This window comes from Vipera berus (assembly GCF_964194415.1).
Source record: "Vipera berus genome assembly, chromosome: 2".
Classification (NCBI taxonomy): domain Eukaryota; kingdom Metazoa; phylum Chordata; class Lepidosauria; order Squamata; family Viperidae; genus Vipera; species Vipera berus.
Window position 1 is genome coordinate 35,589,045 of NC_138203.1, and position 144,179 is coordinate 35,733,223.

The window sequence follows — 144,179 nt, forward strand, 5'->3', positions numbered from 1 at the left end:
GGGCCATGGATTCAGAATTATTCTTTTAAGGATCTTTTCAAATGTTGGAATATATACCCTTGGAATCTTTTAACATTGTTCTAGCTTTGTAGTAGGAAAAGGGCTGCATGGCATTTTTATATTCCAAAAAAGGCACTTCAAAATGTATGAGGGTAACTGTGTGGTCCCAGGAAAAAAGGTAGCTTCTATTAAAAGTTCTGAGAAGATGCTTCATTCAAACTTCCATTTACTTCAAAGCATCTTATTTATTTATACTTATGTAACTTGTTATACTGCCTGCCAACTGTTGAATAGTCTCAGCCATTTACAATGGAAAAGGTAAAATGACAAATAACAAGTAGCTAACACAGGTGAACTTAATAATCAACTGTTCAAATTTGCAGCTGAAAGTCTGTATAAAAATATGTGTTTTGAAGGTTTTAAAAAAGCTAATAAAGATCTTAAGTCCTTCAGGTCCTAAACCACCAGGAATCATTAGGAATTATAGCAGAGGACAAAACTAGTAAATACACAGATTCTCCATTCCAAACAGCATGGATGGCAACAGAGAAGGCTTGTTCACCAGTTGTTACAAATGCAATTCTCAGTAAGCACAGAAGTGCATATCAAAAATTCTGTTCTCTCAAATAATATGGACCTAAGTATTGTAGCATGTTCAATATAATTTAGTGAGCGTTGTTTTTGGCCCAGAAGTGGCAAATAAGTTTGGCATTGAACGCAAAGCCTTGCACAGCCCAATTAGTACTACCGGTAATTGCCTGCTTTGCCCACAAGGCAGGCACAATCTATGGCAAAGTCAGGTGAACCACATAGCAGCAGATCTATTCTCTGAGCTCAGGGTAGCACGTTTCTGGATTTCAGAGATACTTCTTACACTGCAGCATACATACAACCATGATAAACAATGACAACAATATTACAACCATTATTAGGTCTAATTACATAATGTTTCTACCCAATGAGATAAAGATCCAATACTTTGGTAGTAATTAGATTATTTTCTGGAGGATATTGACATCTGAGAAAATGAGCCAGTTTGGTTTAGTACAGTGCTTTTCAAACTTGGCAACTTTAAGCTATGTGAACTTCAACTCCCAGAATTCCCGTCAGCACGCTTCTGAATGTTATAGCAATATAACTGGATAATGTATGCAGGTATTTTGCTATTCTTTTTTGTTTTGTTAATTTCCTACCTGGCAATCAAGAGTCAACAAATCCACTGGTTATTAATCAATACTAAATTGGGACACTATATCTTGAAAGAAGAGTTTCTACAGAATTGCTGAATAACATTATACCATATTTGTAGTAATATATAAATACATAATGACTGGACTAATTCAGGCATGGTAAGCTCGATACAAAATAAACCATATTATATCTTTGCATATTATGTGAATGCAATCACTGAATATTTTCATATGAAATATTCTGGTTACTTGCAAATAACACTGTTACTTCCTGGGCAACACTGAGAGACTTTTAATAAACTATAATGTATATCATATATTTTTACTGAAATATCTGTGCAAATACAATGTATATTTAGCAACTAAAATGCTCCATCTATTCTGTGATTCACTTATTAAAAATATTGAATTAAAGAGATTGATACATCCCAGATATTATAGTTTCAGGTGGTGCCCTTCTATTTCAGTCTTTTCCTTTTACTTCACATTACGCTGCCTTTCTGTGGAATACTGTCCTAAGTATCTTTCTCTGAACCAATTATCTTGAAAAAACAGATGTCAAGCATTTAAATGAGTTGCTAACACAAAGATTAACATTTGGCAAATGACAGAATATAAAACAAAGCTGCTTGCTGCCTCAGGATACAAACCTCAAATGTATGGAGGTTTGATTAATAATTTAGCGGTGATGGTTAGAATATAATCACTTCAGAACACTTGCAGCTTTTGAATTTTGAACGCATTGTAGTAGAATCCATTTGCAAAAGAAGCTGAATGCATAATAAACCTTTGCACAATGCAATTACCATTTATGATTGCCCGTATTTGGCAACGCACTACACATACCTGCCGTGTTGACTAAATTCACCTACTTATATGGAGTAGAAAATAATTTATTTATTTATTTATTTAATTAGATTTCTATACCGCCCTATTCCCGAAGGACTCAGGGCGGTTTACAGGGCAGCATAAAATACAATATAAAAGATAATATAAAATTAAATTAAATTAAATTAATTAAGCCCAACAATTAAAACAATATTTAAAAAGCTAAAACCCCTTCAGTCCAGGCCTGATAAATCGAAAAGCCAGGTGAAGATAGTGACAAATCACACTACATACTAACTAAAGTCATTCTGATCCACTAAACAGGAAATATTTTACAATTGTTCTGAAGCATTAACAACATTCTGTAACTATTCTTAAGTACGTTACCTAAATTGGAGCTGCTGTCACTTTCAACTGCATAACCAGAATAAGATTTCATGTGAAAATATTCAGCAACTGCGTTTACACAATGTGCTAAAGCAGACATGTCAAACTCGCAATGTCATGTGATGTCGCGCAACGCATCGCAGGTCAGGAAGGGTGTGGGGGCATGAGACATGTCGTGTCAGTTGGGTGCATAAAAGGTGTCATACGCATTGGGGAGGGTACACAAAGGAGAGAGGCACTGTACAGGTCAGGGAGGTTGCAGATAGATGTGCGAAGGGGGCATGACATGGATCAGGGAGGATGTGTGAGGGTACAGGAGTAAATATGTCTGAAAGGACAACACAAGTAGTCATGGATTGTCTAGTATATGTTTTACTCATTATTTTATGAAAATATACAGTTCAGTATTTCAGAAGGTTATGACTTAATACTATCAAGAAACCAAAGGAAAATGACTTGCATTCCAGTGCGTTATTTGAAAATCATCTTTTTCCTTTTCTATTTTCCTTTAACTTTTTCCTTGAATTTTTTCCTTTATTTTTTTCCTCCTTACCCTATGTTTGTTAGTTTTTACCTTCTTGTTTAACAGTTTTAATAAAAATTATATGCCAAAAGATTATTTTGAAGTTACATCTAGAGTAGAAATTCACTACAATGTGCTAAGATTCTTCTGTAAAAAATGTGAAAGGATACAATATAGAAATGTAGAAAAATATATGAACTTACTAACAAGATCTGCTCCATCCCACTTCACTTATAAAAAGATAAATTTGTGGGATTTCAATTTTCTGAGTTTTATTTTTAAAAACTGTGCTGTTTAATGCCCTGAATAATTTTTTCTGCACCTGTCATTCTAATCAACATTTTAAGTTGTTGTTTAGAAAAAGTCAGCTATTATCTGGATTTAAGAGGTGAGATTAGTTGACAATTCAGTGATATATACATGACAAGACTGTCTTTCAGCAGAAAAGTAGAATTCAGTATCAGTCTGAAAATATTTTAGTTGAATGTTGCTTTCCTTAGATAGTATTTACATTCTCTTTTAACACTTTCCTAATGATATTTTCTTATACAGAGCTAATAACTTTCTGAGAAAAATTGCATGGTACATTCAAAATTCATTCATTACCTATGAAACAAAGTTGGCATAGATTCTCAAATAAAATGACAGTTATCTAAAGAGTTACCTAAAAGGGAACAGATTTAGTTCCCTTTCTGCATCAGAATCAATTTTAAAAGGACGCTATTCATCCCAGGACTTCTGTTTCCACATCCAAATGACCCAGTGAGAAAATCATGAAGGTAACTATCTTTCCAACGAAAAGGTTGTACTTTGCATAACTGAGATATTTTCAAATGCCACAGCCCTGTCAGATGGAATCTCATATAGCTATTTGTTGCATAATACATGCAGGTCACAAAAATACAACTCCAAATTTTGCTTAGAATGTCAAGATTTACAAATATTAAACTTACAAAATTATTTAATTTTAAAATGTATGGCTATTCAAAGGAAATTGCCGAACAAGATGATTGTAGTAATCTGGTTCCCTGTCCCTCCAAGTAAGTCATTATACATAAATAGTTAAGAGGCACCCTAGCACATAAAGCAATTTTTAATATACACGGATCTCTGAAAGACTGCATTTCATATAACATGGAATTAAGGCAGTGATACCTGTTTACAGCTTATTCATATTTAGGAAAATATCTCAATGACAGAAATACAAATATTTTGAATTTAAAACAAAAAAGATACTAATTTTATGCTATTTTAGAATAGGATCATCAACAGTGCACATGGTTTAACTATATTGTTAGACAGTTTTCCATCTTACAATAGATAAAACTTTTCCTTAGTTCACAATATACATAGTAGATTTTTGTTACTAATTTTAAAGAAAAATATAAAATAATGGTAATAAATATTTTAAAATGGTAAAAAAAATCTTGGTAAAATTAAAGTCATTCTAAGTATTCCAATTCATAATTTTGTCATATTCCTGAATTCTTTGTTTTATGTGAGAAAGTTTGTTCTTTAGATATTCACATCGTTCTTTCTTTTCCTGAAATGTGGGATCCTGAAATACAAATGATTCAGTAGGTAAATTTTGAAACGTTTATCACTTTGTTAGCTGGGTAAGTCATAAAATATATGAACTTCATTTTCTTATGTCTTTTATTTGCATAGATAGTTCTCAACTTACAACCACAATTGAGCCCAAAAGTTATGTTGCTAAATGAGACAGTTATTAAGTGAATTGTGCCCCATGTTATGCCCTTTCTTGCCACAATTGTTCAGTAAATCACTGCAGTTGTTAGGTTAGTAACATAGTTGTTAAATGGATCTGGCTTCCCAAATCTCTTTGCCTGTTGGAAATTCTCAAAAAGTGATTGCATGACTCCAGGACATGCTACACATGAACCAGTTGCCAAGCATTCCAATTTTGATCACATGACCATAGAGATGTTACAACAGTCATAAGTGTGAAAAAAAAGGAAATGTCATTTTTTTCCAGTGTCACTGTAATTTCGAACAGTCACTAAGCGAATGGCTGTAAGTTGAGGACTACCTGCATTTGGAATGTTGTAAGCAATACATTTAACTGATGAAATTAATATTTCTATATCCTGAAAAAAAGATGAAAGAAAAATAAAACCTAAGGAAAACTTTGTTCTGAAGGATAATTTGTTTTAGCAATTTATCCTTAATAGTTCTTTCTTACCTTCTGATGTTCATTTCATACACAAAGTATGAAAATTATTATATAATTTTATGCATATTAAATCCCTATCTTATTGGGAGAATATGTGATATATAAGAAAGCTCAATCCTTGGCTCAAATATGAAATCCTGACAGCCACTATAAAAAATTCTTAAAATATACTGTGATTTGGCTTGATACAAAACACTTCAGGCATGGTGGAGCAGTCAAGCCATTACTGGACAACTGGAGAAGTTATATCTGATGCTGAAATACTGTCTCCATACCCCTCATTTATTAGTGATAAAAAGTGATAAAAGACTAATCATTCCATTAATTTCAGTGCAAATTGAACACAGGAATTTGTAAAAGCCATTTTATATTGAGTAGGACAATGAGTCCATCTGGTACAGTATGAACAACAAAATTACAGAGAAGCATTTTTTCCAAATTTCTTTGAAGATGTCAATAATTTAATTTGGGAACGATTTCATTCTAGTTATGATTTTACACCAAACTAGGATAACATGCAGATTAGATCAGGTAAGATCAGAAGCAAAGGGACTGAGACTTCCGGTTTGGCATTGCAGCGCCTGCAGACGCAGGAAGGCGAGCTCCATTTTCCGTGTCCGAATTCACCCTGCTGGGGGACCCTGGAAAGGGTTGAAAGTTGCCCTGTAGGGGCGAAGAGCAAGGAGGGGATCCCCGCTTGATCACGGGAGGGCAGCAGCCTTTCTGCTTGACCCGGGGCAGCCCTCCAAACTGACAGGGGAAAGACCAGCCATAGCAATATGGCTCGTCACTAAGCTGCTGACAGCCAAAGTCAAAATTACTACCAACCACCTTTAAGGCAACGCAGATGAAACTGGGTGAGATCTGATCTTCTCTTTAAGACATTAAATATCTTTTCATGCAAAAAATGCAGTATTTTTTCCCCTGTGAGGAGAGAGGGAAGGGAATTTCTACCCTACCCACTAAGAACAGCGACGACTGACTACCCAGAGAAAACAGAGCAATTATAAGAACAACTTTAATCTAATAGGATGCATATACTTTTGAAATTTGGGGGCTAAAAGTTTTCCTATTTTTACTGGAGATGTTGGTTTTTATCTAAAAAGAAATCAACCTTGAAAAACTATTATAAAAACCTTCGACTTAAAAAGTTTTAAACGGCATCAGAGACATCTTGTGGCAAAGTATGGTATTAAAATTTGTTGTTGACTAAAAGAGACTTGGCTTGAGGCCCAGACTCTAGAAAAATCTCTTTTGACCTTGACAGATACCACCTGTGAAAAACTCAGTTGTAAAGAAGGAACTTTAGGGCGGCATATCTGGCCTGTCTGAACTATGGTAAACCTTTACTGATTTTCAGAGTTATATGTGGGGAATTGCTCTCCTATTTCTTTACATGAGAAGCATCTGTTATTACAGGAGATGATGGAATACTTTGGACTATAAATTCGTACTTGGCAAACAATTGCCACTCTAAAGACTACCTACAACACATGAAATAGATGTCCCATACCTAGTTATAAAAAACAAAAAACTATTTTCAATGTTTGATTTTAAAGTCTTCAACTTAACACATTATCAAGAGAATATGGATGAAGATCAGGAAAAAATCCTTTCTATGTTGAAATCAATACATGAAACCATTCTTTCACCTTGTAACAAAATAAGATGCAACATAAACGAACAAGATGCCAGCTTAGATATAGAAACCCAGATCTTGACTTCAACCAAAGAACTAACAATGCAGAAAGTAACAGGAGAAGTGGAACAACTAAATACTAAGACAGAGGACCCAATTGATCAACAGATCCAGCCAACGGAAAAATCAGAAAAGGGAGTGACAACATTTAGAATGGAAAAGACTTTACATAAATCATAAGAAATTTGAGGAAAAGGAAGAACAGATTGAATGGAAGATAAACCTATCAGGAGAATTGTGAGAAATTGGAGTAACAGGGAGGTGATTAAATGAATACAAATGGGCTAGTTCTTCCAAAAACAACCTGTAACCAAATGGTCTTTCTTATTCCAAATAATACATATAATAGAGGGAGAACTGTTTGAGGATTCAAATGTACTGACGTAGAAGGTCAGTTGGCAAAGGAAGAAAGCCAGAGTAAGGCTGAAAGAATAACAGGACATTGATTGTATATAAAGGTTGAATGCAAACACAATTAAGATATGTATAAGCTAAAAATTATTGATAAATGTAACAAAGATGGTTATTACTTAGTTGATAATAATAAGAACTATATCAGCCTAATATGAGATACTAAATATTAAGGGAAAAAGAAAGGAAATAGCTTAGGTTGTAATTAGAGATTTGTGCTAAAAATTTATGTTATTGAATTATTGTTTACCTAGTCACCACATTGCTTTTTAAATGTTTAATTGTAAAATTAGAAAACTAATAAAATATTATTTAAAAAAAGAAACAAAGGGACTGAGAATAGATTAATCTGTTGCAATAACAATGTAGAGAGCAACTGTTCTTCCTGATGAGAAACAAGTTGTTCTTAGCATGTAGGATGCACATTTGATAGAAAGATTCGCATGTGGGGTGTATATATCCATGCATCTGTGTACACACTCACATACACACACACTGAGCTTTAATCTTATACTTGTCATTTCTTTGCAATAATGGCTCTTTTAATATCAGCAAACTGGTGTAAATCCTAAAAGCTCATAGGTCCAGGGCATCCCTGGTGTGTTATTATTGCTCTGGACAAAGTCATTGACATAAATAAGACAATACTCACATTCTTTTTCTTTTTATACTGTTGGAGAATATTGGCGATTCTATCATGTTCCTAATAAGAAAAAATGTAAAATATGAATACATGTTTCATTTACTTTTAAAACTTATGTTTTATATAACTTTATTTTCTATTTTGCACTATGTTTTGTTCTATTAGTGTTTAACTATTTCTCAACTTTTTAATATTGCTACCTCCTGACACCATAATGACTATGAGCAGTACACATTATAAACAATCAAAAACTTTATAACCAACAAAAAAGAATAATAGATCCCCAGAAAAAGCAATATAACCTTTCATCGTTTAGAGACTACAATTTGTTCCTTAAATTGGAAGTAAAATGGTCATTAGAGACTGTGAAGATTATTGGTTGCTGCTGTCTTGTTTAATTAATGTTCTTTCATAACAATCACACCGGCCTTTACTCTTATTCCAGCGTGCATGATTTATTTGTAAGTGCTCACACTGGTTGGAAAATGATTTTTTTAAAAAATTACCGTCGTATTCATGACAAGTTGTTAAACAAGGTAGCACTTGAAGATGAGTACAGTAATAACTCTCAATGCCACATGTGTTCTAGTCTGTTCTGTTCCAGCCTACGACCGGCCCTGTTTGAATGTCAGGGACAACCCCTTTTTATAGTCAACAGGCTGGAAAAAACCCAACCAAATTTATTTACAAAGAAATCAAAAGTTCAAACAAGAGTTAAACAGGAATAACAGACCAGGACTCTAGCAGATCTTTAAACTGTTGCCTTCAGCAACCATCACCTCCCACACCTTCCCCTTTTATCAGCAGTCCCAAGACGTGGCTTCTCATTGCCTTCTCCTCCTCTCACCGAGTTGCCTCATTGCCTTTCTTTGTTCTGCTCTGCTGGATTGCCTCCTCCTCGTAACGTCCCTGATTACATCCAGCTGTGAATCATCTACGTCCAATACCTTGTGCTCACACAGCTGAGTCTGATGAGGAACATGACAGGAGGGGCCAGGCTGAGAGTCCTGCAGTGCATCAGAGCCTCCCTTTGACACCAAAGGCTCTCCAAACCCCTCCTCCTCCTCTTCAGAATCATCAGACTCAGCTGCCGGTACCACAGGCTGCCGCTGAATCACAACATAGTCTAACATTTAACTTGTTCATGGTAAAGTTTGAATATCACCATAAAGAGATCACTTGCTTTGCAATTTTGTTAAGAATTGCATAACCACTGAGTTCTGTTAGAAACCACTGAGTTCTGTTAGAAGCTGTTGTCTCTGACAGATGCATATGCATCACAAACATCAAGAAAGTAGACCAGGCATACAGTGATTACTAGTTACAATCATTTCACTGTTAGATAACAGTGTAAAGTTATGTAACAGTAACCAAGACCTTCTTGGAATGTAACTTAGTAAGAAATATAAAATATGTAATGACTTCCAAAAATGAAGGGATTATCATGATTAGACTACTGATCTTATCTTATCTTTCGATATCTACTACTAAATATAAATTTTAAATCCATACTTACAAGAGTGTTTCCAGGATGCTGAGGAAGCTTCCTCATAAGTGCATCTAACTCATCAAACTTCTTCAAAACTGCCTGAACTTCAGAAGACAGCTCTTTATATTCAGAAAACTGATCATTAAATACAGCTTTATAACGGTCTCTTTCCTCATTTGTCTGAATTGCTGGGTATTTTCTATAAGCAATAAGCTTCCAATCAGTGGTATGTCAACAATTCAGTAAACTGTAAATGTATTAGAACACTGAAAATTTAACTTTAAAATGTGTAACATTTAAAATGTTAACATATACAGATTATTAAAATTTTTATCAATAAGGACTAGAATCATTGTTTCCCTTGGCATACAATATTTGGATTGCAAAAATCAGGACAATACTTATCTGAAAATCATTTGGTGGACTGGGCTGGATCAGGTATTTTAAACATTCCATTAAGTTAATGAGTTTACACATCACATGATTAAAGTATGACTTGACAAAGTGACCATTGGTTAAACCAGGGGTAGGCAACCTTGGCTCTTTTATGACTCGTGGACTTCTACTCCTGCCTCAGCCATGAAAATCAGCTGGGTGACCTTGGACCAGTCACTCACTCTCAGCCCAACTCACCTCACAGGGTTGTTGTTGTGGAAAAATAGGAGAAGGAACATGTGTTGCTACTTTTGAGTTATTTGTAAAAATAAAGGTGGCAAATAAAAGTAAATAGTGAATAACAGACTAACCGTTACAGCTTAATAAACGACATTATTGGGTTTATATATTGCATTTTTAAATCTGACAGCTTAGTAAACTACATTGTTGGGTTTATATATTGCATTTTAAAATCTTATAATGTGTCTTATTTTTAGTTTATTATAGGAATCAACTCAGTGTTGTTTGTAAATTGTGGTTTAGGGTTTAACATAATGATCTTAAATGCTCTTTTGCATGCTAAAAATACATATACTTACGCTAAGTAATCTGGCATCACTATTGGTTTAGGAATATGTCCTGCTGGTATATAGCCATTAAGTACTTCAGGCTTCATTTCTGCACCCTTCAGTGTCTTTACTGCTACCTTGGATGTGTCATTTTCATGATCTTCATACTATGTAAAAAGAATTTTTAAAAGTTTTATTTTTGCTCAAGTTTGTATTAAATAACTAAAAGTACAATTCTAACCTCTAATGCTAGTTTGTTGAAATAAACAACTGTGTTAGATACTAAATTCATTTGGACAATAAGTTTTACAGACAAAATATTACCACTGGCATCTTGTACAGAACGTTGTTACAGAGGCTTAAGGTACTACCCACTGTCCTAGCCCAAATCACCTCATTTGGAGGGCTTGGGAAGCAAATTATACTTTTGAAAAATTTCACGTTGCCTCTTGGAACTCATAAAAAGAGCAAATCTTTCATGCCTTTCCACTGGGTTTTGTAAGTGGCAATAACTACAAGCTACTTCTGTAAAAGTTCAACATCAGGGAGGGAAATGAGGTGGTATTGATACTAGAACACCAAATCAACATTTGTGAATTTTCACTAAAACAGATTATTTTTTGTAAGATTTAATATTTGTTCATGTCTTTTTGAAGCAGACACTTTTGTGAGGCAATTCAAATTCAGTAACTACAAAGTAAACAGAACATATGTCGTTCTGATTCTTACCTTTCTTTTTGGGGCAAATGATTGTGACTTCATCTAATAAAAGAAACAGAAATAACAGTATTCAGACTATAACTGCTGATAATGCTATTATGCAAATTCATTTCACTCTGTGTTGACATAATATATATTGTAGTGGTATATTTGTCTTTTTTTAATCTGTGCAGAGAATTGGTATAAAAGCAAATACTCTTCCAAAAACATAGTATTTTGGTCTGCCAACAGAAAAATATTTTTATTTAGGCAGACTTTTGAATTGTTAACTGTTTTCTTCCTATTTTATTATTAAATTTATTTGCTACCCATCTAGAGGTTCAAGGCAATCCTGAGTGGTTTTATTGTTGTTTTAATGCATATTTTGTTTTAACTGCAAACTTTCTATTTTTTATTTTTATTATCCAGTGCTGCTGTATTGAATGACTGATAGAATAAGGAGTGATTTCCACAAAGTTTTACCTACATAGGAAATAAGAAACTTGACATAATTAAATGCTTGTACACGGAAATTAAAATAGTTGAAAATCTTTTGATAGCAAACTTGTGGATATCACTTGCTAAAACTAGAGAGCAATTAAAAAAAATTGTGAGACACTACATGAAGACTCACATAGTATAATCAATACACATGGCTTATATTTATAGCTCTATTTTAAAGCTTGGTTTCAACTACAACTTTTGGTTAAGACCGCATATATAAAGCAACAGTGGCAAATTTACTAGTAAAATCAAGTTACGGTAATTATCTACTTGGTTCTGAAGATACTTATTATATTTTGCTTTCTTTTATCAATGCAAAGATTAAATATATTTTATTTTGCAGATTACCCTAAAATTTGAAGGACTGTTATGGGAAGGAGCAATTACAGAGGAAATCTTTTCTGCCTTTTCCTAAATCCAAGCATTACAAAAAATAGGTTTTTACCCCTTTACTGAAACTTCTTTGGGGATCTGCAGTGATTGAAAATGTTCTTTAACTTTCCAAAAGCTCTATTTCTCCCTAGCTGCCTTCGTTTGATACAATTTTCCTGAATTTTAAGAGAAAGAAAATGAAGGAAAGAACCTTTATGGAAGCAATATACTCAGTGGTGGGATTCAGCCAGTTTGTACCACTTTGACAGAACCGGTAGCTAATTTTTTGTTGCCCAGGTCCAGAATGGACTTCTGAAAGCAGCATCCACACAGAGAACTGGTTGTTCACATATTTGAATCCCATCACTGAATATACTCCATCGTTCATTTAGAAACATACCTAGAAGCACAGCTTGGTGGCTGTACTTGAAACTTACCTGCTCTTCCATGAACTCTCTGTGTCTGCGCGCAGTTTCATGTCTCCATAATTTTAGGCAAACTATTGCACCGATGAGATATATAATCATTGTTAAAAACAAAAAAATAATTCCTGCTGTCTGTCCCCCTTCTATACGACAAAAAGCAGCATTCATTGGTGTGTTAAATAAATTATTGGAGCAAAGTCCTCCTCTGTTTGCGTCATTTACATAGACAATAGCGGCTGACATATATAAAATAAACAAAGCCACGTTGATTCCAAATTCCGTTAAAGGCCACCAGTGGGAATCCAGAAGAATAGTTTTGTAATACATTGACATTCCAAGTACTAGAATTATGATAGTCACTATCCAAACAAGTGCTGCTACAACAAGAACAAAAGGAGTTTTGGGTCCACTGTAATAATAACCACCATACATGCTGCTTGCACCATAGCCATATGGTTGTGAAAAGCCATACATGTTGTACCACTCATTGTCTTTGTGAATGTAAGCCGTGACACAAGCAAATACAGCTGCACCTAAGAGCAGTTCAACAACAGCCAAAATTCTAAGCAATCCTGCCCAAGATTTCATGTAGGAATATCTGAGGTTAAAAGCTTCTACTTTCTCACTGTATGTCAAAGCCTGAGTGTGCCTTCCCAGAGAGCCATATGGATCCAGGGGGAGAATACCTTCAGCTTCTTTTTGTGAAGTGTAAGTCCCTCCTGATCCTCCATATGGATCTTGATAAGAGCTTGGTGTTGAAATATGATCTGCTTTCACTGGGGTAAGTGTTGGAGATGATGGTGGAGAGCATTGAATTCCATCTGAAATGGCAGATACTGGCTTATTCCATTCTGGATCACCTCGTTTTCCTCTGAAGAAGTTTTTCCATGAATCAGGAATGAATTTTCTCACTGGTTTGAGATCAGGGATTTCAGTTGAGTCTTCATTGTCACTTGGATAAAATTCAGGTCCAAATGGTGGCTGTAATGGAAGAGGTGGTGGCAAAGGTTCTGAATTTAATATCCCATCGGCATCTTCTGGTGAAGGAGAATCCACATATACTTTATCATAATGGACAGAACGACTGTGCTGTGCACTTTTGTGCTCCAGTGATGTATTCCTTGAAGACATTTGTGACCTCTCCCGTTTCAGAAAAATACCTGAAAATTAGGGCAAATAGTTCAAGTGAAGCCTTAAAAAAGGAAATCCAACTAAATTTCTGCACTCAGAGCCAGGAAAAAAAAATCTAACATACAATCATTTGAGCTATAAATCCTCTTCCATAGTAAGGCAGTTCAGAACTGCCATGTCACTTGGATTGCTTTAAATTTGACACTGGGTTTATAATAATTTAATGCCTTGAACCTCTTCAGAGTCTGTGAAACCACAACAGTAAAGATGGCAATGCATAAGTAAAAAACATTAAACTTGCCTCATGTGCAAGTTCAAAGTCCAGACTGCTACACTGTGATGCCTGGATAGTTTGAGAGTATCCAAAATAGTACACAGAAAAAACCAACACAATGGTCATAATTTAGATAGCAAATAAAACAATTTCAGTTAGCACTAATACCTCATATCTTTCTGGGATATTCCCTAGTCCAGTGATTTTCAATGTGGGCTAGATATCACCCTCCCAGAAATCATGCCATATTTCTAAAGAATCACCCTTTTTATATGGTACAGACAGTTTAGATTAAGATAGAAAACCAAACTGAACACTTTTCCCCCCAGCTAACGACCGGATCAACTAGCAACTCTGGGGGGTTTAGAGAGGTAAATAAGCAAAAATGATTTGAGAAACCCTGCCCTTATCCACAGGTTGTTGAGCAAGCTTTGTGCTGCCCAGAGAAAAGGAAGGGGGAAAGAGAGAGATATCCCACACATAGCTACTAGCTTCCGGCATTAAAGTACACATTTAAATCCGCAATCTAAAGACCCGCTTACCTCCTCTGAATGTATCCCATTAAATTAAGCGGACCTTACTTCCAAGGAAATATCCACCGGATTTCACCAGAAGCATCTGCGAAACACGAATTCCCACCCAATTCCGCACTGCTTCTCATTTTCCCGTCCTTTGGTCCCTACAAATCGCGCAACTTGCACGTATTCCCGCTACCATAACTTGCACCCGCTCCGCCCTCATCCAAAGCCCCGACTGGGATAGAAAGCGGCGCCTTTCTGCCGCGACCCCGCCAGCTCTGAGGCTGGGACCGGACTCTCCACCCAGCCGCCCGTCCGACAATAAAATCCCCAACTCACTCTTCCAGACAAAAGGGCGGGCAGAAATATCCTGCTAGGAGTCACAACGGCCAGAAGAACAATCCCGCTTCCGTCTCCTTCCCGGAGGCGTTACTTTCGGGGGCGTCTCAGCCGCAAAAGAATCGTTCCGCCCATCTGGTCATGCGCGAAGTCCTTCTGGCAGCAACGCTGCCCTCCTGCCTGCCTCTCTCGCTCCAGGTAGGCCTCCGTAGGACGACAGGTGGGTTGCTCCCGCTTTCCCTGCTGCGCCGTTGTAGCCTCCCGTCCTCTCCAAATCCCAATTGGTTTTATGATTCCGACTCTTGCATTTCTGTTTCAAAGGACGTCGTCAAAGTTTCAAAAGGGGAAAAAAAAACCTCGACTGTTAGGGCAGAACAGCTTGCTGTGCAAATGTGGAGAAAGACTTGGGTTACTGCAGGCAAAAATAACTAGCAGTTGGCAAGAAATGCGAAGTGGAATAGGACGAGGTGGGCAAAATAGTCTCGTCCAAGTGTCTCCAACTTGGTTGAAGTTTATTTAAAGGGTTGCCATTGCAGATCCAGCTGGTGTAGGAAACAGGGTTCCTTTTTATTTTGACATTTTAAAGAAAGAATATAAAACACATTTTTTTAAAAGAAGTAAGAATGAGAAAGTTCTTATAAGTAATCTTAGAAAATGTCACAGATTAGTTTTCCAACCTATCCTTAATTACTTAAGAATATCTGCATTATATCACTTTAAAGGACCCAAGAAGAGCTGTTTTGATGCTAATTATTGGTACAAATCAGTAAATGTGACAAAAAAGTAGGACTTTTTTCTATCAGTGTCAAATAAGGTAGGCTGGCTTCACTTGACTCTTCAAGAGGTGTCTTCAGTGCATGGGCACAGATGATAGCCATGGTCAGTGATTTGCCTACTTTTGCCTGGTGCTAGGATATCTCTGCTGCATCCTTATAGTTCACTTTATGGAGCAAAGAAGTGCTTTTCCAAAAGCTAGATTGAAATAAAACGCCCTAATGAGGTATTGCATAGACCTAGCGGTCAGCCATAAATTATGTTTTGTGGAGAGCAAACTGGTAAAATTTAGGCAATTAGTGGATCTTAAAGTATTCTTACTAACAAGAGGCTGGTACTTTCCTTCATACACTGTGAAGAACCTGTGTTAATGTCATGTGGGAAACACCATGACATGTGAGATTCCAATTAAACTGATTTATTGCTCATCCCTGTGCATAGGAATCTACTCAACTAATGGTTAGTTGGTGCAAGATAAAGGTTAATGGATTCAAGGAGGGTTGGAGTTAATCTATTGTGGCTATGTAGAGATTTTAGGATGATTCCTCTGTTGACTGCCCCCAGGTTCTGCCACTCCTTCTCCTACAGTTAGTCTATGGTAGCAACAAACTCTGATGTCTACTTTGAGCCCACATCTACACCATCAGCATCATCACAGGCCTAACAAATACACAAACAAGATTAGAGATATTTTCACATGTTCTTCAATCAATTGAAAAAGAAAGTCCAGGGAAAAACCTGTGAGGTCTTATAGGAAATTAAATGTAAAGAAAAAGAATTAAAGAAATCACCTATAAAGATAAATATTGTACACTTCTTCAGCAGCAATTATCTATGTACAGTTGGAAAATCAGAGATTGAACTAACTTAAACAAAAGAACTTTGAACATGGAAATAAACTAGGAAGGTTGTTGGCTTATAAATTAAAGTCAGAAAGATGATGATTTTGAAACTTTAGGAGGGCGATAGTCATAATGGACAACTCGACAATACAAAAATCCCCATTTACAATTATTACTCTAGTGTATCTGGTCTGGCATCTCTTTGGAAAAAAATACAAAAGCAGAACTTGCCATGTCTTACAAACATGCAAAGACCAACCACAATGATGGAAATCTCAGAAGTTACAGTATAAAAAAATCAAATTAGGGTAAATGCCTGGCCTAGAGATGGGGCAATAGCTATCTTGCTGACACCAGGGCTGAAATGATATGTACACATACACACAAATCCATAAAACAACATTTAATAATTTCATTAAATATTTGAATTGCAATTAGTAAAAATAATATAATGTATTAGATTATTAGTCTAATAAAGAAAAAGGGATGGGAGGGAGGAAGGATAGCAAAGAAATAGAAAATAGGAAGAAGTGACTTCCAATATTCATCACATGTATAAATAATTTTAGTAACTTCATCTCTTAATTTATAATCAATGATTGCTTCATCTCATGTTTCATATATATATATGATGAGACATGGGATGGAGAAATCATTGATTATAAATTAAGAGATGAAAAGTTACTAAAATTATTTATACCTGTGATGAATATTGGAAGTCACTTCTTTGTGTTTATTTTCTATTTCTTTACTATCCTTCCTACCTCCCCTCCCCTTCTTTTTTATTAGACTAATAATCTAATACACTGTATTATTTTTACTATTGCAATTCTAATATTTAATCAAATTATTAAAATAACTTAGTAATAAAAATGATTTGAAAATAAAACTTCAAGAGTTAACTTTACAAAGTATTAAAAACTCTCATGTTATTACCCTAGATCAGTTTTAATACTTTTCAAGATAGAATTGTCCAAAACATATGTAAACATTTTTGTTTCAGAAACTATGATACAATTTACTAATAAGGCATCCAGAGACTTATTTACATATTAAATATTACACAGCCCAGGTTAAACATTTTGTGCAATGTTTCATCATCGCAAGTTAGATCTAAACTTGTGAAACAGTAACAATGCCTTCAGTATCTACAAGATAAATACAAGTATAAAATATCAAAGTAAATATATTTCCTCTCATTTATTTCCATTCTTCTGTATGGATGAGAAGCGAAACCTTGAGTTTTAACTGAAGCTTTTCAGTACAGGCTCAAAAATATAAATACTTTACTCATTTCCCTCCAAACTGTTATTCATGACAAATATTAACAGCTTGCAGAAATAAAGTTTTTTCTATCTTTCCTGTACATTTGAATATAAAATATGAAACAAAAGTAAAATTATAATTTAATTATTATCACAGCTTTGGAATTGCTTTTTATGTTATTCACTGTCATATTCTTCTATATTTAGGTCATCTGCTTCCATTATTGCTTGTGCTGCAACTGGCTGAGGTTGACTGGCTGGTAGTTCATTTCCATTACACTGACTAGAAGTAGGGAGGGATTCATCCAGTTCATTTTCCTCACTGTTTTTAATTTTCTCCCCCTGGATATGCAAAATTGTAGGCTGCTTCTCAGAAAACTCCTCTTCATCATCATTGTCCAGGATTTGTATTGCCGAATCCTTATCTGTAAGAGTTTCAAGTTTCAACCTGCAAACAGCAATAATATCAGAAATTTATTCTTCTTTGAAGTGAACTAAGACACTCAACTCTCTCATAACAATTTCTTTATCATGCTGGATGTTTGGGGGAAAAGGTGCTCTAGTCACTAGTTAATGCTCGGACAATTCATGTTATTAGGGTTCTGGCAGCTGTTACAAGGTGTATTCCTCAGGGGAGAACAGTAGAGTAGGGCAGAGTGGTGTGAAAATTACAACCTTGTTATCTGTTCTGCTCTGTATACTTATCTGTGTAAATAAATGGAAGTCAAGTCCTTCTGCTTGGAAATTCTGGTTATCAGTTCAATCACTTGTGTTGCCAGCATCTTGCAACACTGAATGGCAGAATCTTCTGAACTTCAACCATCTTTACATTCCTAGCCAGTGTAAGGGAGGCTGATATTTCTTATTCCACTTCCTTTAAAAAAAAATCTATAGAGAAAAAAAATCTTCCCCATTGGGCCTGTCTATGTCAGTATCCCCCTTCATGGATTACTGCCTTGTCGTGGCGAAGGGGCTTGCGTAATTCAATGAAGCTATGAGCTATGCCGTGCAGGGCCACCCAAGACGGACAGGTCATAGCAGAGAGTTCTGACAAAACGTGATCCACTGGAGAAGGAAATGGCAACCCACTCCAGTATCTTTGCCATGAAAACCCTATGGACAGTACCAAAAGGCAAAACGATATGACGCTGGAAGATGAGCCCCTCAGGTCGGAAGGCGTCCAATATGCTACTGGGGAAGAGTAGAGGGCTAGTACTAGTAGCGCCAGAAAGAATGAAGCGACTGGGCCAAAGCCGAAAGGACGCTCAGCTGTGGATGTGTCTGGTGGTGAAAGGAAAGTCCAATGCTGTAAAGATTTTTTCTCCATAGGAACCTGGAATGTAAGATCCATGAATCAAGGAAAGCTGGACGTGGTCAAACAAGAGATGACAAGACTGAACATTGACATCTTAGGTATCAGCGAACTAAAATGGACAGGAATGGGTGAATTTAATTCAGATGACCATCAGGTATACTACTGTGGGCAAGAATCCTTCAGAAGAAATGGAGTAGCCTTCATAGTCAATAAAAGAGTAGGAAAAGCAATACTGGGATACAATCCTCAAAATGACAGAATGATCTCAGTTCGAATCCAAGGCAAACCATTCAATATCACAGTAGTCCAAGTCTATGCCCCAACCACCAGTGCTGAAGAGGATGAAATTGACCAGTTCTATGAAGCACTACAGCACCTTATAGAACTAACACCAAAAAATGATGTTCTTATCATCATGGGGGATTGGAATGCTAAAGTAGGAAGCCAAAAGGTAACTGGAATAACAGGCAAGTTTGGCCTTGGAGTGCAAAATGAAGCAGGGCACAGGCTGATAGAATTCTGTCAAGAGAATGCGATGGTCATAGCAAACACTCTTTTCCAACAACCCAAGAGACGGCTCTACACATGGACATCACCAGATGGTCAACACAGAAATCAGATTGACTATATGCTCTGCAGCCAAAGATGGAGAAGCTCTATACAGTCAGTAAAAACAAGACCAGGAGCTGACTGTGGCTCAGACCATGAGCTTCTCCTTGCAAAGTTTAGGCTTAAACTGAAGAAAGTAGGGAAAAGCACTAGGCCACTCAGGTATGAATTAAATCATATCCCTGTTGAATATACAGTAGAGGTGACAAATAGATTTAAGGAATTAGATCTGATAGACAGAGTGCCTGAAGAACTATGGACAGAGGTTCGCGACATTGTACAAGAGGTAGCAACCAAAACCATCCCAAAGAAAAAGAAATGCAAGAAAGCAAAATGGCTGAGGAAGCTTTGCAAATAGCTGAGGAAAGGAGGGAAGCGAAAGGCAAGGGAGAAAAAGAAAGATACGCCCAATTGAATGCAGAATTCCAGAGAATAGCTAGAAGAGATAAGAATGCCTTCTTAAATGAACAGTGCAAAGAAATAGAAGAAAACAATAGAATAGGGAGGACCAGAGATCTTTTCAAGAAAATTGGAGAAATGAAGGGAACGTTTAATGCAAAAATGGGCATGATAAAGGACCAAAATGGCAGGGACCTAACAGAGGCAGAAGAGATTAAGAAGAGGTGGCAAAATTACACAGAAGAACTATACAAGAATGAGCTTAACGTCCCTGATAATCACAATGAGGTGGTCACTGACCTCGAGCCAGACATCCTAGAATGTGAAGTGAAGTGGGCCTTAGAAAAACTGAGCAACAACAAAGCTAGTGGAAGTGACAGTATTCCAGCTGAGCTATTCAAAATCTTAAAAGACAATGCAGTAAAAGTGCTACACTCAATTTGCCAGCAAATTTGGAAAACTCAACAGTGGCCACAGGATTGGAAAAGATCAGTTTACATTCCAATTCCAAAGAAAGGCAGTGCCAAAGAATGTTCAAACTATCGCACCATTGCACTCATTTCTCATGCTAGTAAAGTCATGCTTAAAATCCTACAAGCTAGACTTCAGCAGTATGTGGATCGAGAACTACCAGAAGTACAGGCAGGATTTCGAAGAGGCAGAGGAACTAGAGATCAAATTGCCAACATACGCTGGATCATGGAGAAAGCTAGGGAGTTCCAGAAAAACATCTACTTCTGCTTCATTGACTATGCTAAAGCCTTTGATTGTGTGGATCACAACAAACTGTGGCAAGTTCTTAAAGAGATGGGAGTACCAGACCATCTTATTTGTCTCTTGAGAAACCTATATGCGGGTCAAGAAGCAACAGTGAGAACTGGACACGGAACCACTGATTGGTTCAAAATTGGGAAAGGAGTCCGGCAAGGCTGTATACTGTCGCCCTGCCTATTTAACTTATATGCAGAGCACATCATGAGAAAGGCAGGGCTAGATGAATCAAAAGTTGGAATTAAGATTGCCGGAAGAAATATCAACAACCTAAGATACGCAGATGATACCACTCTAATGGCAGAAAGTGAAGAAGAACTAAAGAGCCTCTTGTTGCAGGTGAAGAAGCAGAGTGCAAAACTTGGGTTGAAACTTAACATTAAGAAAACCAAGATCATGGCATCTGGCCCTCTCAATTCCTGGCAAATAGATGGGGAAGAAATGGAGGTAGTGACAGATTTTATTTTCCTGGGCTCCAAGATCACTGCAGACGGGGACTGTAGCCAAGAAATTAAAAGACGCTTGCTCCTGGGGAGGAAAGCCATGGCAAATCTAGACAGCACACTAAAAAGCAGAGACATCACCCTGTCAACAAAAGTGCGTATAGTCAAGGCTATGGTCTTCCCAGTTGCAATGTATGGCAGTGAAAGTTGGACCATAAGAAAGGCTGAGCGCCAAAGAATTGAGGCCTTTGAACTGTGGTGCTGGAGAAGACTCCTGCGAGTCCCTTGGACTGCAAGGCGATCAAACCGGTCAGTCCTAGAGGAGATCAATCCTGACTGCTCTTTAGAAGGCCAGATTCTGAAGCTAAAACTCAAGTACTTTGGCCACCTAATGAGAAGGAAGGACTCACTGGAGAAGAGCCTAATGCTGGGAAAGATCGAGGGCAATAGAAGAAGGGGACGACAGAGAATGAGGTGGCTGGATGGAGTCACTGAAGCAGTAGGCGCGAGCTTAAATGGACTCCAGAAGATGGTAGAGGACAGGAAGGCCTGGAGGAATGTTGTCCATAGGGTCGCGATGGGTCGGACACGACTTCGCAGCTAACAACAACAACAAAATGTCAGTATCAGTTTACAGTTTCCAAGTGAGGTATCCATTGCCTTACTTATTTTCCACTGCATGGATCCATATGGGACTCAGTTTAACTGAAATGTGTAGTGCAAATCAGACCACTGAGTACAGGAAATAAATTCAAAAGTGGTGCTTTTTAAAGTAAGATCAGCTGAGTCTTTTCTATGTAAAGACAGATCCCAAAAGAAGGAGAAAACGAATGCTTTATACATTTAAGTTATAACAGCATACAGTTTAAATAGATGGATAGGTTTTCACTTTAAGAATCAATTTAGGGGCCATTTTGATCTTTATTTACTTGAGAATTGAACAATGACAGCAGGTGGCTGGATTCAATAAAACTTTATGAATAATATCAAGGTTACCTTCCAAAATGGTTTCTTAAAGGAAGTTTCCCAACATCCTGAATAAAGGTAATCTGAGCTGAAAAAGCACACAAAAAATTATTCCTAAAAGTAATTTCAATCTATATGTAAAATGCACTTTATAGCTATTTTTAAATAAAAAACCATTTCTGTTCCAGTTTGACTGGACAATATATAATATAACACAAAAACTGATTTAGACTTTAAAATATAAATCCTCTTGGAATCCATAAAGGGCTTCATAAGAGCATTAATTCACATTTTTTAAAAACAACTATTTCTATACAAAAGATACCATCAGGTTGCCCAGATTGGTAGTGTATGTTCAGAAAACAACCTAATACATGTGTTATTTAAGGAAAGTTGTAAAGTAACATTTACAAAGTAATTATATATGTATCAATGAATACAGTATCACTGAGATCAGTTTGTTTTACTCTCTCAAGTAAGTTGATATAGCATTGAAATATAAAACTTTCTTTTCCCAAACTGTATTTAGTTATTCCTGCTGGGATTTAAGCCACACACAAGGAGCGGAAAGGTCTTAGGCAGCTGCAGGAAGCAAAAAAGGCTGTTTTGGCAGCAAGCTCTCAAACAGCCTATAGAGGGTGGGGAGCTGTTGCTGGGAAAGGAAACTGGGTAGCAGTTTTTCTGTATTTTTTAAATTCAGATAAGATCCTAGCGGATACATTTAGTTAAAAATGTTAATAACTGAGAATATAACGCTGTACTTCACTTCTCTCTAGGCATTTAATACATTCAGTGCCATCTCCTCTTTTTTTCCTCTAGAAAGAAAAAGCAGGAAATATAAATGAATATCTTTTTTTCTTGTAGGGTAAACATTCTGCATAAAAGATACCAGGTTTTTTTCCCAAGCAACTGTAAGAGGTGAGATACGTTTGTTAGGTAAAACTGATTTGCCCAGACTTCAAGGCTGAGCTGGGTGTGAGATCCAAATTCTAACTGCTGTACATACTGCTAAGACTATATAACCTAAAACACTTCATATTTTCTGACGTGTTCAAAATGCTGTCAATAAACCTTTTAACTACTATGATGAATTACACAAGCAATAATAGAAGCAATCCAGCTTACATGGAATATATATATATTACTTAAAAATCTGGCTATTGTGATCAAGCAGAGCAGCGTATAGTGCTTACTTTTCCCCCCCCACCACCAACAGAAACATCTGAACAATGTAGAAGTTTTGGCATTACATGCAAAGTCAAATCCTTGGATTGTTGCTCCCAAATATGCCAGGAATGTAAAACAACGAATATTTCAGACGTTTGTATTGGTTAGTACTTTTTTTTAAAAAAAAATTGCTTAAATGTGTATGGGATTTTTTGGAGTTTAATGTGTTTATACTGTTAGCAGCCTACAGAGTGTGCAGGAATGTACAACATACAAGTAACATTAATATAAAATATTTGATACATCTCATTTATGTCACTGGGACTTCTAAGCAAATAGTATGAAATTACATTGAATAATATTCTATGACTGTTCTTCTAAAGCAGAGGTTTCAAACTGCTGGCCCGCGGGCCGGACGTGTCATCCAGAAGCCACGCCCATGCCTTTGCTGGCAATGGCAAAACTGTCCCAATACGTTGTGTGATGTCACGTGACGTCGTGAGTTTGACATGTCTGTTCTAAAGTATAAACAGTAATATGAAACATTTTTCATATGTTTAAATATACCTTGGTTTCTCATTGGATTAGTCAGCATGGTAAGATAAGGTATCAGCTCAGTCTGAAGACACAGTGGTGCTAAACAGAAACTTGAAAAGAGGGATTTTGCAGCAAAGCAGTTTTCTCGATACTATAAGGAATCAGAAAACATAAATTTATTATGCAAAAGCACTTTTTCAGTTTCATCCATTAAACTAAAAAATTTCCATTTTCTTTCATATATACACAGACATTTTCTCTCTCTCTCTCTACACACACACACACACATCTATTACACACACACATACAGTATATATATCCTAAACGTCTGTATTTAACAATCTAATTTCAATGTTATTCTGTTAAACTGTTCTGAAAAATTGCTGCTGCATGATCTAATAAATACCTAATTAATTGCAAGATCCTAAATTTTCAAATTATTTTTTTCTGTCTGACATTAATGATTAGTTTTCTATATTTTATTTAAATGCGGCATTCCAACTTTGATAAAAGTCATTTTTACCTAAAGGTATTACAATATAAATGATGTTTAAGATCATTTTAATGTTTCAGAAGATGCTGTAATGGATGTATTTTTCAGATCAAAAAATGTTTCATGTTAATCCATAAATATATTTTCTCTAAAATGGTTTTTGTAGTCAAGTGAGTGCTACATTTTACTGACTCATTTAAAATACCTTATTTTTTTAGTAAAAGCAGGGCAGTTTCTAACTGAAGCCTAAACTTTTATATAAATCCTAATCTTGTAATAACATTCATCACAAATACAAAAGTTAAGTCAATGTTACTTCACTGTGGACTCTGCCATGACAGCAATAATAAAAAAATAGATTCTTACTTGATTTTGTTTTAGACTGATGCAAATAACATTAGTAATTGAGAAAAAGTAAACTGTTATCAATTACCTTTCTATTAATTAGGATCCATTGTGGTTTATGAAAAGGTCTAAAGCCCATTCCTCCTTTGCATTGTGCAAAAGCTCTGGCTCGGTTTGAGTGCATCACACCTCTTGTGGCTACAGAGGCACTGTACTTTTGAAGTGTAGCTCGTGTCTATAGGAATTGGCAGAATTAAGATATGGTATAAGAGTTCCATAATAGACTTAAAAGCAAAGTCCAGAGTTCCAGATGTAAATTAATAGTATGTTACAAGTATATATTAATTCTTGTTGAAATATCAAATAGTACAACCCATAAAGCGCTCAAAACCTTAGTTCCATAAATATGCTTGATTATAGAAACATCAAGTTTTCTTCCATTTGAATACAATCCAAGTAAATCCATTATTTTAAAAAATGTTCTGTTAATCTAAAAAGCAAACTTCTACTTTGTCATTTAAAACAGAGTAAGGTCTAATAGCAGCATTCCTCAAGCTGCTCAATTTCATTGCAGGACTAGCTGTAAATTTGCCCAGATTATTAGTACTGGCAGATTGCACCATCTTCTCCTAGGGGCTAGAGACCACTCATGAATTCATGATTACCATGAAATCATGGCTGGGTCCAATATCGTTCCCAGGCCACAACACTTATGGCTAGCCATGTATTAGTGTTCATTCTGGAACAGATGTATTATGATCTAATTTGATAGAAATTTTAATCAGGATCCAATCTGGGTCAGTCAGTCATCAGAATCAATGGTTTAGTCTTCTGAGCTTTAGGACTCATGCTGGAGCCATCCTCAGGGAACTTCTCTCTCACTAGAATGTGTCTTACATCAGTCCACTATGAAGGACAGACTACTTTCCCATAATTGTAGCTTTGACTGAGGCACCAACCATTCGGAGATGAGGAACCTACTAAGATTATCTGCCCCAAATATCTGATCAATCCAGCAACTTTTTTCATGGAGCTTGGGAGAATGCTCCTCCATGGCATTTGACTATTGGAATACAGAGGCAACTAGACACTTGAAAGGATCATGCAGAGCAGCTTCTATTTCTACCTGTAGAATTCCGTGTAATTCTTTACTTACTGAAGATTTTCATGAAGCAACTAGGGCAAAGAGATGCCTGGAGGGATATGGGCTGAAACAAGAAGCAAATGCAATTGGAGAAAATAAGGGCCCACGTTTGAGACTATTCTGATAAAATACAATGAAGCATAATCATTGCACTTATTGTCTCTTCAGAATCCTGGCCAACTACAGTTTAAAATGTCTTGCATCCTTTTGGAAATGATGGACTGGAACACTTAGTCAACGCTTGACTAAGTTTTGATCATCTGCGTAAGCATTTCATGAACAAATTGTCCAGATTCACTCCAACTTGGAAGCTGGACAGGCAGATGTCCTCTCTCTGGACAGAGCTGATGTCCTGTGGCATTATCTGTGAAGCCTCTGAAATTCAAGGAGAAGAGTCTTTGGAATTTCACCTCAGCCTACAAGACTGAACCCATATCCCACATCTAACCAAAGCAACAAGGAATGGACTGGGAGTTGGATGAGGTTTGCAGTCAATGTCTGTTTGAAAGATAGGGAGATGCTAGACATCCAAGAATCATTAGTTTGCTCATAACTTAACTACCAGGTTAGCACCTAACAAGGTGGACAACTATCACCATATCTCTAACATTTCCTCCTTTGAGTAATTCGGGGAATGTTATTGACAAATGGATAAGGCTTAAAGTTACAGACTCCTTTGGAAGATATGGAATATCTGGACTCTTGGCAGTCTGGGTTCAGACTTGTGTATGGGACTCAAACCGCATTGGTCACTTTCATGGATGACCTTTGACAAGGCTTCAGTGGAGATGATGTGGACATATTTCTCCTTCTAGATATTTCAATGGCTTTCAGGACTATATTCTTCACAATATTCTTTTGGAAAACTTGCAAGGGCTGTGAGTTGGATTCACACTGCTACACTGCAAAATGCAGATTTGCAATATAGAGGTCCTCCTGCATTCACAGCTTCTGGTTGAAGAATAGGTAGACTGTAGTCAGGAAGACTTTTGCAGAGTTTTGTTTGATGTACTAGCTGTGGCCTTACCCAGAACATTCACGCCCTTAGCATCTTTTGATTATGTACTGTAATTCACTCTATATGAGGCTGCCTTTTAAGAACACCCAGAAGTTTCATCTGCTCCAGAATATAGCACACGTGTTTAGTAGATTTATGTAACACAGCCATGTTACACTACATTAGACAAGCAGCATTGGTTACTAGTAGGTTTCCAAGTGCAATACAAGGGACACTTTAAACATTTTTAATTTTGTATTTGTAGACTTTTTTGTTGTATTGATTTTTATTTAATGCTGAAAGCTGTGTAAAGTCTAGCTGGATTCAGGTGGTCAGATAAATCAAACAAATCGATTTACACTATATGATGGAAAAAATAGTTCACCTTCAAATGTACAAATATGGAAATCAAAGTTTTACTGATAAACTCTGTGTTTACCTTGGAATAAATATTAAAAGAGAAAATATTTTAGATATATAGTAGAAATCATTAAAATATTTTCCAAATTACTCATATTATATTAATAATTCATTAATTACTATACACACACACACACACACACGCACACACACACATCCCAGAGGGTTTTTCTGGTTCTGCCACAGTGAAATATGCAGAACCAAATTACTTGCCAAATGAAGATGACAAAAATGAATCTGGGAATCAAACCCTGGATAAAGTGATTCAATATATCCTTCCCCTTGGAACAATTATTTTAGTGTTATTTTTTTATTGGCTTTCTTCCTACTGTTATATTTTTGGTCAATTAAATTTCCATCACTACAAATAATGAAGCATCACAGTATAAACAAATGAAGATAATAACATAGTAAAGAAACATGCAGGAAAGCTGTTCTAAAATGCACCAGAACCTATTGGAAAATAGCACATATGAACCTATACCTGCAAAAGTGGGGGATTGCTATCTGTCTCTCCCAATATGTTATATGTTGCAAATGACATGGTAATTGGCAAAGGCAAACCTGCAAATATACTGGTGTTAAGCTGTGTATGGCTTTATAGCTTAAATCCAGCAATTTGAGTTTTATTCAAAAGCAAATAGAGAGCCAGAGCAGAGCCTACAGCACTGATTTTATGTGTTCATGCCAGGCAGTACATCAACAGCCTTATGCTGGACCAACTGAGACTTCTGGGTGATCTTCAAAAGCAATTTTGTGTACAGTTCACTGCAGCAGTCTCACTTAGTGATGATGAAAGCAGCAGTTACTGTTAAAAAGTCCTTGTGCTTCAGGCTAGCCACAACAGTTCCGAAGGCAAACAAAGTCATTACCAAAAGCCAACATGGGTTTGTCAAAAACAGATCATGCCAGACAAATCTTATTGCATTCTTTGACCAGGTGACAAAATTAGTGGACCAGAGGAATGCTGTGGATATAATTTACTTGGATTTCAGTAAGGCATTTGATAAAGTAGACCACAACCTACGCCTTGATAAGATAGAAAAATGTGGGTTAGAGAGCATCACCACCACATGGATTCGTAGCTGGCTGACTGGCCGTACTCAGCGTGTGGTCCTCAATGGAACTGCATCTACATGGAGGGAAGTGTGTAGTGGAGTGCCCCAAGGCTCTATTCTGGGCCCAGTGCTCTTCAACATCTTCATCAATGATTTGGAAGAGGAGATAGATAGGGAAGTCATCAAATTTGTAGATGACAATAAGCTGGCAGGAATAGCCAACACTCCAGAACAGAGGCTTAAGATACAGAAAGATCTTGACACACTTGAACATTGAGTGATATCCAATGAAATGAAATTCAATGGTGAAAAAGTAAGGTTCTACATTTAGGCAAGAAAAACCAAATGCATACGTATAGTATAGGTGGTACCTTGCTCAATAGTAGCAACTGTGAAAGGGATCTTGAAGTCCTAGTGGATTTCACTTAAATATGAGCCAGCAGCGTGCTGCAGCTGCCAAAAAAGCCAACACAGTGCTAGGCTGCATTAACAGAGGGATAGAACCAAGATCACATGAAGTGTTAATACCACTTTACAATGCCTTGGTAAGGCCATACTTGGAATACCGCATCCAGTTTTGGTCACCACAATGTAAAAAAGATGTTGAGACTCTAGAAAGAGTACAGAGAAGAGCAACAAAGATGATCAGTGGACTGGATGCTAAAACATATCAGGAATGGTTGCTGGAATTGGGAATGTCTAGTCTAATGAAGGACGAGGGGTGACATGATAGCAGTATTCCAATATCTCAGGGGCTTGCACAAAGAAGAGGGAGTCAAGCTATTCTCCAAAGCACCTGAAGGCAGGACAAGAAGCAATGGATGGAAACCAACCAAAGAGAGAAGTAACCTAGAACTAAGGAAAAACTTCCTGACAGTTAGAACAATTAACCAGTGGAACAACCTGCCTCCAGAAGCTGTGAATGCTCCAACACTGGAAGTTTTTAAGACGACTGGACAGCCATTTGTCTGAAATGGTATAGGGTTTCCTGCCTGAGCAAGGGGTTGGACTAGATGACCTCCAAGATCCCTTCCATCATCATCATCATCATCATCATCATCATCATTATCCAAAGCTCCCACCTGGACAGAGCTCCTGTTAATTCAGGAGGTTTTCCAAACTGTAGACCTGTTGGTCCAGACACAGTGCTACCTGTGTCTGAAAAGACACATGAACAAACAGCAACTGTGTCTTGCTTAGGTTATAGAGCAAGAAGACTATAAACAGTAAATGTAATTAATGTTGTCTTATTCATAAGATTCCAAATTGTAAAAATTACAGTATGCATGTCACGTTTGGTTATATTTAAATATATATATATATATTTAAAAACTTACATCCCAGTTATTGCAAAGAAAATCTGCAGTACTTAAATATTCACTGGCTCTTACAATATCATCGATATCAGAGAAGAACTCCAAATAATTTTGGTGAAGGTAGACATTAAATAAGTCCCCAGGCATATGTGATTTTTCTATGACATCCTAATAAAAGAAAATATACACAGAATATCATACCACATAGAAAAAGTATTTGTATTCCTTTAATTAAGAATTTTGCCACATGTACATGGATACATATTAATTATTATAGAAATAAACATTTTTACCTCAGGTTGAACAAGCAAGGGCTGTCGTTCATATTCTGATAAATGTTGAGGTAACTGAGGAAAGTCCACCTCTGTAGCTGGTTCTCCTATAAAATTATTTAAATGATAACTGTAGTTTAATCAAACATCAAATGTCTGAAAAACAGAATCTTGGGAAACAGAGACCGGTATCTCTTCAGAAATAAATAGTTTATAGTTCAATCCTGGCTCACATGGTTTGCACAACTTAATATGTCTAAATTCTAAGTAATATAATGGTGAATTAGCCTGCATCAAAAAGGCAGCACCTCTATTGAAGATTTTCACTATTATATTTCCATAGGTTTTGTTTCTTTAGTAGTGACACATCCTGTTCCAAGGTGCCCATCTGTTGGGGTGAGCTATAGGTCCTAAGGAAGTCTAAGGTGTGTGATTATTGCATGTAAGGCCTTATTAGTACAGAGAGTAAATGTGCTAAATTATGAATATCTGCAGATACTGTGACAGTTGAAGCTGGTGAGGAAGCAATCTGTAATGTTAAAAGAAAATGCTCTGTAAATCAGGGACAGAAGCCAGAAATCTTCAAAGGTGTAAAGAAAATAGCTTTAGGCTGTGGACTAAAAAACATAAAACGAGTCCTAAGTTTTAAGTCCTGACTAAACTATATGTAGATGGCAAGATTTAGACAGAGAGTTTCTTCAAATGTATGGCTCCCTCTTTTTCTATATAATGAATTTACGTAGCTCATCTTCATACATCTGCTCAGGAATGTAAAGTGGGGAAGAGTTTAATTGCTGTACGTGGTATTGATAGGTGGGGTCAAAAGTTTTGATCCATTTGTACAAATTACATGAGTTTCCTTACAATGATAGGCCAAGTTAAGGACAACAATTATTACTGAAATGTTATTTTTTTAAAAAAAGTTATCAGATATATGCATACATTCAGTTACAGTCAAATATAGAAATTAATAAAGAAATATTAGAATTTTTACATATATAATATAATAAGGATGAGTAGATTCTCTTACTTTTGCAGTAAAGTATTTTCCCCAAAGCATGGAAAAGGAAGATAGAAGCATCCTTGCTACCAATAGCTGGTGTTTGTTGGTCTTCTAAAAAATTATTGAATAGTTTTTTCTTCTTTATTTTAGATGATGTATCACATTTTAAAACAGAATTTTTCTTTCTTTGTGGCCCTAAGCTCTTATCTGATGGCTTCTCTGAAAATAATGAAAAAACAAGAGAATTAATAAATTCAAAGAATGGAAAACTTTGGCTTTAATAGTGTGGAAAATGAAAATATTGGCTATGCAAGGTTTAGGCCCAGGTGAACTAAATCAGGCCTCATGGAAAAGTATGAAACCAAAGTCTGTGCTATGCTCCGTTTTGCAGTCTGAAGGAACCAGTGGTGGGATTCAGGCAGTTCGCATCACTTTGGCAGAACCGGTAGCTAATTTTTTGTTGCCCAGGCCCAGAATGGACTTCCGGAAGCGGCATCCACACAGAGAACCTGTTGTTCACACATTTGAATCCTACCACTGGAGGGAACTATTTGAAATCTAAACTGCTATTGTACTTTACTTAATATGATTTGCTAAGCTTGCTTGTTTCAAATATATTTAGAACATAAGGACTGGAACTGTAAGAAATAGGGAACTGAAAGTAGCTGATGGATGCGGGTTCCAATGTACACGACTGTGTGGAAAGTTATGTTCAGCAAAGGGTCAGCAGAAAGTCAGTTGAAAGTGTAAGGTTGCTGACCATCTGTCTACGATCTTAGGATGAGAAAGTGTATAAAAGGTTGGGCCTGGACCTGATTGATTTGCCACTGGCCTACAGCTGTCCTTATTGGAACTGCTATGTCATTGGACCTCATTGCAATGGGTTTTTAATGTAAGTGATGTTTATGTGTGTGTTCCAAATTATTGTTGAAATAAACCTTGAATCTTAAAGTAAGAAGTATTGCTTTGTGTTGCCGTCTTGTTTTTTTCATTGTGTTTTTCCACAACAATAGTAACATACAACATAACTTTTACAGCAAAGTTATGTCTAGAAAGAACATATATTATTTTACTTTTTATTTCATCCCATTGTGGGTAAAATGCACACACATTTTGAGATTACTAAAAAATTTACTGTGAATATTGTTTTTAAAATGCTTTTAATTTTTCAAAAGTTTGAAATTCTTCCAAAGGGTACCGTATTTTCCGGCGTATAAGACGACCCGGCGTATAAGACGACCCCCGACTTTTAAGACGATTTTTAAGGTTTTTCGTCTTATATGCCGGAAAATACTTACATGCCAGTTGCCAAGTGTCCGACACAAGCCCGATTCAGCCCCGTCTGGTGCAGATGGTGCAAAGCCAGACTTCCGGCGGGCCGGGGAAGAGCGTGCCTGCCAGCCCGTTCCAGGAACTTCCGGGGACTTCCGGCGGGCCTGGCGCCCCTCTCGCCCGCAGACCACGCAGCGGCCCTCGCCAGCCGGCCTCAGCATGGCCGCCCCAAGCTTTTCCTTCCACCCACCCATTTGAGAGCACATTTGCAGATGGAGCAGCCGCGCGTCTGGAGCCAAGCCCCGCCCAGGAGGCGGTCAGCCAGGTGGGCTCGGAAGACGCGCTGGAGAGGCGGGCTTGGGGCGGCCATGCTGAGGCCGGCTGGCGAGGGCCGCTGCGTGGTCTGCAGGTGAGAGGGGCACCAGGCCCGCCGGAAGTCCCCGGAAGTTCCTGGAATGGGCTGGCAGGCACAGTCTTCCCCGGCCCACCGGAAGTCCCCCAAACTTGGAACTGCCTGGCGGCGGGCGCTCCCTCTCCGATCCGCCGGGGAGCGTCTCCCAAAGCGCAGCGTCTGGCGGCCAGGAGTCCGTCGGCCTGGTCGCTGGCGAGCTGGCCCGCGGCTAGGGCCGGGGCCCAGGAACAGGTAGCCGGGTGCGGGTGGGGGGAGGGAAAGCCGGGCGCGGGCTTCTGCGGCTGGTTGCGAGGCCGGATGCGGGCGTCTGCCGGGAGACATAGCGGGTAGCAGGGTGCGCTCTGCTTATGCTCAGATGCCGCTTGGGTGAGGGGGAGGGGCTTCCTGCCGCTCCCGGGGTCTGGCGTTTGCAAGGGGAAGGGGCTTAGAGGCTCTTGGGGGTGGGAAGGGAGAGTCACGATGGAGGGGGGGACTGGACTAAGGAGGCTTGAAGTTGCTTTGCAAGAATGGGGACGCTCGACTGATTTATGTTTTTTTTTCGGCGTATAAGATGACCCGGCGTATAAGACGACCCCCCAACTTTTGAGAAGATTTTCATGGGTTCAAAAGTCGTCTTATACGCCGGAAAATACGGTAACTGTTTTTATTCCATGCGTCTGTGATTTTTCTTTTAATTACTTTTTTATTTACTGCCTATGTGAAGGGGACTTTAAAATTTTTAGAAATTAAAAGGTCTTGTTTTATGCTTTCTTATGTTTGACTTAATTATGTTGTTGTAGTTAATAATGCCTACTAATGATACTGGCTATAACAATGTTACAACAAATAGAAAACATTCTAATTTGTAATATCTGAAAGACATAGTGTACAATAGGGGTAAAATACTAGAATCCAACATTAATATACCATGTGGGAATTTAGCTAAAAATAGAATAAAAACATCAACAATAAACAAGAATAGTGATAAAAGAAAACAGACAGCAAAATGGAAAATATTTAAAAAAATAATATGAGTTAATATAAAAATAACACTGCACTATAAGAATCAAATGAACTTAAGTAGCCATATTCAGTTTATCCAGATAAACAATTAGGATAGTTTGTCAATAACATAATTAAACATAACTAGATATAAATTAAACATTCCTCAACTGCGCTTACTCTTCAAAATTCTTATTTTTTTCATCCACTACTATTTCCCACACTTTTAAGCATTAGTAATGTTAAAATGAAAGTTTTTTTCTGTATTGTTAAAATAAAAAATTTTTCTAACATATTCAAAAGCAAAAATTGTTATTTTTATATGTTATTTTTTAATTTTTAAAGCACAATTTAAATGAATATTTTCTTACGTTTTAGAGAAGAAAATTGAAGGGTGTTTATTGCGCTTCGAATGTCACCTGAACATCCACTGCAAATCACTTCTAATAAGGCTTTGTCAGGGACCTCAATTTTATCTCTTCTCTACAAAGAAAATTTTAAAAAAACCAAAGCTAATTTGAGTAAATCTACATAAAGCATTCAGAAAATAATATTTCCCAGATGCTTCCTGCTTCCATATCTATCTTTTGTTTGGTCTAAAAGTTCCAAAGGTTAAGCTCTACTTTCCTATCCACTTTGTAAAGAACATTTATCACTTAATATTTTCACTACCACTATAGAATCATTCAAAACTCTGTCTATTTTATTTCACAGCAATTTTATATTAAAGTTGGATGAGCAGTGCTAATTATGAATGATGCTTAGAACTGATATTCAAAACTAATGTTTAGAACTGAACAAAGATTTTTGAGATCAATACTGTCAACCATTATTTTACAACCCGATTTTTTAAACTTCTAAGGTATCGTTCAGAAGCAATGTAATGTTTCCATCTCCAACCTTTGCTTTCTGTGTCCCTTATAGTATGACATTATTGTAATTTAATTTATCTTACCATATTGATCTCCCCTGTGATTATTCGATTTAGGGCTTTCATCATCAGTGTTGGTGCTACTGGGTTAAAACTGAGAAAATTGTAAGAAGGAAATGGTCAAGATAAATTTCATCACGAACATTTCATCATGGCCAATGTAGCTATCAATTTATTTACCTAATGGTTGCTATACATAACTCTTCCTGAATTGCCTTTGGGAATAGAGACCTTTGGCTGCTGCCTGTGCTGAAAACGTCCGATATTATAAATACAAGAGGACATCTGCTTGTCCGCAAAAAACTCCTACAAGGAAAAAAAATTGAAAATTAGCAGCTCAAATTTAACAGCATTAATTCTGACCAGCAATCAATAGAATTGCACTAGCAAAAATACAAAAGGTACACAACTTGCAACTCACTCATTCACCACCCCCAAATTAGCAGCAAAAGAAAGAGATGGAACTTTGTATTTTGGTAGTGGACTATTCTGCACTGGAGAAAGTGAGGCTTGGTCCAACCATACCCATTAATTTCTCTGAGTGATCCTTTGGCAAAATAAGATACTGAACATACCTCAGAATTTCATGTAAACTGCTTGGGTCATGATAAAAATGGTTTGGCATATCCTGTTGAAAAGCAAATACGATGTTGTTATTCTAACATATCTGCTAAATTGAACTAAAATCTGTTGCGCATTTAGGGTATTTTACTTTACAACTATAAATGTTACAAACATGGAATATTTACTTGAGATGAACCCAATGCATATGGTGCCAAGATTGAAGATGGAGAGGCAGAAAGCTACAACTTTCAAGCCAGAAAAAGTTATTATGTACACAACAAACTGTAGCTGTTTTCCATTGCCTTGTAGAGAGCAATGAAATATTTAACTTGAAGAAATGGAAATAAAAAGTTAAATTTAATACCACGAGCTTAGTTAGACAAGTACACACATCTGTGCAGGCCTTAAAAGATATTATCTGCATTATCTATTAATAAGAGTCTATGCTTTGGGTTTATCTATCTATCTATGACAGATTCTGGATTTATTTCATGCCTAAAAAAGAGGTCCAACATATAAGGGGGTAGTACCTTTGTTCATATAAATCAAAAGTGCATTTGGAAATCACAAAAATAGATATGGGATTGATTTTGCCCAGTGACTAGTTTTAGAACAAAGAATCAAAATGCCATTGTTATGAATATCCTTATTTAATTATTCAAAAATCTGGTATTTCGGGCACCAAGAAACGATGGTTATTGAATTTAGATCTCTGCATTCCCAGTTAATGCTCCAGCATTAGACAAAAAATTTTCCAAAATGACAAAGGCCAACAGAATGAAAAAAGATTTCAGGCCATTATTTTGAACTTTCTGAAAATTTTAAAATGTTAATTGAAAAAAAGCAAATATTTGTTTTATATTTGAGCACTTTTTATCAATGATTATCAGTAAATCTGTTTGAAATAAGCTATTAGTTATTATTATAGAAAATTGAAATTTTACTACTGAGAAACTAAATTTGGAATACCTAATTAACCTAAAGTGCTATATTTAAAAATTGGGAGAAAACAATAGAACATTTAATTTTAATTATTAAAACATCTTAATGGAGTTATTCTACTACTTCAACTTACTTCCACAAGAATAAGTCTTTTGTCACTGTCCATGGCCTCTCCAACCATCTGAAGCTTGATATACTTGTTTGCTCTTAGGAGAAATTCTTGAAAGATAGCTGCCTGGCTCTGATAAGGAAGTATCTGAAAATCTGATTCTAAATAGGAATATTTATTTTACAATATGCACTAAGTACTAAGAAAAGTACCACAGATATGTGACAATATGCTACAGCTTATTGTTTTGAATTTTGTTCTTATATTTATTTGTATGGATTGTTACTGGTCCAAGATCAATAGACATGTAAATTACAGGAACTAGACGAGCTGTACAGGCAGAGATCTTAGTATACAATAGTATATATTTTGAAACAATGGACCAGATAAATCAATTACTGAATTGAAATTTTTTTAAAAAAAATCAGATGTGCTTTAGCACTGAAGGCTTGTCCATCGTTAATAATGCTACATTTCTGGGCAAAAAGATGGCCTGAATTTTATTTGAAAGTTTAAAACTACTGAAAATCTACTGAAAATTAATCATTAGTTTAATAATAGTCATATTATCTAGATCAGAGATATCAAACTTGCAGCACATAGGCTATATGTGAATTATAACACTCCTGGATGCTTCCCAAACCTGATTAAAATACAGTGGGGAAAATTATTTAAGAAAATAAGAAAAAGAGAAAATTCACTTAAACATAGATAATATTACACATTTAAAAATTAAACAATAATACATTTATTCACCAATCACCATAAAACTCTGGACTCGTGGCTCATGAGGTCAAGCCCACTGCCTTAATTGCAGTAACAAAGATTTTTTTAGTATGGATGGAGCAGGAGCATCATGTGACAGAAGTTCCTTCTCAAACTGTGCTGGAGCAGGATGAAGTGACCCAAATACTGCACTTTTTCCCAGAACTGCTGGCAGGCAGCTTTGCATTAGTAGCTGACCTTCCCTGAACCCCAGAACCTTTAGCATCTCCTTCCAAAACATATCTTAACATATAACTACTATATGTTTTTGCAATTTATTCATATTCTTATATTGTGGTGCATAAACTTGTTGTTTTAGAACAAGCTGCACAAATCCTTTTGTTTTTTGGCACACAGAATAACAGAAATTAGACGGCACACTGTAGGGAAGTGTTAACTGGGATTATGAGGTGAAGAGGTGGTTTGCAAGTAGGCTGGGAAGAAGCTCAGAATGGAGTTTTGGGGAAATCAAAGACCAAGAATTTAATCCCAAGAGTAGAACAAAGCTTTCATTTGGGTTTTAGAGAAAATGCAGTTTATCATCCAACTGAAATCAAATGATCTGCAATTAATCTTAAAACATCTTTAATGAATGTAAACCAAGTTTAATCCCCTATCTTCAGAGCTGTCTTTTCTTACTAAATATAGCTAAGAATAAATTACGGGTCACGCGGAAGCTGCGCCCACCCCATTGCCGGCAATGGCAAAACTGTCCCGATATGTTGTGTGATGTCATGTGATGTCATGAGTTTGACATGTCTGATATAGAGGAAGCTGAGAATAAAGAATGCCTTTTTTTCTCAGGCATTCAGAATAGAGACTATGAGCATGTGTAAAACCTTTGAAATTTCCTCAGTAGCTTACTTTCGAATCTATTAATTAAAAGTTAGTTCCATTTACTTTAATGACTATCTAATGGTCATCCTACCAGAAATAGATATCCTATTAAATATATTCAAATTCTTCAACAATGAACAAGTGAACGTTTTAAAATTTTACCATGGTTGAAAGCAACTTGAAAGTCGTCATTTTTTTTGAAGTCTAGTGATACAGGATTTATCCATTCTTGTATCTGAACGCCAAGGTCCTTGGCTAATATTTCCACAGTAGCAGATTTTCCACATCCTGGAGGGCCAGTTAACACTAGGATGGAGCCTCCCTACAAGATACTGTATCATAAGCTGAGTTTACAATACTTAAAAAAAATAATATGGGTTTCTAGATAAAACATAATAGTACTTTGGTTTCAATAATATCCATTTTTATATTTTCAGTAAATACAATAGCCATAGTGGAGCAGTGGGCTAATGCCTCCTTAAGTAACACCAGCTGCCTGCAATTAGTGCAGGTTCACATCCCACCAGGCTCAAGGTTGACTCAGCCTTCCATCCTTCCGAGGTAGGTAAAATGAGGACCCAGATTGTTGGGGGCAATTAAGCTGACTTTGTAATAATGCCGCTTGGGGTGTGTGTGAAAGCCCTAATGAGCAGGCATATACATAGAATGAAGGCTACTGCTAAGCTTGTAAGCCGCCCTGAGTCTTCGGAGAAGGGCGGGATATAAATGGAATTAAAATAAAAATAAATAAAATAAATAGTTATATTCTCAGTAATTCACCATTACAACAACCCACTTCCTTTATGCTGCACAACTTAATTCCTGTTACAATTTAATACTTGTTGCAAACAAATTGTTAGGACTGCATTCCAGATGGCCCACTATGTGTCAAGTGTTCTCTAAATGGAAGCAGATATTCCTTAATGGAAACTTGCTTACTCAGTGACATAAAACTTCAGGGTATTCAGAAAAAAGAAACACAAACTGAATAATTTCTCTCAAGGCAATCTTTATACAAATCAATTGGAACTTGCTTTCTCTTTATCTCCACAAATAGGTTTATTTTATTCTAGTAAATAAATATTGCTCTAAAATTATATTACACAAGATTTTGATAATATTCTAATTTTACTTCATTAATTATTCAGCAAAATAAAATTGGTAAAACAAAACTAAAACTAGTGATTGAAGTTAAATAAAAGCTTCAAAATGAGCAAACTGGCAGGTAAAATCTTAGGTTCATAATATTACCTGTCTTGGCTGATTTTGAAATATGTGACCTTTTAACCATCTTTCAACTTCTTCAATTTTTTTCTTGTGTATGACAAGGTCACTCTAACAAACAAAAATATGCATATAAGATATATTTATGTAGCAAAATGTTAAATTGTTATTACCTATACTGTAATTCTCTTAGCATATATACCAGATGTAAACAAATTAAAATATTAGGGAAGAATCCAATCTCTGTGATAATTTACTTCACTTACAAAATGATATATAAATGATATAATTTTGATCATTTGTAAAACAATAACGTACGAATGTTGAAATGAATATTCTCCCCTTATTCTGCCTATATGCTGAATACATATTAAGTGAAACTGGAATGGAAGATGAGGAGAATGGTTTTAAAGTTGGAGCAAGAAACATAAACAACCTGTGCTATGATGATACTACCCATACAGCAGAAAATGCAAATGCTCTGCAAGCCTTAATACTAAAGTAGGACACAATGAAAGAAATGAGACTAAAATTAAATATAAGGCTAAACTAATTACAAGGAGAACAACCAGTGTGTAACTTTAGAGAAAGAAATACATTTATAATTGTATTTATAACTGCTGTAAAGAAGAAAGCCACTTTTTTGTATTCTTTCTTTTCTATTTTTTTTCTTTCTGCCTTGCACTTCTAGCTTTTTTCTTCATTTCCTTACTCTGACTTAGTTTCTATTAATTTTTTATTTTTGTTATAAATCTTTTAATAAAATTATATCTATATCTACACTAAGGTAAAGGTAAAGGTTCCCCCGCACATGCGTGCTAGTCGTTTCTGACTCTAGGGGCCGGTGCTCATCTCCGTTTCAAAGCCGAAGAGCCAGCGCTTGTCCAAGGACGTCTCCGTGGTCATGTGGCCAGCATGACTAGATGCCAAAGGCGCACGGAACGCTGTTACCTTCCCACCGTAGTGGTCCCTATTTTTCTACTTGCATTTTTACGTGCTTTCGAACTGCTAGGTTGGCAGAAGCTGGGACGAGTAACAGGCGCTCACTCTGCTACGCGGCACTTGGGATTCGACCTGCCAAACTGCCGACCTTCTGATCGACAAGCTCAGCGTCCTAACCCACTGAGCCACCGCGTCCCTACTATATCTACACTATATGTATATCAAAAAACAAAGGTACAGTAATTAGCCTTAGAATTGACAATGAAAATATCAAAGTGGTGAGTAGCTTCTGCCTTTTAAGATCAATAAAGCAACAAGCAGTCAAGAAGTATGGCTCAAACTATTTCCAGTGCCGGAAATGGAAAAGACATCCCATCTCTTGAGATTTCAGAATACATCTGAAGACAAGGAAGATGATCTTACAGAATTCACAGAGCTGTTAGTGGAAACATAGAAACTTGAGAAACCAAGAAACAGAAGGAGAAACTGATGGAGAAGAAAAGTTGGGAGCTGTTCAATGAATATAAATGGGTTGAACTTCCCTTTAAAAATATCTTACCAAAACTGCTTTTCCTATTTCAAATAGGAAAAAAATATAGTGAAAAAAATATAGTGAAATATAGTGAAAAAAATCTTCAGTGACTTAATTACACTGACTTGGAAACCCACTTGGCAAAGGAAGAAAGCCAGAATTAGACTAAAGAAAATAGAGGATTTGGCTCACTGGATGGGGGTCTTATACTACCAAGGATGTGATTAATTATGGCTAAAAGAATAGATAACCTTTAGACATCCAAGATTACTATACTTAGAAGGATATGATGCATAATGAGGATAGCATGTTTTTATGTTTTTGGAAGAATGAAATGGATATATACTTTCAAAATTAGAAATATACTATTTTTAGTATGGGAAATAAAAGCTAAAATCTATATGAAAATGCCAGGGTGGCTTTTAACAATGGAAGCTTCTGTTCACCCAAACTTAACCAATTTTGAGAAAATTGTAACCTATAAAGGTATTTTGAATATTTAAGGGAAATTAAAACTGAAACAAGATTGGAAGATCATGGTATTGATTTATTGTGATGGCCTCAATTGTAAATTCAACTGGAATATGAGAAAGATGTTAAAATATATGTTTTATAAAGATTAGATAATGTTTGATCAGGTGATAAAAGAAAGTGAATATTTAATGTTGCATGTCTTAATAACACTAAGAATTGTATTTGCTCAGTACGGGAAGATATAGAATATTTTTAAATATGGGAAAATGGATTAGAGATTAGGAATTTAATATGTACTATTGTGTAAGCAAATGGACCCAGACAACACATTGTTCACTAAGCACTTATAAATTGTAAAAATAGAAAACTAATAGAATATTATATTAATAAGACGTATGCTACAGACTAGTACTTAGTAGACCAGCTATGAAGAAGATATTCAAATGCTGTTTATATCTCTACAAAAATTAGAATCATACAAGCCATGATATTCTCTGTGACACTATATAAATGAAAGCTAAACTTTTGTCTTTGAACTCTGATGTTGGAGAAAACGCCAGAAAATACTATGGACAGCCAAGAAAAGAAACCAATGGCTTGAACAAATCAGGGTTCTAATGCTGGGAAAGGGGGAAACAGGAGAAGGGAGAAATGGGCAGAGGAAAGGAAAGGAAAGGAAAGGAAAGGAAAGGAAAGGAAAGGAAAGGAAAGGAAAGGAAAGGAAAGGAAAGGAAAGGAAAGGAAAGGAAAGGAAAGGAAAGGAAAGGAAAGGAAAGGAAAGACAATCAGTATGGTGGATGGACTCAATTATGGTGCTAATGAGGGCACTGCTGGAAGACCTCAAAGTATGTGTTAGAGATAAGATTGTCATCAGAAAATCTATGTGATTACTTGGAGTAAAATGTAACTTGATGGTATATAATCAATCACGCACCTTCTAATTTAACAGACAACTGGGAATAACACATCTTTCTTCCTACAAATGGTCCATTACAGTTTCACTGAACACTTATAATCAAAACGTGACATTTTTATAAATTTTAGTACTTTGTCTATTTCTTTAGACATATTATAACAAGCAAAACGATTACTTATATTAAATATATACTAATATGTATATATTAATCAAATACTAGTACTACTACTAATATACATTATACATTAAATTGTATAAAACTGTACCTGAGTTTTTGGTTTGTATTTATCTACCCATGGTTCAATTTGGATGTGATTTTGTTTGAAGAGTTTATATTTCTCATCTGGTTTTCTTATTTTTCTACCACACTTGTAATTTTCAGGCAGAGGAAAATGTTCTTTGCTCTCGTGATAATTGTCAATATCTGTGAGTGATTTTTTATGGAGAATACTAGATGATAGTTTTGCAGTCTCATAAAAATCAATAAAAGATGGTTCCACCCAATCAATTTCCTGATAATATAAATATGTAGAAATTATTGCAACATAAACATTATCAATTCTTAAAATTCTTAAACCAGTTTTTCTTACACCAATTCTTAAACCATTTTATTATTCCCTTTATATACAGTAGTAGTTAGTAGTTAGGAAAATGAACATGAAATAAACTACCCTACAATATGTAATATGTGCGCAATCATTTACTGAACATAAAACAATTTAAACGCACATAAACCACTTCCAAACATTTATTAATATTTTGCTTATCTTTAATAGTTCTTACATTTTAATTCTGTTTAGTCTAAAAAAATTAGTGCAATTTTTAAAGAAGCCAAATTCAAATTAACAAACAAACAAAAATTCACAGGTTAAAAGACTAGATTGTGTACAGGTAATCCCTGAGTTAACAGCGTTCCCTTAGTGAATGTTCGAAGTTATGTGATAAGCACCACTTAGTGTTTACGAAAAAGTCCCAAAATTACGAATGTTGTCACACCACAACAGTCATTCATCCTTACAAACAACTACAGTGGCACTGCAACATTCACCCTGGCTATTTCCTCCCTCCCTCCCCTCAGGTCTCTTTAGGCCCTAGGCCTGTGGATATTCACCTTGGGAAGACTGTTTTCTTGGCTGCTCCAGGCCTTTGGGCATTTACAGAGAATTGAGGCCTTCAGTAATGCAAGATCATGTGAGATCAGTGGCGCGAGATCTCACGCTACTCATCTTGTGTGATCTCACAGTACATTTAGCCTCTCTTCTCTGCAACAGAGAATGGAACGGAATTTGAGGAAGGCTTCCATGGGCCTCCTGAGGCCTGATCCAGACATCAGAGGCCTTTTCTGGGCTGCTGCCACCTGGAAAGGAATCCAGGGGAAGCTTTTGCTGGCCTCTGGAGGTCCGTTCTGGACTTGGAAGCCTCCTCCAGACTTTTGAGGCCCAGAATTGAGGCCATGGGTGGCGACTGCGTCCTTCCAGAGATCCGTTCTGGGCCTCCGAGGCCGCCTCTAGACCTCCAAGGCCCAGAACAGAGGCAGTGGGCAGCAGCCATGTGCTTCCGGAGGTCCGCTGTGGGCCCCCAGAAGCCTCCCTCTGTTCTTGCTGGGAACAGAGAAACAGGCTGGAGAGGAGACAGCTCTTCATAAGGTAAGTGACCCGGTGTGGCATGATTGGGAAGGGGAGCAATTGTGGGACCCCCAGGGAGGGACCATGAGGTATCTCAGTGGGGGGAGGATTGGGTGGTCTGAAGCGGGTGACCTCTTCCATCACTAGGACTCCCTGACCTTGACCACCCTGAAATGTTCACTTAACCAGCTAAATTAAGTAAACGTGTGGGCGAAAGCTGGAAGTGAATCGTGTTCAAGGCAAGAGATTCACTCCTACGAATTCTTGAGTTATGAATGGAATGGGCAGGCAGGGTTTTTTTCCCCACACTCAGTATTACATAATCTAGTCTTTTAATTAAAAGTTTAAAGTTATAATGACTTCAAAATACTTCATTTGGCTGCAAGGGTTTTGATATGCCTGCATCAGCCTGAATTTAACACATGATACAATAAATAATAATTTAAGAAAATAAATAAATCACTTACTTTAGTTGGACCTGTCTTTCTTTTTGAAGATTTTTTTGACATCATCAGCCTTTGCAGTTTCCATTCAAAGTATATGATTAAATGCCTTTAAAAATAAAGTACCTAAAAGATAAAGAAACTTTTATATTAACAAAGTCTGCAGGCCCGCAGATAGTTACTGAGAGAGGACTTACATCTGCTTTTCTCATTTGTATAGCTTCTTTTTTCTCTTTCAGATGTTATTTTTTTTCTTTTTGGCTACAGAACAGGAATGCACCACCTCCAAAGTCCCTGAAGTGCTGCCCTCTGTTGAAGAGAATACATTTCTGTCCAACAAACATACTGTAGTTCTAAAATTGTCAATTATAGCAACATCCGTTTAGTCCAGAAATAGAATAATGTATATAACATTATAATACTATAACACATGCATGGGATAACCTGCTTATTTATTTTTTCACAAAGAGCGAATGTCTTGGTATGTACAATAATTTATACATATGGAATTACCATGCAACAAGCCAATTGGAATTGCATAGCTTTACTGTATATCTATAATCTCCACTGTAATTCTGAATATACTTTAGTGACAATTGGACCAGCAACTCAGTTAAGGGAAGTGGTTGCTAAGTGAAACCGCAACTGTGTTTACAATCTTATTTCAGTTTCTTTGCTTTGCAGACCTGTGAAGAACTAGTTACAAAGTCACTACTTACTAGTTACAAAGCTACTTATCTCCACTCTGTGAATGGTTGCTCTCTGAGGTAGTTGATAAACAAGGACTATCTGTACATTAAGCTATTTTTGTTTTGAAGCTAATCAGCCAAGGGAATTCTAATCTAAACATGTTCCTAATCAGGATACGTCATTGTACCCTACTTGATCAAATTGTAAACGCCAAGCTTTTAAGAAAAATTCAAAAGTAGACTAACAACGTATCTGCAAAACTGGCTACTGGGTTTACTGTTAAAAAGAAAATACTAATAATTCAAAAAGAGAACAGCCAAAACTTCATTACTTCTCAGTGTCATCATTACATATTTGTACACCTAAGTAAAACTTATAATGAATAGTATAGTATACAGGTAATTGTACAGTTCACCTGAGGTAGGTGTTCCTATTTCTATGTTCATATACACCTCTGATATGAAGGTGACAAAACACCTTCCCTGACAAACAGCACGTAGTGTGGATTATGTGGAACACAGTGGATTATATTGAAGAGTTATAGCATTTTTTTCCAAATTTTTCAATTTTAAGATGTGCTGACTTCCAACTCCCAGAATTCCCCAGCCAGAAATCTGGGAGTTGGTCCACACATCTTAAAAGCTGACAAGTTTGAAAACTGGTTATATCTTTGGGAATCAGGTAAATGAAGAATCATGAAACATTTATGCAATTAAAGAAGCATTCAAAGGAACAAAAATCAAATACAGGTCACACGACACATACTGATTAAACCAATGGCCTCCAAATATTGACAGGGTACTTTTTGAGGTCTTCAAGATTCAATGGCTGCCCTTAGAGGACTAGTATGTGTGCGCTTCTCTAGACAACTCTCCCCTCCCATTCTATGAAAAAGACTGTTATAAGTAACAGTCACTTATGTGGGATGGACAGCTATATAAATTAAATAAATACTATAAGCAAATCCAGCAAAGTGGGGGTCGAGGTGGGAGGTTTTGTTTATCTATGAGGGACACCTCCAAGGTGGAAGAAGACATCAGCCGCCATGCACTTTTGAAAGAACTCTTCCCGACTGCGCTCAGCCACGAAGCCCGGCCTCGTCCCTAAGAGAGAAGCTCCATCCAGCTATAATGCACGGGCACCATTTAGTTCTGTCAGGCTTCAGCCCACTTATTTCCGTCACCCAAAACCACACCCAGTCCTTCACACTCCCCTCTTTCTCCCTACCCTCTCTCAGGCCAGCTCCATTCCGACAGGGGCCTTTCATGCTCTTCGGCGCTTAGCTGTTCGCCGAGCGCCTAATACGGCTTCTACTTTGTCCCCGCTCCCGCTTTTCGTCAGGCCCGCGAGAAGGAGTAAATATGACCGAGAAAGCTTTCGGATGAAAAAAAAAATAAAACCCTGCAAGGCCTTACCTTTTCCACTTATCGTTGGACCGCAGAGAGGAAGGAGGGCCCGGCTGACGTCTTAGTCCGCTGCCATCCGAGTAGGACGGTTCAGGTCCCCGTGAACTGCTGCACGTGGCTTCTTGATGGCAACAGAAGAAGTGGCTGTAGGAGCAATAGAGCGGCTATGAAGAGGCCTAACATTTTACTCACAGGTAAAAGTTAAAAAAACAGCGAAAGGGTCTGTAAATAGGAGAAGAAGCGGGAGGTGTTCGGATTAGTACAGCTTTAGATCGAGCGCAGTCGCACCTTCCCAAAAGAAGGAAACTAATAGGGAGCGTAAACAAATCTCCGATTCAGTCTCACGCAAGGGTAATAATAACACAGATCCCGATGTTGCCGCGATCAAAATCGATGATGGGATAGCAAAAGTTAGCCTCATTTGCTTTGCGCTATGCTGGTTGCTTTTAGCTAATTTTGCTTTCAGGCTTCCCCAATGTTTTGAATGCATCGCTCTTTCCCTCTCAAGAACAGCAGGTAAAAATAACCCTTTCGTGTTGCTTTTTTATTTGCATTAAATTTAATATATAGAAGCATTCGAAAGTGCGATTACCTACTTTCAGTTGGAAGTGGTGGTGTTACTCCATAAACATTAGCACCTCTTGCATGTGAAGGCCAGGACTAACCAATGGGTCTTGTATAAGCCCTTGTTCTCAGATATGCTTGTGTATGTGTTTGTGTGCATCTATGTATGTATGTGTGTGTATGTATGTATGTACGTATGTATATGCTAGGACTGATCATATTTTTAGAGACTAAGAAGCACTCGTTGCAGTAAATATCTTGTTTAGTCTTTCAGATCGATTTTGCAATGGAAGCTTATTATATATTAACAGTACTATCCTGATTGTTTCTTTATGCCTTGCTTTTTTGTAGGGACGCCTGGTGTTGGGAAAACAACACTAGGCAAAGAGATAGCTCTGAGAACAGATTTTACATACATTAATGTGGGGGATATGGCTAAAGAAGGTAATTTTTAAATTTTTACAGTATCTACCATTTTATTAACATTTATCTCCCAACTTTTCTGACGTACATGGATAAATATATCTAATTTAATACTAATTATATCTGTAATTTATATATTTTAATATAGACATTCCAAAAGTATCTCTAAAGTGGAATCCTGTACAACAAATTAGATTAAAAAAAACAAAAATGAAAATCAACTGTAAAATCAGTGGCAAAAAATCAAGCTGAAGAAATGATTGTTAATTCTTTTCCCAAAAACCAAGTGGATGCTATCGAGAGCAGTGAATGAGATTCATTGTTTAAATAGTGACTACTGTAATGAAAAGGATTTGATTGTGGCTGGGGAATTCTGGGAGTTGAAGTACATACTTCATGAAGTTGGCAAGTTTGAAAAACACTCATCTAGAACATACTAACAGCATAAAATACATTGAAGATTTCTAAGAATAAGTTGTCTAAATATATAAATATAAATTAATAACGAGTTCCCATTTTTTTAATTATTCAGGGGAACTATATGAAGGCTTTGATGAAGAATATGAATGCCCAATATTAGATGAAGACAGAGTGAGTTTAAACTGAAATATGTATTTAATTATTCACTTTTTTGTAACTAAGAATCCACTGTTTAGTTTTCTTTCCATTATTTTCTATATAGGTTATTGATGAAATGGAAGATAAGATGCAGGATGGAGGTGTCATAGTTGATTATCACAGCTGTGACTTCTTTCCTGAACGCTGGTTTAACATAGTATTTGTGCTTCGCACTGAAAATTCTTTTTTGTATGATAGATTAGAAAACAGGTAAGTCAGTGACACAAAACTAAATATAGTTACCGGTAAGTTTCAGCTTAAAGCAAATCTTATTAATGCATAATATCAAACTTCAGTATTTTTACCTAAAAAAATTAAATGCTAGATGTTGTTTTTATATTTTTCTAGAGGTTACAAAGGAAAAAAGCTTCAAGACAATATTCAGTGCGAAATCTTTCAGACAATTTATGAAGAGGCCATGTCATCCTATAAAGAAGAAATTGTACATCAGTTGTCTAGTAATACTCCAGAAGATATGGAACGGAATTTAGATCAAATTATACAGTGGATTGAACAGTGGATAAAAGACAACAACTAATTTTTGAAAAAAATATAGTGATAAATAGAAGTTGTGTTTTCCTTCATTGAAGAAACAATAGTTGCTTCATTCAGGATAAAAATTAACAAGGAGGCCACTGAATTTTCTATTTTATGCTGTGTTCTTTATTTAGACTATGAAAGCAGGTATCAGACATTAAAGGGTTAAGAATTTAAAAAACTGAAAAATTGGGTATCCAATACCCAAAAATAAAAATATTTGTAAAGATAAAAAATAATATTTCCCTAGATAATATTGCTACCAAAATCTTATTCCTGTACAGTTTTATTAATGCAGTGGATCTTCTAAGATTCATTTCTAAACATGGGACCATGCAATTTAATATATGAACATAATTTTAGTTATTAATTTATTAACATGGTGTAAATAGTAAGCAAACTTGTATCCATGTCTATGTTTTTGTTGATTTGTTGCTGTTTAGTAAACTACTTTGCTAAGCTTATTTCTTGTTACGTTTAGAAGACATCCTCAACCCAGATTCATGAACTCATCTTTGGATAAATGCTGATGGCATTTTGCAAGATTTTTGAAACAAATAGTTTATATGTGTTCCATAACTACAGTGATCCAAAAAGTGTGTGATGCTATTGCTTGTATCATGTTTTTCTGTTCTCTGTCCTAGTCTGGATCATAATAAATATTACCAGAATTCATTATCCTATTTTTTTCTAAATACTGAATAATTTAGTAAAAAGTGAAGTTATAGTGAAAAGACAAGAACATGGTGAGAAAGAGCATTTTGACATGTCAAAAATGCCTATATAAGGTATATAAAGTGCATTTTTCTTAGGACTCCCAAATTTGATACTAAATGGATTGATAACTTAAGATTTTAGTCCTAGCCATATGTCGTATTCCATCCAGAGAATGAGCAGAAGACTGTATTTAGATTATCTTCTCTTTTCCCACAACCTTTAATACCTGCAAGATCCAAAGCAGAGTTTCATTGTGTAGGAAGAGCTTTGAGCATATAGACTCTTCTGCCTCTTGTACTGTTAATGAAATGACTTAATTAAAAGCAGAATTGCCTTCTGTTTTCTGTTTGGGTTATATTCTGAAAATGGTTACAAATCCCCCTTAAACTGAATCATGAGATTTAAAATAGGGCAACACATACTTCCTTCTCTATTTGTAAAGTGGGTCAATGATACTACTTTACTGCACTCCTATAGTGGTAGTAATACAGGTAGTGGTCATTTAGCTACTGCAGATTATGATGGCGATGAAAAAGTAACCATAACCAGTTCTCATACTTATGACCTTCACAGGTCTATAAAGCAAACCAAAGCTGAAGTAAGATTATAAGCATAGTAGTTTCACTTTTGACTGCTTCCCTTAATGACTGAGTTGCTGATCCCAATTGTGGTCACTAAATGAGAACTCTGAGAAAGATATTTTCCAAAAAGTCTCATAAGCATAATTTTTACTCACTCTGCCTAGAGTATTACTGTACTTCATTTGTCTGAAACTAAAGTTCTCAGAAAAAGTTACATTTTTAGATTACAAGTGAACTGATTGAAAATAGTTACTTCAGTTAGGTGTTATGTTCACACTATTTGAAAAGCAGATGCTTGGCTAATTGCAAGATTTAATTTACCTTCTGTATATAAAGTACTGATCCTTGGAATCTTGTCTTTGATTACAAAAATGACAGTATTTATCAAATGTTTTGAGCAGCCAACAATTTGGATCATGCATTTTGTTTGGTACTGTATTGTCATACTTTATTTTCAAAATAATTCTTAAATTCTTTCATATTACATTTTTCTGTATGTAATTAAAGGTTTAAATGCTTTTTGAAAATAAATGATACTAAAGGCAAACATTTAAAATTATTTCCATCTCAATGCAATCATTTTGAATCAGTGGCTTATATAATACAAAAAATAAACAATTTATAACGGCTCAATTACAAAACCATTATTTCACAGACATCTGCCTGAACCTGTATTATTTCTAGTACCAATATATTCGTTGTTTAAAAGAAAGGTCATGTAAGATTTCAGTAGCCTAGCTTATATGAAATTTCAGATATCCTATTACATAATTAAGTCTAGAATTCAGTTTATAGCTTTTGTTATCTTTTTTCTTCTCCCTAGTGGTAATCTTGTAAAGATGTTGCTTTTCCCCACCCCATCAGAAAAGAAAGCCATGAATTCTTTTCTGGAAACTTATTTTAAAACATAAGCCATATAACGGAAAATACAATAACTCGGTGCAGGGTTTGTAGGAAAAGTCCGGAGCATTTGTGAATAGAATAGGAAAAAAATGTCTCAAGTCAGTCAGTGAGCTAAATCGACCGGTTATGTGAGCCAGTAGAATGCAGCCTTACAATACTGTTGAGCCTTATTAAGTTCTTTTAAAGTTACCGCCTAAATTTCCTTCGTCATGCACTCCCTCAAACTGGAACAAAAATTCGACCGTCGGAGATTTATTCCATTTGTTTCCGTCTTCTGACGTGGTTTGTGCCAGAGAACTGACCCTGACTTGCAAGCAGGAACCTGCTTCCGCCTCTGTCGGACCCAACCAAGTGAACCGCGCTCCACCTTCCAGCGCGGAGGCGGAGGCGGAGGCTTTGCCGTCAAAAGCCGGGCGAAAGTTTAAGCTCTGCCCTGCGGGAGGAAGGAAGGGAGGGAGGACCTCTCCGGGCAAACCAGAATTGAGCTGGCAAAGGAGGAAGCGGAGAGAGCCCTGTCAGACAGGTGGGCGAGCGAGCGAGAGCTGGGTCTCCCTGCTGGATCGCGTCGCTTCGGGTGGGAGCCGCAACGGGGTAGCTCTGGTGCGCCGGGGTCGTTGAGGGAGAAGGAAGAAGCCGAGGAGCACATTAAGACGTAAGCCCGGAGCTTTGACTTCTGTGGAAGCTTGCTGTCCGTTTGTAGTCGTAGAACCTCTGGGAGGCCTCTAAGGGACTTTGTGGAAGGGTTTGCGTGTCTGTTCTCTTAGGTGTGACTGCTGGACGCTTCCGATGCACTCGGGTCTGCGTACCTCTCAGGAGCTTACCGCTGGGTTGTTTTAGTGGGCGTTTGGCTGTCTTTCCGGACCAAGTAATCCAAGAAGGAGCAGGCTTTGTTCTGGTCATCGTGGAGGTGATGAAAGGGCTGCAATCTGTAGACTGTTTGATTGCAGGGTGCTTATGAGATACAGCGGAGGCGTCGCTGAACAAATGAAGTGTTACTGTGCTTAACAAATAAGCTTCTCAATACCTGTAAAAAATGTATATTCTATAAAGAAGCAGAATGGGTGCACCCTACCAAAGTGAAACTATAGTCTTGTACTGGTAATCTCTTCCAATATTAGAATACTGTAGTAGTCCATCAAATGTTAAAATGGGTTTTATGTTATCCCGGCATTAAAATATAAAACACTCTGGTAAGTTTAATACATATAGTACAGAGAATGTGGCAATTTAATAAATTGTGGATTATTGTTTGTGTAATATATATGTAATATATGTTTTATATGTTTGTTAACCAATTAATACATATTTAATTGTGCTTAAATCTGCAAAGAAACAAACTTTTAGTAAAAGTTGTAAGAAGTATGAGGTATTATGAAGAGGATAAATGCATGCATGCTGTTAATAACGGTTTTAGTTCCTATAATGATTACTTGTAGAAAAAAAGATATTTTCTCTTAGCTAAGTTAAATTTTGGGGAGTTGGTAATGATTAGGTTAAAAACATATGAGATAAAAAGTATTGAAAAGCAGAAATATTGGGTGTTTCTAGTTTGTAATTTTAGATCACATTCATCAAAGTACTATTGATTATCAAATTTTCTTTTGTAGAAAAAATAAGATTATATGAAAATAGATGCTTCATTTAAAATATTGTTTGCAAAGAAAGAATGATTACAGGTAGTCCTCAATTTATGAACATGATTGGGCCTAAAATTTATGTTGCTAAGTGAGACAGTTTTTAAACGAGTTTTGCCCCATTTTACAACTTTTCCTGCCACGGTTGTTAAATCAAACTCTGCAGTTAAGTTAGTAACACAGTTGTTAAGTAAATGTGGTTTCCCCATTTACTTTGCTTGACAGAAGATGGCAAAAGGTGACCATGTGATCCTGAGATACTGCAACCATCAAAAATATGAGTCAGTACAGTTTTATAGTGATAGGTTTTTGTAATTTAAAATTGCAATTACTTTTGTTTTGTATGCGGTAAAACCAAAATGTTTTGCATAGTTAAATAATTTTTAAAATGGAAGGTTTGGATCAATTAGGAAACATGAATATAAAAAAAGTATTGACTAAAACATCTGTAAGCATATTAGAACTAAAAGTTGGAAGCATCTTAAATCTAAACACTATTCTAAATTTTTGTGAACTTCTTTTTTAGTATATCTTTACCTGAAGATTTTAAGAAAGTGTGGAAGCCTGGAATAAGAAATCATTGCCAATGTGTGAAGCTGGCCTACTGCATAAAAAACTGTGTGATGCCTCAGAAGGTGAAGATGACATGATATATGGAGATTTAGGAAATGGATTTAAAAAACATAATGGTATTTATGAATCAGAAGGCTTTCACAAATATACAGCTAGGTCTAGAAGCAGTTCTGCAAGGAAGAGTTTGCCAAGTGATGGTGAAGAATATGATGCAGGGTTTTTTCGTTGCTCAGAATGTAACAGTTTGAATGATGTGCCAGTCAAAAAAATAGGAAGGAATGGATTTGCTCCCTGCAAACAACAAGCCAGTTCTGGTAAGTCTTTTAACAATGCTATTAAGTGATGAAAGTCTAAAGTTTTACAGAATTAATATTGGTAAATGTTTTGATCCTAAATGCAGAAATTCCATTTATCAGACCACCTTGATTAAAGGTGTTGACTGGAAATTTAATTTCAATTCTTCGAGATATATATGTTCAAAGCAAAATAAATAATACATTAGTCTCAGAAATAATTTTGATCTAAGTGCTTGTTTTCAAACAAAAGTACCATTTTGCCTTATATTGATGTGCAATAGCTGGATTATAAATATTTGGTCCTGCAACATTTTATATGTGCACGGGAAAACACAAAGCAGTCTTATTTTGGCTAAAAATACAATTAAATACTATTTCAGTGCATTTGAAATGTAATGAATTTGTACCTTTAAAAGAGATGTCTCTAAGACAATTTTCCCAGGGGAACATTTGGCTGGGACACAGTGCTAAAAGCATAGAGAGGCTTAAAGAGGGGAGGGATAACAGTCCTTCTTTATAAACTCATGCAAATTTGAATATACAAGTAACTGCATACAGCAGCAAACTATTTGGATTTACAATAGCCAAGTATTTGATTGGATGTCGCACAACATGCATTTACAGTACTGAGGTCAGTGAGTCAATTAGGATGTAATTAGAGGTAATGGTGCAGGAATACAAAGACAATACTAGTTTTGAAAAACAAAGAAGCAGTATTCCACGAACTGTTTCCCTCTGGTGAGTTATTTTCTTTTGATTTCGCAGATCTCTACTTGCTTTTTCCTAGTTTATCAGCATTTCTTGGTCTTCTAAATGTTTTATGGTTGAGCTGACAGTTTAGTTTCCCTGAGAAGGTATATCTAGACAAGAAGTTTTCAGCTTGACCTCCTCCAAGTTATCCTTCCTGGCAATGGATCATAAGAGAGGAAGTAGTAATAAAAAAATGTAATAAAGCGATAAGGACTGCCATGTCAGTGGGCGATTTCTTTTTACTGTCTCAAGTTAGATGCAAAACTCAAAAAAATATGGACAAATTTGTAAATTCTAAGCGCCCAGGAGTTAATGCTGTCTATGTGTATCTACAGTATAGATACATAGTATAGAATAGATGATACTGTGAATAGAGTTTAATAGGCCTGTATGGACAGTTACAATGTTAGCAGGGAAATAATTTTGCCTGATCCATAATTTGGAAATTTACATTTTCCTAGTACTGTACTCAGTATTTCCAGATCTTTTGGAAAAAATATTGTTTTCTTCTGCATGATAAATAGGGTTTTGTATGAACTGTACTCATGTAAATTTTACAGGCAGTTATTTTGAAATGCACCGATTTTAAGCGTTGCTTTTTAAATCTTAATATTTATTTCAGGTTCAAAGTTTAAGAACTGACTGTTATGCTATTATTTTAATATTAAAATAAATCTAGGAATATTGGTTTGAAGCATTAAAATGCATATGTTCTTTGTGTCTGATCTTAGTTTTTATTACAGTGACAATATTGCTGCCAGCAAATTTTATCAGTTATAATAAGCAAGTATTTCTATCCTCTACTGTTATTTTATTATGTCTTTTACTCAGTATTTTTTCTGCCATCTGAAACAATTAAGCAGGATAATGTTTTCCTCCCAACTACTAATTGTTGTCCTCTTTAATAAAGCTAAATATAACTGGTGTCTTTAAACAAAGACACACAAACAGTTTGTTTTCTGTTGTAATTCAGAGTTCAATTCTGAGGCATCAAATGAAGAATTAAAACAACGTCTCCAAGGAATTTTAGAGGTAGGTACCACTACTATATTAGTATACTATAATTTTGAATCTCACTAATTTCAATGCATACACACACGCACACAACACGCACACACACAGAGAGCATCGTGTTTAGTTTTGGGGGTTTAATCTGGAGGCAAAAAAAAAATAGTTTTGTTTTATAAATTAATAATTTAATTTTAAATATTTTTAAATTAAATATTTAGATTAATTTAAACTATTCAGATGCCTCTAATAGTTTCCTTTCCTTAGACATGAAAAAATATCTTCCTCTTCTCCCTACTTCTTTCTAAGAAATAGAAAATGAAAGTTAAAGTTGCGGTAAAGTTAAAAGATAGTTATGATTTTATAATGTATAAATTTAAATAGAACTATTGTGGGCATTATTTTTAAAATAAGTCATGAAGTTAGAGATGTATGTAAAGAAATTTTATATATGGATAATAATTCATATTTAATTTTACTGGCATGACATATCTGTGCTGTTTTCTGCTCTCTAAAGTGCAGCTATTGTGTGAATTGTTATAACACATAATAGCATACTGTATTATGTGATAAGTAACTTGAAACATAAAGTTTGTTTCAAGCTGGCAATAGCTGGTGTTGGATCTTCCTTACAGAAAACATTCCTTTAATTTTCCTTCCACCTCTTCTGATAATTGAAACTCTCCCCAACTGCTTCATAAAAGGAGTTATAGCAGGCAAGTATCCCAGATTATCTCTGGGGTTGTTCACAGTATCAAGCTGAATCCACATTTTTTTTTCATTTTAGCCTTTAATGACATGGAAAACCTCCTGTATTCCATATATTGGTGTCCTACAAAGAATATTTTTGTATAATGTAATCCTTTTTTGATATGGTTTAGGACTAGATTTATGAATGCAAGAGGAACTGACCATTTTGGAGGACTACAGGAAACTATTTTGAGTTAATAGTGTATATTGACTTATTACTATGCTTACGTGCTGTTGTATTTTTGGGACTGTTATGATTCTTGATTTTTATGGTTGTATTTGTGATTATAAGTAGGAGGCAATTTTATGTTTCTGAGAGTAGTAATGATTGCAGTTACACAACTTTTAATTAATAATAAAATTGTTAATATTAATTTAATAAAAATTAAATCCCACAATGAAAAGTAACTTTCACAAATGTAAAGGACTGCATACTTTATACCTAGTTTTTTATTGACCAATCTTATTTTTTTTTCTTCCTAGGAAGTAGAAAATTTAAGAGTGGAACTGGAAGCATCTCAAAGACAACTTGAAGGCAAAGAACAAGCTTTAAAAGTTCTGCAGAGCATGGTAAATTAAACAAAAGTTCAAAATGTTTTAACAATTAGATTAGTATTTATAACTAATATGTAATACTAACAGTACTTTAGAGTTTATTTTCTTTATATGAGGATGAACCGTAACATTATATTTTTTTAATATATTATGTCAAAACTATATAAAAATAACTGTTATATGTATGATCCACTCATACTCATATACCTTGCAGAGAGGTATACTTAAAGGAGTGGATTCTCCCTAATGCTTGCTTCATTTATGTCTAATTTTACTCCTAAGGTTTTAAAACTGTCCCTAAGACAGAAAAATGGTGCCCCCGGGAGGGTGGGACAGTAGTTGTGAATGTCAGCTTACAAACTCTGCTTTTCCATTGTACCTTACAAAAATTGCTATGAACACCCCTTAGAGCAGATATGTCAAACACAAGGCCCGGGGGCCGGATCCGGCCCGCGAAGTGGTTTCATGCGGCCCGCGAAGCCATCCTGGAAACAGTGAGGGAACGGCCCCCACTGCCTTGGCCCTGGCCCAGAGACCCTTCTCCTGCCAGAGACCCTCAGATCTGTCCCACTCCTGCCCAGGCCCCCATAGGCACCTTTGATGCAAACGATGTAGAGCTGGCCACGCCCACCCAGTAGGCCATACGCACTCTAGCCACACCCACCCAGTAGGCCACACCCACCCAGACCACACCCACCCGGCCCCCTGAAGGCAACCGCAATGCTGATGCGGCCCTCAATGAAATTGAGTTTGACACCCCTGCCTTAGAGCCTGTTTTGTTTTTTTGTTCTTAGTCTTTTATCAAACCTAATCAAGTTCTTGCAAACGCTAGAATTTGGGGAGAATACAATTTGAAAAACCCTGATGTAGAGCAGGCTAGGCAATCTTTGGGGGGACAGTGAAAATATTTGGAATTTTTGGATTATATTTTTGTTGCTATCATAAATGACTCTCATAGAGAGGGATAGATAGTCACAAAGCACACATTTACCAGAAAATGAATTAGTGATATCCCTAGTTTTTATTTTTTTGATACACTTGCACTTTTACAGTCTCTGGCATCTGCCCTTCCCATCTGTTTTATTTTCTGATAATACTTTTTCTTTCAAAGCAAGAACTATATTCTTGATCTTTATATAGTCTGTAATATTGCACTAGCAACAGCCAAATATACAAACCTGTTGGTAGACCAACAGTTTTGTTGATTGTCTTAACTTATATGCACTGATTTCACATTTAAGATGATCTGATATTGAATATTTCCAATTTTTGTTTTACATATTTCTCAGGCTGTATTGGACAAAGCTACCACTCATACTAAAGCAATATTTATAAAAACAGACCAACAAAAGCGAGCCTTAGAAAAGGTAAGAATGTATCTAATACTGTTCCTAGAAAGAAGAAAAAGAGTAGAAATGTGGTATTTCATGAGATGGTAACATGAAATTACAAACCAACCCAGGTTAGGTGTAGCTGTGTGTGTGTGTGTGTGTGTGTGTATACAGTGCTTTTTTTCTTTTAAAAAAAGGTGCCAGAACTCTCATCTTGGGCGCAGGAGGCGGGGGGCGGCATTGCTGTGGTCACGGGTGCGAGGGGTGTTGGCATCAGGCAGCCCCCCCGGGGCCGGACTCAGCACGGCTGGTGTTGTGGGAGCAGCGGGGCCCACTCTATATGACAGGGCTGCACGGGGCAAGTGGCGGAGGCGGTGCGGGCCAGGCGATGCAGGGCGGCCACTTAGGTACACAGGGCGAGGCGACGGTGGTGCAAGTCCAGCACCAGGTAGGCCACCAGCCTGGCTGACACAGATGAGCACAAGGAAGGAGTGCACATGGACTCCACAGAACCCACCTCCCACTCCTTGTCCTCTCTTACTTACCTAGTTGAGATGGTGTAGTTGGGCAGCAGGGAGGGATGCAAAGTTCCTGCCAACTCGCCTTCGCTGCAGATAACTTGCCAGTGCTATGTTTGCCGGCCAGGTCTTTTGGCACGCTCAGCAGCAATTCCTATTGGCTTTCGAAAGCCAATAGGCTTTTGAAAGCCAATAGAAGAAGTAGCATAGCTTGTGCAAAAGCTTTTTTTTGTGCAAAAAAGGGTGCCGGAACACCATTCTGAGCGTTCTATGAGGGAAAAAGCCCTACTTTTATGTTTTAATCTTATGATTTTAAAAATATTGTAAGTTGCCCCAAACCTCGCCATGTGGATTGCATACAAATATTATAGAATCGATAAATAAAGGTAGAGCATATGTTAAATATACATGAAATGATAATATGCTTCCCTACAAAGTCAATTCTTGCTCAATGACAGACCAAGAAGTTAACTTGGAAAGGCAAGAGGAAAATCTAGAAGAGGTCTGTGCAACTTGTAGAAGGGAAAGGCCCACACTGATAAATTAAAAATTTTTGTGGTCTGCAAAGGAATGCTGGTGGGCTAATCAATGATTTGGTGACTAGAGGAGCATCTACTGTTGGAGCTCATGGTCATAGTAAGCCATGGAGGCACTAGGCAACATGATTTTCAGGGCAGTGGTGGTGATTTTATTACTTTTTTTAAAAAAGTCTGTGCTCTGTCCAAGGGTGCTTGGTAGGCTGCATGTACAGGCCTGGTCTAGAATTTATTTTGGAGCATTCAACTATCTAGAGCAGGCATGTCAAACTCATTTTGTTTGAGGCAACTGCTTATAAAAGAATTGCCATTAATTTGTTTTAATAAAATAATTTAAATCAATTTTTCACTTGATTTCAGATTAAATGAATTATATTGGTTGACAATGAGATTTTTTTAGTACAATTGCCAAATGCAATAAACTGATTTTAGGTATATGTGTGCACTAATTATTTCAACACCAATACATTTTAACAACATATTCTATTTGTAAATGAATGCAAATGCAAATTATACAATTTTTTGTGCAAAAATAAAACAAAATAACAGATTTAAGAGCTGTTATCATTAGTTATACTTAAATAAAAAATAATTCCATCATCCAAAACTTTGTTATACTGTATTTAACGAACAGATGGTTTGGGATTAAAAAAAAAAGACTGACTACACTTGATTGTGTATCACCATGGCATTAAAACAAAATTCAAACAGTGTATGAAAAATAAAAGTTCCCTAAACGTCTGCTGGCTATATCTATACATTTTCTTAGATAGCACTCTATTGCCTTCTTTTTAGCCTTTTTTTCAACTTCCCAGCTTAAAAAAGACAAGGCACCATGAGCTGAAAGTTACAGAGACTGTTTAAGCAGGTTGCTAAGCAACCTGTTCACACTCGGCCCTTCTTACCCTCCCACTTTTAAATTAGCCTGTACGGATCACATTTCCTTCGATTTGAGCCATCGCTACGATGCATTCTGCTGCTCTGCAACCTGGCTGCCTGAGGAGAATTTGGCTCTCTGGAACAGTTTCCTTCAGCTTTTCTTTTTTTTTCTTTGTGCAAAAAAAAGGTGCCGGAACGCCGTTCTGAGCGTTCTATGGGAAAAAAAGCCCTGGATATATCACATATAACTGAAGATTGTAATTAGTTGCGTGTGCATGTTCAGCAAGTATTTGTGCTGGCATTTCTAGGCCTCTTTCCAACCACATCCAGAAAAATTTGTAACAAACATTGGAATTCTTAAGGGCATGTTTGGTATTTCCCAGCAATCTGTTACTGGAAGAAAAAAGCAATCCCTGCTGCGTTACTGATCCCAGAGAAGCATTTGCATGTATGCAGGTATCCTTAGGGTGCCATAGTTATGGATGAGAAATATTGGTTGCAAAGTTGGCATTTCTGGATGTAATACAGATATTTTGGACTTATTTTTGTTTGTTTGCATGTTTGATATTTTTAAAAAGGCATATGCTACTGACTACGCTTATGCACATATGTAACATCTTTTGTTAGGATACATGACCATTGCTTGTCCAGAATGTGAAAAGTGAAAGATTGTGACTAAACAAAATTTTAATGTACAGATAATACCACCAGAAATTATTTTAGCCTTTTTAATAAATGTTATTGATGTTAAGCTCACCATGGAAAACATCATATATTATTATGTATATACTAGGTTAATTATTTAAAGGCTGAAGTGCAACATAACCAGATTCTAAATGATCTATTTTTCAAAACACACAATAGTCCAAACAGTAAAAGTAAAGTCCAAATTAAGAATATTTTATTCTTAAGAATTGTTTAATTTAAAGTGGTTTAGTTGTAATAGATGGTTAGATTGAAAATAGTTTTCAAGAGTATGTACAAAAGATACTATTTTTTTCTAGCATCAACTAAATTAGACATATTACATTGAGAAAAATGTTTCTCATTTCTTTCCTGTTACCTTTTTTAATTTCATTGCAGAGATGTTAACATAGGAAATAGATTATTTTGTTATCTAATTTTACCTTCCAAAAGACAGAAGCAGATGAAAAATGTTCTTTCCTGTTGGCTTTTTTTTAATTAGCTGTTTTAGATTCTAAAAGTTTAGTTCCTAGGGTAGACATCCTTGGCTCTTTTATGACTCAAGGACTTTAACTCTCAGAATTCCTGAGCCAGCATGGCTCAGCTTGGAAACCTCTCCCTTTCCCCTCAGCATGGCTGGCTCAGGATTTCTGGGAGTTGAATTCCATGAGTCATAAAAAAGGGCCAAGATTGCCTAGCCCTGCAATAGGCTTTCAGAGGGAGCTTTTTTTTTTTCTTCAAAAAAAAAAGGTGCCGGAACAGCGTTCTACGAGAAAAAAGCCATATATATATATATATATATATATATATATATATATATATATATATATATATATATATATATATGTGTGTGTGTGTGTGTGTGTGTGTGTGTGTGTGTGTGTGCGTGCGCTTGATATTTTGTCAGCAACATATTGTCTGGATTTCAATACCTAGCTTGCTAATACATATTAAATTCCTTTCTCTCTACCTCATTTTTCTAGCCAATGATTAAAGGTATCCCATGTTCTAAAATAAACTGAGTCTTCTTCCTCTTTCATTTTCAATGTCAATCTATCCGTTTCTGCACAGTCTTAAGATTTTTTAAATTAACACATGGGTCTTCAAACTTGGCCCTTTTATGACTTGTGGACTTCAGCTCCCAGAATTCCTCAGCCAGCGTGCCGGCTGAGGAATTCTGGGCAACTCCATAAGTCCATAAGTCATAAAAGGGCCAAGTTTGAAGACCCCTGAATCAACACTTCCTCTGTTGGTAGATCTTCATTTTTTCAATATTGAGCAAATACAATTCTTGCTGCATTTAATATAGGTAAAATTAAATATATATACTCTTTCTCATAATTTCCTGCAATTATGCCTAACAAAAATAATTCTGGCTTAAACTCTATATGTTTTTTCATCATTTTCTTTAACCATGTATGTATTATTAACCAAAATCTTTTGGCTTTAGAGCATGTTCATCAAAGATGGTAATAAGTCCCTGTTTCTTGTTTACATTTCCAACAATTGCTTGATAGGTGATCTGTTTTTTTATTGACAGAAACTTTGACTTCTGGACACCCATCAGTTTTTTGTTGTGCCTGCCTACATGAATTTCATCACTTCCCCATTCTAGCCTCCACAGAAGTATGCCACAGAAAATAAGAGTGGCCAAATAAATAGTACACTATAATTTTACCACAAGAGGCTCTGAAATGCAGGAGGGAGACCAATTTTGTGGTTGGAAACTTTTTTCATAGCAACTGTTCTGAACTTTTTGTAAAGATCCAGACAAATGCATGCAACATGAATTACACAGGAGGAAAGAGGAATGTTATTTATTTATTTTAATTATTTTTATATAGAGTTGGGGTATGGAAGGATTTTGTTACTGAAGAACTGGCAGCAGATTTGGCACCAATTTAATTATACTTTAGTGAGCTGAAGAGAACACAGCAGATAAGATTGTATTGATCTCTGCACATTCACAGCATTTTCCATTTGGCAGATGCAAAAATGAAGGATTTAGATGAGAGGAAGTGTCTGGATTCAGCAATTTTAAACCTATTGTATTGAATAATGTAATGTTATTAAGGAATTGTCAAAAAGTTTAAGTATTTCAAAAAGCAATTGAGATTGCCTTAAGAATCATAATGGAAGAAAGTGACCACATAATTAGAAAAACGTAGAAATTTTTTTGCAGTTTGCTTTTTCTGCCAGGCAGTTGGTGTAGTAAAAACATTCCAAATATCTTCTGTTGTGCATTAATATTCTTTTCTTGCAATGCAAAAACAGTATCATGATCCTAAGTAATACATATTTGAGATAACCGAATCCAGTTTTACTAACAGTATAATGTTTAAAATATTAACAATATTCTTTTATGTTTATAGGAAATAAATATTCTGCAGTGGGAGATGAGAATTAATCAGGAGAAATTAAAAAATATAGACGAGACCTGGGCAGAGAAATATGAAAGGTAAATTAAAGTATGTTTTTTTAATCATCCACTAGGCAGAAACATATTAAAGGTGTGACTGAAATATGTTATTTCCATGTCAATAGAATTTATTGTGAAAATGCTGCTTTTAAAGAAACTCTCAAAATGAAAACTGAGGAAATTAAACTACTGAAGTCTGAAAATCAACGTAAGTAAGCTGTGTTTTTCAGTATTTTCTTTGAATCACTTGGCTTTGATGTGGTGGTTAACATCTAAAAAAGTATTGGCAAATCTGCGTCCAATTTAATATTATGCTTTGCTAAACACTTGAAGCATGTTTGGCTCAAGTTAGTAATTCAAGGAGATGTCCAGTGGTAGATTGCTCATAGATGAATGCTCAGTCAATACTGTCATGTTGTTTTTGAACAGAAAGTAAAGCATATCTTATAATACAGTGTTTGAAGTTTAAAACATTATTAAAATTATTATTGCACTCTATGAAACTAAGTCAATTTCATTAATATAATGAGAGGAATAGGTATAAATCTCTTTGTATTTCTATTCTATCTTTGCTCCAAGAAGCTTAGTGCAGTATACATAATACTCTTTTTTCAATTTTATTCTGATAAGAATAATCTTATAAATTATATTACATTAGAGCAGTAGTTTTTGGTCCAAAGTACCCCAGTAAGTTTCATGGCTGAGAATCAGTTACAGTGTTCATGGACCTATCCAAGTCTCTAGTAAGTATACCACTCTGAAGTCAAGTTCAGATAATTATTTGAAGTAAAGCCTGTGGCTTAACAAGCAAGTAGAATTATTATCCAGGGGATCACAACTTTTTTGAGGCAATAAGCAAATTTGAAATTCTAGTGTCATGTTTTGGACACTTCCACAAAAGAAGTGTCATGGTGGGCAAGACCAGTAAATCCTCCCCCCACACAACTTGATTTATCAGAAGGCAAATAGATAATTTTGTTCCCAAGACACACCATCTAGTTTCACAAAATGCTTTCTTTCTATTGACTCAGATTATCAGATTTTTTTTACTAGGCATACTTTCAAATAAAGTAGCAAGTTGCAATTTTGTATCCTTTTATTGTCTAAGAATACCTTTGGGATAAATACAGCAGCATTCTTGGAATGTAAAGGTTATGTCTGGTACATTGCATGCTTTATTTATTTATATTATGCCTTTATTTTTTTTTATAAAAATTCAAGGCAGTGAATATATTAATACTCCTTCCTCTTCCTATTTTTTCCATAACATGCACCCTGGGGATTGAGTTTGGCTGAGAAAAAGTGAGTGGCCTAAAGTTAGCCACTCAGCTTTTATGCCTAAAGTGGACTAGAACTCACAGTCTCCTGATTTCTAGCCTTGTATCTTAATCATTACACCAAACTGGCTAATAGGAGAAAGTTGAATTTCTCCAATCATTACTTTAGGCTACCTTCATGCACTACTGACTTTCATAGTGTGCATTGATAATACTGTCTTTATGGAAAAAGGCTAGAACAATCTCTATATTCTTTCTATAATGTGCAGGCGTAATACAAACAATAAACACTTCCCTCCTTGTGTATTTTCATCTAGGTTTACAAAATAAGAATACTTTCAGGCCAGAAAATTCATCCTTAGACTCAAGAAATGAAAGTTCTAATTTTTAGATTTTTTAGATAAGCCATGTAAGCTACAAATAAACTTTTTTTCAAACTTTTCCAGTTTTAGAACAACAGCATTTGGAGATGATGGCAATGCTTGATGTAAAACAGCAGAAATTTGTTCAGGATAATATGTCTCTAAGCAAGAGTGGTGTTACTGAGGTTACAAGTCTAGAAGTATGTATTTGAAAATAATCTTATTTCTTTCGGCAACATCTTATGGCTCATTCTAATGACTCATATTAAAAGCAAGAAATACACAGATTTATTTTGACATTAGATTTTGGTGCACATAATGAACGGAGAAGCTAGCAACTGTGGTTCTCTTTCATTTTCATTACGAAGAATGTGCACTAATGTGCACTGGGATATCTTATCTTCTCCCATGTGGCTAGTAGCAGGAAGATGAAGCTTTGATTAACTGAGATAATGCTGTAGCATATGTATTAAGAATTGTCATCCATATAATTAGCCAGCTATTGTTAATCAAAAACAGAAACCACTGTATTCCTTTTTTGAATTGTAAGGAGAGTTGGTGGAAAAAAAGTGGAACTGAACAATGTTACACCATATTTCAGTAAAATGTGGCTTGGCATGAACTGGAGTAACCAATTTGAAGGTCTCTTCTGCAACATAAGACCTTGCCAAGCAGGAAAGAGCTGTTCTGGATGCTCTCTAATTTGATCATAATGTGTCAGTCCATTTAAATAAAATTTAATGTCCTATTTTACAAAGAAAGCTAAGGAGGAAGGCCAGGAATGCAGAACTAGGGTATTTTTGAGCAATCACACTGATTAATTCATGCAAAGTCATGATGGAGAATTTGTATATACTTTTAAGCTCCAAATAAACTATTTTAGAGCTAAGCAGCATATGCGAAACAGCTGGTGTGTATATTTGTCAATTTAAAATGACTGCTGGAATTCATTTAAATTGGAAGTTGGCAGTACTTGGAGCTTGTGCTTGCAATGGCTCCGAAGGAGAACCCTGTGCCTGTGCCAAGATGTCAGCAGCAACTCGAAAGCAACTTCTTCAGCTCAAGCAAGAGGTATGCGAGCTTGGGTTAGAAACATTCTTTTCCTAACATGCCATGTGGAAAAAATGTCAACTGTTGCTGTTGTAAAAATGTAATAGGGTGCTTGTCAACACTGCTAACATCAAATGTTATTGCTTGACATGAGGTGAAGGAGTAGCTATTTCATATGTTAAACTTGTGTATTGCTTTAAGACCTGTGTATTGCTTTAGTTTAAAAAGGTGGGGGGAGGGAAGAGTAGGAATGCACTTTCAAGGCCACTTGACTCTCTAAAGAAGATAAGATTTGGCGGTTCTTCTAACCCAGGGGTGTCAAACTCAATTTCATTGAGGGCCGCGTCAGCATTGCGCTTGCCCTCAGGGGGCCAGGGGTGTGTGGCTTGGATGGGCGTGGCCTACTGGGTGGGCATGGCTAGAGTGTGTATGGCCTACTGGGTGGGCGTGGCCAGCTCTACATCGTTTGCATCAAGGGTGCCTATGGGGGCCTGGGCAGGAGTGGGACAGATCTGAGGGTCTCTGGCAGAAGGAGGGTCTCTGGGCCAGGGCCAAGGCGGTGGGGGCTGTTCCCTCACTGTTTCCAGGAGGGCTTCGCGGGCCACATGAAACCACGTTGCGGGCCGGATCCGGCCCCCGGGCCTTGTGTTTGACATGTCTGTTCTAACCAAAGGGAAACTGATTCTTTAAATTAATTGGAGAATATGATTAATGACAGAATTAGAAAGATGGAGAATTGTGTTTAATATATTGTGCAAGGGGCGGAGATTTCAGATTCCAGCCTCCTTCGAGCAAGCATTTGCCAGTGTATTAGGCTAATAAAGGACTTTTAAGGTAAACAATGCCTCAGAGTCACTTGAAAAGCCCATACGTCGGAAACCTGACAGTGCTAATATAAAAATATGTTTTACTTTGTTTTTAAACTTACTGACATACTTCAAGCTTTAAGTAGAATAGTTATATAAATAATGGCAGGTTTATGTATTTAATAATATTTTTCAAATGCTAGGTTTTAGATGGGTGACCCGTGAAAATGTAACACATTGAGACTGATGGAAGGAACTCGTCTGGCTTTTTCCCAATTAACAGATTTCCATTCATCTACCAATACATCTCCTTTTGTGCAGGAATTTTTAGCTCTCTTTCAGGCTAAAGGATGCTTCCTGCTCAAACTTCTCTGTTCTCCCAGTCACCCAACAGAATTAGTATCAGTTAATGCAGCCACAAATTAGGCTAAAACACTTTCATCCACTTAATCCAGACACGTCAAACACAAGGCCCGGGGGCCGGATCCGGCCCGCAACGTGGTTTCATGTGGCCCGCGAAGCCATCCTGGAAACAGTGAGGGAACGGCCCCCATTGCCTTGGCCCTGGCCCAGAGACCCTCCTTCTGCCAGAGACCCTCAGATCTGTCCCACTCCTGCCCAGGCCCCCATAGGCACCCTTGATGCGAACGATGTAGAGATGGCCACGCCCATCCAGTAGGCCATATGCACTCTAGCCACGCCCACCCAGTAGGCCATGCCCACCCTGGCCATACCCACCCGGCCCCTTGAGGGCAACCACAATGCTGATGTGGCCCTCAATGAAATTGAGTTTGACACCCCTGACTTAATCTCTTTGCCAGAAGAAGCCAGTTCAACTAGTTTTGTAGGAAACGTATCTACCCCTCAGCAATGAACTCCTCGCTTAGCTTTAATCCTTTTCAGAAGGTGGGCTAAGTGACACTGTCTATATGGGAAGTATAAAGATATTATAGAGATGTACCACAGATCTATAGCAAATATCTTGTTTCCCTAATAATGGTCTTTGTTTTGTTACCTCTGTACTCCACCAAGTTAAATGTTTTAGCTTTACAAGATCCTGGTCTTCATTCATAAAATTCATTGTTTTACTAAGAAAATTAATTAGGAATCAACAGAGAATAGAACTGAAGATTAGAGTGCACAGACACTAGTTAGATTTAGAAGGTAATTGTTGAGTAGCCAAGCATTTTTTCTGTTTTCTTGATTTTGTTTTAGAGGGAATTTTTTTTCTAAATATGTTTCCCAGGAAGTGGCTTTAATGAGAGGATTAGTAACTGATATTCATGTTTATTGAAACTATATTATTCAAATGACAATATAAAAATGATTTGTTAAAATGGTCTTCTCTATACTGTCAACAGCTTTTTTAAAGTATCATTTTGCGGGCAGATTATACTCAAATTCTATATTAATTTCTGCTTAAACTGAGGAAGCAATAATCTTACCATTTTCCAATAACCATAGATATGTGGATTTCATTTTAAAAATGCAATCTAAAATTTATATTAATTGAAAAAAATAACAGTTTGACCTTCTGAAGAAGAGTAAAGAAGAAGCTTATATAATGGCGGATGCCTTCAGAATAGCCTTTGAACAGCAGCTGATGTGGAGGAAGGACCAGGCTTTCAGGCTTCCACAAATGAGTAAGATCTGCAGAAAAGAAACTAAAACAGTGAAGTGGAAAAGCATCAAAGAAGATGGTAATTCTTTCCTATATATATATACATACATACATACACACACACACACACACACACACACACACAGACACACACACACACACACACACACATATGAGCTGCCACTGCTGTGGCTCCTGCCTGTAGATGGCCTTGGGCTAGGCTGAAACAGGAAATAAGATTTGTCCAGTGTCTGGGATTAAGCAAGTGTATTCTGAATGCTTAACAAACATTTAACATATATGTATGTATGTATGTATGTGTGTGTGTGTGTGTATATATCTATATCTATATCTATATCTATCTATCATCTATCTATCTATCTATCTATCTATCTATCTATCTATCTATCTATCTATCTATCTATCTATATCAGTAATACTGAAAATAACCCCTATTGGGCATATTGTTTATCGTTTAAACTTGCTTGAAATCATTCCTTTCATTATCCAAATGATTCATGTAACTATCACCAGTTTTATTTCAATTTTCTTTAGGAGAAAGACCTTACCAAGGCCATCTGGATATATATATCTATTAGTATTCACCCTACTGAACCTAGCAACAAGGAGACATAGTCCAACCAAGAGAGCTAGAGCTGATTGAGTCGTGTAGTAATAGTAATTTATTGATTAGTCTTATGACTTTATCAATAAAATAAAATAAAATACAGTACATAGTCTAATTCTGGAATACGATAAGAGGAAATAGAATAATATACTGGTAATACATTATGTTAATACAAGGAGTCATAATCAGATAAATGAATGTCCCTTTTAGGGTACGCCAATTTGTTCAATGCATTGGGTTCTTAGGACCATTGCCTTAGTTATAAACTTAGCAGTTCTGCATACAATACAGTGGATATAAAAAGTCTATACACCCCTGTTAAAATGCCATGCTTATTTGATATTTTTCTCCCTAAAAGATTTCAGTTTGTTTTTCAATTAGGTTATATTAAAGCAGGAAAAATTTCTGAAGAATTCTAAAAAAATATTGGTCTGTTTTTTTTATATCTCAAATTCTGGCATTTTAAAAGGGGTGTATAATCTTTTTATATCCACTGTAAGTACATTTGAGCCGAGGAAGAAATATGGCAATCTGTGATTTGGATACCAATTGGCTGTTCTTTGCAATAGGGATGATGGGGGAATCATTATATGCCTAATAGGGGCATATAATTGAGAATCAAACAAAATATGAGAAATATTTTCAACGGCTGGGGTACTACATATTCAGGTTCTGTCATAATATAGAAAGTGGTAAAAGTGTCCATATTTGACCATGGAGTCCAACAACTCAAATCTTGCTCTAGAATAGGTCCTTCTTAAAATTTGTGACAGACTCAGTGATAGGTATTTTTCAGGTTGAAAAATTAGCCAGCCAACCTAGGGTCTATTTTTAGCCAATAAGTCCATCTTAATTTGAACACTAATATCCAGGACTCTTTGTTTAAAAACTTCCCTTGACTAGGAGGCCATTGAGAATAGATGCTGGATAGAAAACCCATGTTGTGAAATAATTTTGGGAAGAAGATTGACCCCAGAGGTTGAGCTTAATCATACTTAGCTGTTCTGTTAAAGTATATTTTGGGAAGTCTGTCAGGGTTCATTGAATAGGTCCTCTATCAATATGTAAAAAAAATATTAAATGGCTGTATAAGGAATGGATTCCTGTTTCCACACGTGCTGCAGAGGTAGATGTGTTCTTGATTCTCATATACATGTTATCTGATTATTTAAGGATCTACTAATGACAGATTTGATGGAGAGGCATTCCAAATAGAATAGCATAAGTATAACTTACCTCAAAAGAGAGCAAATTAATTCATGTAGCATGCCAAACTGTAGATTAACTATCAGGATGTGTCTCAGAATTATGAATGTCAGCTATTGTTCTCTAGCATTAGTGTAGGTATAGCAGCCTTTTTTGCCTGCTACAACTTTTGTCTAGTCATGCTTAAGCACTGTGGTAGATATGGCAAGTGATGTCATCTATAAGGCCCTAGTAGAAGTTTTTAAGGCTTTGTGTTGGCTTGTGGATGATTAAAAAATAAAATGGTGACTCATAATTTCCTATTAGCCAGATAATAGGATTGGGGATATATTTACGAATATAACATCTAGAGATGGAAAGATAGTGTACATAATCTAAGTGACTTTCAAAAGATTCATCTAAGTCAGAGATTCTTAACTTTGTGATAGATTTTGAGGTCTGCAAACTTGGATGAGAAAAAAGTATGCCTTTATTTTCACTCATTTTTAAATGAAATGTAGTGAAAAAAGAGTCCGTAGATTTCACCAGACTTTTGAAGGGACACAAAAAAATTAAGAACCATGATATAAATGATTGTTAAGAAGGTCTTGATTTCGTCAAGATAAGTTCTTCCTTGTTCAATGCACACACAAACTTATTGTGTTTTAAATTCCTCATAGTCACCTAAAGTCACATTGGTCAGATAGGCATCTATATAAATAGGTATATAAAGTTTTCAATATCTACATTATTTTTATGTTTTATCATATCTACCCCCATATTTTTTCTTGGTGTTTCCTTGTTTCAAGAAAAAAGAAAAAGCTTGGGAGAAAAGCTGATGGGCATGCTTGCTTCTGGCCCTGAGAGTAAAAAAGTAGAAGAACTGGATAATCCACTGGAGATCATTAGGACACTAACAGACCTGGTTGGTATCTCTTACCTGGTTTCAGTGTCTATATTAATAGTATTATATGTGTCTGGATATAGACAGACTGTTTGACAGCAATGTTGATTTTTATTTTCTTTCTTTTTATAGCTGAACGATAAGGAGGAAATTTTGGCTCATCAAAGGAAGGTTAGTTATATGCTTGCTCGTACGTTGGAAGATAAAGAAAATGCTTTGCAACAAATGAAAGAAAATACACTGTCAGAGGGAAAGGTTACTTTTAAGAACAATCAGTACAAAAAAGAGTTAAAACCCCAAGAATGGATTTTTCCTGAATGTTCGTGTTGTCAAACGTATACTGCTCAGGACAGTTTTTCTTCTTTGGTTCCCAATACAAACCCCAGCAGAATGCCAAGTTCTCATTCCACAGGATCTAAAGAAAATAATCATCACAACTTCAAAGAGACAGTGACTATGAAATAAGATACTGTTTTTTTTAGGGAAATATAAATCTCTGTGTAAAAATGACAACCTCCTTAACATTTTGTTTCATAATTTAGGACCCTTAAACTCCCTCTGTGTTCCATTGAACATAAGGAACTTTTAAAGGAGCACCTTTAAAGAACTCCTTCATAATTTCCATATCAGGGACACATGTAAAAGCTGTTTATTGATGAAAAGCAGAAGGAAAAGCTGAAAACATGCAAGGGTTTATGCATCTGTGGAACACCTGCAGTGAATTATAATTCAACCTTAATTCAGGAAAGCGTAACCATAAAATCAGGCCATTTTAGCATTTAAGTAACTTACAATTTCTGTGTTGAAAATAAGTGAATATATAATTTATTGTTGATGGATTGTATTCAGAGGTCTCCGTCTGTGAACAGAAGACCTTCTTAATCAAGGCTTGCTCATAACCTCTTAAACTCCCTCTCCTTGCTCTTTCGTAGTATGAAAATGATACCATTCACTTTCCATATGTAGTTAGACTTCAAGTCCGTCAATTCACAACACCACAGACTATATATGTGATGGAAACTAAGGGTTTCAATTTCCCACCTTTCAATATATTTTATAGTTCTTGTTTCTTTTTATGTATGAGGGAACATCTCATGATTTGCATTAAAATCCAATCATTTACTAATTTCTCTGCAACATTGAATGTTTTTCACTTGGGATAAATGCCTGGTTTACTGATTTCCATTTCTTCGGACCACATTTTCATAGGGTACAGATACGCAAAATTGGTTCCAGTTGCATCTCCCCCTCTTGTTCATGTAGATTGATCAAAAAGGGGACATAATGGATTCAAACTGATCTACATAAAAATCAATTGCCTTGTTCAGTTATAAATTTGAAAGTGATTTCATGATCAAACAAAACTTTTTGTCTTAGATATTGATCTAATTAGTAGAAAATATTAATCTGTAAGTACATTGGATTAAGCTATACTTGTATAAAAATACTGCATGTGACCATTGCTTCACCAGATCTCCTTATCAGAAAGTTGAAGCATAATAGTAGTTGCGTCATGTGACGTATCGTGATTCATATGTGCAATATGAATTAATGTTGGGTTCACACTGATTATTAAGTGCATTCAGGCTAATACTGCACATATAAATGATTATGTGATGTGATATAAGGTTTCTTTTGCTAAGAATATCAAATGTATGGAAACACAGTTCTATATTTTTTCTAGTGACTAGGTTCACATATTGCATTAAGCTGTGGTTTACCTTTAGATATGTTTTAGTCCATAGTTTACAAACCATACTAACAGGGTTCATATAACATGCTAAGCTACTGCCAATTCACCTCAAACAGATATGTAACCTCAGCCTTTTTGGGTCATTGATTTTTTATTTGGAAGTCTTGCCTATGAATAATTATGTTATATGTGTATATCAGACATGTCAAATTTGCGATGTCACATGACGTCGCGAGACGTATTGGGACTATTTTGCCATTGCCAGCAATGGGGTGGGCGTGGCTTCCAGATGATGCGTCTGGCCCGTGGGCCGGCAGTTTGACATCCCGGGTGTATATTGTCATAATCATTTGAGTGAATCCCTATTGTAATACTTCTTAAATATTTTGTATAATTTAAATAACTTTAACATATTTTTTCCAAAAATCTGTAAAATAAGCTATTAGAATGTTTTTGGAGCATGGCCACATCTGAAAATTTTAAATTGTATTATAAATTTAAACTGTATCATAAATTGTCAGTCTGGGGGCTTGCCCAGTCTGGGGGCTTTCCCATTCACAAAATATCTTCTTGGCAAGCATGACCAAAAATAAATTCTGAGACTATTTTCTGCAGATGTTTTATGATACTTCCTATAGCCCTGAAGGTATTCCCCTCATCTCATTCTTCAAACTCTATTTCAGAATAAAATGCTAGGCCATATCAACTATTTTAACTTTCTGTGAAAAAGATCCTGAAAATGCAGTATTTTAAGTGTAGCACAATATACCTCCGCTTTCAGTCTAATGGTAACTGAAGAGATCCTCTGAACTGTAAAATTCCTTTTAGATATAACGTTCAGATCAAACCCAGCATTAGAAGAGTAACAATCTGACTTCACTGGTGTTTCTAGACCATAGGTGTCAAACACGATTGCATCATGTGACGTATCGTGATGTATTGTGACTTTTTTGCCTTTGCGGAGCCAGGGTGGGTGTGGCCAACACATGATACATCTGGCCCAAGGTCCACCAGTTTGACATCCCTGTTCTAGACTAATACCATTTTGGGCCTCTCTGTTAATTCCATTATATCTGAGGACAATTTTTTTTATCAGTAGCCTTTTCTATTGAAAATCAGTAAATTCCTAGCTAAAGAATATTTCTTGGACAAATGGTTCATTCCTAACCAAAGAAAATTTAAATATATGCCCACAGTTCTGAATTCACACATTATTTTAATATTATGAACTTCTGAAGTTTGAACTCCAATAATAACTTTGATACCTCTATCTAGGACACTAATGGTTTAGTGAACTTCTGATATACTGACTACAGTATTATAGTTTTATCTGGACTGCAGCTTGATCTGTGTGGTCATTATCTGGATATTTTAAAATGCAATTGTCACATTAACCCCCCCCCAAATAGAAATAATTTGTATAGCAAGAAGTTGTTTTTACTTGTGCACTCCACAAAGTTTATTTTCAAACCTGTATTTCTTTGCATCTACTTTAGCCATGGTTAAGGATTTACACTAACACCATTATTAAACAGATAAAAGGATGGAAGCTGTGAAGCATTTCTGATTTAGATCTCTGAAAAGTGCTCTGGAGAATACAGGAGTGCAAACATAGCACTTATACGCAATGCCTTTAAAGCAGGGCTTTTCAACCAGAGGTACAGGTACCACCTGTGGTACATTGGCACCTGGCAGGTGGTACGCGACCATCCTAGAAAAGTGGTAGCAGGGAAGGGGAATGAGTTGAACCAGGGGCAGCACTGTACAAGCCTGAGAGACAGATGGCTGGAGCTGCAGGGCTGTCAGGGCTCAGTGGAAGCACCAGGATCAGCTCCAGGATCCAGCTGGAGCTTGGCGCTGATCGTGGTGCTTCTGCTGAGCCCAGAAGTGCCGATCAGCTGGAGTGTTGCAACATCTCCAGGGTCTTGTGATTTACATTCAGATGCTTGGCAACTGATTCATATTTATGACAGTCAGTGTTCCAGGGTCATGTGAAGTGATCAAAACCTGCTGCAACCACGCAGCAGAAGGGGGGAAATAAAAACCAAACACCCCCCCACCCCACCCCACCCCTGCTGCTAATCCTCAACAAAAATCCTCACAACAATGAAAACCTCGGACAGGAGGAAGAGCGCCCCTGGGCGGGCAGGCAGGTGTCTTGCTCGGCTGTGGCTGGGGGGCACTTTTTTCAGTGCCATTGAAACTTCAAACAGCCACTAAGCGAACTGTTGTAAGTCGAGGACTACCTGTACTTCATCACTTTTTTTCTCTTTTTGGGGGGCGTCATCAAGTTTTTGACTCTGTGCTAGGTGACTGGTGGTACTCGGATATTGCCATATCCTAAAAGTGGTACAATGGGTGAAAAGATTGAAAAGCCCTGCCTTAAAGTAGCTGTATCTTTTCCAAAATGAGATGAGATGAAGGCAGTCATCAGATCATGATAGAGAAGATATTGGCAGGACATCTTTGTGCTGATTTTTGCACAAATCAGAAAAAAACACAATATAAGTAAATGGCTACACATCTTTGGCTATGCTCATACAACATCCTTGGATGTCAGGCTTTATATACTACAAAAATCAAAAATAGCTACAAAGCCTGAGTTTGTCCAATATTTAAGACTCCAACCTGGGAGAGCTTAATGAGCAGTTTCCTTGGCCATGGACAAAAGTTTATTTATTTATTTATTTATTTATTTATTTATTTATTTATTTATTTTTGGGACTTATATGCCGCCCTATCTCCCGAAGGACTCAGGGCGGCTAACAACAATAAAAAACAACAATACAAAAATTAAAAAAGAATTAAATAACAGCCCCAAAATAAATTAACTACACAGTTAAAATTAAAACATATTTAAAACCCATCATCAATCCAGGTCAGCCTGATGGAAGAAAAAAGTTTTGAGGTTGCGGAGAAAGGACCAGAGGTCCGGGGCCATCCGAAGCTCAAGGGGGAGTTGGTTCCAAAGGGCTGGTGCTCCCACAGAGAAGGCCCTCCCCCTGGGGGTCGCCAGCTGACATTGGCCAACGGCACCCTGAGGAGGCCCTCTCTGTGTGAGCGCACTGGGCGATGGGAAGTCGTCCCCGGTAGCAGATGGTCCTGCAAATATCCCGGGCCTAAGCCATGTAGGGCTTTAAAGGTAAGTACCAGCACCTTAAATCTCGCCCGGAAGACAACTGGTAGCCAATGCAGCTCACGCAGGAGGGGTGTAATATGGGAGTATCGGGATGCTCCCATCACTACCCGCGCGGCCGCATTCTGCACCAGCTGAAGCCTCCGGGTGGTCTTCAAGGGCAGCCCCATGTAGAGAGCATTGCAGTAATCTATCCGAGAGGTAATGAGTGCATGAGTGACCGTACGTAGGGCATCTCGGTCCAGATAGGGGCGCAACTGGCGCACCAGGCGAACCTGGGCAAATGCCCCCCTGGCCAGGACTCCAATATGATCTTCAAAACAGTCGTGAGTCCAGGAGGATGCCTAAATTGCGCGCCCTATCAACGGGAGGCAACACCTCTCCTCCCATAACCAAAGATGGAACCTCTTGAACAAGTCGAGATGCCGGTACGTAGAGCCACTCAGTCTTGGCCGGATTGAGCTGGAGCCTGTTCTTCCCCATCCATATCCGTACCGCTTCCAGGCAACGGGACATCACATCGAGGGCATCACTGGCTTGTTTCGGGTTGGAGATAAAGAGCTAGGTATCATCGGCATATTGATGATACCTCACCCCAAAACCACAGATGATCTCACCCAGCGGCTTCATATAGATGTTGAACAGGAGGGGCGAGAGCACCAACCCCTGAGGCACCCCACAATTAAGGGACCTAGGGGTTGACCTCTGCCCTCCTGTCAACACCGTCTGCGAGCGACCCGAGAGGTAGGAGAACCACCGTAAAACGGTGCCTCCCATTCCCAACCCCGCAAAACGTTGCAGCAAGATACCATGGTCAATGGTATCAAAGCTACTGAGAGATCTAAAAGGACCAGGACAGAAGAATAACCCCTGTCTCGGGCCCGCCAGAGATCATCCACCAGTGCAACCAATGCCGTCTCCGTGCTTTATCCGTGCTAAAGAGTGCTTTATCACTCTTCTTTTAGACTCCCCAGTATAGCGTAGCCCTGCCCACATAGACTCAATCCCCAAACCTGGTCAGTTAGGGACTCAAATGCGGGTGAGGTATTTGTTTCAGTGTTTTGCAAAAACATGCCCTACGTGTGGACTAAATATATTACATGGGATTATGTATTAAGTTTCTTCAGAAATTAGTAAAATACTTTGTATAAAGCATTTTTCTATTTGCTTCATGTTCCAACGTTCCAGACACTTTCCAGTCTGTCTATGGAGATTCTCAGTCAACCAGGTCATGGTCGCTCCAAAGGTGTTTCTTCAGAACTGAAGAAGCTTCTTGGATGAGAAGTGAAACGTCTTCAAGGAAAAACAAAGTCAGGTTGCCTTTTGAAAAAGCAACTTTGGGATTTCCAGTCTATAGGTATTCGTTACTTTTCTCAACAAAACTGCCTAGGTATAGAAGGAACCTTGGATGCGCTAACCACGTTTTAGGTTAGGAAACGCACTTGTCTTCTCCTGCCGATCCACGTTGTAACCTATTTATTATTAAAAAATCGTAATTATTTGGAATACCCCTAATACCGGGGCTGGCAAATCAGCTCCAGAATTTCTTCCACCTGCAAACTCTAAATCCCGTTTCCCAAAAAGTTCGGGAAGCAAGAAAAGACAATCGCATCCGCTCGTCTCGCCCATACGACCGCAGCCAAGGTCCGAAACGCCACTCCTCGCGGGAGCAATTGACACCCGAGACTCTCCCGAACACACCCTCCGGAGGGAGGGGTAGCAAGTCGGAACGAAGAAACTCGCATAGCAACTGCGCAGCCGCAGAGGGGTCCATCCCGGAGATTGGTGGCAGACGTCTCCTCTGAAGTAGGTGGTGGCCTGGCCGCCTTCCTGCGCGCTTGCGTGGGAGGGCCAGCAACAAGAAGAGGCTCGTCTTCAGGAAAGACTAAAGTCTCTAGGAAAAGTGCCGCGGGCTGCCTTCGCGCCCGGGGCTCGGAGAATGATTTGGAGACGGCCCCCAGGCGCGGGACTAACCCGCATCCGGGGTCGCTCGGAGTAGGTTCGGCTTCCGATCAGACGGAAGGTAAGGAGGGGGCGTGTCCGTCGGAGGTGTCAGTCTTTGAAGAGACTGGCGCACCCCCTTTGTGCCCTTCAGCCGCCTTCGGGGGATGGGAGGAAGAAGGGAGATCCTGGGAAGGCTGAGCGCCTTTTTCTCTGACGTGTGGCGGGGAGGGGGGGGGGAAATGGTAGAGACCCCGGGCAGCCTCCGCCTCCGTCTGGTGGTAATTTTTTTCCCGCCGCGCGTTGAGCGAGGATGAAGCCGCCGCAGTGAGGAGAGAAAGCTGGTTGGCTGCAGAACCAGTGTTTCCCAACCTTAGCCATTTTAAGATGTGTGGACTTCAACTCCCAGATTACCCCAGCCAGCAATGCTGGCTGGGGTATTCTGGGAGTTGAAGTCCACACATCTTAAAATGGCTAAGGTTGGGAAGCCCGGGCTGTCTGTCCTGATCCTTTCTGAACCCCTTTTTCCGCCTCTCTTCCCTCGAATGGAACTCCTCTTCTTTCCCTTGTTTTTCTCGCCCTTTGCTTTACTTCCTCAAGTATCCTGGGCTCCAGCTTTGTGTATATAAACCAGTTCTAGCTTTGCTGGGACTTGCTCAGTGGGTTAGACAGCTCGGAGGGATATCCCTCTGTCTATATGTATTTGAAAGCCGGACCGAGGATCTCTGGGGCCGTGTCACAGATGCTCAGTGTCAGTGTAGGGTGATCAGACATAAGGTTAAAATAACAGGATGGCCTCTTCTTATATTTAAGAGCATTCACTTCCTGCAAGGTAATGGAAGTAAGTATAATACATAGGTCACTTTCCCCCAGTTTCTATGTGCTGTGTTGATTATGGATTGTGCACTGTAATCCAGCATAATCATGTAGAATAGCTGCATGAAATGCATGAAATGAGGGTTGTATTGTCACATCCCGCAATTTTCAATAGGCAGATTTTTCATAAAGATACTAATTCGGGGTCAAAACATCAAAAATTGTAACGCTTATAATGAGCCTGGCAAATAAATCTTTATGGTGCGCTTAAGGTAGCCTTTATACCAGGCCTAGAAAAAAGTCCAAATACTTAGTTGTTTGGACGACTAGGATTTGGATTTTTTTTATCCATTATAAATAATATTGTTACTGCAACTTTGTGTGATTTGGTTTCAGACAGGAATGGGGGGAGAGAGGAGTTACAACAACTACCACTCAGAATATGTTGTGCAATTATTTCATCTTTTTATAGCATTGTGGGGGTTTTTGAGAAAGAAAAGTGTGAGAACACGGCAAATTACAAGTATTATATAGTAATGTGTAACACTTGCTAAATGAGACAAGAGAATTCCTTGCTTAAAACTACTATTTTTAAAAGCATGTTTTTATTTGGTATACTCTGGCATATAAATTTAGTAAAAGATATATGGGCATCATTTTATCAATACTGTCAATAAGTGTTCTTTAAAGTTCTAAGTTCCTGCTTCTGTCAGCAGTGATGATAGCCTGCTGACATCTGGCTGTTATCTGCTGTCCTGATTTGGATTGCTTTTTGTTTTGCCAAACTTCAGTGACTTTTCAAATAATTCTTCCTTCTTAAATAGCAAGCTTTTGACTTGACTTTATTTAGTATTGAATTTGAGATTAAAAAGTTAAAGTTTGTTACTACTAGCCCACTGACATAATCTTGGGGGAAGGAAGTTTTTTATATCTTTTTTTTTAGCCTTCAACAGAAAGTTTCTTGTCTTCCTTACCTTCCTTACCTATAACCCATCAAAGCTTATCATTAAAATACCTTAGTTTATTGATGTTTCTCCCAAGCCGTTTTAATTTCATTCTGTCGTCAAGAAATTCTCATGATACAGTCAACAAATGGAGTTAAATACATACCACTTTCTTGGCTTAAACAATTTAATTGTTCCAGATTTTGTTGTAATTGTTGCTTTCTGATCATCATACAATTTCTTTAATAGGCACCTATGTTTTTAAAGGCTAGTGACAGTTTGCTGTGATTTGCATAGTCAAGAGCCTTGATATAATAAAGAAAAAAAGCTCTTGGTTTGGAATTTCCTTGCCTTTTTCATTATTCAGCCGATGGTAGCAATGTGATCTTGGATTTTCTTGCCTCTTCTGAATCCAGGTTGTAAGTCTAGCTTGTGTCATATTTTGTTGAGGACTTGACTTCAAAGTCTTGTACTAGGATCTATCATTATTCATAACTTTCAAAATTCTTTAGCACTGCCCATTTTTGAAATTTGAATATAAACATATCTTTTCCAGTCCCCTGGTTATTGCTGTGTTTTTCAAACGTGCTTACAAATCACAAATTCCATTTTGAAACACTACAAGATGATGTTTTTAATTGTTTTTAATTTTTGTATCACTGTTTTAAGTACCCTGTAAACCGCCCTGAGTCCTTCGGGAAAGGGCGGTATATAAATCCAATAAAATAAATAAAATAAATAAATGTAGTTAACAGTTCAGCTCATATTTCAACAGAATTCTGCAGCTTTGTTGTTAGCAATATTTTCTTGAACCTATTTAATTTCACTATCAAGAATGTTTGGCTTTAGTTCAGTAATCAACAAATTTTGTGTATCAACTTTGAGATTATTTCATTTCTTCCTGTAGTGTTGTAGGGGTTGTATCTAAAAACTGATTTTAATACTCTTATTAATGATTATTGACTATTTTGTTTCTTTTATGATTTTCTTGTCCAGAGTAGAAAATCTCATTCCACTCTCTTTTAGTCAGCTGATTAATGTGATTCATTTATATATATTAATCATATTGTTTAACATAAAACTTTCAGAAAGGCTTGTTTGATCATGACAACATAACAATATTTTTCAGCTTTTTAGAACTTTATAAACAATATATGTTTTAAGAAAAGTTAAGTTGTTGCTGTCTTTTTACTCTAATGTTTCAACTATTGGTGTTGTTTTCAATGTGCATGATTTTGAGTATACTGCTATCCTTACGTGGAGTCTGTGGAGTCTGCTTATATAGTAGATGATAACTTTAAAATTATCTATCCTGTTACATGTTAATCCATAATCTGTAAGAGGGAGACTTATTTAAAGCTTATATAGTTTTTAAGATAAATCAAATAATGTAAAAACAAATAATTTCTGGTATAACTAAGTAGAAATAGTATAAATCCTATGATCAAAATTCCTTAATAAAATGATACAAGATAAGTAGCTTACTTGAATAATTATTGGAGGATAGGAATGTGTTGATAAGAATGATCAGTAAATAGCCAGTGAAATAACCAGATTTATTTTTTTCCTCCTTTCATATTCTGAATTTCATTTGGATGACAGAAGGGTCATTTAGTGTAATTTTGGGGCACTGCTGAATTTAGCTTATTTTAAAATCTTAAATAACTTTCTTTAATATAGGAGTCAAAGTTACTTTAGAAAAACTAAATTCATAGTTTAAAGTCTAGAAAATTTTCAAGTCTAAAACTCAGTCTCCCATAGTGACTGAGATCCCAGTCATGCTAAGCAAAGGGTTACTTAATCATGTCTTACTGAGTAAGCCAAAATTGCCAGGGTTCACACATTATAAAATATAATTCATGTGTTTGCAGGCAGGAATAGCAGGAATTTAAACTTAGTCATTACATTACAGTTGACCAGAGTATTTCAGGTTTAGAACAGTGTGGCAATTTCTGAAGGCCTGCCTTTTGAAAAACAACAGGATAGAAATGGGAAAGATTTGTATTTGCTATCTCCCTGTTTTGAGGGGAAATGGTATGAAAAAGTACCATTACTTGTGTTACTTTTGCTTATAATAGAAGACAATATATTTGCATAAGTTCGGATGTTTCTGAGCACATGCTGTGATTTTATTTTTATTTTTTTTGAGTACTAAAGCTAAGCTTTATTCCTGATTTCCAAGTGTCCTTCCAGGCAGCTTAATTCAGAACTGTAAACAAGTTTTTTTTAATTAAAAGTCACTCTTAAAGAATTAGGAATTGAATTTAAAAATAATTTTAGGTCAATGTTTATCATCTAGTAATTCTACATCTATTTTTTGCCTTAGTTCATTACATTGTTCCCTACAGGTGCAACAAGAAAAAAGAATTTATTGATCAAGTCTTAGCATGGACAGTTACTTTAAAGCAGCTGTCTCTGATTTGGACAAATTACTTGATGAATTTGAACAGCATGCAGGTTGGTTCATTCTTTGTGTCTTCTACCATGTATTTGAGCAGCAAGTATAAAAATAGATCAAAATATATTCTTATGGTATGTCACTTCTCTGGTATGTGTAGTATTTTTCAGATAAATTTAAATTACAATGGACAAATAAGGTGGGGAAAAATATAATTAGAGATAGAATGTAGACAACATTTGTAATTGAGAGAGCAGTGTATGTAGTAGCCATTGTATGATGAAATTCCTAATGATATGCTTCTTCTTTTTTAGATGAACTTGAAAACAGCAGCACTATAAATCTTTGTAACTCTGAGCACCACTTAGTTTTGTCAGATTCATCTTGCCAGCAGCCAAAATCCTTTGAGCCAAATGTGGAAAAAAATGTCAGTTGTGCTGTATCAGATGCATGCTCATTGTCTTCTCAAACTACAAAAGCAGCAAGTTTTGAACAACTGAACTCTGACCAGAATGAGAAAAATGTTACTGGTTTAGATCTTTTGTCCATGGTGGGTGGTGGTTCTTCAGATAAAAATCAGTCGTCTTGCTTGAAGGGATGCGGCATACCCATCTGCGATCTTATCAGTGACACAGGTGGTTTGAGCCAACTAAAAAATAATGTAGGATGCATTCAAAAGTTGCAGCCAGAGGAGTCTCAGTACGGTCTTTCAGTTGATGGCTTTGGTTTAGCATTACTGTCAACCAAAGCTAATAATACAGTGGTTGATGATCACATTTCTGATTCTGGTCCACAGCAACAGATTGGTGAAGCACTATACAAAATGCAATATGATGCAGCAGGAGAACTTAATCAGTGGAAATTAAAGACAGATACTCCTTTTGAACCAAATATAACAGACTGCAGTGAAGATCAAGAAAAAACAAAATGTTTGAAAAATAATAAAATATCTGATCAGAAAGAACAAGTGATAGGAACTGATAGAACGTCAGCTTCAGTAATTCATCTTTTAGCTGTACTTGGATCCAAAGATGAATCAACATGTGAAAAGCTGCCTTGTGAGACACTAGTGGATGAAAATAATTCAAAAAGTCAAATGATACATGATGAGAGTGACAAGCAAGGCATTTCAGAAGACATAAATAAATTAGAAGCTATGCATTTGCCAAAGATCCATGAAGTGAATAATCCCAATGTAATGTGTCACAAAAACTCTTTATGTGATTCTGCTCCTCAGACAGAAAATGGGCTAGCTTTGAATAGCACAACTGACAAGTTTTGTAACTCACAGCAATATATTGATACAACTTTAAATACAGTTTCAGTACCAGAGATCTCTGAAGACATACAGACTTCATTATCCTGTCTTCCACTTGCAGTTTCTATATGTACATCATTAGTTAATACCGATGACACAAATGGAAAGATTACTCAGAAAGAAGATGCCATTAGAGACATGGCTCTGCAGAGTGAAAATAGCTTTGCAGAAGGTGGTTCTTTTGGAAAAACAGAAACTTTAGAAAATGGGAGCAGTCTAAACCAAACCAATGAATGTGAGATACAGAAATCTTGCTTAATAAGTAGAGAATGTGTTGTTTCTAGTCATTGTGAGCATGAGGATTCTATTGTGACTACTAGTCCGTTTTTGGCTAAAGATACTGAAATGTGCAGCAGCGTTCAGCCTATTGATGCTGATGAAAGACCTTTTGTTGATCTAGCTTTAGAAGAAGACATTATTGGAAGCAACATGCTCATTAGTGACAGTGAGCTTGATGCCTTTTTGTCTGAACATTGTCTTGAAGCAAATAATTCAAAGCCTCTAAAAGAAGATACTAGCAGTGGACTTTTGGAATCTGATTTAATAAATGACAAATTACTGGATATAAGCAATCTGAATATCAATAGTGACAGCATACAAGCAGAATTGGAATTTAAGAAAGCAAAAGCCTGTAATGAAAATAATTTTATCAATATTCCAGAATCTACTTTAGGGATCCTAGTGAAAAAACAAACACAGCAGGTACAACAAGAAACTCTAGATAACACAACTGAGATTGGAAGTGAAGTTTCAGGTTCATTAAATGGCCAGCCAACAGTGCACAGTGGAGGAGCTAGACCAAAGCAGCTGCTAAACCTTCAACCAAAAGCCACAACCCCTTCTGAGTTTAGCAGTAAAAATACATCTGGGAATGAATCCCAAATGATAAATTCCACAGACTCAAATACCTTTGTCTCAGATGGTAAAATTTCTCCTGAATCAGATGTTAGCTGTAATAGACAAAGACGCTTGGGAAACATAGAAGAAAATGTCTTACCTATGATTTCAGAGCCAAGGAAAGTAGTGGGACGAGCTACAGCCTTGGGACAAAAGCAGCCATCCTGGGTTCCTGACCTAGAAGCATCAAAGTGCATGAATTGTCAAGCCAAATTCACATTTACAAAAAGAAGACACCACTGTCGTGCCTGTGGGAAAGTAAGTAAACTCAACCATTTTTTCTTGATTGATCATCTTTATAATATTCCATTTATAGCTGAGGAAAAGGGATGGTCTTTTCCCCCTTTTGCCTGTAAGAAATAAATTCCCTTTACTAATAGTTCTTTACACCATTAAATCAAGTTTGATCAGCATGCAAACATTTTGGTCTGATTTATTGAAAATGTGTCTGGACGTTGGCTAAAATATATGATTTGATAATTTTATAAGCTTTGTGATTTTTCTAAAGTCCATGTTTATTGACTTCTTTAAGATAGCTTCAATAAAGTCTTTAGCATGAAATTATCTGTGTTATTTAATTGATTTTTGGTCTCTGCTGGTATTACATTGTAAATATTATAGCTCTCATGCCTTTATTCTTCTAGTTTCTGATTTTTCCTTATTACTATGTGATCTTAACCTGTTTCTGCATCAAAATACACACATCCATATACTTATAAAATCTTAATGCACTTTTTGTACTAAAACTAGATATTTTGTGCTCCCTGTTGCAATCGAAAATGCAAACTCCAATATCTGGATAAAGAAGCAAGAGTCTGTATAAGCTGCTATGAGTCCATTAACAAAGGTAACTAGAATAATTTCTGAATGTTGGAACATGTATTCTCAATGTGAACATGATGATGTGAAATATTTAAGATGAAATAAATCTGAAACCATTTGGTAGCTGTTTCCATATGTTCTCTTTGAAAAGAGAGCATTCTTTAAAATTATTTGAATTTAATAAGTTGTTGCTCATAATTACTATTAGAATAGGAATTTCACAATTAAGCATAGGAATAGTCCTCAATATGCATTATATAGATTGTGATTGAGCTAGTCCTTAGGTTACAATTATTCATTCGGAGACTATTCAAAGTTATGCTGGTGCTGAAAAAAAATGAACCTTCTGACCAGTCCTAGGAGTTTCAGCCATTGTAACCATCCCCACAGTCAAGGGATCAAAATACAGGCACTTGGCAATTGCCCACATTTATGATCATACCCCAGTCTCTGTATGAACTGTTTCCACTTCAACTCTCCTCCACCCATCTCTCTCCCCTCCCATTTCTGTCCTTTTGGCTTCCCTGAACAGCATGGCTGAGATGAAGATACCATTATATTCTGCCATCACCGACTCACAGACCTTTTCCCCTCTCTTCCTTCTTGGTGCCATCATAATCTTTTTCCTCAGCCTTGTCTTGCCTCTCCTCAACCTGATGCCAACCAGGTTCATGCCTTGGTCAGAACTGGGCTCAGCGGTGGCAGCAATGAATGGGGGCAAGCCTAGCTCAGACAGCCCCAGTGCTGTGGAGCTAGAGGCTGGCTGGCATCAGTGAGCCCAGGGGATAGGAGGGGAAGTCGATGCTGAGGAGGAAGAAGAAGATGGTACCTCTGAAGAAGAGGACAGAGAGAAAGGTCCATTGAGGTCAGTAGCATCAGGCGGGCAGCAGTGGGATACAGTGGTGTCCTGGCCATACTGTGCAGGGTGCCCAAAAGGAGAGAGATTGGGGAATGAGATAAAACAGCTCATGCAGGGCAGGAGAAATAAATTGGCTTCTTCTAGCTCAGTGATCTCCTGAAATGTCCTTGGCCTTGGAGGAATAGAGGCTTGGGGCTCAGAGGCGCCAAGCTGGAAATGGCGGCTGTTGGGAGACATGATTGCCATTTGCAACTTTTCCACCTGACATTTGACAAGCAAAGTCAATGGGGAAGCTGGCAGGAAGTCAGGAGTTGTGATCAAATGAGTCTCCACCTGATGACCCCGTGGTCATGTCCTAATGGCCACAACTAGAATTGCTGCAATTTCTGCCCCTAGGCAGTATGGTCACGGGATGTTTTCCTCAATTACTGCTTCCAATTCCAATCGCAATTGGGGTCGTAACTCGAGGACTACCCATATAGTTTCCTTCAAAATAAGTGATAATTATCTCATTTTTGTGCAAAGTATGAAGACTAGTGTGCTATAGTAGTACACCAGGAAGACTCAGCTTTTACTCCATCCTTAGCCACAGAAGCTTATTTGATGACTTAGGGAGAGTCACTCTCTTTTAGCATAATCTACCAGGTGGGTTTTTGTTGTGGAAAAATGGGAGGAGAGTCTACTGTGTATCCCATCTTTTGCCTGCTGAACAAAAAGAGAATATAAATTTTATAGAACATTTCAGATAACAGTTTTAGATAAGAAACCTGGACATATGAACCTTTCCGGTTGTATATCCAGACATGTCATATCAATAAAATACAAAAAAAGGAAACAAACTAATAAGCAACTAGGATTGAGTATCACAAATTTACCATGTATATAAGAGAGTGCTCAGATACTATACTAAATGACACTGTATACATGTATGTATGGGTGATCCATACTTTGGTATACTGCAATTAATGCAATTAATTTTTACACTGGCAGTGGCTAATGGATATTGTAGGATTTTTTTCCAGGAAAGAACAGATTATTCATTTTACAGTTGCTGTTGTCTTCCTGGAGAAAAAGAATTTAAATGTGTCAATACATTTTTCTGTATTCCATTTCAGTGATAAGTTATAATTGAGATTGTACTACATCTATCTGATCTTAGTTTTTATGTTTATAGAAGCAGTGAATGGGATGTGTGCATGTTCAAATAAGTCCCAGTGCCCAAGTTACCAGCGTGACACATTGTGATGCAGAAATATTGAAATTGTTTCTAATTGTTTATAGATATAGCATTTTGAGTAACTGATAAATATGTACCTTCCATGAATGCTTTTATTTATTTAAAGAAGTTTAAAGAAGAAAAAGATTTTTTTTAAGAAAGAAATTAAAGAAAAAGTAGGGTAAAACTCATAGCTGTTTTGATATGCATATACTTGCAATATGTAAAAAATAAAGCTTAATTTTTTTAAGCCAGTAAATACTAAAACAGCTCACATTCAATAAAAAATACTGTTTCCTTCAAAATAAACAATAGTTAAATCCCATTTCATTTTTATGCAAAATGTAATAACTAAACCAATGGTAGCATTTGTAGTATTGAACTGCATCAGGTTACTCTAATCTTGATTATCAAAACAACCACTTTTTTTAGGGCCAGTGACTCTCTTTTTAGTCTGACTTATCTCACAGGGTTTTTGTTCTGTGTGAAAATGTAAAGATAAATATATCTTGCATAGTAGTTACATATAGCTGTTATGTAAATGATGATGACAAATATCACCTACAAAACAGTTCAAGAAAATATTTAAGAGAAAGCAACTGTAAATAAATGGGTCTTTGGAACCATTTTGTGTTGTACAATGGTAGGGCCTATGTGTTTATTGCCAAAGAGATCTTTTGCCTCATTGCCATCAGTCTAAATGGTTTTAAAAATGGACCAAATAAATAGCATCTAAGGATACATGTAGATCTTAGAGATAAAGATGCTTTTTCAAGAATATTAATTTGATTAATCTAGTTGTCAAATTTCATATTGCCTATTCCCTGCGGGAGCTACATTCAGTTAACATTTTTCAACGTCCTTAAAGTAAAACCCATGTATAATGCAGTACAATAATTCAGTCCAGCTAGATGTCACAGGAGCAAAAATAACTAAAAGAAGATCTGTTTTCCCCCCCAAATAATTCTGTTTTCTTCAAACTGACTAATTCTGCATTTTAAATGTGACCCTTTAAAAGCCATGGATGAGAAGTATCAATGACTATGGAATGTCATTATTATCTTAAATAAATTTCCAAGAACGAACATAAGACTTAAAGAATGCATTTTGTTAAAAACTTAGATTGAAATAAACAGTAATGCTTTTTAAATAAATGCTTTGTAAAATGAAATTATGTTAAATATATATATATTAGAAGCTCAAATCTTGCAGGATTAGTTAAAACAAAATTGAACATGATATATCCTGAACTCACCTTGATTACAAAGGATATGAATATAACCCCCAAGCAGACATTTGTGAAATATTTCTTGTATATAGTTTTGACATTTATACCCTTACATTTTGTTTGTTAGCACAGGAATTAGAAAGAATGATGACCCCAACTGGTCCACCACCTAATTCTGTATTGTCTGAATCTTCAACTGTTCCATCTCTGCAGGAAACCCAGACACCTGGTACTTCTTACTCTGTGTTATTATCTAGCTTTATTTCACCACCTAGAGAGCCCCTCTCTGAGGGAGGAGGGTGGTATAGAAATATGAGATATACTTACTGTATATAAATAAATAATAAAGAGTAATAGTCAGTGCTTTTTTTGTAAAAGAAAAAGGTGCCGGAACTCACACATGTCATACAACCCGCCTTGCCTACCCTACAAAGTTCCATCCAAAAAAGGTGCCGGAACTCCGTTCTGAGCATTCTATGAGAAAAAAAGCCCTGATAATAGTTAAAAAAGAAATGAGCCATGAGTGGTCATTCAGATTTGTATCATAATTGACAGCACTGCCTAGTAAAGAGAGTGATAAGGATGATGGGAGTTATAATTCAACATCTAGAGGTTACACATCCATACCGATTAAAGAAATCACCCAAGCTAAATTTCATTTACTACCCAAGCATTCCTAGATATTTATCGTTGCGCAGTAAACTTGCAGACTGTATTGTTTTGTTAGATGAGTAAATTCTTCAAAAAGTATTTTTATGATTATTATTTTTTCTGCAGCATATAACTTGTGATACTCATTAGTGGAGAATGGAACTTCCCCTAAGGAATAAGTTCCCCTAAGTACCTTTAAGATAACACTTCTATACCTGAGATGGGGAAAAATGAGAAACGGAGCCTGTATAAGTTAGTGTTGAGATGTAAACTCTTCTAGCTCCTTTGAAATTCTTCTATCTGCATATCCATCTCCATCTTGAAATTGTATGTAAAGTATTATACAGGAGTTGCTTGTCATTATTAGTTGCAGAAATCCAGTGTTTGGGATACCATGATATTCATCACATTTCATTTCACCTGCTTATTAGATTTCAGTACCATCATGTGGATTCTAAATAAATTTTTGTATGGGGAAGACAGGGAGGTGACGTTGGTATCACTGTAGCTAAATAAATATCTCTGGTGTACTCATTTGTTTCTTCTACAGGATTGCTCCCTAAAGACCAGAGAAGAGTTTGGTTTGCAGATGGAATTTTACCTAATGGAGAAGTTGCAGACACAACCAAATTGTCATCTGGAGTCAGGCGATTCCCACAGGAACCTGTAAGCTCCACTTTATCTGAAATTATCATTTTAGGCTCTGAATGCAATTAGCTAGTTAATAAATGTGGCATTCAAAACTCTTTGTTTTGTCTTTTTTAATACAGAAAATATACTGGTCAAATAGAACAGGTGGCAGCTCTGGCTAGGAGCACTTTTGCATGGCTAGGAGCACTTTTGCCTAGCTAGGGCATTGTGCCAGTTCTGCAGTTCCTAAACTGCTGAGTCTTGCTCACAGCCACTCATTCCCATGTGACTTCCAGATTGGACCACTGAAATGCATTTCACATGAGACTTCCCTTGAGGAATATTCGGAAGTTTCAGCTGGTTGAAAATGCAGCAGTGCAGGCAGTTATTGGTGTCAGTTATTTGCTATATGTGATCATGATCATATCATGAGCTGCATTCGCTTCTGCTATGCTTTCAGATGCAATTCAATTCTGGTATGCTTTCAGATGCTAGTTGTCACCTTTAAATCTCGGTGTTGTGATTCAGGGTCAGCCTGTGGGTTCGGCAGTTGGGTCGGACGACTCAGAGGAGGAGGGGGGTGTTGAAGACCTTGCTGAGGGGGTTGAAGATCTTGCTGATGATAGCCCTCAGCCAGGCCCCTCCCACTTGGTCACCACGGAGACCCAGCTGTGTGAGCCTGACAGTGTGGATGAAGATGACCCACAGCTGGCCCTGTTCAAGGACGCCCGACGCAGGAGGCAGTCAATTAGGAGTAAACAGGAAGGCAATGGGGCTTCTCGGAAGGAGGCAGAGAGAAGCCACGCCCTGAACTCTATATAAGGGGAATGTCTAGGAGGGCTGGTTTGCTGAAGGCAACCGCTCGGATGGTTCATGTTTCTTAAAGCTCCTGTTTTTTGGTTTGTGTCTTGTTTGTTTTTGTAGCTATAAATTTGGCAGGCATAATTCCAGCCTCTTGCCGTTTGTAAAGGGGTTGTCCCTGCCTTTTCTGCAGGGCTGGTAGCAGGCTGGTGCAGAACACTCGGCTTAGGACTAGGTTACTTACAGAATTGTCTTTCCTCATTTGCTTCTATCTGTTTCTACTCATTCTCTGGCAGGACGGGCATGCTCTGGGTATCATTAGCTAGGTAATGTTGGCTGGCAGGGCCCAGAAGGAGAATCTTTTCTGATATGGAGCATCATGGCCTCTTGAGATTAGATCTGTGTTCTCTGTGTTGCCCTTTCTTGAAAATTTGGCTTTATGCTTGATTCTGTGACCCTGCTTGGCTAGATGTATACATGACAGTTACATTGTGCCCAGCTGCTATGTATTATTATTTTTGTTTTATATTATGTAGTTTTTGTTTTATTACAGACTGTTCGGAATCACATACAAATAAGATGGGCAGTTGTATAAATCAAATAAAGTAATAGGTTCTGCTTCACTGCATTTAATTTTGTTTTTTTATGTGTGCAGAATGCTGGCTGGTTTTATTTTATTAATTTATTCATTTGTTTTCCTGGCAAAAGCTGTCTCAACCCAAAGTTAAAAGTATTGCCACAAATTTTGCAATATTGAGCTGAGATGAATGTCAGTTCTAATGGAAAAACTTTTGTCATAGGTTGGAAGCCCAACAAATGAAACTCTGTCTGCAACTGATACGAAGTCAAAAGATGAAATACGTGAACAAACTGGGATTGCAAGGGGTTCCACTTCTGTTCCACAAGAAGATGCATTGCCTAGTAATAAGCAGCTTGACTTATCACGTGATTCTGACTGCCTGGCCATTGCACAAGCTGAAGTGCCATGTGACTCTGACTTTGTGACCACAACTGAATTTCCTACTGTTTCTGAACCAGAAAAGGAGCCTCTTCCTGCTGCAACTGGTCAAGCAAGTGATATACCTACTAGTATATTAGACTACAGGATGCTCTGTTGTATTGAAAACTGTGTTGGCAAAGAGGTCAGCCTTATTCCTGGTGATGGATTTCCACCTCTTCTGCTTGCAAGAGGAGAAAATGGCAAAGGTAATCTCTTGCTTTGGAGGTGCTATGAACAATAGGACTGCTTCTTCCCCTTTCAAATTATTTTGCGCTTTAGAAGTGTAAAATTATAACGTAAATCATATTACTACATCATTATTATTTTTGTTGTTGTTATACTATACTTCTTTCTAAAGAAACCCAGAGTGGTGTTACTAATATAAATACACATCTAATGTAAATATGTAATACGAAATACAGAAAGGTTTATATATACCTATTCTTAGGCTAAGAATTTGATTTTTAGAAATTGGGTTTGAACCAAAATTAACTGCTGTCATCCTGCCATCATTATGCAGAAAAAAATGTAATTTTTTTGTTATAATGAAACAAAAAGATAAATCTAGATGTCAGTATACATTTCTACTAGATTAGGGTATATGAATTAAAATAAAAATTGGGAAAATGAGGTGCTTTAGGATAGAACATGTTCTGCATAAGGTTGTGGCTTTTTGATGGGACTAATCCAGAGTTATCTTTACATGCACAATGGCTACTACATCTAGTGCTGCATGCTTGATTTCAAAAGTTGAGGATTTCCTGGTTATCCATATCTTACCAGTTGCATGGTTACATTATTGCAGACTACCTGGACCTACCTTAAAGATTGTCTAGATTCTAGAAGCTGCAGTAATTCAAAGTCTAATTGCTAGTTTAAGTGGAGCAGCTAAGCAGCTAAATGAGAAATACTATGCTTAATTGAACACTGTTACATTATTATTATTTATTGGATTTATATACCGCCCTTCTCCCGGAGGACTCGGGGCGGTGTACAGGGCAATTAAAGCACAATATACAATATACACTATACAAAGTTAAAATAAATTAAATTAAATTAGCCCTAATAAGTAAAACACATTCTAAAAGTTAAAATTAAAAAATTTAAAATCCCAATCCCTCAGTCCAGGCTGGCAAGCTCAAATAACCAAGTTTTCAGGTCGCAGCAAAAGGAGCGAAGGTCAGGAGCCATCCGGAGCTCAACAGGGAGTTGGTTCCATAGGGCAGGCGCGCCCACAGAGAATGCTCTCCCCCTGGGGGCTGCCAGTCGGCATTCCCTGACCGACGGCACCCTGAGGAGGCCCTCTCTGTGGGAGCGCACAGGACGATGGGAGGTTGACGCCGGCAGAAGGTGCTCCTGTAAATAATCCGGACCCATGCCATTTAGCAACATTAGTTGCTAAGGAGAGATTGAACTGGATTCAATATTAATATCTTTTCAATACAAGTGAATTTACACATTGAGATTGTCAAAGGAAACCTTATTCATGGTCACAATTCTCTGTGTGGCCTAATAGAATCTTATGAATTAGGCCATCACAAGTTTCTCAAGGAAACTGAAGTCGTTGCATATATGTTTAATTTTAGATAAGTTAAAATAAGTGTGTTCACTGGTCATACAAATAGTAAACTTCAAGAGACAGTAGTATATGTTTACCATTGCCAACACTGAAATAGGTATTTACAGATCTATTTTTTATAAGGTTCAGAACTGAGGAAATATTAAAAAGGTGGTTTCATCTAGCTTTAGTTCATTCTTGCTATATTAATTTGGATTACATCCCAAACATCAGTTGTCTCAATGTGGTTGTTATTAATTCCACCCCACCCCACCCCCCAAAAAAATCAGAATAGCAATTGTCTGTCTTACTGTATTATATTTTGGACCAATAGTTTCATATTTTCTGCAGAATCCTTAGTAGAAGAACATCCTTCTAATGAGCAAGTTACCTTATTGCTTGAAGAATCTAATCCATTGACGTTCATCCTAAATGCAAACTTACTTGTGAATGTCAAGATGCTATCTTGTAAGTATTAACATATCAAATTTATAAAACCATGTAAAATATTATAATTATAGTTGCAAATGTAAACTCTAAACTATTAAAATTGACTGCTCAGTTCTAATTGATTTTTTAAAAGATTCTTTTTAATTATTATTCTATCTTATAATTAATTGCCTTTTCTGCCTTCCAATTATCTTTTTCTTTCTGTCTTATTATGCTACTTTGATCTACTTTTGAATAAATAGCCTTTTTTACCATTGAGATATACTTTATTGACTTGGAATGCAAAACATTTTGGTATTATTCTAAAGTACTGTGGAAATTGATAATGATATAAAACAGGAGGGTAATATTTTGTATAAAATCAAATATTAGTGCAGGATCCCTCCCCCTGCAAATTCTTCATTAGGCTAAATTAAATGGAAAGATAGTGGTATAGAAAGTCAAGTAATATCAAATCCAAATAAAAAATTTAGATACAGTAATCTAAACTTGGTTTCATTTCATTATAATATGTTTATTCTTTATAATAAGGTTTATGTAATTTAATAAGTTCACCACAATGTGATAAAGAATAGTTGTTGGCCATACAATGCACTCCATCATATTTCTAAATTTGGAAGGGTTTTTCCCCCCAAGCATGTTAGCTAGGGAATGATCTCTGAGTAGGGTTCTTTACAAGTAAGTGAAGAAGATTGACTTTGGAACCATTGGATTATAGCTTTTCAATTTCAAATGAGAGCTAAGAGTCAATTTATGCCAAACCTGACTTAAGCAATTAATTTCCCTGACACTGAAACCAGTAGAGGGTGGGAACTGTTATAATTTCACTTCTGGCAGTGATAATGTGCTCTGGCAGAGCTCTGGGCTAATAACAGTTCTGTGGAATATTATAATTTTAGATTAGGTTGGAATTGGCCTATTGGATACATTGCAAAAGATATAAAAGTTCTATTTTTTGTATTTTAACAACATAAATAGGTTCAGTGGGTTTTTTTTTGTCATTTAGATAATTCAGAAAAATGTTGGTATTTATCCACCAATGGAATGCATGGCTTAGGACAAGCTGAAATTATCATATTGTTACATTGTTTATCAGATGAAAGTGATATTCCCAAAGAAATATTCAACTTATTTATCAACATATATAAAGATGCTATGAAAGGTATGAAGTTTTATTAGACTTCTAATACATTATCGATTAGAATGAACGTTCGAATATTTTAAATCTGTGTTTAATGTGGTCTGTTGCTCTTAATCTTATATGCAGAGAGAGGTTTAATTCATTCATAGCAAATTTATGCAGATACTGACTCAGCACTTTTAAATTAGAATCTGTTTATAAATTGGAAAAATATTGTAGATGATAATACATTGTTGCTTTTATGAAAGTCAGTTTTCCTCTATAATTGTACATTCAGAAATGGTTTTAGGTCACTTTATGCCTCCTTATTTACAGGAATGTCCATATTTAAGCATAACCCCCATCCCTTAAAAAAATCTTATTGGGTATGTGTTAGATATTAGAAGAAAGAGAGAAACTGAATAACATTTTAGATTTTCTGTTTAATGAGTTGATTTATCTGACATTGATCACCAGAGTACACTAGTATTCTGAAGTATTAAGATATGCTTGAGGCATTAATCAAACTTATTGTCTTTCTAAATTGTACCTAGAAATGATGCTGATCCATAACTTATCTGCCCAGTTCAGGGGAACCTCAGTAAATTCCCAAAATTGGCTGGGCCATAAATTTATGGCCTGATCCCCAGAAGCTAAGCATAATCCCACCCCATCTTCTGCCCATAGATAATTTGTACGCATTCACTGTAGTTCCTGTGATATTATTTAACGCTATTTTAGATGGTCTTTCAAATATCAGTTGAGTTAGGGATGTATTAAAACTGTACTGAGGAGAAGAAGGCAGCTCCCCTGGACCCAAAATAACATGATGATACTGAGGATATTGAGAACTATGGACATCAAAATAAAATTCAATCCAGAAAGACTGCCATATTTTTATGGGTTTTAGCAGATAAGATTATTTCTGTCCACTCTGTTTTTTGGATGCCAGTTACAAGAGTCCACTGTGAATGAGAATGTGGTATTTTGTATACATTCAAATCATAACATTTCTTCAAGCCTTCATGGACCCCCTGGGGACTATATCACAGACTCCCAGCGGTCTGCGGATCACAGGTTGAGAACCACTGATCTAGGATATATTTGGGTAGATAGAACCTAAGGAGGCAAAGAGGTCCTCTATAGTTGTGAATTCTGCAACTTCCAGCAACCTGCTTATCTTTTGGGTGGCCAAGTGGGACATTGAAAAATTGGATCCGGGAGAAACTTCTCTAGAGAAGGCAAACAAACAAACAAACAATGCTGCCTGCTTCCAAGGAGGTAATAATATATCCTTTTCTGAAGAAATTTCCCTGCCCAAAGGCCTTTGACTAGTCTTCAATCTTCCCTTTTTAGGGAAGATTATTGAAAAGTTGGTAGCAAATGAGCTACAGAGAAACAGATTGTTTGGATCTTTCCAGTAATGGACAGAAATGGCATTGCACACTCTGGTGGGTGGCCTTTGTGGAACCTAGATGGGTTAAGTATGTCCTTTCAGACCTCTGATGTTAATACTGGTATTCGTCTGGGCTACTAAGAGGCTGCCATAAAGAAGAGGAGAATCAACCTATTCTCCAAAGGACCTGAACGCAGGACAAGAAGCAATGGATGGAAACTGATGAGAAATTTTCTGACAGTTAGAACAATTGATCAGTAGAACCACTTGCCTCCCGAAGTTGTGGATGCTCCAACACTGAAGACTTTTAAGAAGAGATTGGACAACCATTTGTCTGAAATGTTACAGGGTTTCCTGCTTGAGCAGAGGGTTGGAGTAGAAGACTTCCAAGACTTTTCTTGCCACGGTTGTTTAGTAAATCACTGAAGTTCTTCAAGTTAGTAACATGGTTGTTAAGTGAATTTGGCTTCCCCATTGACTTTGCTTGTCAGAAGGTCGCAAAATGGGATCACATGACCTTGTGGTACTGAAATTGTCATAAACATGAAGTCAGTTGCCAAGTGTCTGGACTTTGATCACATGATCATTGGGATGCTGCAACAGTCGTAAGTGTGAAAAATGGTCATAAGTCACTTTTTCCGGTATCTGAACTGAACTGTTGTAAGTCGAGTACTACCTGTACTAAAGATCATACGTGAGAGAACCTGAAATACGTATCTCTTCTCTGGAATCAGCTGATAGCATAAAAGGAATAGATTCTTCGTATTATCAGATAAAGAAAAAATTGGAGTAATAAAATGTCTGCAAGAAAACAACCAATCCCAGAGAGCACTAATGACCTCTCATTAAAACCCTGAATTACAGGAAATTCTCCTTTATTAGATTAAAAAAATGCCCTTAAAGAGCCATCTGTTTATTTCTTTTTTGTGTCAGAAATTTGGTTAGCTTCTACCTATTTGTATCAAGAGTATTTTTGTTACATTTTGATTTCATGTGTTGTTTTGTTCTCAGGAAAATTTATTGGAAATTTGGAAAATATTATATTCACTGAAGATTTTCTTGGAAGCAAAGAGCATGGTGGATTTCTGTTTGTTACACCCACATTTCAGAAGTTAGATGATCTCATGCTACCTTCAAGTCCCTTTTTATGTGGTATTCTTATTCATAAACAGGAAGTACCGTGGGCAAAAGTTTTTCCTATTCGCCTGATGTTGAGATTAGGGGCTGAATATGGGGGTAAGTTTATTTCAATTTTAAATATTGAATCTATATTCATATAAAGATAAATTGTGCAGGTTGATATGAGGTTTATAATTTGTCTTAGTCTGAAGAATATTACTAGAAAGACTTATCAGTTTCATTGGTCATTTTGGCAGTACAATCATTTCTTTCTCACTACTAGATCAAATAATATGTCATGCTATTTATATAGATCCATAGTTTAAATTTTATATTACTCAGGGTTTCCCATTTCCAAAGAACATTAAAGGGTTCAGGCATTACGGTATCATTTTCTGCCATATTTCCATAAAGCATTTTTCAGGACTATTTACTATGAGGCATTTAAGTGTGGTGTTTAAAATATTATAGTTTTCATTCATGCCAGTTTAGTTCATTTTAAATGCAAATACTGATTCTTATGTTTCAACTTCTAAAGAGAATCAGTAAACTCTATGCATTTCTTAAGGGACGCGGTGGCTCAGTGGGTTAGGACACTGAGCTTGTCGATCAGAAGGTCGGCAGTTTGGCGGGTCGAATCCTGAGTGCCACGTAGCAGAGTGAGCGCCTGTTACTCGTCCCAGCTTCTGCCAACCTAGCAGTTTGAAAGCATGTAAAAATGCAAGTAGAAAAACAGGGACCACTATGGTGGGAAGGTAACAGCGTTCCGTGCGCCTTTGGCGTCTAGTCATGCCGGCCACATGACCACGGAGACGTCCTTGGACAAGCGCTGGCTCTTCGGCTTTGAAACGGAGATGAGCACCGGCCCCTAGAGTTGGAAACTACTAGCACGCATGTGTGGGGGAACCTTTACCTTTATGTATTTCTTGTTTTTTATTTCTTAGTATATCCAACTCCATTGACAAGTATCAGATATAGAAAGCCACTGTTTGGAAAAATAGGCCATACAGTCATGGATTTACTTGTTGTAAGTATATGCTATTGCTTGTATTTCATTAGTATCTTCTTGCTATACCAAAAGAGCAATATAAGAAAATAGATGAAGCTTGCTATTACAAACAATCTAATACATTAGTACTAATTTTTATATTATCAACAGTAGTAATGAATTACTCACATGGTTCAAAATTAAAGAATTAGATTAATCTATTTTTATTGCATTACAGGACCTTAGAAACTATCAATATACATTACATACAATAGATAATTTATTTATTCATATGGAAATGGGTAGAAGTTACATTAAAATACCTCTGAGGAAATATAATGAGGTGAGTATAATTTCTAGTAAAGACTTGGTACTTGATGTAAGAATCAGCAGCATTCATGGATATGTAAAATTTGAAGTGGGTTGTTCTTTTGCAGCAAAACATTAAATTGCTAAGTGGCATGACCCCTTTTGCAATACTTATGAACTTTTATTCAAGATTCTAGGATTTGAACTTGAGGTAAGTTTGTGGTCCAGTGGAGAAAAACCAGAGATTTCTGTAAAAGCTTTGTCTTCCTTTTACCATTTCCTACTTTTTCTGATAGACAGAATATAGGCTTATATTCTCACTAGGTGATTTTTTCAGGGTGTTTGAACAGATGAGAACAATGAATTGTTGTCCTAACTCCTTGGAGAATAGATAAGATAAAATGTAGTAAATTATTAGCCCTATAACTATTCTGCTGTCAGAAATATTGAAAACTTTGTATTTGGTGATATATATTTTATTTAAGTGAAACAATAATGGCTTCATAGTACTGGAGAAAAATCTAGCATATATTATTTTTATTCTATTAACAATATTTTCCCAAATATTAGGAAACAAATAATGCTTCTATATGCTTACAGCAAGTCTGGAGAAAAGGGATTTGCAGTGTAGGTAGTAATCAATATTGTACATGAAAAAAGTAGCAGCATTAGTTTTTTGGAGGAATTCTGGTGTGCTAAAAAGAGCCACTAGTTGAGTCTGAGGAAAAGGCTATTTGATTAAAATTGTTACATATAAGTGAATAATATCAATATTTTGACTTTAGTCTTATGCATGTTCAATCAGGAAAACAAACAATAGAACTTACTCTCAATAAATATTCATGACATTGCAACTAGTATAGTATAGCGTAGCATAACGTAGCATAGCATAGTAATGCAATAATAATATAATATAAATATATAATGTAATGTATAATATAATAAGGTGCTGGTACTTACCTTTAAAGCCCTACATGGCCTAGGCCCGGGATATTTGCAGGACTGTCTGCTGCCGGGAACAGCTTCCCATCGCCCAGTGCGCTCACACAGAGAGGGCCTCCTCAGGGTGCCGTCGGCTAGATAGTGTCGGCTGGCGACCCCCAGGGGGAAGGCCCTCTCTGTGGGAGCGCCAGCCCTGTGGAACCAACTCCCCCTTGAGCTCCGGATGGCCCCGGATCTCCGGTCCTTTTGCCGCGGCCTTAAAACTTTCCTTTTTCATCAGGCTGACCTGGACTGATGACAGGTTTTTAAAAATGTTTTTTAATTTTAATTGTTTAGTCTAACTTATTTATTGGGGCTGTTTATTTAATTTCTTTTAACTTTTGTATTGTTGTTTTTATTGTTGTTAGCCGCCCTGAGTCCTTCGGGAGATAGGGCGGCATATAAGTCCCAAAAATAAATAAATAAATAAATATAAATTTTGGTTTTCTAGGTAATGAAAGTAATAAACACCTCTAATGAACATGTCATTAGCATTGGAGCAAGTTTTAATTCTCACGCAGATTCCCACTTAGTTTGTGTACAAAATGATGATGGAATATATCAAACGCAAGCGAATAGTGCCACTGGACATCCTAGAAAAAGTAAGTATCAGGCTGTACAATATTGAGCTCCTGTTTCCTAATATCTGATGTAGTATGACTCATTTTTTAAAAAAATGAAGAAAAGAAATATCTATATCCTATATTATAAAAAGGTACTATCTTGTTCCATACTAAATATACACATAGATTATCATAGGAAAAGTTTTCTTGCTCTTAAATTTTTATTCATTAACTTTGAATCCTCAGCATCAAAATTTTATTTAGTGCTGATGGTGTTAAGATGTATAATGAGTCATTTAGGGTCACGATTTCTTTTCTGAATTTGCAATAGATTATAAGAGTAGCTGCTGAGGATTATGGTTTGTAGACTTTTAGACTGCAGATCATTTTCTCTCTGTCTGAGCTTTGGCCATGTTCAGAAAAATTAACTTAGTGGCATTTATTACTAGTCTGAATTACATAGGCATGATTTGAGTAGGAATGATCAAAGCCGGATGCACTTACCTAGAATTAAAGGAGTTAAAAGAGTTTCATATGTAGCCTTCTATGTGCAATATTATGTTTATAATATTTGGTGTTAGGATGAACAATTAAATACATGTTATTTATTTAGTTACAGGTGCAAGTTTTGTAGTGTTCAATGGAGCGCTAAAAACATCTTCTGGATTCCTTGCTAAATCCAGTATTGTTGAAGGTATGGATTATCATGCTTACTAGAATCAAAAGATTGGTTGAAATGCAATAAATTACATTACATTATTTAATGTAATGAAGCAGAATTGAACTTTTTACTTGTGTAAAGTGGCAGTGCTGGATGAAATGTAACAAAACAGTCTGACCAGGTCAGAAGATACATTGTGTTTTTGTGTGCGTGTGTGTGTGTGTGTGTGTGTGTGTGTGTGTGTGTGAGAGAGAGAGAGACAGAGACACAGACACAGACACAGAGAGAGAGACAGAGAAAAGACAGAAGAAGAGACCCCCACAATGTGATCATATAATATAATTTGATGACAATGTTATCTGTTCAGTTGGGTCTGACATTAAACCGGGGCTCCTCAAGTCTGGTCCACGGACCGTCACTGGTCCGTGGCATGCCAGAAAGTGGGCTGCACAAACAAGCAAAGGCGCATCCATAGGATACAGCAACACATGGAACCACACCCCTTCCAGTCCGTAGAAAAATCTCTCCACGGAACTGGTCCCTGGTGCCCCAAAGGTTGGGGGCCACTGCATACAACCATATAGACCTATTATTTCATGTCTGAAATGCTATTAACTATGGATTAAAACTATGATATAAAAGTATTCTTTTGCCAAAAGCTCTCTTGGATTTTATTTGTTGATAATTTTTGCTAGCGGCATATTCAAATGTTACCATATCTATTATGATGGCAGAATATCAAATATTCTGCTGGTGCATTAATCAAAATGATGTCAGGTTGTATCTTCTGCCTCATTCTGACAGTTCTGCTAAATCTTGTGGTCTATCAACTGGTAAATTTAACAATAGGAATGTAGTTTCAGTTGTTAAAAACTTGGGTTTTACATTTATTAAAAGGGCTATGTTTCTTCATAGATGGAATAATGGTACAGATAACTCCAGAGACTATGGAGGGCTTGCGTCAAGCTCTGAGTGAAAAAAAAGACTTCCGAATTACATGTGGGAAAGTGGATTCAGGAGATTTCAGAGAATATGTAGACATTTGTTGGATAGAAAATTATGAGAAAACAAACATGAGGTATTTATTGAGTATTCCACTAAAGCAGAAGTATCATATGTGTTAAGATTTTTCTGCAAAATGCCAACGTTCTTTTGTAAAATGGCTAATACTTGGAAACTGGCCAAAACACTATTAATAGTGCAAAAGATCCTCAACTCTTGCCTTCTAATTGGAGAGATCCAATATCCAGACTACATTACAGATAGTCCTCAGGCAGTGTAGTTAAGTGAAACATCACATGACTGTGCTTGACTTACGATATCAGATCTGCTGCAGTTGTTAAGCAAATCACCCACAGTCATTTAATGAGAACATTACGTGACCTTAACTTGCAATTTAACTTCCAGCTTCTCCATTGATTTTGCTTTTCAAAAGCGAGCTGTGCAGCACACAAATAGCAATTACATAACTGTGGGTCATGGCGACTGTTGTAAACATGAGGCGATTGCGTAGCACGCAAATAATAATTACATGGCTGCAGGGAAGACTGCAGTAACTGCAAGCAGTTGCTAAATAGGGCTGTAATTAACCAAAGACGACCTGTATATTATGTATTCGTGTGGTTTCCTTGGTAAAATATAGCAGGGATTTACCATTTTCTTGTGCTGTATGAAATAATGTCTTTAGCGGTGTTACTAAAGTGATAATTCATCTTCAGCAGCTTCCTATATCTGCTGCCCAAAGGTGCCTGTTTGCTTTAGTTGAGCAGCTGGGATGGCCTTCGCGCCTTGGGTGACATGCTTGGAATAAGTCCTTTTGGAGTTAACTCCTGATGTTCTGAGCATATCAAAAGAGCCTGATTAGTCTAAATAATATAATTTAAACCTTGCATTATAGAATTACAAGCCCGATAGATGGGAAATCTATGGAAGGAGTACAGAGTGAAAAGATAGTTCAAGAAGAGTGTTTTGAAGTGGATGAAAAACTTGTAAAATGTACAGAAGTAAGTAATTGTTGCTTTTAAAGAAAAAGCCTATGCAGATAAAATAAAGTTAGGTAGAATATTAAATGTCCTCTGAATGTGAAAGAATTAACCATGCAGCTTCTTTTATCTGCACCCCAGCTCTCATTTTGTCCATTAAATTAAACAGTTTACTTTGGGAAGATTCTGTTCAGTCTTTCTTATAGTGATCACTCATCTAAAAAAGATAAAATTACCCCCTTTCCAAAAAAAGCACCAAAATACCTGGACATGAAATCTAAAAAGTTGAAACTTTCAGCCACTGGTATTTTGATAATGACAAGCAAGATCTTATTTTTTCCCCTGTAAATAAATTATTCACTCTGATATGGTGCCAATAGAATAAAAGGCTTCATAATTTGAATATCTCCTATATTTATGTTCCTTACTCTTGATTTTTCACATTTGCTTTTTCACATGATTCTGCCTCCCTCATTCTCTAATTATTATTGTATTATAAACACTTTTGTCCATTGATTTCTTGAGAAAGACAGTATTTCTATATTCTAAATATGAGCGCTTTAATGGTAAGCAAAAGGAATAAAGGATACTAAACAAAAATGGAAACTGACAACTCTGTCTATGTACCTTCTTTAAAGTCTAGGTACTGAACTCTCAATACCCCTTTATTTTCTCCTCGCTTAACAATTGTAACTGTATTTCTAATATTAGAAACATGTTTAAAAACTATATGAACAGCATTGTAAGTCTGATTATCAGGGGATGAGAGAGGTGGTATGGGAGTTGGGGATGCTGCAAAATGCAGTAGCATAAAAGAGCAAAGTGAGGAGAACCAATTAGAAAGTTCATAATTTCTAATTATGATCGGCGGCACCTCCTCAGGGTGCCGCCGATCAAAGAATGCCGATTGGTGACCCCCAGGGGGAGAGCGTTCTCTGTGGGCGCGCCAGACCTTTGGAACAGCTTACCGGTTGAGCTCCGGACGGCCCCCGACCTTCGCTCCTTCCGGCGCGATCTTAAAACATTCTTTTTCGAACAAGCTGGCCTGGTCTGACGGGATGGGGTTGGGTTTTTAAAATCAGTTTTTAACTTAATATGTATTGATTTTATGGGCATGATGTTTAATTGGTTTTTAATGGTTTTTTAATTTTTGTATCTGATTTTTATTGTGTATTGCCCTGTTCACCGCCCTGAGTCCTTCGGGAGAAGGGCGGTATAGAAATCAAATTATCAAATTAAATTAAATTAAATTAAATTTCCTCTCTTGAATCTTAAATCAATTCATTATAGAAACTTAATTGTTTTTGTCTGATGTTGGTCTTTTACTCCCATTGTCACCCTGTTTAAATATTTATCTCTATTTCTGGTGACTAGAACATATTATGCACTGCTCAAGAGAAGCTGTATCATCTTATTTAGTTTTGAAGGGAAATCTACCGCTATTAGTGTTTTAACTTTTAAATTAATACTTTAGGTATTCTATCTGTCAAACGTTAGTGAGCTACACAATAGCGTTCATCAGCTTGCTAAAGAAATTGCATTGGCTTCTTATATTGCACTTGGAAAGCATCTCAAAACACTGAAAAATAATGGAATGAATAAGATAGGCCTCAGAGTCTCCATGGATGCCGATATGGTAAGCTTTTAAAATATTGCAGTATCTATAAATATAATTTAGTCATTTAGGGTTATTCCACTGGCTCAAAGTCATCCAGCTGGCTTTCATGCCTAAAATGGGATTAGAACTCAGTCTCTTGTTTCTCTCCTGGTGCCTTAAACACTTACTCAACTTAAAACTAGATGAAACTGGCTCTGGTGTTAGCATACTAAATGAAAAACTGTAGCATGGGTCTCAACCTTTTGGCTTGCCTGGGCTTCATTTTTGAAGAGGAATTGTCCTGGGCCACATATAAAATTTATAATATAGTTTTATAATATAAAATCACATAATAATGTTAAGAGTTTTTGATCTTGTAGGGCCCCATTACTAGCTGTGCATGGTTACATGTGGCCAATGGGCCACAGGTTGGACATGCCAGAACTACAGGCACTGAAAACCTGCATCCTTCTTCCTCCTAACTAACATCTGTAGCCATGACAAATAAACCTATCCAACAGAGGAAATACAGCTCTGTCCCCCTTGTCCAGTAGAGGAAAAATGGGGTGATTAGGCAGTACTTAAAAATGTGTCAGCTTGTCACTTCTCCAAGTGCAAACTCTTTGTAATGGAATCCATTTTGTAGATAATTTTTTCACATCTGCATCTCTTTAGTGGGCAACATTGCCAGCAAATGGAATGGTATGCTATGGTTTAAAAGTGATCAATTTCTTACTGCTTTTAAATATGCTAAAATTTAATTCTGTCATGTGATAAGGCTTGAATATCACTAGTAATCTATTGTGTAAATTGTTCAGGAATCTAATATGGTAATTTTTTGTTTTTTTCTTCTAGGTAGAATATCAGGCGGGATCTGGAGGCCAGGTTCTTCCTCAGCATTACTTAAATGATTTGGATAGTGCTTTGATTCCAGTCATTCATGGCTGGATATCCAATACTACAAGCTTACCACTGGAAATTGAATTAGTATTTTTCATTAACGAGTCTCTTTTAATATAACTGGCAAGTATGTTATAATGTAATGAACTGAATTGCTGTATTGACCAATACCAAACCAGTTAACATTACATTATGAATGAAATAGTCAAGTGTTTTTAAGCCAGTGATTTAGCAGTCTTCTAAGAGAGCTTTATTTAATTAAAAGCTGTTTTTCCATCTTTACTTAAACAGAAAATTAATTTCACTGTATGCTTTCTTTATCTTCTGAAATGTTACATTTAGTACTGTTAAGGAAGGAATAGAGTTAGCATGTGTGATTAAGGAATTATCTCTGTTTTACAGACAACTTTAATATTCTTTGCAATTTTTTTTGGAAAAGAATCATATTTAAATGGAGTAGAAGTTTCTTGCTGCATAGTTAAGTTCAAATTTAAAAACTGTTAATTATTAGAATTTGGCATAATTGTCTTGAAAATGTTTCTACAAGTATAATTATCTTTATGACAAAACCAGTATGTTTTTGCCAGATGTGATCATTTTATAAAGTTATAAATTTTTAAAATTGATACATTTTAAAGTATATATTATTGCTGGAACTTGAGAGTTCCCATTTTAATGGCTGGCTTTCTTATATATTTATAATGGCTTTAATGAACATAAAATTAATACTTTTTATATTAAATACTTAATAATGTTGTTTTCTTCTGTGCTCAGATATACAGTTGTTTCTTGGATTTTCCAAGAAGGAATAAGAAGTCAGATGACCCTTAAAGTAGTCATCCTGTAGCAGTAAATCAGGCACGAAGCCTGTCTGTGCTCCTTTCTCTACTTTTTGAGACCTCTTGGTATCCCTGTTTATTTTCAGGGAGAACAGTGTATTAGTTTGAATATTCATGAGTAATTTGCCATAAACCAGTTGAGGCTCTTTATATAAGTCTTATTTTTGTAATGGGTTATTTTCAATAAGTAAGTATTTATGTACCAGAAAAATGATTGAGATTACTGCTTACGTAACCTAAATCAAGTTTGATAATGCCTGCATAATGTTGCTGTTTGTTATGTACTATAGGAGATTGTATGTCAGTGTGTCTTTGAATTATTTATGCTTATAATGCTATAACAGCAAACATACCATATTCTAATTACAATTAAATGCCTTGACATTAGATGGGTATATGAATTGCAGTTACAAAGAAAATTTATTGCTCAGATATTTGACAACTATAGAATAAAGGCACAGAAGTGTAGAAGACTCCAATAAACTAGTCCCATGGGCCATTGTAATGAAAACACTGTACTCCTTTGTATCAAGAATTGTAAATTTGTTGTAGACTAAATGTTACATAATACGCATCTGTTTCTCTATTCTGTTACTCTTTTTTTTTTATTGAAGAGTTTTAAAATACAGTTTTCCTTTAAGAATCCCCCCTTCCCCCTCCCTCCTCCCCCCTCCCTACCTCCCCCCCTCCCCCCCCCGACTTCCCAGAGCTAAATACAAGGTATATATATAAAAAGCAATCATAAACAATCATATACTAACAATTATAAACTCTAAAATCCATCACTCTCTAGCTTATATAAGATAAAACAAATAATAATAATATTAAATATGTATAAAAAGAAACTAAGATAATAAAAGAAAAAAACAACGAAAGAAGACTTATTCAAATGCTACATAAAACTTCTTAACCCTATACTTGTTCTGGATAAAATCAATCCATTTTCTCCATTCCATAATATAGCGTTCTTGCGAATGATCTTTCAAATAGGCCGAAATCTTCGCCATCTCTGCCAGGTCGGAAACCTTTAAAGTCCACTCCTCTATGGTTGGCAGTTCCTCTTTCTTCCAGTATTGGCCTATCAAAAGTCTTGCCGCCGTAATTAAATTCAACATCAACTTGGTGTCCACAACTGTGGCATCTGTAACTATTCCCAACAAAAAAAATTTCGGACAAAACTTTAATCTCTGTTTAAAAATCTTCTGCATGTTCCACCAGACTTTTATCCAAAAAGCCTTAACCTTTTTACAAGTCCACCATATGTGAAAATATGTTGCATCTTCATCACCGCACCTCCAACATTTAGGCTGATAATTCGGATACATACTTGCAAGCTTTTTAGGATCTAAATGCCATCTATAAAACATTTTGTAAAAATTCTCTCTTAAATTTTGAGCTTGTGTAAATTTTACGTTCCTCACCCAAATCTTTTCCCACGTATCCATTGTGATGACTTCCTGGATATTTTGGGCCCATTTTATCATACAATCCTTAACAAGCTCTGTTTCTGAGTCAATCTCTATCAATGCAAGATATATCCGTTTGATATGTGCTGGTCCCTGATTCCTAATTTGCTTTATCAAATTTTCATCAGTCATTGTAAATCCATTTTTCTGGTCTTTCCACCTGGCCCGTAACTGAGTATATTGAAACCAATTTTGAACAACCTTCTCTTCTCGCAAGAGGCTATATGATTTCAAACACCAAACATTTCTTTCCAAACTGAGAATCTCCTTGTACGTAGTCAAATCATGTTTAAAGCCAGCATGTATATTTTCTATTGCGTGTTTTGGAATTGCCCACAATGGTATCTTGCAACTTATCTTATGTCTGTACTTCTTCCAAACTCTCAGCAGTGCCTGTCTTAAAATATGCACCCTAAACACGTTGTCTACCTTCTTATCATACAACAAATATGCATGCCAGCCAAACAACAAATCGTGGCCCTCAAGATTTAATAACCTCCCTTGCGTCAAATTAATCCAATCACTTATTCCTACTAATGCAGCAGCTTCATAATATAATTTAAAATTAGGCAATTTAAGGCCACCTCTCTCACGAGTATCCTGCATAATCTTAAATTTAACTCGTGGTTTTTTCCCTGCCCACACAAATTTATTGATACCTCGCTGCCATTCCTCCAGATTAGAATCTTTCTTAAGAATCGGTATCATTTGAAATAAAAATAAAAATTTAGGCAGGACATTCATTTTTACTGCTGCAATCCGTCCCAACAAAGACAATTGCAATTTTTTCCAACTCTCCAATTCTTTTTGAATTTTCCCCCATAATTTTTCATAATTATTTTTATATAGCTTTGTATTAGAGGGCGACAAAATCACCCCCAAATATTTAACCCTTTTAACAATCTCAAATCCAGTTAATCCTTCTAAAAGGGCCTTTTGCGATGTTGTCATATTTTTGGCCAAAATTTTTGTTTTTTGTACATTAACCTTAAATCCAGAAACCTTCCCATATTGTGTTATTATCTCCATCAGGTCCACAACAGAGTTCTCTGGCTGGGTCACTGTAACAACCAGATCGTCTGCGAATGCTCTCAATCTGTAGTCCTGATCTCCAATTTGAATCCCCTTAATTTTTTCCGAATTCCGAATTTTAACCAATAATATCTCTAATGTTAACACAAATAACAAGGGCGATAACGGACACCCTTGCCTTGTGCCCTTCTCAATATTACATGCTTCTGTCAAGCTATTATTAACTATAATTCGGGCAGTTTGTTTTTGATATAATGCCCTAATCGGTTGTAAAAAATTTTCCCCAAAATCCATTTTATCTAAAACTTTCAACAAAAATTTCCAATTCAATTGATCAAAAGCTTTTTCAGCATCTAAAAAAATTAGCACCGCAGCAATCTGGTTGTTCCTTTCCAAAAACTCTAACACATCAACTATATGCCTCACATTATTTTTCATTTGCCTACCACTAATAAACCCTGTTTGATCCCCATGAATCACCTGTTGCAGAACCCTCATCAGTCTATTAGCCAAAACCTTAGCAAATATCTTGTAATCTGTGTTTAAAAGCGATATCGGTCTATAATTTTTAACTTGAGTAGCATCTTGGTTTATTCTGTTACTCTTGAACAAATGAAGAAAGCTGCAGCAGACAATGTTAAATGTTTGAAGTATTGATCCATAATGTGCAAATATGACTTCTTAAGACACAATTTTGTATAGCACCAAGCATTACTCTGTTATAACAATTTTTTGTTCTCCTGGAAGATGATCCTTTTATAAATAATTAACATTAGGCTTTTATTTTAGAATATAAGTATTACTATATAAACATAAAGATTGTCAAAAACTTTGTAAATTAAGCTCATGTTTTAACAAATCAGAAACATTTTAATTTTGCTATTTAGATCGTTTAGATACTTTTCTTTTAATGATTCAGTTCCGTTAAATCTCATCAGTTCCTTATCTGTTTTTAAAAGTTTCTAAAAAGATATTCCATGAAAATGTTGGCAGCTCTTTTGATAGCACTGATTAGAACAACATAGACTAATAGGGTTGGAAGGTACCCTGGAGGTCTAGCCCAATCCCCTGCTCCAGTAGGAGATCTTACATGATTGCAAATAAATAGTTGCCCAGTATCTTCTTGAAAACCTCCAATGATGGAGCACCCACAACTTCTGAATAATTGCTGTCATTGTCAGGAAATTTCTCCTTAGTTCTAAGTTGGCTCTCTCTTTAATAATCTTCCACCCATTATTTCTTGTTCTGCCCTCAGGTGCTTTGGTGAATCTCTGTAACAGCCCCTCAAGTTCTGGAAGATGGCTATCTTCTCATCCATAGTCCTCTTTATTAGACTAGACATATCTAGTTCTCTCAGTCATTCATCATAGTTTAGCTTCCAGATCCTTATCTTTGTTGCTCTTCTCTACTCTTTCTAGGTTCTCAGCATCTTTTTTGTATTATGGTGGCCAGAACTAGATGCAGTATTGTAAGTGTAGTCTCACTAGTGCAGTATAAAGTGGTACAATCACTTCACATGATCTTGATACTATCCTTCAGTTGAAGCAGTTTTTGACTTCATTAGTTTTTTGGCAGCTGCAGCACACTGCTTGCTTACACCCAGTTGATGGTCCACTGGGACTCCTAGATCCCTCTCACACTGCCTATTCTGTATCTATGCATTTGAACCTAAGTTCAGGATCTTACTTTTCTCACCACTGAACTGCACCTTGTTGGATTGGGCCCAATGCTCAAGTCTGCCAAGATCCTTCTGAATCTTGAGTTGACTATTCCCCTCAGCTTGGTGTTGTCTGCAAATTTAATGAATTCCCCTTCTGTCCCCTCGTCCAGATCATTTAAGAAAATGTTGATGAGTACTGAGCCTAAGACAAAACCTTGAGGTATCCCACCACATTCTTCCCTCAAGGTAGATGTTCCAGTGAGGACTACAGTGTGGTTGGTCAACCAGTTGTGAATCCATCAAGTGGGAGTATGGTCTGTCTCTCATTGTTCTAAGTTACCAAGAATTAGGCTGTGGTCTACTTTGTCAAATGCCATACTGAAGTCTAAGTCTGATCCAATAATTTGGTTTAAATTAGATAATGTTTCTTTTAATGTTTCAGTTAATTTAATGGCTCTTTCTATTCATTAAAATTGGGAGTGATACCTTATTTCATATTACTGAAAACTTGCTGAATAACCTGCTGCAAAAAAGCAGACTTATGACTCTGTTGAAAACATAAATAATAAAATGTGAGATTGCAAGAACTTAACATCTAATTTTACATACCTAAAAGAATCTAGGTATTTTATTTTAAATAAAAGTGCTTCCTTCACTATGTTGGAATATGCGTTTGAGGCAGTTGGATGGAAAATACAAGTTAAATGGTCCTGGATAAAAGCCCTCTCTTGCCTCTGACAAGGCCCTGACATCTTTTTTTTTAATGGCAAGTCGTCTACTTATTGCCTGCAATTCATCTGCAGTTCATAAGATGACCTCAAGGTATGTACAAATCTGTTAGGCATTGTCACTCAAAATGACTAGAGCCAGGATTGGGAATAACATGTCACAACAGCATAATTTTCTGCTAAGCATTAATGGATGGATGGTGGTGTAACTTAGTGAAGAAAGCTCTGTCTTTATGTAGTTTATTTGGTTTTGTTATGTGAACCATGGTTTATTCAGTAAATGAAGTTAAATCAGCACTGTGTATGAATTCAATCATGATTACCTTACAATCTTTCATAATGTGTTAGGTAAGCAAAAGGGTTTATACCTCAAAATCTGTTTTAGGTTTAGCTTAAATTACCAAACATAGTTGGCACAGTCACATACTCCACTGACCCAGTGGTGTTTTTGGCCCATGTTCCAGATCACCTATAAACATTTCAGCCATTCTCTGCCTATCCACATACTTCTCCATTTTCTCTCACTCTCTTTGCTTTCATCTTGTCTGGTAGCCAGGTCTGCAGTAGGCTATTTCCTACTCTGTTTAGTACTTACTTCAAACATTTTTCATAATACTTTTCATAATGACTGTATTTAAAAACTGACCATATTTTGACTGGCATAAAAGCTACATCTGCATAGTAATTGGATGTGTTTCTTCTGGTCACTGAATTATCTACTCACTCTGGACTTCAGTTCCCCAGCATTTTCTTTTCCAGCATTAATACTTTAATCATTATTTGCCAGGATTGCTGCTGATTTCTAATAAAGACGCAAATGTCTGTCTCTCATTTTTAATTAAGTATAGCTTTAATTAATTAATTGCACATTCAAACTATTGCTTCAAATCATCCTATTCATGAGTAGGGCATTATGTATTTCCCTATTTTTAAAGATTTCAGGTAACTACATTCTTACCAAGCAGCTAAGATTCTTTATTGCCTAGTGCAGGGGTGTCAAACTGCCGGCCCACAGGCCAGATGCGTCATGCCAAAACCTCGCCCACCCCATTGCTGGCAATGGAAAAAAGTCACAATACACCATGACGTTGCAAGTTTGACACCTCTGGCCTAGTGCAATAAAGCAAGGAGGTAGCTCAGGTTACAGTTCCGAATTATAAGACTGTGAAATAAATACCCTAATGTATCTTCCTTTTTCTTTTCCTGCTAGCCAAAATGTATGGTTTTAAATATTTCATCAGCTCAAGAATTTATAAATTTTATGCTGAACTTTTTTTTAAAAAAAGCAATATGCTTTAGAAGCAGATTTAATACCATGTGTCATGGTTAATTCTAGTTTGGGGTTAGGCTTACTGTAGACAAAAGAAATATTCTTGTCCTCTCTATCTTACAGTGCCAATGGTTTGATAAAGATAAAAGCATGTTTAAAATTCAAAACAATTTAAAATGTTTCTGGGGCCTTTCAAGCCTTGCCAATAATTCTGAATCTATATTTAATAAATTAAAATGTATACTTAAAGTTTAGAGTAATTCTGACATTTCTGACATTTCTGTTTGTTTTGATTTTGCAGTCTGGTGTATAGGATTTTTTTCTCCTTAGTACTTGATATAAACGGGTGTTAAACTGCTGGCCCGCGGGCTGGATGCGTTACACCAAAACTGCACCCACCCCATTGCCGGCAATGGGAAAAAAGTCGCAATACGTCGCGGCACATCACGTGATATCGCAAGTTTGACAGCTGTGATATAAGACATACAAATCTTCGAAGTAAAACTAGCATAACACATGACCCTGCCACTATATTACTATTTATTTTGTGGTCTGAAAAGATAGAGTTAATTGGGCAAGTAAGCAGTGAACTAGTGTTTGCCACTTTTTAAGTTCATTTTCTTCTAAGATTTTGCCTTGCATAACTAAACAATACGATTAAATAAGAAATCACAAATAAACTTTGTGTAATGATTTGCATATCAGTAAAACATATGCTGTCAGGAAGTCAGCATTCTGCTGCTTACCATGCTTATTCATTGACTTCATTTGCAAATCATGCTGAGCATTTTGAAATGGCACTATCAGGCAGTATGTTAGAGATACTACTAAGGAGAGGGGACTGCTACTTTTCATACATATTTACTTTTCAAGTTATAATTCTATCCATCTTTAAATTCCACAAAACATCCTAACTTTATGCATAAACATTTACAGGGGCTTTTAATTTGAAGTCCACATTTCTGAATGTTTATATCAAAAGACAAATCATGAAAAATTATATATATATTATATAAAGCAGTATTACAGTAATGTTCAGTTATTGCTGATTGACCTGATAAAACATTTTTCTAGTTCAGTTAATAACTGTTTTGAGTTCTTGTAAGTTTTTATCAATGATAACATCTAGCCATCTTGTATTTTTTTGCCTTCTTTTCTGATTGTCTTTTATTTTTATTTTTTGCTTTATTATTAATGCTTTCATACAGCAGTTTGATTTTACTTCATCTAGTATTTTTCTTGGGAATCCAGTGTTCTGTTTTCTACAGCATCACAATTCAAAGTTATTTGTCTATATTGCAACTGGGAAAAGCCATGGCTGATAATATGTACCTTTGTTGTCAATGTGATGTCTCTGCTCTTTAATCCTTTACTTGGGTTTGCTATAGTTTGTCCCAAGTACCAGATGTCTCTTTTATGTCCACAGCAGGGGTCTTCAAACTTGGCCCTTTTATGACTTGGCTGAGGAATTCTGGGAGTTGAAGTCCACAAGTCTGTTAACTATCTTGAGTATTTTTAATATTGAGGAGACACTAGCTTTTGTATTCTTTTTTTTCTTTCGTTTTTCTTTCATTGTCAACAATGGATTCCTTTAGCTTTCCTTGCTTCCAGCCATTCAAGAGGCATCATCAGCATTTCTGTGGTTTATGTTTTTCCCACAGATTTTAATTACAATTAGTTTTTTTTCCAAATCTGGTGTGTATGATGATATATTATGCATATAAGTTAACAATGAAAAGAACATCCAATCGTGGCACATTCCTTTCCCAATTTTGAACCATTTAGATATCACATAATGTTACATTCTGATCATCATACAGTATGTATTATTCACTAAGCAGGTAGCCTTATACACGCATGTTTTCATGGACTGGCCACACGTCCTCACAGTTAAAAGCTTTTAGAAAATCAATAGACATTTTTTCCAAACTCCCTTGCCATCTGCAGTATCCATCAGATATTAGCAACAGGATCCTGGGTACCCATGATTCTTTTGCAACTATGATAGCTTTGTGCACTTTCTGGCACTTTTCATTCTGAAATACTATTAAATAAGTAAACTGGAAAACGTGTGTGCAAAAATCCCTCCTATAAATAGCCAGGGGGAAGTTTTTTCCAAAGATGCAGGTTATAGTTTTAATTACCGGATCATCATTTACTAATCCTCATAAACTGTCAAGCACATTTACAAAAATTTGGCAGAATTTGGATTTTTGGTAGAGAAATTATTTCAGGGTTCAGTGCCTACATTTTCATAACACTGGAATAAACTATGATAAAGTCAATCTGTAAAAGGCAGCGGGTGTCATGCGCGTATCCCTTGAGCTTCATGGCTGAGCCGGGATTTAAACCCGGATGCATCATAGAGATAGAGCTGGCATCAGCATGAATCCATAATTTCTAAATCCTTTTGATTTAGCTATTTCGCTAATAATAAATCCCTAACCACAGATTTCAAAGGTGGTCAAATTAGAAAAGAGCAGCGAGGCAAATCCGCGAATAAGTCTCGCCATCACTCCGCGGGAAGCAAAGGCGGAGAGGCGGGAGATGGGCAAAGCCTGCGCACTCGGAAGTCGGACTCGGCGAGCCTTGATGCGGAGCGCTTGCCGGAAGGCCCCGGCAATGCTACGGAGAGAACCGGTTGCACGCCTCAAAAAGTCAAGGGCGAACTCTGCGGGCGGTGGAAGGGTCTGAGTAAGACCCGAGGTCGGACATGCAAGACGACGGAGGAGGAGGAGGACCCGACGCCGGAGGATCCGCGCGCGGCGAAGTGGAAGGTACCCGATCCTTTTCCCTCCTTCCTCGTTAGCTTTGACTTGGAGCCCCCGAGAGGGTGTAGCTATGTGTAGAGCTATCCCGGAGCGGCTCTGGTTAGCTAAATGGCGCGATCTCTTACGAAAGTTGCTTATGACTTGATCGCTGGATGGGGATCATTTATTTGCTCGTTTATATTGGACTATTAAAGACAAATACCCCAAGTTGCAGAACACCTTATTATACACTATAAATAATGCAATCAGAGATTGCAGAGATTTGAAAGAAGCGCAAGATGCTTTCATCCCTTGAAAACCTCTTTCTAGGCTGACTTCCATGTCAACATTAATAAGGAATTAGGGACAACTGGGGACCACACACTGAACTCATCTTGACTGTGCCCATACCCTACTACTGAGCAAGGGAAGCAGGCGCCGTTTCTCCTCCCCCTCTCCCGGTGTGGGCAAAATTATCACCACCTATTGCCCAACCCCAGAGGGAGAATACACTATGACTCCTTCCCCTCTCCCTCCCAGTTTACATTACTCAGATTGAAACAGATTGGACTCTAGCTATCTGTGTTTTCAGAGCTAAAGCAGAGTTTAAACTATCATTCATAGTCCCTGAAATTAACTTTGTACTGCAGATCTCATGGATCCTATACCGACAAGTCACATAGAGGATGTGGACGATCTGTTTGCACACCTGTTTCTCAAACTCAGCAATTTTAAGATGGAGAGACTTCAACTTCCAGCATTCTGGCTAGGGAATTCTGGTAGCTACGTCCGCCCATCTTAAAGTGCTGAATTTGAGTTGCTACAGCAGGGGTCCTCAACCCTCTGTGGACCGGCACTGGTTCACAGCATGCCAGCAAGCAGACTGCACAAACAAGCAAAGCTCCATTCTCAGAATAGAGGCAGTATTCAAAACCATACCCCCTCTGGTCCACAGGAAAACCTTTCTCCATTGCACTGGTCCATGGTGCCCAAAAGGTTGGGGACCTCTGTGTTAGAGCATCTCTTACAGATAACCTCTATTTGAAGACCTCTAATGAAAGAAAATTCATCGTATCATGTGACCGCCTGTTCCACTGGCGGACAGTTCATACAATCTGGAAGTCATTTTAATCCATTGATTTTGATCCTGCCCTCTGAGGGAGTAGATAATAAATTAATAGAGAATAGAACAGAAATGAAACAAACAGGTCCCTTATATGAAATTATTACTACCAATGTTTTTCACATAGGATTTTGGAGTCAAAATATATTAGATTATTTTCTGAATATCAAGCAAATTAAATCAAGAGATGGAGCTGAAATTATTTGGTATCACAGAGCAAACAGTAAGCAACAAATGAAAGAGGCAATACAGAGTAAGTATTTGAAAATAATACTTGAATGTGAGAAAAATTATTTTTTGTTATTGTGTACTTCACAATATAATCTAGCAGTATTTTATTTCAGTAATTCTAAAAAGCAAAGCAGAGTTAAATCACAGGATTGAATTTAGTTTGATGGAAGTGGCAGAGGTTTTTTCAGGGGGAATAAGCTTTTTTTTTTTAAAAAAAGTAATCTGTTATAAAGATAGTGAGTTTACTGGCAGTATTATCAGGAAAAAAAATATTTATGCTTAGAGACAAAATCTGAAAAATATAATTGTACAATGTGCAGTGCATTTATTCCATTTTGCTTAATGTGTTCATTCATTCACATGTGTTATATAGTCACATACCCCATTATAAGCCTTTTTCCAGACAAAAAAAATCAGATTACAATCACATTCACATAATAGTTTTAGCCAAGGTCTTAAGAAACATGGTTTACTTGATCTAATTTTCTCTAATTACACAATCCATTGAATCATAAAATCACAATTTGGAACTGGATAACATATTAGTTTCATCAATTTCCTGATTAGTAAGTTCTGCAAACCCACACACTATTACATATTTCATATTTCAAACTGAGGGGCAGACTTAATCCAAAATTGTTCCAAAGCAATTGTGCATCAGACAAGCTCCCTTATCACAGCAATCTTTCAAGGAAGAAAAAGGGAATTGCAAACTGGCTGAAAAAGCAAGGCATTCCTTTGTGAACTCACTGCCAAAGAGTACAAATAAGCCCAAAATAAGAGACCGCAGAGTTCTAAACTGGATATGGGAGGGAGGAAGAGGTTCAGGATAAGCAAATAAAGAATTGGACTACATTGGATTTCAGTGTGTTGGTTTTGGACTTGGGCCTGACATAAGCAGCTAAACTGCTTATCCTAAAAACAGAAATGAGAAATTAAATGATTTGATATCCAAAGCAGAGAAAACAGTGTTTTTTTTCCAATTGAATGCCCTCTGAACAATTTCCAATACATTTACTATTTTGCATTTTAAAGCGATAGAAGATGCTTAAAGTTCATATTTTAAGTTGTTCTATTGCCTTCCCAACAGACAACATAAGTAATGTGCATACATATTAACGGGAGAGAGGAATTATTCTTACATTCTTTAGTTAAAGGGAAAATAAATTTGAGAGATGCAGATGTTCTGATGAATCTTTAGTGATTTACCTCCATCACTCCTTAATAGGTTGTAAGCTCTACATAGCTCTTTTAATTAGTTTTCAAGGAATATATAAGTGTGTGTGGGGGAAATAAACGCTTTGCTACAAATGGCTTTTTAGATATAACTATTACTTTTTTATTTTTCTGCCCTCGTTTTGGAAATTAATAGGTGCTGCTCACATGATAGAAGCAGACGTCCTGCTTTATGGTAATCACCCAGTCATGGCTCATCCACCTGAAACAAATAGTGATAACACACTCAAAGAATGGTTAAATGAAATTAAAAGCACCAATAAAGGGATGAAGCTTGATTTTAAAAGGTAATTTGGAAAGTATATACACACACACACAAACATACACACACACACACAAACATACACACACACACACACATATATATATACACACACATACATATATACATACATATATATATACATATAAGGGACGCGGTGGCTCAGTGGGTTAGGACGCTGAGCTTGTCGATCAGAAGGTCGGCAGTTTGGCGGGTCGAATCCCGAGTGCCGTGTAACAGAGTTGAGCACCTGGCACTCGTCCCAGCTTCTGCCAACCTAGCAGTTCGAAAGCACATAAAAATGCAAGTAGAAAAATAGGGACCACTACGGTGGGAAGGTAACAGCGTTCCGTGTGCCTTTGGCGTCTAGTCATGCCAGCCACATGACCACGGAGACGTCCTCGGACAAGTGCTGGCTCTTCGGCTTTGAAACGGAGATGAGCACCGGCCCCTAGAGTCGGAAACGACTAGCACGCATGTGCGGGGGAACCTTTACCTTTATATATACATATACATACATACACATATACATATACACATACATACATGTATATATGTGTGTGTATACATACATACACATATACACACACACATACACATACACATTTCAGACTTTAATTAATCACTATATTATTGAATAAGCAATTATTGGTCAAACAATTACCAACACATACATTATGAAGTGTAATGACATCTATTTATGTATGCCAAGAATTTCATTTTTAGTATTACCCTGCGGGACCTATCATTAAAGTGCTGAAAGAAACCCTAGTAATAAAAAGCTAAAATAAGGTAGCTGACTAATGCTAAAATTTTGACTGGGAAGAATTAGCCTCATGGCAAGTATTTAATATATTTTTACAATACAACAAATAATTCATTTAATGGTTTTGTGCACGTATTTACAATATTCATGTAATAGTTACTTCACTTGATCCAATTCTTGTCTGTCTTTCCATTCACAAGTTGTAAATGTGGATTATTTTTATTATAACGTTCTTTTGTGCAAGGTGTATTCGCAAACTTGTGGCCATGGCAGCGCTGCCATGGGCATTCCTAGTCACGTGATTATGATTTTCAATGCTCCCTGCCAAATTCCCACAAGCAAAATCAGTGGGGAAGCTAGCAGGAAGTGAGATGCCACTGCTTTTTTGCTCACCTGTGGTCATTCTGCTTATCTCTTTAGGTAAGTAAATATCACAACTGTATTTGTCTATTATTGTATTTTGAAATAATTCAAAATAAGTCGCCAGTAATTGGAATAAATTACACTACAAATAAAAGATGTTTCTATACATGTAATCATGTTTAACTTAATTATGTATATGAAGTTTCACTACGCTTCATAGATTTGAAAATCCTTTGAATGTGTGTGACGTGAGTGTATAATTTCTATTTTTTTTTTAATCCCATTTATATCCCGCCCTTCTCCGAAGACTCAGGGCGGCTTACAATTTAAAGCACAAATCAATTTGCCACCTCAAGGACAACAGAGCTCCATGTGACAAACTAAAGGCCTCACTGCACAAGTTTTTATTTTATTCTTGTTATCTTTATTTGCTATTTCATTATTTTGTTCATTTTGAAAACTTAGTAAAGAAAATGAAATATAAAGTAATAGCAAAATTCCTGTTATTTCAAACAATTTTTTTCCCTGATCAGTAGAGGGTGCTACAGCCCTGAAACTCTGTTCTACTTTGTTTTGTTTTTTTAAAAAAAACTACTGTGACCTTTTCTGTTTTTTTTTTAAATTAGTGAAGATGGAAGCCAAAAACCAAGAAAAACATCTTAGAATTTAAATCCTAGAGTAAGCATACATGGATAAAAAGAAATCCCTGTTCCCTCCTTGATAGCATCAAACTTAACATTCTGGCATTGTGTGTGTACATCTCTCTGTCTTGCTATCTTTGCATACTGTCCAAGCTCATTAGATATTTTTCTGCTGTTTGCAATAAAAATACACACCTAGCTGTGCCATTTTGTTAAATTTCTGGTGTAAGCAAGTTCCTGTATATAGATGTTGAAATTTTGGAGTCAAGATTTATTGCCACATATGAAAATTTATAATTTTATGTTTATGTTTATTGGACTTATATACCGCCCTTCTCCCGTAGGACTCAGGGCGGTTCACAAGGAATTTAAAATAACAATACACATTACAAAAGTTAAGAACAATTAAAATAATTAAATTTACTTCTTGAATAAAATAAAACCCCTATTAAAGTCCAATTAAAACCCAATTAAATAAAATTACAAATTAAAATTCTCAGTCCTGGCCGGAAGCTCAAAGAGCCAGGTCTTCAAGTCCCAGCGGAATGAACGAAGGTCAGGGGCAGTCCTGAGCTCTACGGGCAGCTGGTTCCAAAGGGCAGGCGCACCCACAGAGAAGGCCCTACCCCTGGGTGTTACCCGCTGGCAATCCTTTGCCAGTGGTACCCTGAGGAGGCCCTCCCTGTGGGAGTGCACAGGACGAAGGGAGCTTGATGCCGGCAGCAGGTGTTCCCTCAGATATCCCGGACCCAAGCCATTTAGGGCTTTATAGGTCATCACCAGCATGTTGAATCTCACCCGGAGGGCAACCGGAAGCCAATGCAGCTCACGGAGCAGAGGTGTTACATGGGAGTATCGGGAAACCCCCATCACAACTCGCACGGCTGCATTCTGCACCAGCTGAAGCCTCCGAGTGGTCCCCAAGGGCAGGCCCATGTAGAGAGCATTGCAGTAGTCCAACCGGGAGGTCACGAGCGCGTGAGTGACTGTGCGTAGGGCATCTCGGTCCAGATAGGGCCGCAACTGGCGCACCAGCCGAACCTGGGCAAAGGTCCCCCTGGTCACAGCTCCTATATGATCTTCAAAACTGAGCCGCAAATCCAGGAGGACACCCAAGTTGCGAGCCCTATCAACGGGGGGTAACACTTCACCCCCCATCATTAAAGGTGGAATAGACTGGTTAACCCGAGATGCCGGTACGCACAGCCACTCAGTCTTGGCAGGATTGAGATGAAGCCTGTTTCTCCCCATCCAGACCCGGACTGCATCCAGGCAACGGGACATCACAGCGAGGGCATCGCTGGGTTGGTTCGGGGTGGAAAGAAAAAGCTGGGTATCATCAGCATACTGATGATACCCCACCCCGAAACTACGAATGATCTCGCCCAGCAGCTTCATATAGAATTTTGGGGTACTTTGTTCTCAAAAGAAGAAAAATTACAAATTACAAAAAAAGGGGAGAATTGTCCTGATTTTTCTAAGGAGTAGAATGATTTTTTTTAGCCATTTGCACGCTTAAACTACCCAATTTTACTATTAATCCTTTTCAAACATTTCTTCATGCCAAATTTGTATTTCCAATATTTTGATAATCAGTGAAAAATATACTGCATCTTTTCACCAAATACTTTAAAATGTATTGTCTTCTTTATAGCCTGGAAGCTGTGAATCCCTCAATGAAGCTTCTTGGAGATCTGCAACTTAGGCAACCTATTTGGATAAATGCAGACATACTTCTAGGACCAAAAGGAAATCACCCTGTCGTAGATGCAAAGGGATTCCTGGACACAGTGATTTCATCTTTTCCAGATGTAACTTTATCTTTGGGATGGACTACTGGGAGAATTAATTCAAAATGCAGTACAGGTAATGCAGATCAGTGCTAATGCTTTAAATTCATCTATAGATAATACGGTGCAATTCACCTTGTTCTGCAATCAGGGCAAGACATCTTTAGGTAGCTACTTCGGGTGAATTTTTTACACTGAGGTTACTGCACACAGAGGACTAAAGTTCAACACATGGAGGATAACCAAGATGGCAAAATTGTTATTACAATCATGATTCCTCCTCTCCTTTACTCATACAATTTTCAAGAAGTGTATATAAATCTGACATGGCTAATATTTATATTAAAATGATTCTTTGATCCCATATCTTTAACATTGCTTTCAAATACCACAGGAAGGCATTACAACTAAAGCTTTCTCTTACAGTATATTTTAAAATATACCTAGCAGCATCTCAGGGAGGCAAGGGAATTGAAAATGATATAAGCAGGGTCATATTGACATTACACAAGCTGTCATGTCACTTGCACATACAAAAGAGACAGTATTTGTGGAGTGGCAGTGATACACATTCATCATTTTGACAAAAGCAATGAATCCTCTGGATATGTTCAGTTATATTACATTACACATTATCTTTTTTAAATGCAGAGAACAGGATTTGCAAGAATCAAAGTTTTCCTTTCCCATCAGTGTTTGTTATCTCCAGAAAAAGGGGTTTCTGAGTAATTAACAATTAGAAGTGAACAGCTTAGCTATCAGAAATTCACCTTCCGTATCTGAATACTATAGCATTTGTTCCTTCTTTAGGTTACAGTATAGCCATGGTACAAGAAATGGCAGCAATATGTAGAGATCTTACTCAGCCAATCACATTTGCCGTAAGAGCTGATTTGGTTTGTCGGTCAATATCTGAACTTCTGTGGTTACTACAGCAATCAGACAGGTATGATTTGCACTAATTGAATATTTTAATAATACATAAAAGATTTTAGAAATGATTGGAAATTGACAAACACATATTTCCAATTAATGTACACAAAGCAGATGTAAGGTAGCAGTAGCACTTAGACTTATATACCACTTCATAGTCTTTATAGCCCTCTCTAAGCGGCTTACAGAGTCAGCCTATTGCCCCCAACAATCTGGGTCCTCATTTTACCAATCTTGGAAGGATGGAAGGCTGAGTCAACCTCGAGTTGTTCAGAATCGAACTCCTGGAGTGAGCAGTGAGTTAGCCTGCAATACTCCATTCTAATCACTGCGCCACCACCAGATGATCCATTGGTCAACGTTTGCTTCAACAAAGCTAACGCAGGAGTATTCAATTTTCATTTACTGTTCTTTCTGTACCCTATATCAGGATGGGCAACCAACCATCATCAAATTTCCTTTTATGGTTTTCAGAGTCTGACTATAGATGCTGAATACTAATACGAAGGTTACTTCATTTTTGCATGGGGAAATGCAACCATCAACTATGCACTAAAATAGACTTATCACTAGTAAACACAAACACAAAGAAACCTCAACTTCTGTGCCAAAATGATCCACATATTCCTTATGGCCTTAAGCCAACCCCACCCCAAAACATTGACCCATGATTTATGAAGGTGGAAATTGTCTGAAGCCAACCATTATATTAATAAAGCTTCTCACCTTTTTTATTTCAGCAGATTCATGAATTTGATGTGACTATCATGAAATATGTGGATTCAGTAAAACACCATCATTATGTGAAAATAACATGATTGACGTTTTGGCATTTACTTTTATTGCAATGCCTACTTAGATATTTGTAAAATAATTCAACTTTGGTGATTCTTCTTCCAGGTACACGTTAACCATTTGGACTGGAAAGGATGATGAATATTCTGTAGATGATTTACTCTTCATCAGACGCAGCTTTGATAAATGTAGTGTTTTTTATGATATCTTGGAGCCACAAAATTCTGAATTCAGAGAAGCCATGGGAATATTAAAAGGATAAATAAAACAGCCCTGTCAAAATGTATTTAGGCATTACATTAAATTGTAAATTTCCATCACTGATGGAACACAGTTGTACTTACTGAAGTGGATGTTTTCATCAACTTCCCTTCTACAGCTTCTTTTATCTTCTGTCTTCACAAAAGTTGCTCTTATGAATAGTGTGAAATTTTGGAGGGGTGAGAAATAAATTGAGGGATGCTATGGGAGAAATTATTTCCCCTTGCATGAATAAAGGCAAAACAAGATTAAAGTTGCATTTTTAAAAATCAAACCTTTTAAAATCTTCTTTGATTTCCAAAGTTTAGTTATTCTCATTACAGATTCTTAAACTGAGAAGAATTTTCAAAAACTTTACAGAAACCTACTAAGGTCACTTGCGCTCCAGTATTTGAAATTCTCCCTTGGGCTATATCTTCTCTCTGCCTATGCAAACATCATCCCTGTATCTGTAGTTAAGATGTGCCTTCATATTAAACTGAAGAGATAACAGTGTTCTACAGGTGTTTCAAATTCAATCTAGCCAACATGACCATTAGGAAAGAATTTGGGGGACTGTAATAAAAAATAGAAGGGACACGGTGGCTCAGTGGGTTAGGATGCTGAGCTTGTCGATCAGTAGGTCGGCAGTTTGGCGGGTCGAATCCCAAGTGCCGCGTAACAGAGTGAGCACCTGTTACTCGTCCCAGCTTCTGCCAACCTAGCAGTTCGAAAGCACGTAGAATGCAAGTAGAAAAATAGGAACCACTACGGTGGGAAGGTAACAGTGTTCCATGCACCTTTGGCGTCCAGTCATGCCGGCCACATGACCACGGAGATGTCCTCAGACAAGCACTGGCTCTTCAGCTTTGAAACGGAGATGAGCACCGACCCCTAGAGTCGGAAACGACTAGCACGCATGTGCGGGGGAAACTTTACCTTTACTTTAATAAAAAATAAACATTATTTGATTATTCCTGGTTTGGGCAACTGACTCACAATTTTTGGATTCAAGCTAATTGGGGAATGTGATTCATGACTGTTAATTGGATGAGGGAATTGTGCTTTGTTACTTTGTGCTCAGGGGAAGGGAATTCAATTTTTGGCTTTAACTATGTAGTGCCGATACTTTGTTTCTCGAATAAAAGATTCTTGAAGGTAAACAATGCCTCCAAGTTCTTTTGAAGAGTTTCATCTGTCGGAACCATGACACATTATTTGACTTGGGGCTTTTAACCACAGGACTGATTGCTGTCCATCTCCTGCTTAGGTAGTTAGTGAGGTATCTTTCATGGGTCCCCCACAGATACATTTAATAGGAACAGTTAAGTCTATTTCTGTGATGCTGCAATCTTTAATATGGAGCAAACTGATGCAAAAGGGCCTTATTAGTTTAGGAATGAGCTGCAAAATAATTCAATCTAGGCTGTTCAGTTTTATATCACTGTGGATTTTACAATGCAATTATTGCTGTTAAAAAACCCAAATCATGGGGTTGAGAAGAATACATTTTTACAATAGTTAATGCTTAAACTCTTTAGTGTATTCTTACACTATTGATATTTATAATGTGGGCATGGGGTGTGTTAGCATGAAAGCTTTTGAAGCGTTTTTTCCCACTCTCAAAATAGTTCCCAAACTTTTAAGCTGATTTGTCATTGGAATCTATTCCTTCTGTGGAATTTCCAACTATTAGAAAAAACCAATACTATAGCAGATTTTCATAGGAGCCTTGGAAAGTCTTAGATCAATTATTTTAGTTTGTATAGAGACTGTACAGTTTTGACATCTCTGCCAGTCTGTTATTCTATTCCAATTTAAGGTCTTTTGAAGATGATCACAGACAGCTTTCTCCTCTGTTGTCCAGTTTTTCCGGAGAGCGTACCTATGCAAAGTAGAACTACGATAATGAGCAACTGGCTTTAAAACAAACAATAGAAGCAGAGCTCAATTGTTCAATGATGTAAAAAGAAATCTCAGAAAATAGCATAAATCACCCCTGTATTTTTCCAAGGGAAAAAAATGGGCATGTCAAATGTCAAGCTTGACTTGAAAGAGATTTCACTTTTATATCCCATTTTGACTTTTCTGTATTTAATTTCCTAGGAGAAAAGGGTCCACACAGAGATATAATCTACAATTGTAAATGATCTCTCCACAAATGACTCTAAGGTTCTACAAATATTATATATATACATTGCCTATCCATTCCTATCTATCCAAGTCTTGGTTCAGTAAATTATTTCAGTGTCCTGGATTTCCATGTTATACTGGACCACTGGTATAATATGCTAGGATAAATTTTGGTTGGCTAGTATGTTTAACCTATTCTGGAAGCACCTTTGAGGGCACACTGGTTTTTACCCAAGCAAACCCAAGTCTTTAACACAAATACATATTTCCCCCAAAGGGTATTGAAAATAAATGAAATTTTATTTCATGTCCATTCTTACTTTTTCATTTAAGTAGATGGAATGATATATAACTGAAACTGCTTTTAAAGTTGACCTTAATAAACTAAAGGAAAAAGTAAAGCTAGCAGTAAAACGGTTATCAATTATAATTAAAATTTAACAGTAAAATGAAACATTATAGCAAATTTTGGTAGAGAAGGCACACTGATATCTTTTATTTGACTCAATTTATACTAATACTTTAGTGAAACTATAATAAATGGAAATTTTTGATTTGGTTTCATTTCAAAATAGTCGTTTGAAAGTGCTGTATCATTGAAAAATAGTTATTCCCTTTATCAATACAGAGAGACAATCTTTTTCAGTATTTGCAGAGAGTAAATACAGTAGCCTCCCCTTTCAAATATAATTTATCTTAATAGATATTAGCCTTCTTTCATTTTCTCCATTATCCAATTTTTTTAATCACAGAAGCTTTTACTGAACTTTGACTATATTTATTTCAATATTTTCCATAAACCCTTTTCATGTTATCTTGTAACTCCCCAACAGAATTGTATTGAGGTTGGAAACAAAACAATTTAATCGTTTCACAACACACATTATCTGTTTCACATTGCCAGTGGCTGTAGGTGTGTCAGAGGATACATAAAGGAAACTGTAATAATTCTACAATGATTTGATACTGCATAATCTTGTTATACAACTCTGAAAAAGCTGTTCCAGTGATTACCAACATGTTACATTTTTTTTTCATATTGTTAAGACAGATTGATTGACCCCTTGTACATAACTTTATCATCTAGAGCAGGGGTGTCAAACTCAATTTCATTGAGGGCCGCATCAGCATTGCGGTTGCCCTTGGGGGGCCGGGTGGGTGTGGCCTGGGTGGGCGTGGCTAAAGTGCGTATGGCCTACTGGGTGGGCATGGCCAGCTCTATATCGTTCACATCAAGAGTACCTATGGGGGCCTGGGCAGGAGTGGGACAGATCTGAGGGTCTCTGGCAGGAGAAGGGTCTCTGGGCCAGGGCTAGGGCAGTGGGGGCCGTTCCCTCACTGTTTCCAGGATGGCTTCGTGGGCCGCATGAAACCACTTCATGGGCCGGATCTGGCCCCTGGGCCTTGTGTTTGACATGTCTGATTTATAGCAGATTATATATAATGGAGTTGGACCTGAAAGAATTGAGGTTATACATAATACTAAACCATAATGTAATAATGCAGCTCAAGTTGCATGTATCAGGTTAACGTGCCAATTTATTAGCAAAAGTAATTTCTTACTAGGCTGTATATTTTAGTTTTTTCCAACTATGATGATTAAGACAATTTCCCAATTATTGGATGCACACTGAAATTACTCCACAGTATACAGTATTGAACAGTGGACAGTTCTGGAAGAATTATTAAAGCAATCAAGTCTTTTGGTATTTTAAGAATTAACTAATTTTGGAATAAATTTGTTCACTTGGCTCTGCCATTCCTTAGTTTGCCCAATTAGTACAGCTAATGATATTTTTCTGAAAAGTAATGGGAGTTGTATAAGGACAATACAATGCGGGGATACCGTAATAGTAATAATATTGAGATACCATAGTAATAGTAATGTAATAGAAATGGTAATTATAATAGTAATTGTAATGGTAAGTACTACAATAGTAATAGCAATGAGATACCATAATAAAATCCCTTTTCTGATTAGAAAAGCCATCTCCATAACCACAAAGACCAAATGAAGATCTTGATACTCAGAAGAATCTGTAAAAATGGTATAAAATTGCAGTCTTTTTTATACTATTTTAAGATTGAGTGTACCAAAAAGTTTAAACATAGAACAAAACACCATCAACAATTCCAAGGTTTAAATCTAGGTATATATTTTTATTGTTGTTAACTCCTGATCTTACTTTAGAAACTGAGAGACTAAAAGGTTCAAAACAATTTTAAAGCACTTGTTAGTGCCAAGCACAGAAGTCTGACATTTCTTCACAGGAACTGTTCCAGCACAAAGTTTAATTCTGACATTTACAGTGTTACTATTTCCTTTTTATTCCCATAGAACAAGAGTAAATAATAAAGTTATTTTTCATAACAGATGCCTGAAGGGCTAAAACATGTAGCAGAAACAAAAAAGCACCTGCCACGTTCACCAAGGCCTCACTGTACTCGAAAGCTATCATTCCCACGCAAAGACATTGTAGATTCAAATATCCAATCTAGCAATAGCAACAATAGCACTTAGACTTGTATACCACCCCCATGGTGCTTTACAGTACTCTTTGGGTGGTTTACAATGTCAGCATATTGCCCCCAACAATCTGGGTCTTCATTTTACCTTGGAAGGATGAAAGGCTGAATCAACCTTGAGCCTTGTCAGCATTGAACTGCAGGCTGTGAGCAATTTGCCCGTGATACTGCATTCTAACCACTGCATCACCAGGGTTCCTAACAAGCTTTGGATGTGGTGGACTTCAACTTCCATAATTTTCAGACTGGCTTATGGCTAGATAATAGGGACGCGGTGGCTCAGTGGGTTAGGACGCTGAGCTTGTCGATCAGAAGGTCGGCAGTTTGGCAGGTTGAATCCCGAGCGCCGCGTAGCAGAGTGAGCGCCTGTTACTCATCCCAGCTTCTGCCAACCTAGCAGTTTGAAAGCACGTAAAAATGCAAGTAGAAAAATAGGGACCACTACGGTGGGAAGGTAACTGCGTTCCGTGAACCTTTGGCGTCTAGTCATGCTGGCCACATGACCACGGAGACGTCCTCGGACAAGTGCTGGCTCTTCGGCTTTGAAACGGAGATGAGCACCGGCCCCTAGAGTTGGAAACGACTAGCACGCATGTGCGGGGGAACCTTTACCTTTACTTTTTACCTTTATGGCTAGATAATTACAGAAATTGAAGCCTAACCCATCTGAAAAAAAATCATACTATATGAATATTCCCAATGGTTAATGGCTAAATTGATCCTAGTAAAGGTCTGGATTAGTCTTAATGCATTTTGATCAAGATCTTTGTTAGAGAAGGGGCTAACAAACACAATTTTTAGATACGTGGTTTGTTTTTTAGTATCTCTAAATTTGTAAGTGACACATGTGGAGCCTAACAAAATACTATCTGCACACAGACATCTTTTTCATTCCCTAATATTTTACTACTACATGAATATATTATACAGGTAATCCTCAGTTTACAACAATAATGGAGCCTGTCCATCAAAGCCATAACCTGTGAGACATAAAGTGGGTCACCATGACTAGACCCATTTTATACCTTTTCTGTGGCAATTGTTAAGGCAACCCATTGTTCATTATGGGAAAATACTGGCTTTCAGCAAAAACATCATAAATTGCAATCATGTGACCAAAGGACACTGCAAATGGCCATAAATGTGGGTTGGCTGCAGAGTGCCCAAAATGCAGTCACATGAGCAGCTGATGGACAGACTAACATATCTGGGAAGCCCCATTGGAGAAGGATGCAGTAGACTGTTAAAACACTGGCTTAACATTTGTTAATGTTAAAAGTGTTCAATGAACAAACTGTAGTTTAAAATCCTTATGCTAAGCAAGAATATCCAATCTTTCATGTTTATAATGGAACGTATAAGGGCAGCAGTATTTTGTAGGTTACTGCAGCTGAATTCAAATAAGCTGCTAAATCACAGATACAAATCACAGATGCTAAGCCAAAGCTAAATAAACATTAAGGTTTACATAATGTGTGATCCATTTATATATAGACATATATATCTCCAATCAAACAAGACTTGGTTCTTTTTTGCAGCTTCATTCAATATCAATTTAGAAAAAATGAATGGCTGACGTAATTGCTAACTGAAATGCCTGAGCAGCTAATTTTCATACAAGAAAAAATTTGATATTGTCTATCATTTGCTAGCAGATGATACCACTCTAATGGCAGAAAGTGAAGAGGAACTAAAGAGCCTCTTGTTGCAAGTGAAGAAGGGGAGTGCAAAACTTGGGTTGAAACTAAACATTAAGAAAACCAAGATCATGGCATCTGGCCCTCTCAATTCCTGGCAAATAGATGGGGAAGAAATGGAGGTAGTGACAGATTTTATTTTCCTGGGCTCCAAGATCACTGCAGATGGGGACTGTAGCCAAGAAATTAAAAGACGCTTGCTCCTGGGGAGGAAAGCCATGGCAAATCTAGACAGCACACTAAAAAGCAGAGACATCACCCTGCCAACAAAAGTGCGTATAGTCAAGGCTATGGTCTTCCCAGTTGCAATGTATGGCTGTGAAAGTTGGACCATAAGAAAGGCTGAGCGCCAAAGAATTGAAGCCTTTGAACTATGGTGCTGGAGAAGACTCCTGCGAGTCCCTTGGACTGCAAGGCGATCAAACCGGTCAGTCCTAGAGGAGATCAACCCTGACTGCTCTTTAGAAGGCCAGATCCTGAAGCTAAAACTCAAATACTTTGGCCACCTAATGAGAAGGAAGGACTCACTGGAGAAGAGCCTAATGCTGGGAAAGATTGAGGGCAATAGAAGAAGGGGACAACAGAGAATGAGGTGGCTGGATGGAGTCACTGAAGCAGTAGGTGTGAGCTTAAATGGACTCCAGAAGATGGTAGAGGACAGGAAGGCCTGGAGGAACATTGTCCATAGGGTCGCGATGGGTCGGACACGACTTCGCAACTAACAACAACATCATTTGCTAAAAGTTCACCAGCTGCTTGATCTGCTCTGTTTGTAGTGACTGTCTTCTTGTCAACAGAGCTGTGTTCTTGAAGTCTTTGGGATAAGTGGGGGCTGTTGGAATTAGGGGTTTTTGTCCACAGGAAGATATGTTATTCATCTTGTAGAGATCAGAGACTGGGGCGTGAAGGTTCACATTTAAAGGAGGGAGAAAGCTAGGTCTAACCAGGGCAGTGTGATCTGAACCCCGTCTCTCTAGAATAGCATGACTTCTCCTGCTTAAGAAACTGGGAGGCATGTTTTCAATCAATTCTTTAGAACTTGAAGATAGTGATGGAGATGGTGAAAGCAGCTTTTTCTTCCCTAGAAGTAACTTGCTGTCTTCTGTAACAGGGCCTAAGTTAGTTAACTGTGAATCAGAGCTATAGTGGTTTGCACCCAGGTTTCTCCTTTGAACAATGCTTTTCAGGTTTGAAATGAAGTTCATATGGGTCAAATCCAAATTTTGGTCTGAAGGAATTTCACTCCGACAAGTCTCACCAAAAAGTGAATTAGAGTTTGTTTGTTCAAAGCTTTTCAAGAAATTAAGGGTATCCTTAATATCAATGCTGTGATGCCTAGTGATATATCTCTTAGACAGGGCTAGATTATTGATTTTAAAACATAACTCTTCTTCTGGAGTTATATCATGAAGCTCTTCTTGTAAACTAGATATTTGATTCTGATTCAAGAGTGGAGAGGAAATTTTCATCCAAGGCTCAGAGTAAATTTTGGTGTTTGGCATTTGAGGACCTGTATGTGATTTTATAGAAGGAGAATGCTGTTCAGATGCAGCTTCTTTTCTTCCAGGATGACTCAGTTCTTTGAAATTAAACAGAGACTTGTTTGTGTCATTTGAATCTGTAGGAGGGGACAAAGTTGTTTTAACTTCTACTTCAGATGGAGAAGTACAAGAACTTGAAAACTGACATTCATCAACATCAGGAGGAGGCACATTTAAGAACTGCCTGGTTCTTTGCTTTCCAGATGGAGATCTGTCTTTGGTAATGATTATAACTTCTTTTCCCTTTGATTTACAAGCATCTAGTATAATTTTTAGAGTTTCCTTATCCTCTGAATTCACCGAATATAGAAGAACTGTATTTCCTGAATGGTCTTGTAAACTTAAATCAGCTCCATTTTTAATGAGCAAAGAAACCACTTCAGGTCCAGCTTTCTGCAAGCAGGCATGCATCAAAGCTGTCTTTCCAGTTTTGTCTTGTATATTTGGATCTGCATTATTTTCCAAAAGATATTTCACCATTTTGAACTTGCTAGCACTCTGATGGTCTACATGTTTTGTTTTACAAGCAACCATTAAAGGTGTTTCACCATGATTATTGCTTTCATTAATGTAGGCCCCACCTTCTAACAATAATCTTGTAAGACGAAGTCTTCTGTGATAAACAGCTTTAATCAAAGAGTTGCCATCTGATGAAAATTCTGTGACTTTTTCCATCCTTTTTTCCAAGTGATGGTTAGAGCAGCTGAATGTGACCTAATTTTAAGAGAAGTTAAACAGGAAAAAGAATAGAATATTAATATAACACCTAAACATTTAAATGTTTATTTGACAAGGAAAACAAAAAAGGACTCTTCTGTAAAATAATTGAACCTATTTTTAATAAAAAAATAATTATATGTATCCTATATAACTAGCTTTTAGGTAAATAGTAGTGCTGTAGGCAATTTGAACATGAGGATCCTATGAGAAGAATTAAAGATTTATCATTTAAGCCTAAAATAAAACCAGTATCCCAGAGGAAAAGTAAATTAGCATAGCTCCATTCCCCTGAAACCTGTAATCTTATGGAGGATGGAATAAGGGCATAGGCAAGTGATATTCTAATACATGCAAAATTACGGGGACTGTTTGTCTTTCCCCAACGCTTATTTTTCAATCATCCCACTACATGTTCCAGGGATGTGTGCAGGGGCATTAAAAAGGTCAAGATGGTAATTATAACCATGCAATCGGAACTCTCCTCCTTTTTTACATGAGTTGCAATCTCACGGCTGGAATGTTGACCTTTCTAAGCCACCTTTCCTGGGGGATAGCCTGGCATTTTCTGAACACGGTAACTGTGCCTACCAACCCTAAAAGGTTGGAAATCCTGGCTCTAATCCCAGACTGCTTTCTAACTTTGCATGTATATCCTCACAAACACGTCGACAGAAAATGGTAGAAAACAGAATAGAGATATCACTTTCTAAAAGCAGCAACAGAAGAATGCCTAATAATTTTTTATACTAAAAGACTTAATCCTTCCAAAATTAGTGTCCCCTAGAAGTTAAAAAAAACAATTACAAAATGCAAAAAATATGGACTCTGAAATATCAGACAGTTCCCACTTCCACACAATATGTATGTTTAATATTTATGTATTTAGCTCTTGTTTTTGTCTTATAATATTGAAAAATAGTTCTCTTAATTCTAGACCACAATTAACTAGTAACATGTGTACTAAGGCTCACAGAACAGGAGCAGATGACATTGACCAGTCTACAACGCTGATATGGTGTACAGAATTTAGAAATTGGTAGGAATTGCATAGTAAAGTTATACTTTACAAAAATATTGATTTTCCTTAATTAGAATACAATGCATACGGTAATTTCAGAATTAATTAAATACTGGTATTAATTTTTGTATACTATTCAGCATTCTTGTCGAATACTATTCCCTGCATTTTAAATTTGGAAATAATTCCAGATACAGAGAAAACCAGTTATCAATACCAGATATTTTTTCCTAAATTTGGAGCAGGATGTGCACAGAATGGAAAATGTATTTTATTTGAATCCTGGAATAAATAATTTTTCAGAAATCTGGTAAGCCATAGGTCAGTCAAAGCAAAACCTGTAATGTTTGATTTTATTTTAGGTTTTGGCAGAAAAAAATCTGGAGAGATTCTGGAGTAATATTATTGGGTTAACAGAGCAAGGCTGGTGTGTAACTGTCTCCTTCTTCCCATAGGAACTCCCAGCGCAGCAGATCCCATCAACCTGCCCACCACCCCATCTTCCATCTATGACACGGCTGTCAAACCTGATCGAGTCGCGTGACGTATCATGACTTATCACAATGGTTTTTTTTGCCTTTGCAGAACTGGGGTGGGCGTGGCCTGTATGTGACGCATCTGGCCTGCAGGCCACCAATTTGACAGCCCTGGTCTATGACATGCTGCTCTTCAACTGCCAACATCTTTGGATATTTCTTTTTCTCCTCCTCTCTCAAACTCCTTCTATTTTAAACAATTGCATTTCTATCCATACCTCAACAAAGCTACTCTATCATATCTGAAACACTCATTTTGCTTTGGATACAGACTATCTGAAAGTAGCTCTTCTACATATAGAATAGTTTGTGCACAAAATGTTTTCCCTATTCTCTATTGTTACTGAAACAATAATGTTCTTGTAGCCAAGGTAATCCGAACATTTATCTGAATGATTTGTAGAGACACTTTTGTTCATTGTGCAATAAAGTTATTTTTTCCATTGTAGTTAAACAAGGTACGCTATTGATTACAGCCACTGTATGGTGCAGTTCTACATAAATATGATACATTGGTGAAGTAAGAATGTCACTTATGTCTCCAATTAAATGAACTGTAGAATCCATTAAAGAATGAGTGTTTTGAAGAAGCAACAGAAATATTAAATAATTTTTCCATCTACTTTTCAGCAGCCACATAAGTATTATATTTACAACATACTGCCTCAATGTTTTTCTATTTTTTATTGTGTGTAAAGGACTGTGTTGCTGAAATTGTTGTCATAGTTTTAAGTCATACAATATTTACTGGAAGAGCATGTTATTGTCAATAAATTGATGAACCCCAGCTGTACAACTCATTCTGACTCAGAATTATATCTGGGAACATCTTCTCTAGATAAAATTTACCCATCCCATATGTCTGAGTTGGGAAGCATTGAGTGCACTCTCACACCTTCTAAAGCAATGCAATGGGGTCCAAGAAACTCACTTTCTCTGTAACTACCCCAGAATTGTGGAAAGGCCTACCCCTCATATGAGTTTTGCTCCATTTTATGACCTTTCCTGCCATAGTTGTTAAGTAAATAACTACAGTTAAGTTAGTAACATGGCTATTAAGTGAATCTGGCTTCTCCATTACTTTCCTCGCTGGAATGTTGCAAAAATGATTACCATCATAGCCACCATAAATACATGGCACTTGCCAAGAGTCCAAATTTTGATCACTTGACCATGGGGATGCTGCAATGGGAGAGCCCATGGAATTTCAGTCCTAAGTGAAACACTTCGTGCAGCAGTTATCCTGTGTACAAGGAGAATGGGAGCCAAATCACCTCTGTGGGAAGAAGACTGCATAGCCTGGCACTCATATAAATCCTCTTCTATATATTGTACTGGTTTTCTTCAATGAGGGCATTTTCCAAAGCCACTTTCATAATGATCAAAATAAATAGGTAGATATATAAGTTGATTTTGAAGAATTTATGAAGAATATAATTGCTTTAGAAAAGGGAAGTGATTGGCAGGATCACTAATGGGATGTGCTGGAAAAGACAAATATAATCGCCTCCCTATAAGCATAGTTGTCTGGCAAAAAATGATTGTGAATTCAAAGCAAGAGTTAAATTTAATTGCAATCAAAATTCAACAATACACAATTTAAAGGTAGAAATCTTTACTGTAGTCAATTGCACAATTTCATCACTAAGCAACAACTCCATTCCAATGCACCTCCAGGACTTTTGCATTTTGTAGAAAATGGAACAGCAAATTATATTAAATTAATTCTAGAATGACAGACAGATCATCCATAACAACAACAGATCTTCACGGACTAACCAAGAAAACGAATTTGCCATTTTCATTTCATATGTACAATGAGCCTGCTTAAGAAAACTTCAAGCAAAATAGATATTATAAACATCTTAAGAGGTTAAAAAATAACATTCTAACAATTAGAGAAAATTTATTTTATTGCCAGCCAATATTTCATTTGCTTGCTCTGTTGTTAAATGAGTATATAACCTGAGCAATGCATTCAAATGCCTATCTCTACTCTTGACAAGCAGTGTTGCCGATTTTGTACAAAAAGATGGTTACTGGAGAGGCACTAAATTTGAAGTCATTTCAAAGCATGCACAATATTCTTCTAACATCTGTGACATGCAGAAAATTAATTTTATCTCTGCTGAACTTTTCAATGACGTTTTTGAAAAGAATAAAAATATAGAGAATATCTGCATATGATCTCTTAGAATTAGTGATGATTGAATAGCACATTCCTCTGCAGTATTCATTTTTTTAAAAAGAAATCAGAGAATTGGAAGGATGCATTTAGGCTAATGAGTCCAATTTTATTAGTGATGTAATCCTAATTAAAGCTCTCTCAACAGATGGCTGAACTTGAACACATCCAGGGAAGAGGAGTTCCAACCTTCCTTAGAAATTGATTCAACTACTAAATTTTCTAATATTCAGTCAGAACCTCCTTCTTGTAACACAAGAACATTATTTTATGATCTTCATTCTGGAACAAAAGAGAACAGGCTTTCGTTTTCTGTTTCACCCCTCTTCATCCACGTAAAAAGGTACATTCTTTTAATTTCACCTCATAAAAATAGGTCCAAATCATTCTCACTACCCTTCTCCAGTATTACAGTTTGTCTGAATCTTTCCCAAAAATCTTTGATAGTTTCTTGTTCTGACAAGATCAATAATTATGTGTCATCAAATTGGTGTGAACTCTTAATGACCATAGGGTACAAATCATTAGTTGTAAAAAAAGTTGAAATAGGTCAACCCTTTAGGCAAAGGAATACAGTAATTTGCAAATACTGCAACCCAATGTAGTTCATATACTATATACAACAATCCATAGATTACTTATACATTCATACAGTGGTGAATGGATGAATGTAAGATTTTCTAATTCAAGTTTGAGAACATACTAAATATTTTAGCCTAAAATACTGTGTGCAAACAACCAAAACATATATCACTAAGCTAGTTGAAAGCAACACACTTCACTACAAGATGACTTATACCAGGCATGTCAAACTGCTGGCTCACGGGCCGGATGTATGATACTGAAACCGCACCCACCCCATGGCCGGCAATGGGGAAAAAGACATGATACCTCACATGACATCACATGATGTTATGAGTTTGACATGCCTGACCTATACCACTGGTTCTGTATGGTACAACAATTAATAAGGAAACTTTCAGGCATTTAATACCTGCATAGTACAAAACCATTTTCAAATATAAGTGATACTAACTTGTGTAGATTGGTTCATCACATTGTAACAACATCATCATTGTAGCAGTAGTAGTAGTAGCAGTAGTAGAGTTGGAAGGGACCTTGGAGATCTTCCAACCCCCTGCTCAGGCAGGAAAACCCATACCATTTCAGAGAAATGATTGTAAAACATGTCTTAAGAGATTAGCACTATGCAAATATAGCCAACTAAGAATATTGTGGCACCTTAAATATGTTTATAGCATTGGAATCCATGAAAACCAATCTAGGTAAAGGTAAAGGTTCCCCTGCACATGCGTGCTAGTCATTTCCAGCTCTAGGGGCCGGTGCTCATCTCCGTTTCAAAGCCGAAGAGCCAGCACTTGTCCGAGGACATCTCCGTGGTCATGTGGCCGGCATGACTAGACGCCAAAGGCGCACGGAACGATGTTTACCTTCCCACTGGAGTGGTCCCTATTTTTCTACTTGCATTTTTACGTGCTTTCGAACTGCTAGGTTGGCAGAAGCCGGGACGAGTAACAGGCACTCACTCTGTTATGCAGCACTCGGGATTCGACCCGCCAAACTGCCGACCGTCTGATCAACAAGCTCAGCATCCTAACCCACTGAGCCACCGCGTCCCTGAAAACCAATCTAGTTCCACATAAATTTGGGTTATCCTGTCACAGGAATATACAAACATTCCTAAGTGGACAGGTGGATAAGGAAAAGTTGTAGAGCCAAGGTTGCCTACCCTCTGATCTAGTCTCTCTATCTCTGTCTCATAGAGTAGTGAACTGGATGCATTGAGAAACCCACAGGCCTGTACTGAGGTAATAATTTCCTTCCACTGTAAATTCACAGCAATCAGTACATAAAGAATGGTTCCTGTGACTGAAGAGGCAGCAAATGGGCATCAATAGTAATAGTTATAGGAGCTGACCTTTCATGAACCTGTTTTAATTTCTGTAAATTGATTGCCAAAATCATCCAAACCGCAGTTAGTGAATTTCAATTTAACTATTTATTTATTTTTTATTTATTCATTATTCATATATACCCCCATTTACAGAAACAAAAAAGATAGGATGTTTTGAGCAATTCCACTTTTATATTGGTTCTATTTTCTATTACAGACCCTATCAATAGGATGTTATGCAAATCTTACTGAAATAAAATGCAGTTGATCCTAATGATACACATTCACCATTAAGCTTCAAATCTGTATTCAGAAATTAACTGGTCCTAAATCAATAGGCACAGAGTAAGGTTCAGGGCTGTAAAAGCAGGTCATTCCTAATAACTCAGGAAACAACCTCTATCGAACAGATACCTGGTCATCTTTAATATGAGTCATTACTATATCAATAGGCACAATATTGCATTTTTTAAAAGATTAGCTATTAATAGGTTTGAATCCAGGCACGTAAGCCACTTAAAACAGGGGTGTCAAACTCAATTTCATTGAGGGCCGCATCAGCATTGCGATTGCCCTCAGGGGGCCGGGTGGGTATGGCCAGGGTGGGCGTGTCCTGCTGGGTGGGCATGGCCAGCTCTACATCGTTCGCATCAAGGGTGCCTATGGGGGCCTGGGCAGGAGTGGGACACATCTGAGGGTCTCTGGCAGGAGGAGGGTCTCTGGGCCAGGGCCAAGGCAGTGGGGGCCGTTCCCTCACTGTTTCCAGGATGGCTTCGCGGGCCACATGAAACCACTTTGCGGGCAGGATCCAGCCCCCGGGGCCTTCTGTTTGACATGTCTGACTTAGAGTAACTTCAGTGATTGAGGCAACAGAAAGATAAACATTTACCTCAACACATGCTATGCATGAAATCTTTGTACAGCTGTTAAAGAGACCCTACCATAATTTTGGAGTTTTTCATTTCCTGAACTACTTATATAGTAATCTTAAAATAACCTTTGTAGAAAATTAGACCCTCTCTTGCCCCCAACTGCACTACTTTATAGCAATCTAAGAGAATTTAACTGGGGTAGGCAGAGTATTATCACCAAAGTTTACTCCACCTTTGCATTCTAGATGGATTACACTACTTTTAATTAAGTATAACTATGGTATTCTATACAGTAGAAATACAACACTTTGTATAAATTTCTCACACGCTGCAGGGAATTATAAAATGACAAAATGAAAAGCGAACAGAACAATCCTTCTCAAAAACCCTGTTCTAGCACAGGATTAAGTGCTGCTTTCTCAAACATAAAACGCCACAATTCCCATAAACCCCATCCAGTGAGACTCTACTCACACAGATCAATACAGTAGTTTATTATTATTATATTTGTATACCGCCCTTCTCCCGAAGGACTCAGGGCAGTGAACAGGGCACATATAAAATACAAGGTAAAGGACCCAAGTTGAGAAACGCTGTGCATATAAAGCAGTCGGGTTCCTATTCTGCTTATTCCAGGATCAGCCCGCTCACTTCGACCCACCTGGCTCCCAGTTAAACCGGACTAAACTCACTCATGACTGCAAAAGATACCGCGCGGGGCTCCGCTTAAGCGCCTTCTCGCCCACCTCGTACCACCCTCCCCAAAATCCCGCCAGCAGCCTGGAGCTACCCTCTTAGGCACGAGCGGACGACTTAGGGCGGCTCTACAGCGCACAACTGAGTGAACCGTCCGGGGCGCTCGACGGGCGGCAACCCAGCCGTTACCGTACGAATCTGTCGCAATTGCAGAAAAGCCAAGGAGCCATTCCTAAATTGCTCTGTCTTCTCTCCCACGACCCCAGGGTTCGCCGCCCTACTTGAAGCGCTTACTTGCTTGAAGAAGCGGCCGTCTAGGCTAGGGGCTAGGAGCGGAAAGCTACCTTTTCTAGCCTCAGGCTCTCTGTGCTTCTCCTCCGCGGAGGAGAAAAAAACGGACGGGAAGAAAGAAGGGATAGAAGTAACCCGGCTGGCTACGGCCCTCCCAATGGTCACACTGTCCGGAGCAAATTTTACCTCCTCCTCGGTTCCAAGCGGAATGACGGCTCCGAGTAGGTGCAGCTCGACTCCGATGAGGGAACGACTGTCGTTTGCGCGCAGAAGAAGCCGACTCAGGGAAGGCGTGCTTCCCTCCAGAAGCCGCGAAAGCAACCAGTGGAGGGGACGCGGGCACGCGCAGTCTCCCCCAGGCCAGATTATTAAGGGGGAAAAGTCGTTCAGAGTTGAAAGGGAAGCAGATCTTTAATAGAGGCTGGATTCACACGTGAATCGTGAGCACGTGATTTCTTTTAGTTATGGTTGTTGAAAAAGCCACATTTAGTTCATAAACTCGGATGGATGAGAATCAAGCAAACATGCTCAGCCCGAACCATATACCATTTATGATTTAAATTGATTTTTCAGCTGGTCTGGCTTATTACTGTTGTTGCTACACAGCCAAACGAGCTCTATTCCTTTCATTTGCATTTGAAGGAGGAAATTTCCAGAATTGCATCTTCCTAATCTGGGATAGTAAGATGCAGTTCTGGGAATTGTGCTTTAAATGTAAACGAAAGGAAATAGAGCTCGTTTGGCTGTTTAATGATAACTAAGTATTAAACTGGCCAACGTACTTTAGCATTGAAGGGTTCTGGAACAAAGGGAAATTGTTTCGTCTACCTGTGCTGTCTTGCTTTTTGTAATCAGCTTTTGCACCAGAGAAATTTTATGCAGGTGTGGGAAACATGTACATGGATGGGATATTCTGAAGGAGGGAATAAGGGAGTATAGAAGAATGACTGATGTCTTTCTTATGATGTAATGGCTCTGTTGTCTGATTCTCATTGGTTTACAAAGTTTATAAAGCAATGGTACCAATTTCCTAATGCGTAGCACTTCTGGCCATAACTCTGCTAGCATTCCAGATTGTTGGCGACCCAGCTGCTTAATTTGAGCAAATAAAGTGCTGCTTGATCAAGAAGCCTCTGCTTGGGTTATCTGATTAGAGTGATATGGTATCTCAAGTTCAAGTAAGGGACTGGAACCTTACAGTATGTTGCATGGATCCTAGTTCTCAGGATTAATTTACAGTTTAGCATGTCATGTAAACCTTCAGAAATGGTTCCTTGGGCTAACCGTTTTAAAGTTAAACATAAATAAGCCTACTGTATGAATCCAATAATATAGTTTATATATTGCATGGAAGAAGTCTTGTGTTTAATCCTTGATATCTTAAATCCATGTTTACCATGTTTTACACTAACCATGTTTGTTTTCCCATCATGCTGGCTTATTAAAAATCTTGTTGAATTTAATTACGGCAGCAAGACTTTTAGTAGGTCAATATTGGAAGAAGGAGGAACTGCCGACTATAGAAGAATGGACTTTAAAAGTTTCTGACCTGGCGGAAATGGCAAAGATATCGGCTTATTTGAAAGACCATTCGCAACGTTATATTACGGAGTGGAAAAAGTGGATTGATTACATCCAGAACAAATATGGGACCAAAAAGTTTCATTTAGCATTTGCATAAGTTTTGATGTGATAATAGTATTGCTTGTAGTCATTTTATATGAGCTAGAGTGCGATAGACTTAATAGTTTATTGTTGTTAGCATATGGTTGTTTATGACTGCTTTTATTTTTATACCTTGTATTTAGATCTGGGAAGTTGGGGATGGGGAGGGGGGAAGGGGAGGGGGGAGGGTTAGGAAGGGATGGGTAGGGGGTGGGGGGGAGGGGTTGTTAAAGATAAAATGTATTGAAAAACTTTTCAATAAAAAAAAATCTTGGTTAGAAACTAGTTTTTTGTAATATCAACCAAGTTGATCAGTTATGCTGCATTAGATAGATTATCTGAAAATGGGTTATAGAAAAACAAAATGTGGTTTGCTTACAAAGGCATTAATGAGTTTTATGAAGCCACCCAGTGCCATGTAAACCATCTTGTGTGTGAATCCAACCATTGAGGTTTATTAAGTAAAAGTTAGTTAAGACAACCATAGTGCATTGTATAAATACAGTTTGTATAAGGCAGCTTTCCATATTCTATAACACACAGAGGAGTTTGAAAGAGATATTTGCAATTCTTTCTGGTGCAGCAAAGTATCTTGACAAGATTCTGGACTAAAACCAGATAAGCTTCTGCATGAATTTGATTTACAATGGAGTGAATTTTATAATATTGATTCTTAAGCAAATCATAATACCACACTCTGGGCTGACCAAAGTCCATTGTTTTGTTTCTCACAGTGGCCAGTTAAATGTCCAGTGCTCACACAGTCCCTCACACCATTGTTCCCTTCAGCTAGTATTTGGAGGTTTTCCACCCTCTGCTCAGAGATAACACTCAAGCTCAGGATCAGAAGCACCTGATAGAAGAGGCAGAGAAACTAGAGATCAAATTGCCAACATACGCTGGATCATGGAGAAAGCTAGGGAGTTCCAGAAAAACATCTACTTCTGCTTCATTGACTATGCTAAAGCCTTTGTGTGGATCACAACAAACTGTGGCAAGTTCTTAAAGAGATGGGAGTACCAGACCATCTTATTTATCTCCTGAGAAACCTATTTGCGGGTCAAGAAGCAACAGTGAGAACTGGACACGGAACCACTGATTGGTTCAAAATTGGGAAAGGAGTCCGGCAAGGCTGTATACTATCACCCTGCCTATTCAACTTATATGCAGAGCACATCATGAGAAAGGCAGGACTAGATGAATCAAAAGTTGGAATTAAGATTGCCGGGAGAAATATCAACAACCTAAGATATGCAGATGATACCACTCTAATGGCAGAAAGTGAAGAGGAACTAAAGAGCCTCTTTAGGTTCCTGGGCTCCAAGATCACCGCAGACGGGACTGCAGCCAAGAAATTAAAAGATGCTTGCTCCTGGGGAGGAAAGCCATGGCAAATCTAGACAGCACACTAAAAAGCAGAGACATCACCCTGCCTTGCGTATAGTCAAGGCTATGGTCTTCCCAGTTGCAATGTATGGCTGTGAAAGTTGGACCATAAGAAAGGCTGAATGCCAAAGAATTGAAGCCTTTGAACTATGGTGCTGGAGAAGACTCCTGCAAGTCCATTGGACTGCAAGGCGATCAAACCAGTCAGTCCTAGAGGAGATCAACCCTGACTGCTCTTTAGAAGGCCAGATCCTGAAGTTGAAACTCAAATACTTTGGCCACCTAATGAGAAGGGAGGACTCACTGGAGAAGAGCCTAATGCTGGGAAAGGTTGAGGGCAAGAGAAGAAAGGGACGACAGAGAATGAGGTTGTAAAGTAGCGTGGTCGCACACAGAGACGGACACTCAGCTGGGTGAGAAGACTTTTTTATTGAGGTCAGGAACAAAGCTAGGGAAAGGGGGTTACCTGGTGTACCTTTATACCTGCCCAGGTGAATACCAACCAATGGATTCAAACCTGGGCTTCCCGCCAGTGCAGGTGGCCAATAAATTTAAACCCTGGCTTCCCGCCAGAGCTGGCTATAGCCCGGGGCTGTCAAACTCGTTTCAACCAGGCTTTCCCGCCAAATGCGGTTATAGCCTGGAGCTGTCCAGCCCCGTGCCTCCTGCTGTGCTGACAGCCTGTGTATGCTTTAGTTGCATACACTACAGAGGTGGTTGGATGGAGTCACTGAAGCAGTAGGTGTGAGCCAAAATGGACTCCACAAGATGGTAGAGGACAGGAAGGCCTGGAGGAATGTTGTCCATAGGGTCGCAATAGGTCGGACACGACTTCGCAACTAACAACAACAACTAGCAAAAGGTCAGTTGAGAGGCAGGATGATGACATGTACCTCCCATGGTTCTGCCCTGCTGATAAGAGATGACAGAGGTGAAGGTGAACCTAATAAATTTTGTTGCCTCCTGCTTTTTTTCTACCACTGAAGCCTTGATATAACCTTGATATAATGAATCGGGTGGAGGGAAGAAATATTTGTTATTCCTGATAGTTAGATCAGAGATTACATCATTGTGATGATGTCACTATATAGATGACAGATATTAATCATCTGTTCTTTTATATTATCACATTTGTGTGATATAAGTTATTTGTATAATAATATAATAATATAACCTGAATTCAAGCAAGTGTGACTTCCATTACTTATTTATTTATTAATTCGGTTTATATACCGCCCTACTCCCAAAGGATTCAGGGCGGTTTACAAGGCAAAATTTAAAAACAATACAATATAAAATTAAAATAAAATAAAATTAAGTCTAGCCGCAAAAAATTAAAATCACAATTTAAAAACATTAAACCCCTCAGTCCAGACCAGATAGCTCAAAGAGCCAGGTTTTTAGGTCCCGGCGAAATGAACGAAGGTCAGGGGCAGTCCGGAGTTCCGTTGGCAGTTGATTCCATAGGGCAGGCACACCCACAGAGAACGCCATCCTCCTGGGGATCGCCCGTCGGCAATCCTTGACCCTGAGGAGGCCCTCTCTGTGGGAGCGCACAGGATAATGGGAAATTGATGCTGGCAGCAGGTGCTCCCTCAGATAATCTGGGCCCATGCCATTTAGGGCTTTATAGGTCATCACCAGCACCCGGAGGGCAACTGGAAGCCAATGAAGCTCGCGGAGAAGAGGTGTTACATGGGAGTATAGGGAGACTCCCATCACAACTCGCACGGCTGCATTCTGCACCAGCTGAAGCCTCCGAGTGGTCCTCAGGGGCAGCCCCATGTAGAGAGCATTGCAGTAGTCTAGCCGGGAGGTCACAAGCGCATGGGTGACTGTGCGTAGGGCATCTCGGTCCAGATAGGGCTGTAACTGGTGCACCAGTCAAACCTGGGCAAAAGCCCCCCTGGCCACGGCTCCTATATGATCTTCCAAACTGAGCCAGGAGGACGCCCAAGTTGCGGGCCCTATCAACGGGGGGTAACACCTCACACCCCCCATAGTTAACGATGGAAAAGATTGGTTAGTCTGAGATGCCAGTATGCACAGCCACTCAGTCTTGGCAGGATTGAGACGAAGCCTGTTTCTCCCCATCCAAACCCGGACCGCCTCCAGGCAACGGGACATCACGTCGAGGGCACCACTGGGTTGGTTCGGGGTGGAAAGAAAAAGCTGGGTATCATTAGCATACTGATGATACCCCACCCCGAAACCACGAATGAGCTCACCCAGTGGCTTCATATAGATGTTGAACAAGAGGGGAGAGAGGACCGACCCCTGAGGAACTCCACAAATGAGAGGCCTCGGGGCGGACCTCTGCCCTCCCGTCAACACCATCATTAGTGCAATAATATTACACAAAATAATATGAAGCAAATGAAGTGAATCTTGACAACAGTAATATAAAGCCACAGAAAAAATTGGTCCATTGTGCACAAAATCTATTATATTGAGATTTTATTGTGTATCCTTTTTTCAAGTAGAACTTCACTTATTGTTCAGTGTATGGAAGTACCATAGATTTGTATGAATAGTTTACTATCATCTGCAAATTGGAACAGCTAATATCTTACCTCAGTGAAGGTTATTTACATAAGAACTGAAGCTAATGAGATGGAAATCAAAAATGTCAGGCTAGTAAGAGACATTATATCAATCTAGAAGCTTTTTATTTTTTATCAACTTCTTAGGGAGCCTGAATGTATAATGACTCTCAATGGCATAAAATATTATTGGGTGTGAGGTTGCTTTCCAATTGCTGTGCATGACAAAACATCTGACAGCTTATGAACATATTAAAAAGCATTGATCCCAATACAGATACTTAAGAGATTCTGTGCCTTAATTTCTGATATTGAAAAATGTCCTTTGTTGCTTTTTCTAACCAGTTAGTTTATAAAAGAACATATTTATTACCCTTAGTTATGGAGTTAGAGAAGATTGTTGAAAATACCTTGGACTCTTAAGAAAAAATAAATAATTCAGTAGCAGATGAAATAAAAATCCGATTTCTCACTGG

At 37.2% G+C, this 144,179-nt stretch overlaps 7 protein-coding genes and 1 long non-coding RNA gene across 21 annotated transcripts; 5 read left to right on the forward strand and 3 right to left on the reverse strand.

The window, feature by feature from the left end:
• Positions 1 to 2,759: 2,759 nt before the first annotated feature.
• On the reverse strand, positions 2,760 to 14,640 carry MARVELD2 (MARVEL domain containing 2). Of its 3 annotated transcripts, none has more exons than XM_081316571.1 (7): positions 14,571 to 14,640; positions 12,321 to 13,468; positions 11,038 to 11,070; positions 10,339 to 10,475; positions 9,392 to 9,563; positions 7,885 to 7,935; positions 2,760 to 4,486 (listed from the first exon to the last, which is right to left on the reverse strand). In XM_081316571.1, exons 2-7 carry the CDS (start codon positions 13,437 to 13,439, stop codon positions 4,376 to 4,378), a joined length of 1,623 nt encoding a protein of 540 aa, XP_081172697.1. In that variant the 5' UTR covers positions 13,440 to 13,468; positions 14,571 to 14,640; the 3' UTR covers positions 2,760 to 4,375. The 3 variants fall into 3 exon arrangements, with proteins under 3 accessions (XP_081172697.1, XP_081172696.1, XP_081172698.1); XM_081316570.1 differs by lacking the exon at positions 14,571 to 14,640 and adding an exon at positions 14,295 to 14,525; XM_081316572.1 differs by lacking the exon at positions 14,571 to 14,640 and adding an exon at positions 14,290 to 14,428 and having other exon boundaries at positions 12,321 to 13,446.
• A 93-nt stretch (positions 14,641 to 14,733) lies between these two features.
• LOC308660924 lies at positions 14,734 to 21,977 on the forward strand. The gene is made up of 3 exons (XR_014024844.1): positions 14,734 to 14,790; positions 17,659 to 18,382; positions 21,613 to 21,977. It is a non-coding gene; the product is annotated as an uncharacterized lncRNA (long non-coding RNA).
• Positions 17,122 to 45,897, reverse strand: RAD17 (RAD17 checkpoint clamp loader component). 6 transcript variants are annotated; one of them, XM_081315557.1, is made up of 18 exons: positions 45,781 to 45,897; positions 43,873 to 43,984; positions 43,700 to 43,801; positions 41,874 to 42,119; positions 38,771 to 38,854; positions 37,682 to 37,841; positions 35,942 to 36,078; positions 34,878 to 34,930; positions 34,483 to 34,608; positions 34,327 to 34,396; positions 33,743 to 33,854; positions 30,734 to 30,925; positions 29,725 to 29,810; positions 29,453 to 29,599; positions 24,585 to 24,731; positions 23,689 to 23,809; positions 21,985 to 22,042; positions 17,122 to 17,899 (listed from the first exon to the last, which is right to left on the reverse strand). In XM_081315557.1, exons 3-18 carry the CDS (start codon positions 43,742 to 43,744, stop codon positions 17,629 to 17,631), a joined length of 2,055 nt encoding a protein of 684 aa, XP_081171683.1. In that variant the 5' UTR covers positions 43,745 to 43,801; positions 43,873 to 43,984; positions 45,781 to 45,897; the 3' UTR covers positions 17,122 to 17,628. The 6 variants fall into 6 exon arrangements, with proteins under 6 accessions (XP_081171683.1, XP_081171684.1, XP_081171687.1 ...); XM_081315558.1 differs by lacking the exon at positions 45,781 to 45,897 and adding an exon at positions 45,593 to 45,609; XM_081315561.1 differs by lacking the exon at positions 43,873 to 43,984 and having other exon boundaries at positions 45,593 to 45,781.
• AK6 (adenylate kinase 6) lies at positions 45,779 to 49,638 on the forward strand. Its single transcript, XM_081315562.1, has 5 exons — positions 45,779 to 45,965; positions 46,687 to 46,779; positions 47,291 to 47,349; positions 47,441 to 47,586; positions 47,725 to 49,638. Exons 1-5 carry the CDS (start codon positions 45,938 to 45,940, stop codon positions 47,912 to 47,914), a joined length of 516 nt encoding a protein of 171 aa, XP_081171688.1. The 5' UTR covers positions 45,779 to 45,937; the 3' UTR covers positions 47,915 to 49,638.
• Positions 49,639 to 50,450: 812 nt separating this feature from the next.
• Positions 50,451 to 72,204, forward strand: CCDC125 (coiled-coil domain containing 125). 3 transcript variants are annotated; one of them, XM_081321739.1, is made up of 12 exons: positions 50,451 to 50,637; positions 52,275 to 52,635; positions 54,341 to 54,399; positions 55,609 to 55,695; positions 56,970 to 57,047; positions 62,001 to 62,086; positions 62,173 to 62,255; positions 63,771 to 63,886; positions 64,650 to 64,757; positions 67,068 to 67,242; positions 69,786 to 69,901; positions 70,013 to 72,204. In XM_081321739.1, the coding sequence occupies exons 2-12, from the start codon at positions 52,335 to 52,337 to the stop codon at positions 70,343 to 70,345; spliced, it is 1,542 nt and encodes a 513-aa protein (XP_081177865.1). In that variant the 5' UTR covers positions 50,451 to 50,637; positions 52,275 to 52,334; the 3' UTR covers positions 70,346 to 72,204. The 3 variants fall into 3 exon arrangements, with proteins under 3 accessions (XP_081177865.1, XP_081177864.1, XP_081177866.1); XM_081321738.1 differs by having other exon boundaries at positions 50,571 to 50,766; XM_081321740.1 differs by lacking the exon at positions 64,650 to 64,757 and having other exon boundaries at positions 50,571 to 50,766.
• A 4,287-nt stretch (positions 72,205 to 76,491) lies between these two features.
• Positions 76,492 to 106,386, forward strand: ZFYVE16 (zinc finger FYVE-type containing 16). 2 transcript variants are annotated; one of them, XM_081318398.1, is made up of 18 exons: positions 76,492 to 76,732; positions 80,759 to 80,867; positions 81,123 to 83,281; positions 83,774 to 83,870; positions 87,276 to 87,377; positions 88,350 to 88,465; positions 90,031 to 90,436; positions 92,140 to 92,256; positions 93,245 to 93,400; positions 95,766 to 95,990; positions 96,818 to 96,900; positions 97,100 to 97,204; positions 98,603 to 98,753; positions 99,328 to 99,408; positions 100,291 to 100,453; positions 101,273 to 101,378; positions 102,832 to 102,993; positions 103,810 to 106,386. In XM_081318398.1, exons 2-18 carry the CDS (start codon positions 80,798 to 80,800, stop codon positions 103,972 to 103,974), a joined length of 4,464 nt encoding a protein of 1,487 aa, XP_081174524.1. In that variant the 5' UTR covers positions 76,492 to 76,732; positions 80,759 to 80,797; the 3' UTR covers positions 103,975 to 106,386. The 2 variants fall into 2 exon arrangements, with proteins under 2 accessions (XP_081174524.1, XP_081174525.1); XM_081318399.1 differs by lacking the exon at positions 76,492 to 76,732 and having other exon boundaries at positions 80,250 to 80,867.
• Positions 106,387 to 113,205: 6,819 nt separating this feature from the next.
• Positions 113,206 to 123,129, forward strand: FAM151B (family with sequence similarity 151 member B). 4 transcript variants are annotated; one of them, XM_081321007.1, is made up of 7 exons: positions 113,206 to 113,626; positions 114,850 to 114,975; positions 116,326 to 116,476; positions 119,876 to 120,087; positions 120,822 to 120,957; positions 121,375 to 121,452; positions 121,845 to 121,933. In XM_081321007.1, the coding sequence occupies exons 1-6, from the start codon at positions 113,563 to 113,565 to the stop codon at positions 121,436 to 121,438; spliced, it is 753 nt and encodes a 250-aa protein (XP_081177133.1). In that variant the 5' UTR covers positions 113,206 to 113,562; the 3' UTR covers positions 121,439 to 121,452; positions 121,845 to 121,933. The 4 variants fall into 4 exon arrangements, with proteins under 4 accessions (XP_081177133.1, XP_081177134.1, XP_081177131.1 ...); XM_081321008.1 differs by having other exon boundaries at positions 121,419 to 121,452; positions 121,845 to 121,905; XM_081321005.1 differs by lacking the exon at positions 121,375 to 121,452 and having other exon boundaries at positions 121,845 to 123,129.
• A 5,943-nt stretch (positions 123,130 to 129,072) lies between these two features.
• On the reverse strand, positions 129,073 to 130,551 carry ANKRD34B (ankyrin repeat domain 34B; the record flags this gene model as incomplete). The annotated part of the gene is made up of 1 exon (XM_081315745.1): positions 129,073 to 130,551. The coding sequence occupies one exon, from the start codon at positions 130,549 to 130,551 to the stop codon at positions 129,073 to 129,075; it is 1,479 nt and encodes a 492-aa protein (XP_081171871.1).
• Positions 130,552 to 144,179: the final 13,628 nt, after the last annotated feature.

What these genes read in the sequence shown, in the direction of transcription:
- CCDC125 (XM_081321739.1), top strand. Translation starts at nt 52,335, where the DNA reads ATGTGTGAAGCTGGCCTACTGCATAAAAAACTGTGTGATGCCTCAGAA. An exon ending in TAAAAGTTCTGCAGAGCATG is followed by an intron (nt 55,696 to 56,969) that starts GTAAATTAAACA and finishes CATATTTCTCAG; the next exon opens with GCTGTATTGGACAAAGCTAC. An exon ending in TGGGCAGAGAAATATGAAAG is followed by an intron (nt 62,087 to 62,172) that starts GTAAATTAAAGT and finishes CCATGTCAATAG; the next exon opens with AATTTATTGTGAAAATGCTG.
- ZFYVE16 (XM_081318398.1), top strand. Translation starts at nt 80,798, where the DNA reads ATGGACAGTTACTTTAAAGCAGCTGTCTCTGATTTGGACAAATTACTT. An exon ending in TGAATTTGAACAGCATGCAG is followed by an intron (nt 80,868 to 81,122) that starts GTTGGTTCATTC and finishes CTTCTTTTTTAG; the next exon opens with ATGAACTTGAAAACAGCAGC. An exon ending in GAATGTCAAGATGCTATCTT is followed by an intron (nt 92,257 to 93,244) that starts GTAAGTATTAAC and finishes TTTGTCATTTAG; the next exon opens with ATAATTCAGAAAAATGTTGG.
- AK6 (XM_081315562.1), top strand. Translation starts at nt 45,938, where the DNA reads ATGAAGAGGCCTAACATTTTACTCACAG. An exon ending in GGGGGATATGGCTAAAGAAG is followed by an intron (nt 46,780 to 47,290) that starts GTAATTTTTAAA and finishes TTAATTATTCAG; the next exon opens with GGGAACTATATGAAGGCTTT. An exon ending in CAATATTAGATGAAGACAGA is followed by an intron (nt 47,350 to 47,440) that starts GTGAGTTTAAAC and finishes TTTTCTATATAG; the next exon opens with GTTATTGATGAAATGGAAGA.
- RAD17 (XM_081315557.1), bottom strand. Translation starts at nt 43,744, where the DNA reads ATGATGTCAAAAAAATCTTCAAAAAGAAAGACAGGTCCAACTAAA. An exon ending in TTCAAAATCAGCCAAGACAG is followed by an intron (nt 37,842 to 38,770) that starts GTAATATTATGA and finishes AGTATCTTGTAG; the next exon opens with GGAGGCTCCATCCTAGTGTT. An exon ending in TCAATTTTCTTCTCTAAAAC is followed by an intron (nt 30,926 to 33,742) that starts GTAAGAAAATAT and finishes CATTATTTTCAG; the next exon opens with AGAAGCCATCAGATAAGAGC.
- FAM151B (XM_081321005.1), top strand. Translation starts at nt 113,563, where the DNA reads ATGCAAGACGACGGAGGAGGAGGAGGACCCGACGCCGGAGGATCCGCG. An exon ending in ATGAAGCTTGATTTTAAAAG is followed by an intron (nt 116,477 to 119,875) that starts GTAATTTGGAAA and finishes TCTTCTTTATAG; the next exon opens with CCTGGAAGCTGTGAATCCCT. An exon ending in TAATTCAAAATGCAGTACAG is followed by an intron (nt 120,088 to 120,821) that starts GTAATGCAGATC and finishes TTCCTTCTTTAG; the next exon opens with GTTACAGTATAGCCATGGTA.
- MARVELD2 (XM_081316570.1), bottom strand. Translation starts at nt 14,331, where the DNA reads ATGCTTCTGGTGAAATCCGGTGGATATTTCCTTGGAA. An exon ending in CATTTGCCCCAAAAAGAAAG is followed by an intron (nt 10,476 to 11,037) that starts GTAAGAATCAGA and finishes CTTTTTACATAG; the next exon opens with TATGAAGATCATGAAAATGA. An exon ending in GTGATGCCAGATTACTTAGC is followed by an intron (nt 9,564 to 10,338) that starts GTAAGTATATGT and finishes TATTGCTTATAG; the next exon opens with AAAATACCCAGCAATTCAGA.